General features: G+C 33.4%; 1 pseudogene; it reads right to left on the bottom strand.

The window, feature by feature from the left end:
* Positions 1–26,033: 26,033 nt before the first annotated feature.
* On the bottom strand, positions 26,034–86,266 carry LOC149555223 (acyltransferase GLAUCE-like; annotated as a pseudogene).
* Positions 86,267–144,179: the final 57,913 nt, after the last annotated feature.

Raw genomic sequence — 144,179 nt, 5'->3', positions numbered from 1 at the left:
TTGGTATCAACAAGATAATAGAACTAGTGCAAAGGTTCTATTATTGGCGTAAATTGGTCAAAGATGTAACCAAGTATGTGGAGCAATGCATGGTGTGTATGAAGGCAAAAGGAGGAATGAGTAATTCAGGTCTTTATTAGCCTCTACCAATTTCAAACTGGCCATGGGATTGTGTAAGTATAGATTTTGTTGTAGGTTTTCCTAAAACTAAGCAAGGATATGATAGCATCTATGTTGTTGTTGATAGATTCAGTAAAATGGGGCATTTCATTCCATGTAAGACAACTAATGATGCAATTCATATAGCTCAATTGTTTTTTAAAGCACGATTGTTGGGATTCATGGACTTCCATTAAGCATTATGTTGGATTGAGATGTGAAATTCATGAGTCACTTTTGGAAGACTTTATGGAAAAAGCTTGGCACTAACATGTCTTTTGGTTCAGCTTACCATCCTCAAATTGATGGTCAAACTGAGGTGGGTAATAGGACTTTAGGTAACCTTCTTAGGTTCCTAACTAAGGAGTATGCTCAGCCTTGGGATGTTATCATCTCACAAGAAAAATATGCCTACAATGATAGCAAGAATAGGACTACCGAAAAGAGTCATTTTGAAATTGTTTATGGCATGCTTCAAAGAGGTGTGTGTGAACTAAGGTGTCTTGGAAACATGGATCAGATTAGTGGTCAAGTTGAAGACTTTGTACAAACCATGAAGGATATTTAGGAGCAAGTCAAGAAGACTATTCAAGACAACACTCTAAAACTCAAAGCCAAGGTGGATGAAAAGAAGAAGGATGTTTAGTTTTCTATTGGCGACTATGTGATGGTCCATTTGAACAAAGCAAGGCTTCAAAAAGGTATTCCTACTAAGATACAGATGAAGAGGGTAGGGCCTTGCAAGATATTGGTTAAATATGGAGCAAATGCCTATAAGGTAGATTTACCTTCTGATTTGGGCATATCCCCTATTTTAATGTGTAGGACTTGGTGCCATAAAAAGGTGACTTGTCTCAGATCAATCCAGATGTTCATGAAGATCTTGAACCTACTAAAACACCTACAAATATCAAGTTGAAGGTAGAAAACATATTAGACTCAAGGGTGAAGAAGTCTACAAGGCATAAGGTGTATATGGAGCAATTCATCAAGTGGAAGAGAAAACCAACTTCAGAGGCTACTTGGGTTTCTAAGGAATATTTCAAGAAGATTGGGATACCCCTGGACCTAATACCATCAAGTTCTTCTTAGCTCCTTGGAGGGGGGAGTATGGTGCAGGAGCACCTTGGCAGGCTAAGTGTGAAACATACGTATTTCCTTATTTTTGGCTTGCAGTGATGCTGGCCACATCACTAGTCTAATAATAGGTCCAATGTGGTCCTTAGGTGTGTTTAGGAGACTTGGCAAGACCCAAAGTGACCAAGTTGCTAGAAGCTGTCGACTATTGTCAACTAGGTGACTTAGGTCCGATAAAGGGTAAAATCATCTAGAAAGGTTCCAATGGCTTTTAATAGTTTATTTGAAGTATTTTTATTCATATTATATCTCTACTTGGTCTTTCTTCCAAGTTTGGAGGTCTAACTCCATTTAGAACAAAAGTTGCTAAAATGTTGTCATGTTGTCCTGACAACATTTTCTTGCAAAAAGAAATTTTTTGCATTTTTTTGAGTTTGCCACATCCCATCTATTTAGAACAGTCATGGAACTGATGGAGGAGCCTTTAAAAAGGTGAGGAAAACCATTTTCATGGGTTGGACAAGTTGGTTTTGCATTTGTATGAATTGTGAAAGAATTTTTTTGCCCGTTTTCTGCATTTGAAGGCATTTTTAATAGAGGAGGATTGAATGGCCTGATTTTTGTGTTGGAAAAGATCTGAAATATTGTTTTTCATCTTGTTTTAGTGTTGGTTTGATAATTTCAATTCATTTGTATTAGTTTAGAAAATCTTTTTGTTCTTGCCAAGTTACTAATCTGAATAAGGTTGCACTTAGAAAATGGGATCTTAGGGCCTCTTCCCACCATTGGAAACCTTTGGTATTTTGAGATATGGAACTAAGGTCCATATATATTATGTACCAGAAAGGAGGGCCCTTGGAAGCATTAGCAAACATTTTTAAAGTTATGCCCTAGGCAAGCCAAATGCAACTTAGCTAGGAATCACAGTTGGAAAAATGAGCTATGGAGGGGATTGATCATGCAAGCACCTCAATCCAACCAAACAGTGAGTAAGGAGAAGGTCTAAACTTGCTTCAGTCCAAGGGTTAGGTCTTGGAACATTTTTCAAGGTGCTTTTCCATCACAGTAGCGATAAAGCACTTGAAATCCTCATTTTTGGCCTAAAACTATACTTTGGTTGTACAAATAGTTTGGGGGTTGAACAATCATAGAATCTTGAAGTAATAAAAAGGGTATCCATGAATGTAATTTTTTTTAGGGTTGCTAAGAATTTTTTCAATAAATCTTGTTTCTAGCTATTTAGGAGGGCTAATTCCTAGTAGCCTTTTCAGAGCAATTTGGTGTATTTTCCCTAGTAGATTGAATGCACCTATGAAATCAGTATTTTTTAGGGTCATGGATGTTATAAGGAGTCTAAAAAAACCCTGGATGAAGAACTAGTACCCTTGGAGCTATAGATGGGCTTGAGGGTTAGTAGTTGACTGGAGCTGACTAGTAAGAAATTTGATGTTACTTTGTTGGTGTGCCCCCAATTGAAGGATTAGGATCTCTTGAGCAAGGTCCTAGTAAGCATAGGGTGTGAAGAAGACCTAGTGGGTCTAGTGAATGACCTAAGGTAGCCTTAAGAGAGCTTGGGGTTTGGAAGCAAGGTTGGGGTGTTACATCATCCTCCTTGTGAGAACCTGGCTTTGTTACCAATTGTTGGAATTTTCAAGTGGGAAGATTTACTTCTGAGGGGGGGTGGGGGGATGAATCATAAGTAAATCACTTTAACCTTTTCAAAACCTTTTAGCTAACATCATTCACATGCATCTAATTCATCTAATAAACATTATAGTCAAGACATGCATGAAAATAGATAACAAAAGAATTTGGTAACCTAGAAACCCTCCAAAATGAGAAGGTAAAACTGCGGTGGGGATGAAACCCACAAAGTATCACTACATCAATATGTAATTGTTCAAGGTTACAAAGTTTGACTACTTCCAATGGTCTACCCTATGAACGACCTATCCTGTTAAAGACTTTACACCCTGTTAAAAGTGACCTAGTTAAAGGATTTAAAAATACTCTCTTGGAATGTTATCCTTTTAAAGGATTTAGCACTTTTTTTAAAGGCTTACAACATGGCCATTAAACCAACCTATCATCATAGGATTTTATTTCCTAATACAATTGCTAGAGAGTATTAGAAATCCTTGACCTAATGAATTGTAACCCTTAATTGTTGATTTCATATCCTCATTCTGCTCTATCTATTTTGATCCTTGCTTGATCTGATATGTCACTCTTCAAAACTCTGATACTCTTTTCTTGATCAATTAGATTTTGTAACGCTACTTTTCTCTTTTGTAAGTCTTTACATCCTTTTTTACTTCACTATAATTCACTCATACACTTCTCACATGCACATACATAATGGGGTTTGGTCCTCCTTTCAAAGGCTTCAAAGACTTTGGGTTAGGAATGAATCTATGATCAATATTCAACCTTCATCTCTCAATCAATTCTTGCACTTTTCCTATTGGTTGCATGCCTTCTCCATTTTTCTTATTGGCTGCATGTTGATTACATAGGTAATGCAAAAGATTCGATCTTATCTTCATGATCCTTCAAGATTCATCCTGAGTTGGCTCAAAAAAAGTTTACATCTGAGTTTGTGAAGGCACAAACTCATATGCTGATTCTATGTTACTCGACACTTACTAGTTGTTAATGCTCTGCACATATAGGAATTATTTCTCACTTGGCTCCTATAGTAATTCTATTTCACTCGACATCTATACTTTTCTCGACACCTATAGTGACTCGACATCACTTATCACTTAGCACTTTAATTTCACTCGACACCTGAAGTTCACTTGACACCTATTGAATTCTTTATCTCAAAACATATTGTAGCTCAGCATTAGTATTATGCTCAGCATCATCTTGAGAATTGGTTAAGTGTGTTGAAACTCAATTGTCAAAACAAATTTGAGAAAAACATGCATAAGTGAAAGAATATCAAGTTCTCTTCATAGAAAATAATTATTAAACTCTACTTTACCACCCAAATTACTCACCTCCCATTTTATCTTGTCCCTCTCTATTCATCATTTTATCTCCACATAAAAGTGTTGTTAGCTAGAAAGACCACCTATAATGCCCTAAAAATCATTCTTCCTTTTTCTATGGAGATAGACATCCATTCAAATTATAAAGATGATAAGACTTTTAATATATATAATAGTTGTAAACTCAAAATGTGAAGACATGGATAGGATTAGGTGTGCTCTCTTAATGTAGGCCAAGTGTCATATGAAAAATATAAAAATTATTAAACGAAAATGCACATTTATAGGTAAATAAAAATTTTCTCCACTATTATAGTGACTTCAAAATGCATCGATGGTGGTTTTATTAGCATTTTAACTCCTTTCCATGTAGCATGTAGCTACAGCTTCATAGGGAAAATAAAAATATTTTTTTCTATGAGAAAAGTGGCAAGAGGTATTCAAATTAAATTTAAATGTTAAGGCATTCAATTAGGGTTCTTTTGGTTGTGTTTTCATTCATCTTTTAGGTGGAAATTCTTAACAATAATGGCATCATGAAAATCGTTATAGTCCCAAGCCATATTTCTTAAATATCATCATATAAGGGGATTAAGATGTCTTAAAGAAATATTTTGCCTCCCATTTTGATTGTTTCAAACTATCTTGATTGAGTTACTTTTTCCTCTTTAAGTTACAACTAAGTTGAAGTGAATCAAAGTACTTTCTAGCATAGATAGTAATGGCTGTGCTAGCTGATCATTCTCTAGATTGCACAACATGTTATTTTGAAATCATATAAATTTATTCTCATCTTGTTTGTCAAAACTCTCAAACAGATATTATGAATTATTAACCATGAAAAAATATCATAAACTAGAATATGGTGAATGTAGCAACATTTTAGAGGTGGGGTCAAACAAGGGAGGGACCCCTATTCCCATAAATTGCTTTAAAATTAATATTAACAAAAGAAACATGGCATGTGTGGAAACAAATTTATACTAATCACATTTCAAAGAAATTACGTTGTTGGTCACTTCTTTCCTAGTGTAACACTATCACATGGCAGTGTCTCTCTAGAAGAAGCCTATCGGCTTAAATATTGCATTTGGAAAAGCTCTTAAAAGGCATGCATTCAAATTGCATAGAGATTCAATGAAATATCATCCTGTTGGTCTCTCCTTATTATGGTTGGGACTAATGTTTTTGAATTAATTTATTTAGCCCTTCCTTTTATGATGGAGACTAATGTCTTAGAGTTAAATTTTCTAGTTTAATTTATTTATCAAAAACTATGTAAACTCTAAAAATCTCACTTATGTATGTTCTTAACAAAAGAAAAATCATTAAACTTGAAGTTTTAATTTTTGATTTGTGCTATCCAATTTTTCCTAGGAGTGTTTTCTATCTTTGAGTTGAAAATAAACAAAAAAAAATAAGGTTAAATATTGCATATGGCATACCTATCCAGGCCTCTACAAGTGACATTCAAAAAAAGCATTCACTAGTTTCTTTGTAACATTTTGCATACATGCATACCAAGGAACTTGCGAGAGGAAAAATATAAAATAAGAGAAATTGAACAAAGAGAAACTATTGCTAGACAAATTCACACATTCTTGTTTCTCGTCACTTATGCCTTAAATATCGAGGGTTGCAAAATGATCACCTCTTCTTTCTCCTTTGGATCATTTTGTGAGATTAAACTAGAGATTGAAGTGAGTTTGAATGCACTCTTGTGCTTGCATCTTATCTTGAATAGAGGTAAAATATTCCACGTTGGATTACAATCTTTGGTTTCTTTTCCTCCTACAAATAGATTTGTGGTATAAAAATTTAAAACTCATTTCATTTCTTTATAATTTGAATACATGTTAGTCCTAGAAAGTGTCATTTTTTTTCAGGTTGTATAAAATAGACTTATAATGCAATTTTTCTACTATTTTCTTCTTGCTACTAGAATATGTCTATTTTTTCTAGAAAATTTACGATGATATTTAATCAATAATTTTTTTTAGGAATTTGGCACATAAAGGTTAGGGTTTAAGCTATTTATCTTGATTTGAAACAATCTCAAAATGGTTTAGATTTTTGCTTTGTTCACTAAATCAAATGTTTAAATGAGCTAAGACACCTAAAGAAAAACCTAACAAATTCCATCCCACTTGGAAGAGCTCACAGTTATTCTCCAACCCTAGTATGCCCCAAGTTTCTATAATTTTTGAGTTAATGAGTACATTTTCCATTGAAAATGGTATATTTTAAGTTAATGGGAGGGTGATCCCACAATAATGGGTTCCACTTTTTGACCAATTTTGACATTGAAATCAATATTTTTGCATCAAACATCAAGTTCAACTGACTATATCTTGAAAACTATAAATAATTTTAAGATGACATAAACTAATGATTTTGAGTGCTCTGTTCCTCCTTTGTAGCCATATCTTTTAATCTAAAAATAATAATTATTTAGGTCAATTTTTTCATCTCCTTTGAAAGGTGGTGCATAATAAAATTCAATATTTTTAAAGAGTGATAGTCTGTTTGACACATAACTTTTTTTCTAGAAGTGATAATGACATAATTCTTTCAGTGTTAGATTCATAACATCAATATCTAGAGGATGCACATGATTTGATTCATTTATGTTGAATATTGTATAGTTTATGAAGTTTTGAAGTGACGCGAATCATAATTCAAATATACATCTGTTTGACACAAATAATTTGAAGTCAATTTATCAAAAACCTTTTTCTTTTTTTTTTGAATAGAAAGGTATCTCAATAAGCTAGTTCCTATATATTTTTCAAAAAAAATTTGACCTAATTTACTAATTTTTGAGGATCAAGGTGTTGAAGTCAGTTGATGCTCAATCAGTAATAAACCTATAATTAGTTAAACTCATATTTGAAAGTCTTAATGAATATAACATGTATTAAAATTATAGTCATTGGAAAGCTTTCTCTAAGTAGCACAAATTGGCATTTTTAATTTTTTATTAGAAGATCATTCAATCTCAATTTTAGGGGTCAAAAGAGCCAATTTTATTTTCCCTCTAGAAAACAGCACAAAAAAATTGTAATTTGAGATGTTTGCATGAACACTATGTTCCCTCAAACATTTCTAATATGTTCATACAAAAAAATGTTCACACAAATGTATGAGAAAAATAATCTGGTAGTTACAAATTTAATTTAACGTGTTCGCGCGAACATGTTAAATAATTTGTGTTTGCATGAACATTAAAAAAGGCAAATTTACCAAGATCTCAAATGGAAAAGTGGAATTTTAATCGAAAATCACCGTTTCAAATATGTTCACACAAACATGTTAACAATGTATGTTCATGTGAACATACCTTATTTAAACTCAATATGTTTGTGCGAACATGAAATATTTATATGTTTGCGCGAACATAGTTACGACATTTAGGCGAACAAATGTAAAATTCAATATGCAAATTTTTTATCATTTCATGATTTCCTTCATCGCCCAAAAGTGGTACCCAGTATTGTGGGTTCACCCAGGAATATTAAGACTTTTAGATAGAGATTATAGGTAAAATGTAAATATACAATCTACCTGTCTTATGTTTTGTAGTTCAAAAAGAATTTTTGCTACGAACAATAACAGATATCAATTGTTGTTTTGTTTATAAGGTTTTATATATTTATGGTTCTTTTATTTCAAATGAAAATTGTTCTACAAAATTTTCATTTAAGATTCTATTTATTTTTGATACATAAGTTTTATTTTGAAATAATGAAAATGTAAAAAAAGGAAAAATATGTTATATAAATATGTAGATACTATTATAGGAGAATGTAAATTATCCAATCAACATTTTTTCACTCGAAGTATTATTCTTAAATATTTTTCATTTTTCAAATTATAAACTATATTATCTACATTTTAACAACTCTCCCACAAACAAAGAAATATTTTGTTACAAATTATGAGATTAGATAATCTTGCAACATTTCACAATAGTTTTAATTAAAAACAAACAATTTGAAAGATATGGAATTAAATTAATTTTAAGAATAATTATATTTTTCCCACACTAATGATATTTCAACATACATACATACATACATACATATATGTATCTACATTTATATACATATACATACATATATATGTATGTATATGTATATACATGTACATACATATATGTATATACATATATATACATATACATACATATTATTAGAAATGCTTTACAATAATTGAGAGGGGGGTTGAATCAGTTATTCAAAGTCCAAATGTCCAATTAAATTTTTTTCATCAAGTAAAGTGAGCCTATTAAACTATTCATTAATCCAAGCTTAAACTTTCCTACTTAACAAGCTACTATAAATCAATATGCAAGCATAACACATGAAAGATCAACACATAACATAGTGATTTACATAGAAACCCAATTTGGGAAAAACCACTAATGACATGCTACTCAATTCTCACTCTTCTAAAGTGATGCCCTATGAAAGGTCTATCCTATTAAAGGATACAACACACTATTAAATGTGACCTACTTAAAGGATTTAACCAACCTGTTAGAAGTGGGTCTTGTTAGAGGACTTTAGAACATTAACTTGGAATTCCACCCTGTTAAAGGATTTACAAATAGCTATTAAACCAACCTAAGTCCATAGGATTTTACCCTAATTGATACAATTTCTAGAGAGTAAAAATAAGGGGTTTTGACCTGATTACAATTCACCACTTATCTTGTAGATTTTAGATATCTGTTCAGCTCACAATATTTGCCTGACTTTTAATCTCTTCAATTCGGATAGCTTGTCCTCCTCTCAAGCTTTTTCTCCTTGAGTCTCCATGCTCGATATACTAGTGCAATCTTCTTTCTAACCACTCATCGAATCAAAGTCTTTGTGCTCTGTTCTTTTTTCTTCTTGATGTCTTCTTCTTGACACCTTTCAACCACTTTGCAGTTTGGCACACCAACAACTCTTACTTCTTGGGCTGTGATTCCTTAAATAGAAGTCTAGAATTACTTTTCTTGCTCGATTCTTCCCTCCTTTAATTTTAGTTTGTATGGATTAGGTAGGATTCATCGAATCTAACCCATATCTTGCTCCTTCTAGAAACATCATGAAGAATCCTCTTGAATTTGCTCAAAAATGGTTTACATAAAATTATGTGCCACCAGCTAATCATCTTTATCCTCCAACTAGTTCACAAAATTCAAGGTAACAAACTTGTCAACTCGGATATTGAAAATCTATGACTTTTCTAGTAATGCAATAGCTTGGCACTATTAAAATTTTGTGCTCAACACATACTGTGTTACTCGACATCAACTATGTTTTATTGATGCTTGACAACTGCTGTGGATTCACTTGGAATCCACTAAGTTTTTTGATACTTGGTAGCTATTACTTTTCTTGGCACATGAAACATGCTCGGCTCTTTCTATATCACTCGACACACACTAGATTTTCCATTTTCTCGACACTAACTAAAAATCTACTCAGCTCAAACTAGCTTGCTCGAAACTCACTAATGAACTTAGTTTAGGCTTTGCAGTCAACCTTGTTGCAACTTATTCCTCCAATGTTTCTAAGTGTGGCCAACCTTTGTATCTTCAATTATGTTATCAATACATCATTTAACCATTTTCTTAACTGATCCTTGTACTTCATTACAAAACCATAACTCAACCTTTCCCTTAGGTACTCTTGTTACAACTTGTTGATTAAATCCTCTTCATCAATCAACTAAGTGATAGTACTTGGATCTTATAGAAATTATCATCCTAGAAAATAGTAGGTTTGACATCAATGACAAAACAACGATTGAAAACACTCTTTATCAACAATCTCCCTCTTTGATAGTATTTCAATTAGATTTTCAACAATCTCCCTCTTTGGCATTGATGGCAAAGAAAACTAATCAACCAAGTTATCAAAATGGTAACAAGGTTAAAATAGTAAATCAAATAGAAAATAGAAAACTTTATAAAAAACCATTCATTCTATCAGCAACATAAACTAGCTTATGACTCCCTCTAAATTCTTTTGCTAATAAGCTATCTTCCTCTGATTGATTCTTGTCTGTATTGTTTTCTCCCTTTGAGCTATGATTTCCTTTTGCATATCTAAACATTATTTATGTATCTGATTAAGATTTTTCGCTAACTCCCTCTCTTTGTCCATTTTATCCTATAGATTTGATCATTTTCTTACTACTTCTCCCTCTTTGACAACAATGCCAAAGACTTCATTATCTTAGAATCTTAACATGCTAGTGTAGCATTTGTAGGTACTCCAATTTCTCCTTCTATCACCTTGCTTGTGACTAATTTGGAAGTTCATTACTTTGATTACTTCAGGCATGATCCTAAAGTAAATATCCTCTGCATCAATTTGTAATATGTCAACAATCAACTCATTTGATGTAGAGCAATCTTGCTTTTTCTCAAATAGCCTTAGATAAGGGTATCACCCCTAACTTACCTCTATGATATTCAAAAGCATCTTTAGGTATTGCTTTTTTGAAGATGTCAGTAATCTATTCTTTTGAACTAACATATTCCATCCTTACCTACTTGTCTTCCACCAATTCTCTTACATAGTGATATTTAATTGCAATATGCATTGTTTTGGAATGCATCACAAGATTCTTTGATATGTTGATGGAACTTGTATTATCACAATAGAGTATCACAGGTTCAATTACCTCTTCTTTCATACCTTGCAATAGATGTTTTATCCATACAATATTAGTGTAGTTGATAGCAGAAGCAACATATTTAGCCTCTATTGTAGACTATGAAGTACAACTTTTCTTTTTGTTGGCCCAAGTAATCAGTCTTTTACCTAAGAAATTTTTTCCTCCACTGGTGCTTTTTTTATCATCAATATTACCTCCCCAACCTACATTAGTGTAGGCTTTCAACTCAAACTTTTCACTTTTTTTGTAGTACAAACCAAAATCATCAGTTCCTTTTAAGTACCTTAGTATTCTCTTTACTACCATCAGATGATTTTCTCCTAGATTTGTAGAAAATATTGCCACTATTTCTACAGCTAATGCAATGTTTGGTCTACTATGCACAACATACTACAACTTTCCAATCATTGATCTATACAATGTCTGATTCACTTCAGTTGACTCATCATTCTTGGATAACTTATGTCCTGTTACCATTAGTGTACTAACTAGTTTTGAGTCTTCTAATTCAAATGTCTTGAGTATCTCCTTGATGTATATTGATTAAGTCACAAATATTCCATGCTTTAGTTGATGTACTTGCAATCCAACAAAGAATTTGATTTCTCCAAACATTGACATCTCAAACTCATGTTTCATTTGATCAGCAAAATTCTTGCATAGAACATCTTTTCCTTCAAATATAATATCATCAACAAAGATTTTAGATATTAAAATATCTTTACCTTTTTCTTCCTTCATGTATAGATTTTTGTTGTCATATGTTCTTTCAAATCCTATCTTCAAATGGTATTTGTGCAGTCTCTCATACCATGCTCTAGGTGCTTGCTTCAAACCATAGAGTGCTTTACGCAATTTGAAAACTATATCCTTTTCAATTTCATCATTAAATCCCTCTAGTTATTCTATGTAGACTTCTTCTTCTAGTATTCCATTTAGAAAAGAAAACTTTACATCCATTTGGTAGACTTTGAAATCTCTATAAGCAGCATATGCAAGTAGTGTCTTACTCCTTCCATTCTTGCAGTAGGAGCAAATGTTTCCCCATAGTTCAGTCTTTCTTCTTGTGCATAGCCTTTTTAGACTAGTCTGGCCTTGTTTCTTGTTATCTCACCATTCTCATAGAGTTTTTTCCTAAAGACCCATTTGGTATCAATTACATTTTTATCAGTTGGTCTTGGAACTAGGGTCCAAGTTTTTTTTCCTCTTAATTTGATCTATCTCCAATTCCACAACTTTATGGTAATTATCATCTTATAGTGTATCTTTCACTATTTTGGCCTCAATCTTGTTCAATAGACATGATTCATTCCTTAGCATGGTCCTTGTCATTGGTCTTGCATCCTTGTCTCCAATGATTTGTTCTATAGGGTGATGTCTTCTCACATACTTGGATAGTCTTGGTTCTATCCTTCTTTCCATGTTTAGTCCTTTAGCTTCAAAATCAATTTGCAACTCACTTTCTAGTATTTCATTATCTCTTCCATGTGCACTAATTTTAGAATCATAATGTGCACTTTCATCATTCTACAACTCATCTTTTGAATGCAACTTGACATTCACTGGCTATGACTCGACTGCTACTAAGATTAGTTGTTGATTCCCAACTTGATTGGTAGCATCATCTTTAGTTGGCATTCCTTCATAGAAGTATACAAAAGATCCATAATCTTCTCATATTTTGGATTCATCAACTTGGACTTTTTCATGCTCATCAAAATTTACATTTGCACTCTCCACAATCTTGTTAATGTTAGTATTCAAACACTTATATGCTTTACTTCTAGTGGAGTATCCAAGGAATATGCCTTCATCACTCTTTGCATCAAACTTGCCATTTCTAGTATATTTAAGAATATAAAATTTGCAACCAAACACTTCGAAATGTTTTACATTAGGCGAGTGATCATACCATAATTCAAAAAAGGTGTTGCATTTTTACCTTTCTTGACTTGTACTTGATTCAGGGTGTAAATAGTAGTACTTATAGCTTCTCTCCAGTACTTCAGAGCAATATTTTTCTCCATCATTAATGTTCTAGCATAGTCTATTACTGATCTATTCTTTCTTTCTACAATGCCATTCTATGTTGGAGTCCTAGGTGCTGATGTTTGCCTTTTGATACCTTTATCATTGCAAAATATCTCAAATTATTTTGATGTAAACTCTCCTCCTCAGTCTGATCTTAGGCTCTTCAGACTCTTTCCTCTTTCCTTCTCAATGCTAGCCAAATACCACTTAAGCATTTGAAATGCATCAAATTTTTGCTTTAAGAACATGGCAGTCATCATCCTAGAGTAGTCATCCACAAATAGCATTATGTATCTATTTGTTTGGTAGCTTTCTACTTCTATTGGGCCACATAAGTTAGTATGCACTAAATCTAATACTTCTTTGTAAGTGTAAGTTTTTCTTTTGAAACTTGACTTGGTCATCTTTCCTAGTTGACATTGTTTGTACATTGTATTTTTAGGCTTCTTTAGCTTGGGAAAACCTCTGACTTTCCTATTTTTGCTAATGTTAATCAGATTGTCAAAATTAACATGACATAGCCTTTTATGTCATAACCACACATCATCAAGTCTAATAATGAGATAGGTTTCATCTTCCATATCTAGGTGAAATAGATTACTCCTAGTTTGTTCACCTTTTCCTATCGGATTTCCATCAGCATCATAGATTTTGGCAATTTTGTTTCCAAATTCTACTTTTCAACCTACATTACTTTACTGTGACACACTAAGCAAATTATAGTTCAATTCTTCAACATAGTATACATTATCACATGAAATTTTCTCTGTAAGTTTAATAGAACCTTTTTAGTTCATTTGACATGGAGCATCATTTCCAAATCTAACACTATTTCCATCATATTGAGTAAAGGTAATAAACTTACTTTTGTCTCTTGTCATGTGATGTGAGCATCCACTATCTATGATCCATTTTTCATTCTTGTTCACATAGGTTACCAATGTTGTTGCTCCATCTTCATCTAATTCATCCTTGATGCCTACATAGACTACTTCATCATCATTCTCATTTGAATCTTCTTCAACAATGTAGCATCTTTTTCCTTTGTCCTTGTAATCTCTGCTATCATCTTCTCTTTTGTTCTTGTACTTGTTTCCTTCTTTGTAGTTCTTCTTTTGTGTACACCTTGCACCAATATGTCCTACTTTATTGCAATTGAAACAAATGATAGGTAGCTTACCTTTGAATTTACCTTTGCCTCTATGAAATCTCCTATCCAATAATGCTTTCAATTGTTCCACATCTTCCTCATCTATGGTGTTGTCACTGGATACATGTTTTCCTTTTCTACTCTTCTTCTTTTATTTCACCTCCTTAGTGTCTTTCAATGTTAGCTTTCCCTTGAAAGTAGTTTCAAGATTCTCAGGTCTATAGTTATCAAGGTTGGACAATTCAAATGCAGTAAGTCTTCCCACTATACCTACAAAGGTTAGTGTGTTTTCTAGAACACCTTAATTCTTGGATGGATAAAACTCTAATAGCATATATGGGGAGTAAATTTCTTAAGTATTTTCTATTGACAGTGTCATCTTCCAAATGACCACCCAAACTTCTTATTGCACTTACCATTTCTTTCATTTTAGAGCCATACTGAGCAACATTCTCACCTTCCTCTATTTTCATGTCATAAAATTTCCTCTAAGGCTTTCTCTTTTTGCTCTTTGAACATTCTAATCTCTTCCATAGATATTTGATATGGCTTTCCACATATTGAATGTAGAATCACATCCTTTGATGTCATCAAATTCAGCATAGTTGAGTGCAGAGGCAATCTCCAGCATCGCCTAATTATGCTTCTTCCTTTTGTTCAAATCATTTGCAGTAAGGGCTCTAGCTGGATCTACATCTTACACTCCAATTGAGCTTTTTGCATAGTTACCTATTGATCCAAGGGGTAGTTTCATTAGGCTTTTCCATGCAATGAAGTTATCTTTGTTGAGCTTGGGAACTTCTCTTTTAGACATCTTGATCTTCCCACTTCTAGTACCTTTAAACTAAATTAGTAGATGGCTCTGATACCAATGGTTAGAAATGCTTTAGAATAACTAAGAGGGTGGGTGAATCAATTATTCAAGGTCCAAATGTCCAATTAAAACTTTTTCATTAACTAAAATGAGCCTATTAAATTGTTCATTAATCCAAGCTTAATCTTTTCTGGTTAGCAAGTTACTATAAATCAATATGCAATCATAACACATGAACGATCGACACATGACATAGTGATTTACATAGAAACCTAATTTGGGAAAAACCACTAGTATCATGCTACTCAATTCTCACTCCTTTAAAGTGATGCCCTATGAAAGGCCTACCCTATTAAAGGCTACAACATACTATTAAATGTGACCTAGTTAAAGGATTTAACCACCCTATTCGAAGTGGGCCTAGTTAGAGGACTTTAGAACATTCACTTGGAATGTCACCCTATTAAAGAATTTAAAAATGGTTGTTAAACCAACCTCAGTTCATAGGATTTTACCCTAACTGATACAATTGCTAGAGAGTAATAATAAGGGTTTTGACCTGATTACAATTCACAACTTATCTTACAAATTTCAAATCTCTATTCAGCTCACAACATTTGCCTAGATTTTAATCTCTTCAATTCTGATAGCTTGTCCTCCTCTCAAGCTTTGTCTCCTTGAGTCTCCATGCTTGATATACCAATGCAATCTTCTTTCTAACCACTCATTGAAGCAGAGTCTCTATGCTCTATTCTTTCTTCTTCTTGATGTCTTCTTCTTAACACCTTTCAACTACTTTGCAATTTGGCACCCAAAAAACTCTTACTTCTTGGCCTGTGACTCCTTAAATAGAAGTTTTTAATTACTTTTCTTGCTTGATTCTTCCCTCCTTTAATTTTAGTTCATATTGATTAGGTAGGATTCATCGAATCTAACCCATATCTTGTTCCTTCTACAAACATCATGAAAAATCCTCTTGAATTTGCTCAAAAATAGTTTACATAAAGTTATGTGCCATTAGCTCATCATCCTTATCCTCCAATTGGTTCACAAAATTCAAGATAAAAAACTTATCAACTTAGATTTTTTGAATCTTTGAGTTTACCAATAATACACTAGCTTGACACTATTGAAATTTTGGTGCTTAGTACATATTATGTTACTCGACATCAACTACATTTTAGTGATGCTCAGCACCTACTATGGATTCACTCGACATCCACTAAGTTTTCTGATACTTGACACCTATTACTTTTCTTGGCACATGAAACACACTTAGCTCCTTCTGTATCACTCAGCATACACTAGATTTTCCATTTTCTCGGCACTAACTAAAAATTTGCTCTACTTGAACTTGCTTGCTTGGCACTCACTAATGAACTTAGTTTAAGCTTTGTAGTCAACCTTGTTACAACTTATTCCTCCAATGATTCTAAGTGTGGCGAACATCTGTATCTTCAATTCTATTATCAATACATCAATACATCATTTAACTATTGTCTTAATTGATCCTTGCACTTTATTACAAAACCATAACTCGACTTTTCCCTTAGGTACTCTTGTTACATCTTGATGATTAAATCCTCTTCATCAATCAACTAAGTGATAGTACTTGGATCTTATAAGAATTAGTCATTCTAAAAAATAGTTGGTTTGACATCAATGACAAAAAAATGATTGAAAACACTCTTTATCAACAATCTCCCTCTTTGATAGTATTTCAATTAGATTTCTAACACATATGTATGTATGTGTATATATACATATATGTATATGTATGTATATATATGTATATATTTATATTTATATATATATACATATACATATACATATATACATATATTTATATACACATACACACATATATACACTCATATATATATATATATATATATATATATATATATATATATATGTTAAGATAAACCATGGACAAAAATAAAAACTACATGCAAATATAACCAATAACATAAAATAATAGATCACACAGAAATGAACACAAGGCACCAAGATTTAAAGTGGTTCACCCAATCCCTTGGCTACGTCCACCAAACAACAATTTTGACCTTATTACAATCTAGTAATTACAACCTGGTTACATTCCATAATCTGTTACAGCTCAACATTGCTGCAAGAAGCAATTTCACATCACAACATAATGAAAATACCCAACCCTAAACCCTTTTATATAAGTATTAAACCACTTTAGTTGTATAACATGTCAGCCATAAATTAGCCATAACTTTAGTGGTGAATCTATGAATGGTGAATCTATGAATAGTACATTACTTTCCTAATCAGTCACCATAATCTAACAATCTCCCACTTGGGGACTGATTAGGCTCTACGCTAAACAACAATTTCCCACTTGGAGACTGATCCTATAGTAATACCACTACCACATGGGGATCCCATAGGATCAAACCACCCTAGACTCCACTGTTATTTTATTTATGATCAGTCTAGAAGACCAAATGAAGCTAAAGAGGATTTCAGATTCTCTCTTGTTACAACCTTTGTCAACATGTCTGCTGGATTGTCATTTCTATGTATCTTCTCTAGCTTTAATTGTCCATCCTCCAAAATTGATCAAATAAAATGGTACCGCAACTATATGTGTTTGGTCTTAGAATGAAGAGTTGGATTCTTGGCAAGATGAATGGCACTCTAACTATCTATGAACAAATAATTATCCTTTCGAGGATATCCCAATTCTTCTAAGAAGAACTAAAGCCATATCATCTCCTTGGCTGCCTCTATAGCAGCAACATACTCTACCTCTGTAGTGGATAGAGTATTAATCTTCTATAACCTAGAAACCTAGCTCTTGGTAGCCCCACCAATAGTAAAGACATAACCTATAGTACTCTACCTATTATCAATATCTCCTGCAAAATCTAAGTCAACATAGCCCTGTAAATCAGTAGTAGAGCCCCCAAAGTGTAAACACTTATTGGATGTTCGTCTCAAATATCTGAGAATCCACTTGATAGTATTCCAATGCTCAAATCTTGGATGACTCATATACCTGCTAATGACTCCCACTGCATGTGCAATATCTAGCCTAGTGCATACCATAACATACATCAAGCTTCCTACAGTTGAAGCATATGGTACCTTGGACATCCTATCCTCCTCTTCCTATGTCTTAAGACACATCTCCTTAGTCAACTTCAAATGATCAGGTAAAGGTTTGGTGATAGCTTTAGCATTCTCCATAGAGAAACATTGCAACACCTTCTCAACATAATCAGCCTGAGATAGCATTAATGTTATATTCTTCCTATCTCAGCAAATCTTCATACCAAGGATTTGTTTGTCTACCCGCAAATCCTTCATAGAAAATGCATGTGCTGATTGGTGTTTTAGCCCCTTAATATGATCCATGTTAGACCCAGCTACAAGCATATCATCAACATTTAAACATAAAATAACATAGCTATCATCATCCAACCTCTTAAAATAAACACAGTAATCTGAATGACACCTATTATATCCATGCTCATGCATAAACTTGTCAAATTTTAGATACCATTGCCGAGGTGCTTGCTTCAAGCCATATAAACTTTTCTTCAATTTGCACACTAAGTTCTCCTTACCTTTGACCTCAAATCCCTATGGCTGAGCCATATATATTTTTTCATCCAAATCACCATGAAGGAAGGCTATTTTAACATCTAGCTGCTCTAAGTTCAAATCTTCAGTAACCACAAGACTTAAAATAGTATGGATAGAAGTCATTTTAACAACAAGAGAAAATATCTCATCAAAATCAATTTCCTTTTTCTGTCCAAATCCTTTTACAACTAACCTGGCCTTAAATCTTTTCTTATCTCCTTCCTCTTCTTTCAACCTATAAAAACACTTATTCTATAAAGCCTTTTTACCATCAGGCAACTTGCGCAAATCCCATGTTTTATTCTTTAGCAAAGAGTCCATTTCATCTTTCATTGTAGACTCCCATTGAATCTTAGTATCCACCTGCATAGCTTCATCATAACTTTCAGGTTCACCAACATCAGTAAGTAAAATAGAATACAAAGAGGGGGAAAATCTTTGTGGAGGTCTAATTTGCCTTGTTGAACATCTAACATTCACTAGTGTGTGTGGTATTTGTTGTTGCGGTTGTTGCACATCATGAGGAATGGCTGGAACATCAGCTTTTGGAGTATCATCTAGCACTACATAATCATCTTCTTTCTTCTCATGTTGCTGCAACAAATCTTTATACAACACTTTCTCATTGAATATGACATCCCAGCTTCTTACAATTTTATGATTTTCAAAATCCCAAAGCCTATAACCAAATTCATTAATGCCATATCCAACAAAAACACATTTCTTTGATTTAGCTTCTAGCTTGGTTCTATTGTCAGAGTCTATATGAGCAAAAGCTTCACAATTGAAGGTCATGAGAAAAGAATAACTCACCTTCTTACCAGTCCATGCCTCCTTTGGAATACCATAGCCAAAAGGAGTAGACGAACCTCTATTAATTAAATATACTATAGTATTGATAGCCTCTGCCCACATGTGTAAGGGCAACCCAACATGCAACCTCATGCTCCTTGTGCACTCCATTTTCCTATGGAGTCCTTGGAACAATTTTCTATCTATGAATACCATTAGTGGAGCAATAATCTTCAAATTCATGACTACAATACTCACCACCATTATTAGATCTGAGACATTTTAATTTCTTACTAGTCTCATTTTCAACCAAGCATTTCCATTTCTTAATAGTTTGAAATACATCAGATTTCTGTCTAAGGAAATAAACCCATACTTTTCTAGTTGTGTCATCAATAAATGTAACATAATAATGAAAGCCACCAAGGGAAGATACCTAATCTAGTCCCTATACATCTGTATGCACAAGCTCTAATTTCTCCCTTTTGTTTTCCTTCCTAGTCTTTACAAAACTCACTCTATTTTGTTTTCCATACACACAACTTTCATAGAAATCCATATTAACACATTTCGGACCTAGTAAAACTTTCTTTGAATGAAGTACTTTCATACCTTTCTCACTCATGCGCCCAAGTTTGTTGTTCCATAGTGTTGTATCAGAATCTACATCAGCTATTTGTTCTCCCTGCTCAACTGCAACAATTGTTCCTGAACATTCATTTTTCTCTAAAACAATCAAAGTAGAAGGAACAATATGACCTATACAAAGATATAAGGTACCTACTTTCACACATTTTTCTACTACAAGGGAACCTTTTGAAACCTTCCAATTTTTATCATTAAAAGTAACTACACAACCCTCATCACCAAGTTGCCCCGCTGAAATTAAATTCATACTCAGCCTTGGAACATGTCTTACCTCATGTAGTAGCCAATGATTCTCATTCTGCAACTTAATCTTAATTTTCCCTTTCCAACAATTTGATAGGGTTCATTATCCCCCAAATAAAAAAGCCCAAAATCCCCTTGGACATACTCAATGAAATAACCTCTATGAGGTGTAGGATGAAATGAAGCACTAGAATCTAAAACCCATGAATCATCAACACTTTCTAAAGACAGAAGCAAAGCATCCTCTTTGGATTTGTTACTTACCACATTTTCCTCCTTGTCTCCATTTGATTTATCTCTTTCAATTTTCTTTCAATTCTAGCAATCTTTCTTTTTGTGCCCTTTTTTCCCACAGTACCAGCAGTCATTTGGTCCTCTCGATTGAGACCTCTTCCCCTTTGACTTTCCTCTTGATTTCTCACAATTTCTAGAGTTACTTCCTCTCTCAGTTGTTCTGCCCCTACTTTGTGCATTCAAAGCACTTCCCGATGTAGATCCACCTGAGGATTTCCTATGAGTTTCCTCACTCAAAACAACACCAATCACATCATCATATTTTAGGGTATTAGATCCAAGAATAGAATTACTCACAGCCATTACCAAGCCATTCCAACTTTCAGGCAAAGAACACAAAATCAAGAGAGCCCTAATTTCTTCATCAAAGTTGATACCCACAGAAGATAACTGACTAGTAATAGTATTAAACTCATTTAAATGATCTACAACAGATCCACCTTCTGCCATTTTTATATTAAATAAATGCTTCATGAGAAATACCTTGTTTGAAGTGGAGGGCTTTTCATATAGTGTTGCTAGGGTTTTCATCAACTCTTCTGTCATCTTTGCTTTTTTAATATTAAATACCATCGATGGTGCCAGGCATAATTGAATGCTTCCAAGTGCCTTTTTGCCCAAAAGATCCCATTTAGCATCTAACATAGATCCCTAATTCTTGGCTTTTCCTTCCAATGGCTTCCGTAAATCATTTTGATATAGATAATCTTCCATTTGCATCTTCCATAACTAGAAGTTCTACCCATTAAACCTGTCAACCCTCAGCTTACCCTCATCTGCCATCGCTCCCACTCAACCGTGAGACTCCCACTTAACCATGAGACTTTCCTACGAAGGATAACTGAAAGACAACCTCACTCTGATACCACTTGATAGGATAAACCACAAACAAAAATAAAAACTACATGCAAATATAACCAATAACATAAAATAATAGATCACATAGAAATGAACACAAGGCACCAAGATTTAACATGGTTCACCCAATCCTTGGGCTACTTCCACCAAACAGCAAGTCCAATCTTATTACAATCCAATAATTACAACCTGATTACAGTCTGTAATCCCTTACAGCTCATTACCACTGCAAGAAGCAATTTCACATCACAACATAATGAAAATACCCAACCCTAAACCCTTTTATACAAGTATTAATTTTCTTTAGGGTTATAACATGTCAGCCATAAATTAGCCATAACTTTAGTGGAAAATCTACGAATAGTACCCACAAAAAAAAAATTTGGGCGATGCTCCGAACCCCACTAATTATGGAGTATGTACAATACTTTCCCAATCAGTCACCATAATCTAACAATATATACACATACATACACATACATATATATACATATGTATGTATGTATGTATGTATATGAATAGGTGAAAAATGGAATTTTAACAATGCATCTAACATTTTTCACTATTCATTATATTTTGAGTTGAAATTAAATAAGTAATGTAAATTTGGGAAATACCTAAAATTAGATAAGATAAGATACATAACTCATGATTGAATTGATTTTGAAATACCTATTTTCTAATGCCCATGTACAATCTTAGGAAATTCTACAACCAGATCTAGGGCTAGTATTTCTAGAAGCAAGTCGACTTTGACCCAGATAGCGGGGCACAATCTTACCCTCACTGAAGGTCATCCTTGACACAAAAACTCCACCATAAATTTTTTTTATAGATCCCAATATTTTTCCAAAAAAGGTACTCAGATCTGCACTTTGATTCTCGAAACAACAATTTTATATATCTAAAAATGGTGTTTTGGGGTTGCTATATAATGTTTTTCCTTAGTCAAACCCCCATTTTGATGATCTCCACCTCCACAAATAGCTAATTGTAATAGAATATGTGTGTATTGAATTTGTAATGCCAAGATCTAATCCTCTAGATTGAAACCCTAGTATGAATATGTATGAGGAAGTAAATTATATATTTGAATAAGATAAGAAAGCATACCAAGCCCCCTAGGCTAAAGTACTCCTACCAAACTGATAATCCCTAATTGCTACCTCATGATTGTATCTTTGAATGGTTGAATATTGCTCATGGTGGATCAAGGGAGATAAAATATCTCTTGCTCCAAATAGGTGTTCACAATGGTCTATTCACAAAACTGCTTTATATCAATAATGGCTTTCTTCTCTTGCATCTTCATTTCACCATCACTTCCATGCTTCTCATGACTTCTTGTTTTTAAATGAATATAGATAAGAGGCTTTATATAGAGGTTTCAAGGTGAGGCTCCTAGAGTAATGTGAGGAACCATAATTCAAATTTTACCTCAAATTATGGCCTTGTCACAATAACCAACTAAGGAGGGAAAATAATTAAATGAATTTTAAATTAAAACCCTTCTGCATTTAGATCTAAAAGCCCATCACTAATTTCAGGGCCCTCTAAGACCAAAATTTGAAAAGGGGGGATCAAATTTTAAAGAAGGATAAGCACAAATCGACTCTAACCTAGGTTAGGGTCAACCTCAACCTTGACCTAAGGGTCTCGATCTGACTAGAATAAGAAATAGGAGGTCCTTGGGATGCCCAAAGACCTAGAAATGATATTAGAATAGGATAGAGTGCTAGAAATAGGTAGAAAATCCTATGATGAATATGAAGAATGCCATGGGAACCTATTCCTAAGTCCTACCTGTAAAATAGAGCCATAGATGAGAGAAATTAAGGAGAATCCTTGATATCCTAACCCTAACTTCACCTAGAATGAAGGAATCAAGTGCATAATACATCCTAAATGCAAGTCTATCACGATAAATGCACTAAAAGAAGGTGCTAAACTTATGAAGTTGGAAGTGCTTCCAATTAAAAATGATACAATATATATATATATATATATATATATATATATATATATATATATATATATATATATATGTATGTATGTATGTATGTATGTATGTATGTATGTATGTATGTATGTATGTATGTATGTATGTATGTATGTATGTATGTATGTATGTATACATATATATATACATATATACATATATATACATATATATATACATATATATATATATATATATATGTATATGTATTTGTATACACATATATACATATAAATATATATGTACCTATATAGATATGTATGTATGTATGTATACATACATACCTACATATATATATGTATATATATGTATATATGTATGTATGTATATATATGTATATATATATATACATATATATATGTAGGTATGTATGTATACATACATACATATGTATCTATATACATATATATATGTATGTATGTATGCATACATACATATATTTATATAAATATATGTATGTATGCATACATACATACATATATTTATATAAATATATGTATGTATGCATACATACATACATATATATATGTATATAGATACATATGTATGTATGTATACATACATACATACAAATATGGGTATATATATACACATATTTGTATGTATGTATACATACATACATATGTATCTATATACATATATATATGTATGTATGTATGTATATATATGTATATATGTATACATACATACATATATATATATATATGTATGTATACATACATACATATATGTATGTGTGTGTGTGTGTGTGTGTGTGTGTGTGTGTGTGTGTGTGTGTGTGTGTGTGTGTGTATACATACATACATACATACATACATATATATAATTTTAGAATACTTGAAAAGAGATATAAATGACATGTATATTTTAAATATATTTATTATTAAAGTAAACTAGATTAAATTTATTTTTATTATTTTATGTTCAATACTATTTTAATAGAAGGAAAAATAGATATAATAAAATTGAGTTTTTAGTCAAACATTGCCAATTAATGCAAGAAAGAGCCCTATGCTCTCAAAGATCTACTTCAAAGAATAAATCAAATCAACTTGAAATTTTGATAGTTTGTGCTATGGAATTAGTTATATTTCTGCTATCATATTACAACTCATCCACATGAAACATTTCATAGCTACCACTTGCCATTATGGTAACATATCTTAGAATTATTAGAATAACTGAGAGGCAAGAGGTGGGGGGGAGTGGTGGTGGTGAAATAGTTGTCCTTAGGTCTAGATGTACTAATTTAATTTCTAACAATTTCAAACAACATAATCAAACTCATAAGTACATAGGGTGAGTGCACTAAGTTCGTGTACAAAAATGTGGACACCTAACAAAAAAATCTCAATAACATGATCAGGTTTTCAATAACCCAATTGGGTTTCTTAAGACCTGGTCAACTTTTGGGAAACATTAATTTTTTTTGGCCCATGTTTGAACATTTTTATACTCTTAAACAAAAATAGTGGTGTGGATTGGAGAGGAAGAAGGCAAAACCCAAATGAGTTTTTAAGGAAAAGTGGTTTTAAAAAAAAAACATACATGGTACCCCACTAAAGACGTATGTCTTCATTCTCCTTGTTGTTTATGTATTTTTCCATCATAGTTTATAATGTGGTTTCATAATTTGTAGTTGTTTCTTTAATTTTTTAATATCAAATGCATTAATGATTCCAAGAAAATGAGGGAGAGATGAAAGACTACCTCCTACACAATCAAACCCTCCACCCATAGTGATACAACCACAAAATACTCCTCCCATTGTGACATAAACACAAAGCCTTCCACCCATAGTGACATAGCTACAAAATCCTCCACTCAATATTCTTGTTCAACAACCATCATTGTCTATAAACCCTCCACACATACTATGACATCATTTAGATACTACACAAGAGGACCTCATAAATCACTCTACACAAAAGAGTGCTTATGTTACATAAATGGTCAATAGGTTGCAGTTATCTACACTTTCTCACCACTCAACCCTAGCAAATATATGTAAGCAAATGGCCCAAAATATGAATGAAGTGTCTAGGAGGTTACAAACTGGGGTACAGGGAGGAATAGGTGTCATGTATTTTATGTCAATGGTTTATCATATCAACAAGTGAAAGATAAGGACATAAAGAAATGTACTATATGTTCTCTTTTCACTAATCCTATATCTAGAAACTCCCCATTATACACAAAAAAAACTTTTCCTATTCATTAGTATACTAATACTAGGATGGGATCATGTTTTTGGGATAGGTAGTATATGGTATTTGACCTACCACCATGTAATAATTATGAGGTGCCTTTATATTTTTTGAGAAAGCTATACTGTGAGTTCATCTTTAGTGAGAAGTTAAATTACTATGACATCCATGAGTTCCAGGGTAAAGGGAGAGGCTTTGTGTAGGATATACCTATGGCTCATAGGGTGGTACCATAACATGAGGGGTGATGTAAAACACAAAAAATAATGCCTCATGTTGTGGTCACATAAATTATAAAGAGGTCTATTTATTTGTAGACTCTTCATGGAGCTACATCATTGATAGATATTATCATTGAGCATGGCTCACTGTTAGGTTTTTTACCGTCACCTGCGACAGCTTGACCATCATCAAATGTAGCTTTAGGGTTATCATAGCCTATGATAGTTCCATCATCATCACCTATGGAACCTCAACCATCATCAGATATTCCTTTAGGATCATCACATCCTACAACAACTCTATCAGCATCAACTGCACCACCATTGTAATCCCTACTTCTGTCACTTGCACCACCAATGTCATCCTTGTTTGTGCCACCTGCATCATCATCAGATGCATAATTATAGTCTTTAGGACCTAATAATCATTTTAAAAAAAAAAAATTAGTGCATGTGTCATGGGATGGATATTGAGGTGTCTCAAGATCGAGTGTCATCTCATCCATGCGTACAGTATTGGCATACTTGTTATTCATACATAGGTGAGAATTTCACACTCATAGATGATTTGATGATGATGGTATTTAATGGATAGGAGAGGTAGGTTTTTTATTTGATTTTTGACATGATATTAATTAATTACCTAAATATTGTAAAAGTAATTTTTTTTTTTTAATAGAGCACTACAGATTGATATGTGAATAATATGCAATGTAGGGTGCAACAATTAGTATGCGAACACCATAGAGTACTCGTTCTACTAAAGGTGTGAGGCTAGGTGCAAGAACACCTGAGGTAAATCAATAAATTAAATATTCTCAAAAGTACAATAATACATTGGCTTTGAAATTTTATTTCTTAATTGGTATGACACTAACAACACAAAGGTCCTTAAATGTTGCTTCTTAATTTTTTTAGAACGAACACCTAGTCTCTAAGAAGTTTTACCAGGAAGCCAATAGAATATCCATGTCCAAGTTAAGTTAACAAGGATATCCCATCTAATTACATCATGTGAAGTTTCTAGCATACTGAAACCTTTCCACCTCTCACACTCATCATTCCCCTTCCATGTCCCATAACTATCATCCATCTTGCATCAAATCCACTTATAGATTATCTACCATTATCTACAATTATTTAAACCCCTCTTATAAATCATATTCCATCTCCTAACATCATTGAAATACTCCAATTCATCAAATCCATCCAATTCCCATCCACATCTCTTTATCATAGAATTACCCAAACCCCATTTGATGAACTTCATGATTTTTGACATGATGTTATTTAATTACCTAAATATCATAGAAGTAAATACTTTTATTTTATAGAGAAGTCTATATTGATATGTGAACAATATGCAATTCAGGGTGCAAAAAGTGGTATAAGATCACAACATAGTACTCATTTTTATAGAGGTGTGAGGCTAGGAGAGCCACTTGAGGTAAATTTTTTTCAATATTATTAAAAGTACAATAATACATTGGCTCTGAAATAATGTTCCTTAATTGGTATACACTAACAACACGAAGCTCCCTTAATGTTGTTTCTTAATTGTTTTACAATGAACACCCAGTCTCTAAGATGTCTTACAAGGAAGCCAGTAGAATATCCATGTCCAAGTTAAGTTGATGAGGACATATCATCTAATTACATCATGTGAAGTTTATACCATGCTGAAATCATTCCATCTCCTGGACTCATCAGTCATCTTCCATGTCCCATAACCATCATCCCTCTTTCATCCAACCCACTTATAGATACTCCTCCATTTCCTACCATTATTTAAACCCCTCTTATAAATCCTCTCCCATCTCCTACCATAATTGAAACCCATCTAAATTAATTAAATCCATCCAATTTCCATCCACATCTCTTGCTCCTAGCATGCCCAAACTCCATCTAATGAGTCTCATGAGTTCATCCTCCATATACCCATCCCCATCAAAGAACCTCCATATCACATAGGGTGTCTTGAGGGAGTGTGGTGATCATGAATCTACACTTTTCTTTTTTTGACAAGGTGCCAAAAGTTCATTCACATATCTCTTTTCCTTCCCAATCTCTTTGTTTTCAATTTAGGCCTTGTAGCCTTTTTGAGCCAAAATTTTTCCTATCGTTCAACTATGCTTCCAATCTCATCCTTCAAGTCCTTCTTGTGTCTTCTTACCATCCTATGATCTTCTTGTTGTTATTGTGCCTTCTTTCCATTTAAAACATTATCTCACATTTATAACAATACTCTTTACTATTTTATAGGGTTTGTCGAAGGTTGAAATTTATCAAGTTGATGATGTCATACTTTCTACGATTAACTTTGGCCTTGAGTGGTATGCAATATCATACCTTACACACCTAGGTAAAAACACAAACCTGTGTCACCCTTTTGTAAAGGAAAAGGCTAACAAAAGTATAACTATTCACATTGAGTGACATAAAACTAGTATTATTATTTTGAATTTGAAAATGAAGTAAACTAATGAAATGTGTAAACATGAAGTTTAGGATTATAATTTTTAATAATTATCTGGAATAAGAATTGATATATTTTCCTAATTTTTATAGATAATTTTTTTGCTGTTAGAAAACATTGAAAATTAGGGGTCTAGTTCCCCTCACAAAACTATATGAAACTACAATTATTTCCCTTTGATTTTAGACTATGTTATAGATAACATATATGGCTAGAACAAATTTTTTAAAAATCATCTTTAAACCTATATTTTCTATTTTATAATGATTCAATTTTTTCAACTCACATGTAATTGATAGTTTTCATCTCCGACCAGATTTTTCAAAACAAATCTATTCTAACTAGGAGAAAAATTATACATTCTAGAAGAGGAATCTCTCCTCTAGAACATCATATAATGTTTTATTTTTTTTCATAAGATTAAATTTTTTTTGCTTTCTCAAAATTGACATTTTTTTGAGTGTTAAAACATGGATATAGAATTTTATTATTATAATATACTATAACTAATTAAAATAGTATAAACTTTAACTGAGAATAGTCTTGACTCTAAGCTCTACAAAATGGTGTTTATATGTTGTTAAAAATATATCATAAAAAAGAGTAAGAGTTATTGGAATGCCACATTTCTAAAATAATTTTATTTCATTAGTAATTGGATACAAACTAGTACAAAACATGCATTTAATAGACATTTTTGATTGGAAAAGTGTGAGGCCATATATATCTTATCTAGAATGAATTTTTCTAGATAATATGTTTCAACAAAATTGATTTTTAGATAGAAATACTCAAATATAGTCATTCTAATAAATCAACCAAAAAGGTGACACAACTTTGTACTTTTATCCACCAATCATGTTTATAATTTCAATTGAACTCATCATGTGTCTTATTGATTCCTCTTATGTTATATTTGTTTTTTCTTAGGTTACTCCACATATCTCAAGATCTAGAGGAAAGGGAAGGAAATCAACAAGAAAAACCAAACAAAAAAAGGAATTAAATAAAATTCAATTTTATATTTTAAAATTTATTATAAAAGAATATATATACATGTACTCAATATTGATGAATAGGTGTTGAATTGTTTGTTGAATATATGTAGAAACAATGGAGTTTTGTAGAGTTGATAAATGCACCTGAGACTATCAATGTTGGGGTAATGGAAGACCTAAAATTTCATATTTTTCTTCTCATAAATTTTAGGTTATAGTATGCATTTTTTCTATATACATATTAAACAATTGCATTTACAAATGAGTACATCTTTTTTTTCTTTAGTTTTATAGTAATTAACAATAATTTGGCTTATTAACATGTTTTATTTATCTTTTTTCTATTGCAAAACTCTTTGAGACTTCATACAAATCCTTTCCCATTTCATTTTGTTAGGAGTCCAAAGCATCAAAGATAGGGTCAAGCACAACATAGGCTAGAGGTATGTATGTAGATTCTTAGTTGAAGCCCTCTTGTAATCTCAATTTAGATTTCTTGTGTGTGTGTGTGATAGAAATACCTAATGCCTAATCTAAAATTCAAATATTTTATCACTTATCATATAGGCTATGCCTCATACCAATAGTGAATCATTAGTGGTTGTGCCTCATGCTAGCATGGGAGATCTAGCTCAAGCTATAGTACATTTTTTTTTACTCTATTTGGAATCTCTAATCCACTCTATAATGATTTATCACTTCCCATATAGGTTGTGCCTAATACCAACACCAATTCATCAGTGGTTGTACCTCCTACTTTTACGGGAGATCTAGCTCAATTGCCATACATTTTTTTAGACTCTATTTGGAATCCCTAATGCCACTCTATAATTCTAATCTTTTATTGCTTACCATATAGCTTGTCTCATACTAGCACAGGAGGTATAGCTTAGGTTGTAGTACATTTTTAATTTTTTAACTCTATTTGGAATCCCTAATGCCAATTTATAATTCTAACATTTAATTGCTTACCATGTAGGTTATGCCTCATACAAGCACTAATTTATCGATGGTGTGTACCCCATGAGTATTGATTCATTGGTAGTTGTTTCCCCTACTATCATTCTACCTCATCATTTTGTTAAGAGTCCCACCTATTGACAAAGGAACCCATTGCCATTACCATTCAGTCCAACTCTTGGAAAAAGGGTTGAGGTAATGAAAATATCAAGTATCCACAATTTAGAACCCAATTTCTAGCTATTTTCATATTACTTATAGATAAGATATTTGATATAGTATTTTATTTTTTCTTCTACTGACAACTGGCAAGACACAAACTACATCAAAGAGCCTCAATTTTGATGATCATTCATAGTCATAAATATTGATAGTGATACACATATGTAGTTGTGGTCATTACATGGCATTGACATATATTTGACTTTTGTATTATATATATTCAACTTTACATAACATCTTTTTGTAAGTATATGATTGATATGACACAATATATTATTCATTTTGATATACATTAAACTTGGATTTCCATCCAATATGTTTAGTGTGTGTGCATGCAAACTTGTATTTCATCTTATTTTATTGCAATTAATCAAACTCATATGTCACAAGTATTTTGATGTAATAAGACATGAAAATTTAAAATATGTCATGTTTTTTGTATTTGTGTCAAAGATCACAACCCCAAAGTTCTTAGAGAACCTTAGGGATGCTTCCATTCAGTGTAGTCAATACCATCAAAGGGATGTTACAGTTCAAACAAAGTTGGTCCTAGCCTAAACTCAACCAACCAAAGATAATGGAGTATACAATTCAATCCTAGGACCAATGGTTTTAAATATACACAAGCTTGCTCATTTGAACTGAGCAACATTGTAACTTTTGGCAATAGGTGAGAAAGGGATGCCAAATCCAAAAAAAGTTGAAATTATATAAATTGAGATAGGTTGTTGTAGGCCTAGACAACATGATCTTACAACACCTAACAATTTTTCAATCCTAAAATCAGCTTACAAAAATGCCCGATCAAAGATTGTAGCCTAATGGTGCTTAGAGACCCTTAGGGACACTTCTATTTAGTGTGGTCAACAGCATCCAAGGGACATTGTGGTTGTAATGAGGTTGGTCCTAACCTAAACCCAACCAACCAAATGGTTTGAATTATACACAACCTTGGTCATTTGAACTAACCAACATTACAACTTTTAGCATTAGGCAAGAAAGGGATGCCAATCCAAATGAAGTTGAATTAAAATAAGCATAGTTTTTTGTAGACCTAGACAATGCGATCCTGTATAACTTGATGTTTCATCAATATATCACACAAGCTGAAAGAGATCCCCACTCAAATATTGTAACCCAATGGTGCTTAGAGACCCTTATGGACACTTTGCTCAATTTGGTCAATGTCATCCTAGGTACATTATGGCTTAAATGAGGTTGATCCTAGCCTAAACCTAACCAACCAAAGCTAATGGAGTAGATGATTCAATCCTAAGATGAATGATTTGAAATGTATACAACCTTTCTTATTTGAACTGAGCAACATTGCAACTTTTGGCATTAGGTGAGAAAGGGATGCCAAATCCAAACAGAGTCAAATCTTTAAAATATAGATAGGTTATTGTAGGCCTAGACAACATGATCCTATAACACCTAACAATTTTTCAATACCTTGCACAAGCTCAAAGAAATTATTACTCAAAGATCAAATCCTAATGGTTCTTAGAGACCCTTAAGGGTGCTTTTGTTAAGTGTCATTGATAGCATCCTAGGGATATTGTGGCTAAAAAAATCTTGGTCCTAGCCTAAACTTGATCAACTAGAGTTAACGAAGTAGACAATTTGATCATAGGACCAATAATTTGAAATATACATGACCTTGCTCATTTTCAAGAACTAAGCAACATTACAACTTTTGGTATTAGGTGAGAAAGGGATTCCAAATCCAAACAAAGTTTAATCTCTAAAAACTTAGATATTTTATTGTATGCCTAGACAATACAATCCCATAACACCTAACTATTTGTCAATACCTGACACGATCTAAGAGAAACGCCCAGTCAAAATTTGCAGCTCGATCATTCTTAGAGACCCTTAAGGAGGCTTTCATTTAGTGTGGTTGATAGCATGTGATACATTTTGTGGCTTAAATGAGGTTAGTCCTAGCCTAAACCCTACTAATCAAAGCTAATGGACAAAATTATTTGATCATAGGACAAACAGTTTGAAATAGGCACAACCTTGCTCATTTGAACTAAGCAATACTGTAACTTTGGTTATTAGGTAAGAAAGGGATGTAAAATCCAAACAAAGTTTTAAAATTCTAAAAATGAGATAGGTTGTTGTAGGCCTTGATAGTGCAATCCTATAACACCTTCCAATTTTTCAATACCTTACACAAACTCAAAGAAATTGTTATGATTAAACCATAGATAGAAATAAAAATTACATGCAAATATAACCAATAATAGAAAATAATAGATCACACCAAAAATAACACAAGACACCAATATTTAACATGGTTCACCCAATCCCTAGGTTACCTCCACCAAATAGTAAGTTTGATATTATTATGATCCAATCATTATATCCTGATTACAATCTATAATCCCTTACAACTCAATACCACCACAAGAACCAATTTCACATCACAATTATGAAACAATGCCTAACCCTACGCTGTTTTATATAAGTATTTTTATTTCTTTAGGGTTATAATTAATAATTACATGTGAACCAAAAATATTGTTAAAATAGGGCCCAAAAAAATTTAATTTATGAAGTATGTACAGTACTTTCTTGATCAGTCACGACAATCTAATAGAAATTCCTGATCAAATATCACAACCCAATGGTGCTTAGGGACTCTTAGGGACACTTCCATTCAGTGTGATTGATAGAATCTAAGGTACATTGTGGCTTTATTAAGGTTGGTCCTAGGCTAAACCTGAGCAACTAGAGCTAATAGTGCAAACAATTCAATCCTAGGACCAACAGTTTGAAATATACACAACCTTGCTCATTTGAACTAAGCAACATTGCAACTTTTGGCATTAGACAAGAAAGGAATGCAAAATCCAATCAAAGTTGAATCTCTAAATACTAAGATAAATTTTTCTAGGCCTAGACAAAGTGATCCTATAGCAACTAATATTTCATCAATACCTCACATGATCTTAGAGATATGTGACAAAGAAGGATTGAGGCATGTACACCATGAGAAAGCATTTTTGGAGGGTGTACATTTTATGCAACAGTACACCAATAATTGTATTCCTTATCAAGTGGTACATTTTTGAGTTGATGTTGATTATATATGTTGAATTGAAGGTGTACATTTAAATAATCAGTTTTAAAAGTGATTGGAGAGTGAATTTGTACAAGGCCCTACTTTTTAGGAGCAAGTGGTTAGGAGTTGATGGTTGGGAATGTAAAAAAGGCCAACGGAACTTTAAACCTACTAAATCTATGGTTTGAAACCTAAGTAGGTATTGTATAAAGTTAAGGACTTAGGGGTTAAGGATAAAGAGTAGTTTCTTTGTAAAAGTGCCCTATTTTAAGCCTTAAAAGGGGTGTCATAGTGTGATAGCAAGGAAATGGTTCAAAACAACCCATCCAAGCTTTTTATATGTTGTAAAGAAGCAAAATGGGTATCCAAATCTATAATTAATTTTCCTAGTGCTTTGGGAAAGTTGGGAGAAAAATGCAAGAGCACAACCATCTAAATCCATATAAGTTGAAGATAATTGAATATTTTCTTAAGGAGGCATTATCATCAAACCCATAAAAAGGAGTTAAAGAGCCAAATTTATAACCATAATAGTAAATTCAATGCATAAATTTATAAAAATAATGTACAATATTGATATCTCTTATCAGTTTTATATACAAAATTGGCATCCAAATATCCACATGTGGCATCTCTTATCAAAGTTTTATACAAAATATGACATATAAATATGCACATGTTACATGTCTTCTCTTTTTATATACAAAATTTGGAATCTATATATGCACATCTTTGCAAAGTTGCAACATTTAGCATAACATATTTACAATTTTTTCAAAATTGTTCTACCATATCTAGAATGATTTAGCTATATAGTAGACAATCTACCAAGGGAACCTTTTGGATCAGCTCTAACCCTTATTATTCAATGCTCTTGATCAAATTCACATACTTTCCACAACTTATTGTTAAGAGGTGTACCATGATACTATATAAATTGAACACTTGTTGTAACAATAAGGTTAGAGTAATGAAGAATATGTCTCTCTATCTCAAAATCCTCAAATAACCAGAATTCTTGATAGGGTAACTACATCTAATTTTTAAGATAATTTCAAAGTAAAAATTGATACACTATACATGAAAAGTTGACTTAAATATTGTTGGTGTAAATAAGTATTTACTTATTACACTTACTTAAGTTTACTTAGGTTAATGCATTATTTAATTAGTTTGCATTATTTTATTATTATTTTAGGTGAGACACTTAGGAATTTGTGTACTCTCACTGAGTTACGCAAATCTGATTATGCATATGGTGTCTACAACACAAGAGTATGCATCATTCACTGAGTTGTCATGTTGACAACATAGTTATCCACACTCATTTAGCACATGTTGTCTACACCATTGATTTGTGTGCTACACCATTGTAGGCTTATCCTCACATCATCACACTTAATCCTATGTTTAATGGAGGATAACCCATATCTGGTGGACATGTGCCTGGTTGTATGACATATCATGATGCTAACTTCTATGTCTTATAGAAGCTCTTATGAGGCCTTTATATATAGGCACTCCTAGTGTACTCTCAACCAGTTATTGAATGAATATCATCATTTTGATCATACTCTGTCTATTTTGGTCTACTGTGTTCTTGTGTTGAGTTCTTTAGTTCTTCAGTGAATTTTGGCCTAAGCCAAATTCTTACAAAGATATCTTCATGGTAGGGGACAAAAATATACTACCTTTTAAGCTATTTGCCTATCACAACGATGGATCCTATTGGGTACTCAATATCCTAACCATCAATAACCATAGGTGTAAGTTTCTTTTTGGGCTCAATGAACCAACATAGAAAATAATCTATTCCTTCATCATTATTCTCATACACAATAACTACATATAAATGACCTAAATTATATAGAAGGATAAGTTAATGCTAAAATTGAAAGTAATTTATTTTAACCAATTATTAAATTGATATCTTAGTACCTAGTTCAACTAGGTCATGTACATACTCAAAATTTGTTGACACTTCAATCTAGTTGAGTTGCAGTGTCTTAGTAATTTGATATGAATCAATTGGATGCAAAGGTCTACAAGACCATTGGTCAACCCACTCTTTTGATTCACTTTCATCCCATAAATGATGCATACAAGAAGAGAAAAAGAATGCAATATTTCTAGTATGAATAGGTACTAACATTGCATTTCAACTTTGAAGTGAATGCATCTCACTTGATCTTGTAAGTGCACAATAATCTTACAAATTTTTATTACATTACATTCAAGTATAAACCATAATTTTTGAGAAACTTTAGACTTACCTATATTGCCTGGTCTCATGGTAGAATTGCACCATTGGAAAATTGTTTTAGTATTTTATTGTATTGCACCATCTTTGTACTTTAATTCCTCTATACTAATGGCTCTTTTTTCACATACTTCAACACCATCATGATCTGTATTTCCATGTTCTACCTTAGTGAAATTCCAAAAATGTTGTACTCCACTTATCACATGAATCCTAGTCAACCAATAGAATGTCCTTGTATTCCTTAATTATGTCATGCAATTATCTAACCATATAATGTGTTGATTGTATCTTACATCCCATTCCCTCAATTTTTCATAGAAAACTCTAAAAAATCCTTGTACAAACTCTGATGAATCACTTTGATCATCATTGATTTAGAAGTGATGCTCTCTTAATACCTTTTTGCGATCCTCTGTGCTATCATGTACATGAATAAATGCTATGTGTAAAAAAATTGATACTGTTATAGAGTTGTAATACATTGGTTGCACTTCATTTTGAGGTTTTAGTGTATAGTTTTCAGTAAAGTCACCAATTGATGCAATCATGCCCAAAGAAAAAGTGTACTTACACAACTTCAATTGCTCATCTAACCATCTAGTTCTATGTGTTTGACCTACGTAATCGTAATTTTTTTCTCTTGAAAAAATCTCATAAAATTAGTTACACATACATCACTTTTCACTAATTCACACCTTTTTAATTCTTTTCCATCTTTAACACCATATATAACTGAGGAACTAGTGTCTTACCAAATTTCATGTGTGCTATCTAGATTTAGGCATCTATGCAACTTTTGCAAACTACCACACTAAGGTAAAAAACCCTTCAAACACATAATCATATAATAAATGCACCCATCATCTCATTTACATAGTACACTTGCAATAAATTCTCTTGGTAACTTAGGAGGTAACTATAGACCACATTCCTACAATATTTTTTTAGTATGCAAATTACAACATATAAAATGATAATCATTATAATGCATAGAAAAATCAACATGAACCCTACAACAACATGTAGTGCATGTGTGATTTATCTTAACATAAAATGGTTTTGTCATCTCAAAAAAACTTTTGGCTAATTTTAATTTGAGGAACTCTTTAAAGTAACATTTCATAAAATTGTGTTTGAGTCATATCCAAAAAATGTCTTTCATGTGGCTCACGGTTTGTTTTTCCAATTTGTCTTGTAATAACATGTTTTTAGTTAGGTGAAGCCCTTGTGTTTTCATGCCAAATATTTTCAATTAATGTTCTTAGTTCATCAACAATAACTTTATCCTTAGGTGGGAGTCTAGCTTGGAATTACAAAAAAGAAGTCTCATTAGAATTCTCAATTTTCTCTCACCTCACTAAGGCTTTGACTAATGTTGTTCTACTTATCCTTAATGAATTACTTGTTTTGCTTACCATACAAGTTTTTTCCATTTCCTTTCCCATTATGGTTGATGTGAGGACCCATCAAATTGTACTAGCATCTTGAGGACACATCAAATTGTACAAGCATCTTTAGCACATGTTTTTGAACAAATGGATTGGTATTCATCAAAGAGATTTTTAACAATGCTTCTTCCACTGCTATTTTCACATGTTCTTAATGACAAAATTCTCATTGTCTCTCCAAATCTCAGATTTTTAACAATTTCAACATGTTGGCATCTTCAACTTTGTTTTAAATTTTCAAAATAGTTATTCAAATCGTTTGAACAATTCTCTTACAATTTTTGTTTTACATTTTATCATGTATTGGCTTCAAAATATTTTGATCAATGTCAATTAGAAACTTTGGTTTTCTACAAATTATTCTAGGAAATGTTGATGTACATGCATCCTCTATATTTTCATTGCTTACATTATGTGCATTCATAATTTTAACTTGAGATGTCACATTAGGGGCATTATGTAACATGGGTGTATTTGTCACACTCATTTCAATTGGAGTATGTTGAACATTTTTCATTTTTCAAATTAGATCCATTTGTGACATCAACATCAATACGTAGATTTTCATTACTCACAATGGAGGCATTTGATGATGTACCTCCATGTAATCTTCTCATATGCTCCTTTCTTTGTGTCTTTGTTCGCTCTCATTTTTCAAGCATTCATCTCTTACTCTTTCCCATGATTATAGATGCATATTATCCTACAAAAAATAACATGAATAAAATACAAAATAAAATACAAAAATAAACAAATTTGCATCATTATTTTGTGCTCAATCACAAGATACAAAGATAAACTAACATGTGGACACAAGATTTAATAGAACAAATTCATTATTTCAAAGCAAATTACCCTATAAACAATAACATGAAAAAAATACATGATCAAATACAAAATTAAATAAATTTACATGATTATTTTATGCTCAATAACAAGATATAAAATTAAACATAAAATAAGATGTTGGCAAATGAAAATAGATTAAATTTAGGATTCCCAAGCACACAAAACCCTTACACTTGCATACCTAGTACAAAAATACATGTGAAAAAATAGTAGAATCTTGTGGACCACACTCAAACAACATAATAATCATTGACTCATTTTATTTACAATTTTCAATAACCCAATCGAGTTATTGAGAATCTGATTAGTTTATTGAATCTTGACTAAATTACCCATATTTACTAATAACTCGATCAGGTCTTACATAACCCAATTGGGTTATGTTTTATGACCACACAAAGGGTGTGTGTGTGTGTGTGAGTGTGAAAGAGAAAGAGTTGGGGGGAGGGGAGGGAGGGAAATTATGAGAGTGAGTAGGGGGGGGAGAGAGAGAGAGAGAGAGAGAGAGAGAGAGAGAGAGAGAGAGAGAGAGAGAGAGAGAGAGAGAGAGAGAGAGAGAGAGAGAGAGAGATTAAGGACTGTGAATTAAAGATAAATATTAAGGATCTAGAGAGAACAAGAGAGTTTAAAAGTTAGCAAGAGAGAGATTAGGATCTAGCGAGTGAATGACTTAATGTGTGTGTGTGTGTGTGTGTGTGTGTGTGTGTGTGTGTGTGTGAGTGAGTGAGTGAGAGAGAGAGAGAGAGAGAGAGAGAGAGAGAGAGAGAGAGAGAGAGAGAGAGAGAGAGAGAGAGAGATTAAGGACTGTGAATTAAAGATAAATATTAAGGATCTGGAGAGAACAAGAGAGTTTAAAAGTTAGCAAGAGAGAGATTAGGATCTAGCGAGTGAATGACTTAATGTGTGTGTGTGTGTGTGTGTGTGTGTGTGAGTGAGTGAGTGAGAGAGAGAGAGAGAGAGAGAGAGAGAGAGAGAGAGAGAGAGAGAGAGAGAGAGAGAGAGAGAGTTTAGGAGGGTTAGAGATAGAGAGATATTAAGGATTATGAGTTAGAGAGAAATATTAAGGATATGAGTTAGTGAGATAACAAGAGATTTTAAAAGTTAGTAAGAGAGAGATTAGGATTTAGTGAGTGATGAATTAATGAGTCTGTGTGTGTGTGTGTGTGTGTGTGTGTGTGTGTGTGTGTGTGTGTGTGTGTGTGTGTGTGTGTGCGCGCGCGCGCGCGCGTGTGCGTGAGAGAGGGGCGGGGGGTAACAAGTTAGACAGAGAGGTTAGGACTTGGTTGATTAAGGAGAGATGTTAGGAGTTAGATATATATGTTTGGAGTTAGTGAGTAAAGGGGGGAGGGAGGGAGAGGTTGGGAATGAGAGGATTCAAAATATGTTTGTATTCATATATACCTATTGGTTGCATGCTTGGAAAACAATGACTACCTATTTTAGACTATTCTTAATTCAAATGGATGAATTTTTTGATGTTCTAGGATTTTTAACCTACATAATGTTTTAGATGTCTTCAATACCTTTCCAACTCAACTTGAATAGAGTCAATCAGAATCTAGATATGAAAGTTATGGTTTTTAGTGTAAAGCCCATTTTTACTTCTTCAAAACCTAATTGAGTTTTGAAGACATAAATATTTACTTATTCAAAACTTGATTGGGTTTTGAAAAAGTAAATTTTTACATGTCAATAACCTGATAAAGTTTAAGAACCTAATTCTGTTTTGAATATACTTTTAACTTTTCATAACCCAATCGGCTTATTTTAAAATCTACAACCTGATTAGGTTATGGCTTGGTAATAGCCTTAGGATTTGACCAAAAGGCTTGGAAACTATTTTTCCCTCCAATTTTATTCCTTTAGACATTTTTTCATGTTATAAGATGAATTTTTATATTTTTTCTTCATTAGGCTTCTAACTCATAAAGTGAGTATGTAAAAAATCACCGCTATAATCTCTCATGTCTTCTTATCTTTCTAAACATGTAAATTTTTCATTTTTTGGACAAAGTTAACAATGTAAACTTTAATTAGTTTTACCACTATATTCATAGTTTTCATAGACACGCGTCTAATTTTTTTTAATAACTTTTAATATATTTAAGGAAATGAAAAATTAATTATGTATTATTGTCCTACACTTAATTCTATACACTTTTAAAAAAAAACCATTTCCAATTATTTTGGTACAAGTTATGCCCTACACACAAACATGTACTAAAATTTGATGATGCACTCACTTCAACAGTTCACAAAAAAAATACTAATTAGAAAATTACAAAAAAGTATACAACTTCTAGATATCACTCTTATCTATCATCCTACTAAAGGGATGTACAAAACATTGAATATAACTAAGTTTCTTGCACTACACACAAAAATAACTATGTTATATTTTCTATAAAAATAAGGAATTATTTTTTGTGTGCATAGGATTTGACCCACCTAATCTTATCCATTTTTAAAAAAAAAATAGTAGTTTAGAAAGTAGATTCATAGTACTACAATCTAAATATTTTACACATCTTTACATTTTAAGTGGATGACCCTCAAACATCTCATCCAAGTGTAGGTTAACCTGATTTTAGGAAAAAGGTTTCCACTTATATCCCCTTTCAATACACCATCTTGGTTCACTCACCCCACTCTACCAATATAGCAATTCATCAGTAATGCAACTTAACATTTCACACTTATCTTTTTGTCTAGTATATGCTGAATAACAGAAACATATAACATTAATAACATGAAACACAAAATCAAAATTCACACAATTATGACACCAAGGTTTAATGTAGAAACCCAATTTTAGAAAACTAACATTTAACATGCTACCACTTTTCACTCTTCTGAAGTGAGCTCGATATTGAGGCAATCTTGTTAAAGGTAACAAAATACACTATTAGGTGTGACCATGTAAAAGGATTCAACCACCTTGTTAGGAGTGGCCTTGATAGAGGTCTTCAAAATATCCCATTATAATGTCACCTTGATTAAAGGATTTACAATATGACTATTAGGTCAACCTTGATTACAAGATTTTACTTCCAAAATGGTTAGAAAGTAAAAGTTGGATCGCCTTGATACAAAACAACTCACTTTGCAAATTTATATCTTTATCCAACTTATTCCTAGTTCATTGATTGGTCTTCATCACATTCTCCATCTCTGATATGCTTTGCAACTATTCAAGAAATCTTGCTAAACATCAACTTCTAACTTTTCCTCTCCAACTATGTTATTGATTTGCTCACAAATTTGCAAGCCAACAACACTATTAAATATCTCATATTTCTCCTTAAATAGATATGTCTAATCTTTTGTTCCTTAATCATAACCATGAATCTTAGGGTTTGATCAGATTCATCAAATATGTTTATTCTTTTGTCCTTCAACTTCTTTCCTTGAAAATTCCTGAAAATTCTAATTAAATCTTCACCTTAGATCGCTTAACAAACTCAATTCATGCATTAAATACACCTAGATCACCTAGTTATATCTCTTTTTAAATCCTCTTGATCAATCAAATGATATGGTACTCTATACTATTAGAAAATGTTTTACTAATAAAAATTGACATCAATGATAACATAACAATAATTATAATTGTAGTTTTCAATGATCTCCCTCTTTGGCATTACTGGCAACACCTTTAGTTACCATGCAATGGAAAATTATTTTTCTACATTCTCACTATTCAGCTCCTTTTGTGATCTTTCACAAATATTCATTAATATCCTTAGTTTCATTCTATTTCTTAGCTATGCAATCTCTGATATGCTCTCTCTTTTTTTCTATATATTTCTCCCTCTATGATACCATTTATAAGTATTCATTGTAATAACAACTATATTGATGCCCTCTTAGACATTCATCTCCCTTACACATCTTTATATATTGGATGGTAACTTAGTACATACTTATCCCTCTTGGACAACAATGTCAAAAAAATCATCCTCTATAAACATATCCTTCTTTATCATTTTGTGTACTAACTAATCTTTGAAATAAATTTCCCTCTTCCACCTTTTACTTGCAACCTTATCGGTTCATATCACTATCCTTCTTTTCACAACTTTAGGAAGCTCCTAATGTTTGACTTTCTACATCAATCTATAAGATATTCTTATCATAACAACTAATGCAATTGTGATATTTATATCAGGATTTAACTATATAGTTTTTGAGTCAAACTCATTGACTCATGTTTTATGAGTAGTAATTCAACATGATTACATCTCTCATGATAATAAATGGAATACTTAGCACTCATTGGATCTAGATGATGGTCACAAAGGTGAAGCATTGGGACTTCTCAAGAGGTCACCTATCCCAATAATACTCTAACTTGAGCACACTTAACTATGAAGTGTCCTCTATGGTTAAACTCATTCTTCTTGTAACCCCCATTTGCAAAAAATTCAAAAAATTTTTGTTCCTTATGAATCATTCATTAGAAAATTTCTTAAGCTCATCAATTCATAAATATACAATAATTTCCACAATAATTCAAATTGTGATATTTCTATCAAGAATTAACTATATAGTTTTTTACTCAAACTCATTGACCCATGTTGTTGCAAGAAGACTTGATTTAACCATGTAGGAAACTTCATAATTAAGCATGTTGAAGACTAAGTAGTACTAGGATGGTTGACCTCCCTGGAAGTCACGATGCTTCACCTTTGTTAGCATCACCTAGATCCAATGAGTGCTAAGTGTATCATGAGAGATGGATTCATGTTGAATCACTACTTAGGAAACACATGTCAATGAATTTGATGCAAAAACTACAGAGTTAATTCATGATAGCAATATCACAATTTGAGTTATTGTAGAAATTATCTCCTACTTCTCAATTGATATAATGCCTCACCCCTTCTTAGTTTTATTTAGATAGGGGAATGACCCCTATCTTACCTCTTAGATACTCAAAAGCATCCTTGGGTAGCACCTTAGTGAATATATAAGCTATTCGATCCTTTGCGCTCACATATTCTAGTCTTACTTCTTTGTCTTACACTAATTCTCTTAATTAAGTATACTTAATTGAAATATGTTTTCTCTTTGTGTGCATCACAAGATTCTTGGATATGTTAATAGAACTTGTGTTATCACAATATAGCACCATAGTTTTAGTAATCTCTTCTTTCATACCTTCCAATAATTTCTTTAACCACACAATAATTGAGAAAATAACTCCTACTATAACATATTCAGTTTCTATTGTGGATTGTAAAATACAATTTTTCTTCTTACTTGTCCATGAAATCAATCTTTTTCCTAGAAAAAAATCTCCTCCATTGGTACTCTTTCTGTCATTAATGTTTCCAACCCAATCAATATAAATGTAAAATTTTAGCTCAAACTTTTCATTCTTCTTATACCATAAAAAATATTCCTTTGTTTCTCTCAAATATCTCAATACCCTTTCCATAGTCATCGTGTGATTCTCCTTATGACTAGTAGAAAATCTTGCAACAATTCAAATAGATAATGCAATTCCAGTTCTTCTATGAATAACATATTATGATTTTCCAATCATTGAACCATACCACATGTGATTTACTTTAGTATAATCACCACTCTTAGAAAGTGTATTTTGAGTAGCCATAGGTGTTCTCACTGGTCTTGAATCTTTCATTCTTAAGGTATTTAATATCTTCTTGATATGATTTGATTATGTAATGTATATATCTCCTTTCTTTTATAAACTTGAAAACCAAGAAAGAATTTTGTCTCTCCAAATATTGACATCTATATTTCTTTCTTCATCTCATTAGCAAATGATTTTCATAATAGATTATGTCCTCTAAATATGATATCATCAACCAAAATTTTAGCTAGCAAAACCCTATTCTCAAATTCACTTTTCAAGTACAGATTCTTGTTATCATTAGTTCTTACAAAACTAATTCTCACCAAATATGTATATAATTTTTAATACCATTCTCTAGGGGTTTTAAACCATACAATGATTTGTACAACTTCCATACCATGTTCTTTCTAGGTTCAACAAATCCTTCAGATTGTTCAATCTAGACTTCTTCCAAGATTTCATTAAAAAATGTACATTTAACATCCATTTGATATACCTTGAATCCTTTGTAAGTAGCATATTCTAGTAATGTTCTTACTCCTTCAAACCTTGGAATTGGAGAAAATGTCTCTCCATAGTCAATTCTTTCCTCTTGTACATATCCCTTGCAAACCAATTTTGCTTTATTCCTTATGACTTAACCTTTCTCATTTAACTTCTTTCTGAATACCCACTTGGTTTCAATCATATTCCTATGCTTTGACCTTGGTACCAATGTCCATGTTTTTTTATTCTTTATTTCATCAATTTTCTAATTCACCTCTTTATTCCAATCTTTATTATCCAATGCATCTTTAATTGTTCTTGGTTTGAACTCACATAATAAACATGTATCATTCTTGATTTTTTCATGCCATGACTCCTAAATCTATGTGCCCAATGATTTGATCTGATGTATGGTGTCTCCTCACATATTTTGCTAAGATAGGTTTAAATCTTCTTTCTCCTTGTTGTAATTTACTTAATCCATCTTTTATAGATATCTCTTGTTGTAACTCAACTTCCTCTTTCTAGCCTTTGGTCTCCTCTCTCTATGACTCAACTCCTACAGCCTAATGCTTGACAACTTGTTGAGACTCAAAAAAGCTTCTCTCTTATGACTTGGAACTACCAGTCTACCAATGCTTGACAATATCTTTGTCTAGTTTAGGTAAGGTACTTGCTTCTTCTTCTTAGATGTATACAAAATTTCTATAATATTCAGGTTCCTTTTTGTATTCTTCTTCATTCTAATATGAAAATTCATCAACTCTATCTTGGAATTCTTTAGAATAACTAATAATGGGTTGGTTAATTAGTTATCCAAGGTCTAGATGTACAAATAAAACTCTTCAATTCTCAGTAAACCCATATTCATAAAACCTTATTATGCATGCATCCATTAGATCATACAATAGATAAGCTTTTTAGGTTACATTCCTAGGTCAAAATAACTTTGCAAAAATGTAAACATGAAACAACATAAGAACATTCACACAATTTGACACAAGGATTTTACATGGAAATCCAATTTGGGAAAAACCACCATTAACATTCTACTAATTCCCACCCTTCTAAAGTGATGCCTTGTGAAAGGCCAACCCTGTTAAAGGTTACAATACACACTATTAAATGTGACATACTTGACCTTTTTCTTTTTCTCTTTAGGTTCTTTAAATGATAGTTTAGGCTTTTAATGCAAATTCAACATTCTCATATTTAATATTATCAAAATTATAGAGTTCAAAAGAAGTGAGTCTACCTATCAATCCTTCAAGAGTCAATTCATTACTAGGTGTGTACCTCATTTCTTATACATATGGTAGAAACTGCAATAGAATAGATGGGAAGTAGGGTTCTCAGTACTGTATGGATCATAGTCTCATCTTCAATATTATTAGTTGCTCCTCTAATAGAATTAAATACTTCTTTTACTCTAGCATGATATTGAATTATATTATCACCTTATTGCATTCTCATGTCATCAAACTTACCTCTTAGAATTTTACATTTGGCTCTTAGTACATTTTTGTCTCCTCCATAGATATTTTCTATAGCATCCCACATCTTCTTAGTACTATCACATTCCTTGATGTCATTAAACTTGGTGTAGCTTAGGGCAGATGCAATCTCCAACATTGCTTGATTGTGTTCTTTCTTCTTTTTTAGATCCTTGACTATTAGGGCTCCAACAAGATCAACATGCTTAGTGATGATCATAGATTATGCATGGTCTCCAAGACATCCTAGGTTTAGCTTCATTAGACATTTCCATGGAAGGAATTTCTTCTTGTTAAGCTTGGGTACCTCTCTTTTAGACATCTTCATATTTTTCTTCTAGTACCTTCACACTACTCCTCTTAAGCACTATAGCTCTGATACCAATTTTTGGAATTATTTAGAATAACCAAGGAGGGGGGGCCATGAATCAATTATCCAAGGTCTAGATGTACAAGTAAAAATTTTCAATTCTTAATAGACCCATATCCATAAAACTTTATTATGCATGCATCCATTAGATTATACAATACATGAGCTTTTTAGGTTATTGTCCTAAGTTAAAACAACTTTTCATAAATGTAAACATGAAACAACATAAGAACATTCACATAATTTTACACAAGGTTTCTAAGTGGAAACCCAATTTGGGAAAAACCTCCAGTAACATGCTACTAATTCTCACTCTTCTGAAGTGATGCCCTATGAAAGGACAGCCCTATTAAAGGTTACAATACATACAACATAAGAACATTCACATAATTTTACACAAGGTTTCTAAGTGGGAACCCAATTTGGGAAAAACCATCAGTAACATGCTACTAATTCTCACTCTTCTGAAGTGATTCCCTATGAAAGGACAACCCTATTAAAGGTTACAATACAGACTATTAAATGTGATAGGGGGTCAAATGATTTCAATCACATTGTTAGGGGTGAGCCTTGTTAGAGGACTTTAGACCATTCCATTAGCATGTCACCTATTTAAAGGATTTAAAAATGATTGTTAGGTTAACCTTAATAGAAAGGATTTACCCTAAGATGATACAATGATTATAAAGTAACAGTAAGGCTTGATCTAATAAAAAATAAAAAAATCACTTGCAAATTAAAGATCTTTGTTTCAGTCCTCCATTCCATTGGCATTCACACACTTTAGCTCTGATAGATTTTTCACACTTTAAGCATTCATACTCTTAATCCTTCCTACTTTGCATGCCAATTGTGGTCATATCTATTCGGCCACTGAATGAAGCAATACCCTAGACTCCTTGCCTTAGGTTTTTGCACATGAAAACCTTTGCTTTTGACCAGCTATCTCTATAAATAGAGAATTTAGATCTTTTGTCACTTAACCACAATCGTCCATTTTAGGGTTAGGTAGGATACAATGAATCTACCCACTTTTCTATTTTGTTAATTTAGAGGCTTATAAAATCTTCCTTAAATTTTCCTCAAAATGATTTACCTTGAATTTTCTACTACCAGCTCATCATAGTTATCTTCCACATGCTTCACACAATGTAAGAAAGAAAAATAGTCAACTCAAATTCATCAAATCTTTGATTTAACACTGTTGTTGTCACTCAACCAATACTAGATCACTCAAAAAACACTATAGTTTACTAATTCTTGGCACCAACTAAAATTTACTTGGCATATACTAACAATTACTTGGCCTGCATTATTTTTCATCTTGTCTTAGTAGCTCATGATTTTCACTCAACTTATATTGATTTCTGCTCGACTTGCACTAACTACTCAGCAAAGCTTGCTAGACACTTTTCATACTTGATCTTCTTCCATTCTTAACTTGAGTAATCTTTCATTTCAAAACTTAAGTAGATAAACAATACACTATAGTATCAATGTCTTATTTGGTTATAGTGCTTCTTTTAGATACTAAATAACTCAACCTTTCTCTAGGTGTTATTGTTATCTCCACTTTTCAAATCCACTTACTCAATGAAATAAATGATAGCTTTCAGACCAAAAAGCATTTGTTTCACCAACAACTAGCAGGTTTGACATCATTGACAAAATAATGCTTGTTCCATTACAAGTGCTTCACTTCAAAACAATCTTATATCAACACTCTAATAGTTGTACTTTCCATAATTTTGTTAGTGTTAGTCTTTAAAAACTTGTATGCCTTTCTTTTAGTGGAATATCTTAAAAATATATATACCTTCATCACTCTTTCCATCATGTTTTCCTTTCCTTGCATGTTTAAATACATAACATTTTCTTCCAAATAAATTAAAATATTTAACATTAGGTGCATAGCCATAACATAGTTCAAAAGGGTTTTTTTTTTTGAACTTTTCATAAGTTGAGCTTGGTGTAGTGTATATTAAATAGTAGCGCTTACAACTTTTTTCTAATATTTTTTGAAACATTCTTTTCCATCATCAATTTTCTTGCACAGTCCATGATTGATCTATTTCTTCTTTCAACTATCTCATTTTGTGGTGGAGCCCTTGGTGTTGGTATTTGTCTTCTCATTCCTTTGTCATTGTTGAATGTATTGAACTCATTTGATATAAATTCACCTCCTCTATATAATCTAAAGCATTTTAGAATCTCACTTGTTTCTTTATCAACTCTAGCCAAATACAACTTAAACATTGCAAAGGCATTAGATTTTTCTTTAAGAAACATCATAGTCATCATCCTAGAGAAATGATCAACAAATAGGATAAAATTAATCATGATAATAATGTTTTACTCCAATAAGATGGCATAAATAAGTATGAACCAACTCCAAAACATCATCAGATGAATAGGTCTTTCTCTTGAAACTAAACTTTGTCATTTTTCTCATTTGACATTGTTTGCACATCACTTTTAGGTTTTCTCAATCTTTGTAATCCTCTGACTCTTTCCATCTTACTAATGGGTACCAAATTATCAAAGTTCACATTTTATAACCTTTTATGCCACAAACATCTTCAAATTGTACAAATAAAAATGTATTTTTAGATAGGTCTAGATAGAACAAGTTACCTCTTATTTCCTCTCCACTCCCAATTAGTTCACAAGTAGCATCATTGATGTTTTTCATCTTGTTTTAAAATTCAACTTGGTAGCCTAAAAAATTCAGCTATGTCACACTCAAGAAATTATATTTCAATCCATCAACCCAATATGCATTATCACATCTGATATTATCATTCAATAAAATAGATCATTTACATTTTAGATAACATAGTGAATCATTTCCAAATTTAACACCTCTCCCAATATAGTGTTCTATCTTTTCAAAATTATTTGTATCACCAACCATATGATGTGAGCAACCACTATCAATTATCCATTTATTATTTTTACTCACATGGAAAATAAGAGCAATTTTATCAAGTTTTTCGTCTTCATTAGATTCATCTTTCATTGCAACATAAACAACTTCTTCATCATGTACATTAAAATCAATTTTAGAATGATGTTCTTCATAAATGTAACAAGTTTTCTTACCTTTTCCCATGTAGTCTCTATTACTTCAGTTGTCTCTATTATCTCTCCTTTCTTAGATTTTGTATTTCCTTTCATCTTTTTCATCTATGTCAAGTGACCTTGTAGTAATATGACCAACTTTGTGACATGTAAAATAGATAATAGGAAGTTTAGCTTTGTATTTTCCTTTTACTCTTGATAGCCTTCTTATTAATAATGCTTCTAAATCATCAAGATCATCATTTGATTCATTAACACTATCCACATGCTTACTTTTTGAAGTTTTCTTCTTTTAGATCCATCAAGAATTAGTTGATACTTGAAAGCACATTCAATAGTAAAAGGTGTATAACTATCAAAATTTGACAATTCAAATTTAGTGAGTCTACCAGTTAGACTATCTAGGGTCATATCATTACCAAGTGTACATCTTAGTTCTTGATTGTAGATACTCGGATGGAATAAATATGAAGTAAAGTTATCAATACCTTTTTTTATTGTATTCTCTTCATATATGTTTGCTCCATCTCCTTTAATTGCATTTATCACCACTTAGATTTGGCCACATTACAATGTGATAGTTTCTCCTTCTCTCATTCACATGTCATCAAACTTGCCTATCAAACTTGTAGCTTTATCCTTTAACACATTTTTATCTCCATGAATTTTCACTGACTTATCCCACATTTGCTTTGTTGTACTACAATCCTTCACATCATTAAACTCGGCATAACTCAACCTGATGATTCTAGATCTATCTGTACACACCCAAAAATGGATAGACTTGTGAGTTTACATTTAACACTGTAATTTATTCTTCTATTAATTAATGGTTCTTAAATCATTAATTAATCATCTCTATTCCTCGATAATTGAACCTCTGCATCATTTAATCTGCCCTAATATTAATTAAATAATTAAACTTATTTAATTGATAAACCCTTAATTAATTGGTTATTATTAGTTAATTATATTAAATTTCTAATAATTTAAATAATAATTATTAATTTTTTTAATTAGCTAATTATTCATCTTCATTAAATTAAATTCTGAATTAAATTAAATTTTATCTTCATTTCAGATCAATTTTAATTTCTGAATAATTTCTATTTAATATCATTTAATATCATCTTTTAAATTTAATTGAGTTTTTAATTCAATTAAATCTTCTAAAATCTATAAAATCAATTTTATGATGAATTATAAAATTTAAAAATTAGAAAATCTTCATAAACTAAAAAGAAATAGTTTTTTCTAAAATCCAAAATTAGAAATATTTTTAATATTTCAATTTTCAATTTTTGGAAACTTTATCACTCCAATTTTATCCTCTATCTTTTTTAGTTTAAATTAGAAATTTTCTAATTATCTCTCCAGTTTCTTTCATCCTTATCCATTGATCATGATTTTTCCAAATCGATCTCAGTCATTTATGAATTTCTAGAACATTTATATGATAGCCCTCCTATCTCCTAATTTCATCATTGACTTTCCCATTGAACCTCTGTTAGTTTTCTATCATCTTTCCTTTATTTAAAATCATATATTTTATCATATTTCATGGAGCTTGGAATCTAAGTGTTGTCAAAATTATAGTTGAGTGCACACTTCATACGATCAAAGACAAGCAACATAAGCTTGGAGTATTTGTCGATTTGCATGCATTCATTTGTGTGTTTTATTTATGATAATATGATTCTTATTTTGTTGTTTGTAGGGTTGAATGAATTTATTAGTTTAGCATTTACATAAATAGGTATTACTAACCAATAAGTTTCTTGATTCTTTTAGATTTCCCCTACAATTGGTGAACCATTCATGGCCTTGATGGCCCCAACAAGATCAAATTATCAAGTTTCAAAGATTTAGCCACATGTATAATTTAGTTATGATATATATATTTTGCAAGTTGACGCTGACATTTAAAGAGACCAAAGAAAAAAAATCTAAAATTTTTGTATTTTTTTTGTATTTTTAATAATTTTTTAAAAAATTTCATAAAAAATTAATTTTGAGTACAAATTAGAGAGTATATTTGAATTTCTTACATATTTGGAAATTTCTTACAATTATAGAGGGGTTTTATTCTCTCTCTCTCTTTTTTATGAAAAATAAGAGCCAAAATAAATAGATATTTAAAAATTGATATGTTTTGATAAATCAGATTCCTAGGCCCTAAATGAGCATATTTTTCAAAAATTCTTACATTTTTGGAAATCTAACTGATTTTAAATAGAGTTTTATTGTTTTCAATGCTATTTTTCTGGACCAGCAATATGTCATAAACATGCATCTTTATGACTATCGTGAAAATCTATATTAAAAAAAAATCATATTAAATATGGAGTAAAACATCAATCTATGTGCTTATCCTTTCAAAAGTTCATTGGTTTTTATTTCATATCTATATCCTTTACTTTTTTTGGTTTCATTTTGAACTAACATTTATGGAAGCTATTGTGGATGCTAAGGAGCTGGAACGATCATCTAAGTACATGCAAAAAATAAAACAATCTCAAAAATTCCCCTAGAATTACGTAGCTTTGAATTGGGTAGGCCTCAAAATTCTACGTGTCATTTCTTTGTGGCATTTTCAAGTTCATGATCGAATTAGTAACTTTTCCTTCTAAAAAATGTACACACATAAAAATTAAAGCCTTCTATTTTCCAGTATATAAGTCTATGAACAAAAATCTTAACTAGATCCCTTGTTAATTAAAAAAATCACCTTTATTGCCATATCCAAATCAAATTAAACTTAGGTAGATTTTCTAGAATCTATTCTTGCAAAAGACTTGTCAAAAAAATATGGAACACACATTCAACGTTTATCTCTCACAACTATTGATTGGAGTGAGTGTTGTACTTGTTCAATTTGTTTAATGTGTTGTCAAAATTAATATTTCATGTTGCAAATGTCATCAAACAACCTTCAAATCAAAATTTAAGGTTCGCCATCAAGCATCATAGGTTCTTAGAACTAAGAGACCATAATCAAAACAATAACAAGTCTAAATCATAGAGATAAACCTTTCTCTATTAGAATTCAATCTAAAAGATACTTTGACATTGGAATCACTACAACAAAAATTTGAACCACACTTCAAATCAATATCAAGATGTCTCTTCTCTACCCTTTTGATTAGAGACCACTCATCAGATATCAAACAAGAAACATAGATGACATGTACTTCAATTCATTTTTGACCTACGATCAGGAACAAAACATTAACTATTATGATGGCATAGAAACTTTTGTCTATTGAAAAATTTTCCTTGAGATGACTAAATAACAATGGAAAATTGATATCATCATACAAGAAATACAAGAAATGCATGTTGAGAGAGATGGTTTTAAAATTCAAAGGAAATGAAAGTCTTACACTATAAAGGAAATATATCCCTACCTTGATAATCAATCAATCAACATTCCTCTAATGAAATTACATGTCAATGAACATCTATGTACTTCATCAAATCTACTATCAAGGCATTTTGAAATAAATAAAATTGAAAATATGACATCCTTTGGACATCAATCAAGCATGGTCAAGAAGAAACTTATCGCACTACATGTTCAAGAATCAAATGCTTTACAAAAAGAAAATATCATTGTGGAATCATCGACAAGATTGTTGAACTAACAAAATTTCCAATCTATTCCTTTCAATTATTTGTACAAAAAATTGGTTGATAATCATCTAATTACTCTTCAAGATAATTGGAATCTTCTACTAATGTGTAGCAATCAGACATATACCTATCATAATGAAGTGTCCCTTCAAGAAGCCTCTATAATTCCCACCTTTCCTCCATCTCCTGAAATGTCACAAGAACAATCTATCCATTTCCAAAAAATGATATATCCATTAATGAGACTTTCCAAGGGCTATCCACAATGGACTTCCAAGTTAATCCCTTTCATGATGTGATTCCCTTCTACAACTCAACTATCATAGATCCTATGCTACCATATGCTCCATTTCCAGAAAAAATCATCTCAGAAAATCCCACTAAAATCCCTTCTCCCTCATATCAAAATATTGAACCCTTACAAGAATCCATCTTTTATACCCCATGTGAAATCTAATCAAAATAATAAAGATGCAAGTCTTGAAACAAATCAAGATCAAGATCCCAATAATAACCAAGACTATCCAATATTTTACCAAGAACCCATCTTGTTGGAGTCCTGTGAAGATTCTACAATCATTTTCCATCCTATCCAAGATGATCATCTTTCATCTCAAGAACAAAGTATCATTCCCAATATTATGGACCTTCCACTTCCCATTGCTTATCATGATCATGAAATCATATCCATTCTTCCAAATGATTTCATTCATAGGCAAGAGAAAATCACCCTTAAAATGGAGTCCAATAATCACTTTCTAAGTCAAGATAAAAGTATCCCTTCACATTCATGACCACCACAATATCTCATCATCTCTCTAGATCCTCCTCATGATCCTATACCATCCATCATCTCCATGTCCCAATACTCCATACCTTCCACTAGATCCTATCCAACCAAGTGATCATATCACTCCTATTGCATTTCTAATTCTCATTATTTATCCTAACTCCCCTCATTATCAAAAAAAAAAATCATGCAAATTTTTCATGAAGCCCACACATGTGAAAGAGGTTTATCCACTTTCATCCAATCTAGTCTACGTTAAAATCATATTTTTTCTTCCATATCATATCCTCCCTAATCTTGTAGGAAGTATCCTACTAGTAAAAAGAATTATCATGTTAAAGGGTTAAACCTCCAAGTTAAAATATATGAAAACCCTTCCTTATCAAAGAAAATTCAAATATGCATGCCCTTAGCTATGAAGCTCATTCTAAACATGTTAGTTTTCCTTCCAAATCCAAATGTATACCTTGACCTTCACCTCTTCCATCCATCTTGGGTCCATATATTCCTCCATCCCCTAGTTAACAATCCACTTATCCTTTCTTAGATAGAAGTTAATAAAGGAACACATCTTGGAGAAGCTTCCACCTACCGAAAAGGCCTCTATATCATTCATAACCATCCATCAATCCCAAAACCTTAGGGAGAAATTTGGATGCCAAGCATAAAAATCAAAATCCTAAAAACTTGCATTAATCAAAGAATCAACATGTCCAATCTAATCGATATGTTTATCAAAATAAAAATGAATCCAAAAGGTCAAAATCGCCCATTGAATGAAAAGACATATCAAAAAAAAATTGGATTCTTAAATCCTTATTGAAGAAAATACTTTCTAAAGGATCAAAAAGAAAATAAGATTCAAGAACTTTGTGGATTCCCAAGTATCTTATAAAAGACTTGCATACAAAAGAAAAATCAAAATTGGCATTCAAGATTCCCAAGGCTTCCTCAAATACACCATCCAAACAACTTTCATCCATTTCCAAATCTATTTTGGCTCCTTAACTACCAAAATCAAAGTCCAAATGAATTTTCCCATCAATTCCAAAATTCATGACCATTCCTCCATCAAATTCAAAATCTTATTTTCCTTCATCTATCCATCACCCTTCAAGGTGTGTGCCAATGTTAAGCTTGTCACCCTTTCCATCTAATCCTACACAAGTCTTCCAATACCCCATCCATTATCCAACACACATTTTTCATCCTTTCATCCATCATATCCAATCCTTTGCATAAACCCCTCCCACTTCATCCAACCATCCATTTCATTTCCATTTGTCATTACCCTACCAATGTCTTTGACCATACCATCAAAAGCTATGTTTATTATTTTAGATCTTTTAAGATCACTATCTAAGGAAAATTATGCTTGATTCCTTTCTTTATGACCTATCATGTGTCCATTATCTTCCAAAAATATTCAAAAGTTCAAAACAAAATATCTTTAAAAAATTGATAAACAAAATATCATATATGATCCTTCAAAAATTCCAAAAGAATTAAAACACATCCAAATCCTTGCAAAGAAACATCATTATCAACAAATAGAAACATGTGACAATCAAACATTCATATCAAAGTAATGGGCTTCACAAATCAACAATGGCATCATTAGACACATCACTCAATAAAATCAAACATTAAATCAATCCAATTAATGATCAGTAATGTTTTTGAAAAAGTTCTTTATCTTAGTCCATTATTGATTTATCTTTCATGATTTTTTCCCTATGCTTCTCAAAGATACCACTGAGTTGTGTGAGAGGCTATGATGGTTCATTATCTTCTTTTTTTTTTCTTTTCTTTTTTTTTCAGTTGTGAAATGTTAAAATGCATTTTAGATCACATAGGGTGAATATGATAAGAACTATCATGCTTCTTGCAGCCTCACACACTTATGATCGGATCCAACCTAGAATGATATTGAAACATTTTGTGTTTATTTTATTCTTGTTAATTAGAGATAGTAGCGATATCGAGATGGTCAATATCTACTTGCACTTATATCTCTTTCTTTCAACAAAGAACAATGATGAAAACCTATGAAAAATATTTAGCAAAAATTCAATACATCATCAAACTTGGTAGCACAAAATCAATTCATCTAAACCATTTCTCCTAATTCATTCTTCTAGCTCATCCATCTGTCTCACTAACATTTCTTCTATCAATCAAATCAATCGATTCATAAATCAGTTATGATTGAATATGTCTTATATAGGATATATCTTTTCTAAAGCCAGGCATTGTTTCTTGTCATATAGAGGATGTATCTTTCCTAAAACTAGACACTATTACTTGTCTTATACAAGTTGTATCTTCCTTGAAACTAGACACTATCACTAGTCTTATATAGGGTGAGTCATTTCTAGAACTAGACATGATTCTTATTAAGAAAAATCTATCAATCAAACAATCATAATCATCTAAATACATTTTCACTTCTTACTAAGTATTCTTCTCTTTCTTCTTTTCATATAATATTTCTCATCTTCTATCGAGATATCATTTATGCCTTTCTTGCACAAGCAATTTATTGAGGAGGCATACTGTCTATTTGTTATTATTTGAAATATAAGAGGAGTAACTAAGAGGGGAGGGGTGAATTAGTTACTACAAAAATAAATCCTAGAACCCTTAGATGTCAATACAAATCAAAACATAGACTCTGATTAAATTGTATTCTGTTGTTATTCAGAAAACACACATGCACTTTGTTTACACTAGCAAATGCTACTACTTGGCAAATATTTAGAATCAACCTTAACTTGGCAATAACTGAATATACTAATCTTAATGTGATTAAACTTAAATTTAACTTTTTTTGCATACACATACAATGAATAGTATGAACACAAGTGACACCAAGATTTAATGTGAAAACCCAATTTGGGAAAAACCACCAATTGCAACAAGTTATTGATTTTCACTCTTCTAAAGTGAGCCCTATTAGGAGCCAACCTTGTTAAAGGTTACAAGATAAACTATTAGGTATGATCCTATTAATGGATTGGATCACACTATTAGGAGTGGCCTTGTTAGAGGTCTTTAAGATACTTCAAATATAAATGTTACCTTATTAGAGGATTTACAGTTAGTTATTAAGCCAACTCTGTTAAGAGATTTAGATCACTACTACAATGGTTAGAGAGTAACAATGAGATGACCTAATTTATAATTCAACTAAATTGCTGATTGAAAATCTCAATTCTACCTTGTATACTTGATCCTTTCTGATCAAATGTATTTTTGTAACTCAAAAAGGATATACTACTTATCCTTCTAATTTGCTTCCTCTAAGCATCTTCAAATCTTCTATTATGTTCCACACATTAAATTCTCAACTTTACCTTATATATATCATATATATTATCAAGTCAACTTGAGTACAACTTAGAATACTTAATATTCATCTCCTTAGTTGCCTAGAACCAAGAATAAAATCAATTGAACTCAATATGCCAAAACAAGGAAATCCTTCGTTAGTCGATCCTACTCAATAGAGTCAATTCTACATATTCACAAAGTTTCTTTGGTAATTGAGTGAGCTCGGTTTACACTGGTTCTATCCAACATTTCCTTCATTAACTAAGTGAGCTCAGTTAACATTCAACTTTTGCAAACTTTTCTTTGATGCCCAAGTGAACTTGGTAGACATTGTCTTCTAGACTTGGCAATCTCTAGAATACTCAGCAAACATAGAAAACTGTCTTCATCACCTAAATGAGCTTGACATACACTAATTGGTACTGATATGATAAATTATGTAGCATCAAAGACAATACACAATTAACCAATTGTTTTCAACAATTATCACTGAGGCAAGCTAGGGCAGAACTTAATATGAAATTCTTTGATACAACACTCATAATCGTATTATATCAAAGAAGGCCAAAATGTAGACACCCAAAAATGTTCAGACTTGTGAGTTTACATTTAACACACACTAATTATTCTTCTATTAATTAAGGCTTCTTAAATTGTTAATTAATCATCTTCATTAGTCTATAATTGAATATTTGCATCATTTAATCTTACATAATATTAATTAAATAAATTAACTTATTTAATTGATAGACCTTTAATTAATTGATTATTATCAGTTAATTAAATTTGTTTTCTCATAATTTTGAATAATAATTCAATTAATGTGCACTTTTTCCTTAAAAAAATATTATTATTATTAATTATTTCAATTAGATAGTTGTTCCTCTTCATTAAATTAAATTCTAAATCTAATTTAATTTTATCTTCATTTCACATTGATTTCAATTTTTGATTAATTTCTATTTAATTTCATCTTTCAAAATTAATTGAATTTTTAGTTCAATTAAATATTCTAAAATCTGAAAAATTAATTTTATGAGGAATTATAAAATTTAAACATTAGAAAATCTTTATAAACTGAAAAATCAATTCTTTTCTGAAAATCCAAAATTAGAAATAATTTTAATGATTTCATTTACAATTTTTCGAAAATTTATCTCTACAAAAATTGAAAATATCAGATTTTTTCCTCTACCTCTTTTGATTTAAAATTGGAAACTTTTCAATAATCTATCTACTCCCTTTCATCCTCATCTATTGATCATGATTTTCTCAAATCACTCTTAGTTGTTTATGGATTTCTAGAAAATCTATATCAACAACCCTCCTATCTCCTAATTTCATCACTAACTTTCCCATCGAACCTCTGTCATTTTTCTATCATCTTTCTATCATTTGAAATCATATATTTTTATCATATTTCTTGGAGCTTGGAGTCTAAGTGCTTCCAAAATCACAACTGAGAGCACACTTCATAAGATCAAAGAGAAGCAACATATGTTTGGAGTAATTGTCAATTTGAATGCATTCATTTGTGTGTTTTATTTATGATAATATGCTTCTTATTTTTTTGTTTGGAGGGTTGAATGAATTTATTAGTTTATTATTTTACATAAATAGGTGCTACTAAACAATAATTTTCTTGAGTCTTGTAGATTTCCTCCACGATACTATCATCATTTGATTGTGCTCTTTCTTCTCTTTTATTTTCTCAATTGTCATGGGTCTAGACACTTGAATGTATTCATTATCTAGGTTATATAGCATAGAATCTCCAACTACAAATAGATGCAATCATTTCCATGCTAGGAAGTTCTCTTTTCTCAGCTTTGGTACCTTTCTCTTTTACATCTTGATCTTTATCTTAAGTCTCTTTAAACTTTCCTTACAAGTTCCAAAAGCTCTTATAGCAATTGTTAGAATAATTATAATAACTAATAGGGGGTGAATTAGTTATCCTTGGGTCCAGATGTACCAATTCAACTTTTAACAACTTAGTCAAACACATAAATCTACTCAGCTAGTATATAAATTCATTAGTAATCCAACTTAACATTTCACCACTTAGCTCTTAGTTCAGTATATGTCGAATAATGTAAACATATAACAAACATTCACACAATTATGACACCTAGATTTAATGTGGAAACCAAAGTTGGTGAAAACCACCAAGTAACAAGCTACCACTTTTCACTCTTCTAAAGTGAGCTTAGTTAGGAGTCAACCCTCTTGAAGGTTACAAAAAATATTGTTAGGCATGACCTTGTTAAAGAATTTAATCACCCTATTAGGAGTGCCCTTGTTAGAGGCCTTCAAAACATCTTATTAGAATTTCATCTTGATTTAAAGGATTTACAATATGACTATTAGGTCAACATTAATTAAAGGTTTTACTTCAATAATGGTTAGAGAGTAACAACTAAGTTGATCTGATGAAACACAACTCACTTTGAAAATTAAGATCTCCATTTAGCCCATTCCTAGTTCATTAACTAGTATTCATTACATTCTTCATCTCTGATCTTCTTGGAAATACTTCAACCAATCTCACTTCACTAATTTCTCACTTTTTCTTTGTGTCTTTTTTCTTCATTTGTTCACAAATTTTCAAGCCAATAATACTATAAAATATCTCATGTATCCCCTTAAATTGATAGTTTTAATCTTTTTCCATTTAAACATAATCGTAGATCTTATATTTTGATCAGATTCATTGAGTTTGTTCATTATTTTGTCCTTCTACTTCTTTCCATAAAACTTATAGAAATTTCTTAGTAAATCTTTAGCTTAGATGAGTTAACAAACTCAATTCATATATTAAATACACTAGATCATCAATCCTTATCATTTACACATTTGGACCAATTCACAAATTCAACTATGGGGTAAGTGTACAAAGTTGTGGACCAAAAAGATGCAACCTTTTTTTTTTTTTCTTTTTTTCTAATCTAAAACAAGTGTGATAGCACAATAGAATAGTCAAATTATTGCATGATCTCACTATGGTTTTGATAGCATGAACCATAGGCTCAAAAAAATTTCAATGTAGTGCAAGCACGCATTGCAAATTTCCAACATTGTATATTTTTATGTCAAAACAAATTCTCATATTTCAGGCAACCTTTGTGATAAGGGTCCTAAGGACCCCTTATAAAACATATTATGGTTTGAATGGGTCAAAAGGAGTTATAAATTATCTTATGATCCCTTTTGACCCATTTGATTGCATAAGTTGTGGCTTAAGGGGTCCTCAGACCCCTTAGCACACATATAATGGATCTAATGGGTAAAAAGAAAAGTAGAGTACCCTATAACCCTTTTGACCCAATTGATCTCATAATGTGTGTTTTAAGGGGTGTAAGGAGCCCTTTTCACATATGTATAATGGTTTGAATGGGTCAAAATGGGTTTTATGGTATCCTATGACCCTTTTTGACCCATTTGATCACAAATGTATGCCTTAGAGGACCCCTTACCACACATAATATGATAAAGTAGCTTTAAAGAGGTCATAGGGTACCCTATGACCTATTTTAACACATTTGATTACATAACATGTGTATTAAGGGATATACAAACCAAATAGCATAGATATGATAGTTTGAAAGTGTTGAAAACGATCATGGGGTACCTTGTGGGCACTTATTATGCATCTAATCATACAATGTATGTCTTAAGGGTTCCGCAAGCTCCTTAAAAATAATTAAATGGATCTAGTAGATCAAAAGAGGTCATAGAAAACTATATGACCCATTTTGACCCACTTTATTGCATAATATTTACTGAAGAGGCCTACAAACCCCTTGGCACACATAATATGATTTTATTGGGTCATAGAGCACCATACAACCCCTTTTGATCCATCCAATCACATAATATCTTGTAAGTGGTTTGTGGACCCTTTAGTAGACATAGAATGGTTCAAATTGGTCAAAAGATGACAAAGGGCACCTTAGGACCCCTCTTAACCCATTGGATCACATAATGTGTTTCATAAGGGATTTGAAGATCCCTTAGCACACATAATGTGATTAAATGGGTCAAATGATGTCTTAGGGTACCCTATCACAACTTTTGAGCCATTTTAATAACATAATGTCACTAGAACATTTGGTACCAAATTTCAATGATAATTCTTTCACAACCTTTTTTTGTCACAATTCTGATAGTCTTCCATACGTTACAATGCCATAATTGCAATAGAAATTTTGTCAAAATTTGGTACCTACCATCAATATTATGATGATGATAGGTTGGAACACAATAATTGTGATAGAACTATCGTCAGAATTTGGTAACAAATATACTAGCGTGTGTGTCCAAAGGGGTTCACAAACCCCTTAAGACACATATAAGGGATCTAATATGGTTCTTTCAAAACTTATCATTCTCATAATTGTAATGATCTACGATAGATTTTGACACCATAATTGCTACAAAATGGTTTTCATAATTTGGTACCTACCATCAGAATTATGATGACGATGGGTTGCAACACCATAATTGTGATGGAACTATTATCATAATTTGGTACCAAATGTACTTGGGTGTGTGTGTGTCTAAAGGGGTTCACAAACCCCTTAAGACACATATATAAGGGATATAATCTATCAAAATAGGTCATAGGGTACCCTGTGACTCATGTTAACCCACTTGATAGTATAATATTATTGGGAATAAAAATGGGAAAGTAAGTTCTACAAGGCGGGGGGGGGGGGGGGGGGTGGTGAATAAAATGTAAAACTTCTACCTTTAAAACATATCACCTTCATCTATCTCATAACTTAATATGTAAACTAAAATATGTAACCATTCATCACATCTAAAACATGAAATAAATCAACACATAACACATAAGATTTGGTTACCTAGAAACCCTCCATGGAGAAGGTGAAATTGGGGTGGGGATGACACCCACAATTCTTCACTATTGTAGTTGTAAAGTGTGGCCTACTATGGCTACAATGTTTTAATCATAAAATATGATCTACCCTATTAGAGGTTTTCTCTATTAAAGGCTTACAAAAGACTATTCGATATCATTTTGCTAGAGGATTTAAACTCACAATAAAGTAATCCCTCGGTTAAGAGACTTACAAAAACTTGTTAAGACTACTCTTAAAAATTTACTTTGTATCACCAATTAGAATGATCCAACACCTGATCCTTTGAGTAGCACCTTATTGTTTGATGTTAGATCTCCTCTTTACTAGTTATCTCTATATCCTCCTAATTATATATATCTTCTCTAACATTTCACTTCTTGTCTTTATTCCTCTCAGATTGATTCTTCATTGTAAACCTCTTTCTTAGCCATCTTCTCCATACTTCCTTCACACTAGATACTCTCCTTAGTATCCTCATTTGCAACATTAGGTTACCCTTAGGGTTTCCTTCTTTTATAAACATCATGGAGATAGAATTAGTTTAGAATCAGTGGTTGTGGTTGACCCATTTTGCCACCTAATTCTTCTTGTAATCTAATTGGTTGCATACATAGCATAGGGATGTGTAATATTACTCTTTCTTTATTCCTTACAATCATAAATTATTGTTTATGTTGGCCAAAAATAGTTTACATAAAACTATGTGTCGTTAAAAACATCTGTGACAAAATTTGTTCACTTGACATCAATAGGCTCTGATGCTTATCCTTCATTGTTCTCTATTTAATTATACTCAACTTCTTAATAGCTTGACAGACTCTATTTTCTTAGCACCTGATTCACTAGGCACACTTAGACTGCTCGACAACTAAGTGACTTGGCATGCACTATCTTCTTGGCACATACTAGTGCTCGGTACTACTTGTCATATTAATTAGCATGTATTATCTTGAGACTTATGCTCGACACAATCCATTCACTTAGTTTGCACTAATTACTTGACTTGGTCTGTTCACTCGACATGTACTATGCATTCGACTTGCAATATTCTCTATTGAATAATGACTAAGTGTTTTGTCACTGCCTTGTCTAAACCAAAATAAGATTAAAAATCTCTCCCTTTGACCTGAGTGGAAAAAATTCTTTTTCATGTAGTCATACAATGTATCTTCTCTACTTGGCTTGTATGCAAAAACTTCAAAAATTTAAAATTTGCAAAAATGTTGAAGTTAGCTTAACTATTTTACTCCCCACTAAGTAAATACTTCACTTCTGGTCTGTAACTCCTCCTAAGTAGTTATCTTCCTTGACAAAAATCTTCAAAATTTTAATTCAAAATTGTATAATCCCCATTTTTGACACTATATCATGTGGGTGGTACACTTATCGTGTGTTTGTCAAAAAATGGCTTGTGCAACTCAAAAATAATCTTTAAAGATGCATCCCAATTATATGTTGCTACATCTAAGGATTGAACTTGGATTTCTAGTTGTGTAACTAGATCAACTAAGAATTCATGAGTATAAAGATGGGAATATTTCTTCATCAATATTTCTATATAGGATAGTTTCTTAAATTGCAAAACTTCCATGTGAGATGTCAATATGGACTGAATACTGTTCAAAGTAGATATAATATTTGCATCTTTGGCTTGCAACTCAGTAGGCCTACACTATTTCATCACTCACCTCTAACAGTGCAATTGACTATTGCCCAAAAATTGGTTCAATGTGGTACCTATGAGTTACAAATTTCTATGCAGTTGGTCAATAGCATGTTGAGTCTCCTTTCTGAATAGGTCAACATTGCAGAGCTTTTCATATTGAGAGAAAACATTCTCTAATACCTTCTTTACATTCTCCATATTTGTTAATAAATCAACTTGTCTAAGTACAATAGCACTAGATATATTTTTCAAAACCTTTGTATGAAATTTTGTTTTAGACCATTCTAGTAATTTTACATTGGTCTCTAGGTCTTGTTCACTATGTTGACAAGTTTCTGTATGATAGACGTATATAAATTTTTATCTTGGAGACATAAAACATCAATAAAAATATATTTAATTTCATGCAAAGATTTCTTTTGTGTGTGCTCCCTCTTTAAGATTTCTTGCCTTTTCTTCCTTTGTAGAGTGTCTTGAAGAATGCTCATTTCTTCAATTGTATTATTTGTCACAACAAACTTGAGTAAAACAATCACCTCATCTAAGCTTACATCCTTGAAAAAAATTCAGCATCAACACTCGTGGATGTGCTAGGACTCGGCCTTGATATTTTCAATGGAGTATCTTGTGTACTCAATCTCTAAAAAGTTGGACTACTAAGAGGAAGTGTAGAGATTGGTAAAGTAACTAGAGTTTGTGTGGCAATTTGATCCTCAAGTGCATCAGTCAACTTCTCCTCTTCTATCTTCCTTCCCTCTTTCTATTCTTCACACTATGATGGTGGAATGGGCACAAGGCTAGCTTCCTTTCCCTTGTTCACTTCATTTCCATCCTTATCAATGATCATAATAGCTAGTAAAACTGAACTATTTAGACTCGGCAAACATGTAACTGATAGTTGTGCCTCTGTCACTTTCATCTAAATGATTATTATAGGCATTGCAGATGGTGTCTTTGAAGTATCATCTTTCTTTTTAGGATTTACACTTTGATCTATTTATAGATCCCATGATTCTTTCTCCTTTACTTCTATAGTTGATGGGGGCACATTTGGTGTAGCTTGTCAGTTATCCCTTGCAAATGCAATTTCTACCTTCTAAATCTCATGTACTCTCACTAGTATTGGTTTATTGCAGAATTTATGTTGGTAGAGTTTTTCTGCAATTTCTTCAAATCATCCTTAGTCAATGGATTAACATTCTAAGATGTATTATCTGGAACATCATTGATAATCACTAAGTCCTATTGACTCTCTTGGTCTTCATGTAGGGGACTGGTGCTCAACAACTAAACATCTTGAGCATCATGTAGTTCTTCCTCTACTACTTCTTATGTTTCCTCCATAGTACCTTCCTTGATTGTCTCATTAATTTCTTTCTCTCCTTTTACTTCCTCTACTGATGTAGTCAACCCATAGATAGTTTTTCATAGTACGGTGCTCTTGGTTACCACCTCCTCTACTTTTTTCTTCAAAATATAAAATGCTTGATATTTTGAAGAAAATATCCCTTTATGCTTCACCATTTCCTTAGAAATCATCAACTTATTCAAAGCAAGCATAACTTTGGATAAGTAGCCTCTCTGAATTTTTTTTTACTGGTTAAACTGAATTGCCATTTTTTTCTCAACTCTATCATATATGATTTTTGGTATAGAGTTAGAAATCTCTATTGGATTGGTATTAAGAGTGGCCATCATATCATAAATAGCCTCTTCTAGATTACATTTATCCTCACTCCCTAACTTATCAAAATCAATATGTGAAAACCCAGATAAATTTGCATTGGTCTTTACATTTTCACATAAACTATCAATGTCAGATGAGGGATTGTGGCTTACCATGACATGGAATTGAGTTAAGTCATCTAATTCATTTTTCTCTCCATCTAAGTCCTCTTGAGGTATGTACTTCCTCATCTTCTTGGCAGGCTAACTTAGCTCTGCTATGGCACTTTCATTTGCCTTTAGCCTTTCTCTCTTTGGTTTTTCTAGTGGCAACCCTTGTTGTTGACCTTGTCAAAGGTACAGCTAGCTTTCCTTGAGACTTGTTTGCAGTCTACTTTAGTTTCTCCACTTCCTTTTGTTTTTCTTTTCTCTTTTTCTCTTTTCCCTTGGATGCTTTCTTGACATCATCTTCATCATCATCTTTATCTTCTCCCAATCTTTGTGTTAGTTCCAGAGGTCCTTGACTGTCTTTGTCTTCTTCATCTTCTTCTTCTTCTTCCTATTCTTCTACTTCACCTAGTTTTTCTTTAAGCTTCTTCACCATCTTGTTTTTCTTCCTTATAACTATGGTAGTCTTCAATTCTATGGTGATCCTTGACTTGGCTTTATCATAATTTCCAAATAATGTAGCATCCTTATCGAATTCTTTTGCCAATAATGAGGTAATAGTTGTTGAAGCCTCATCAACATTAATTTCATATGGTAAGGGTTTTAACCATCTAACTCTTGGTATGGATTCTTGTAAATATGTGTAGTCAACATCAACTAGTGACACATGAATTCTTAAATTCTTAAAAATAACTAGTCATTACTGACTCAAAATTATCACCTAATTTCTTGATGAGCTCTTCTATCTATTGAGTAACAGATCTATTTGTCTTCCATGAAATCTTTCCAAATGTAGGAAAATTATTTTGCATATAGAATAATATACACATGATGAGTGAGAAAAAATTACACTAAGAGTTCATGGCTTTCCTAATTTAACTTCCAAATTTTCTAACAGATATTGCAGCTATAACTCAGCTAGGTCTTAGGAATGATCATGTTGCACAATCTTGTAACCTAGGTTGACCACCATAGAAGATACATTGTTCAATTGGCTATACTAAAATAACTTGTGTACAATGAGTGTTACTACAAATGTTATAATAGGATCTCTAAATGTGTCAATAGACATCCCTCATTTGTTCCACATGACTCTAGTGTTCTCAATTATTTTCTTTATATCACTCCTCATACTCTTTAGTTTTCCAAGGGTAGGATACCTTGATGCACTGAAAATGATTTTCTTAGAGATTTTGATAGGTCCACCTTCCAACCATATTTGATTGTCATGTATTCTTCTCAACACAATCCTTATCCATTTAGTATTTAACATTTATGGGAAATCTAGGGCACACATCAACCCTTTCTACTCTATAGTCTTTTTTTCTTCCCTCAGCACATCGTTCTCACATAAATTATAATAAGTTTCTCTAACTTCCAAATCACCAACCTCACCTACCTTTCAAGAATAACAACATCGCACATCCTAGATCATTAAAACCTTTAATGGTATTACAGATAATGCACCAAAGGGATCTCCTTTATAAGAGATCTCAAGGATGTAACAGAATGGAGGTTATGTCACATCATTACTAATTCATTGAACATTGAAAACTTCATTCCCTTCTTTCCTAATTGTTTTTGAATTACTAGCTACCATTTCGATTCACTAGAGTCTACAAAACATGAAACAATGTAATTAGTAGAAGTTAAATATCTTTCAAATCTATTGAATGTTGTTGAGTTGTAGTAGAATCATGTTGGAAAATGTTTGAATCTCCTTTTGCAAATGGCATTCATGCTCTTCAAACTCTTGGAAGTGCAAATGACTTGAAAATTGATTATATAGCCATAAAAACCTTGCATTAATTTCTTAGTGCTTATACAATTGTAAGCATGGTCGATAAAAGGTTTACAATATGCTTGACTAAAATAACAAGCTCAACTATCACTAACATTTTTCTTCTATTCAGCAGTCATTACAATACCTCAAATTCTTGGCAACAACATACAAAATAGTATAGAGATAGATTGTCTCATACTTGTAATAATTTCATTCCATCTTGATGCATGCTAATATTATCTTTTTATACCTTAGATACTTGGAACTGATGAAATTTTTGTTTTTTCAAGTGTAAGATCCACACATACCTTTGATTGCCTAGTTAGGGGAGATGTGATCATCTGATCCATTGGATGAAGTGACCTCATCTTGGCTTGAAGTATTTAACCTTTTCTTCTTTTTCCATGTCTTTTTCATCTGTATCTTTACTTTCTTAGCATCAACCTTTACTTTACCTTTGCTGATTTCACTGCTTGGTACAAGTGACTGAGTTGGACAATTTATTCTCACATGACCAGTCTTAAGACAACTAAAGCATACAACCTCACTCAACCATTTGTTGTAATTACCTCTTAAATGTGTCCTTATGCAATTTTTAGGAACATGACCATACTCGCCACAATAATGAAAATTATACCTTGTATTATAATCCCAATCATATTTATTCCCACGACGATGTGCCTTGGTTTTCTTGTTTGATGTCCACTTAGATTTTGATCTGCATTCATATCCCATGTGCTAATACTTCTGATAGTTATAATAGTATCCTCCAAATCTCTGAGTATTGATGGTCTTGGTCCTGCATTCATGTGCTTTATGTCCTTTCATTTTGCATTTATGGCAATGCCCCTTGAATTTCTAGTTAGGATTTTGATTTCTAGTGTTGCTCCTATAGACAATTTCTATGAGACCCAATTTTCTACAGTGATGACAAGTGGTCTTGATGTCCTTTCCCTTATAATTCCTTTTTTCACTACTTCTAGATGATTCTCCTTTCTTAGCAGTAGAATAGCCCAAACCAGTAGTGTCATTGTTTGACCTTGGTGCTTCCATTAGTTTTCCAAAATACTTTATGGCTTCACTAGGCTTGTTAAGCTTCTCTTTCCTAGTCTGAAATTCATTTTGCAGAAGGGTATTTTGTGTTTCCAAAGTTGTAATCTCAATGTCTTTCCTATTCAGTTCTTGAGTTGTAATCATCAATTGATTCATTAGATCCAATTGAATGTTTGATAACCTTTTTACATTTGATGACTTCTTCTCAAGTCTATTAGCTAGTAGTATTTTTTCTTCTTCAATCATGACTCTATCTTCTTTAGCTTTATTTTTTAGTTTAGTTGTCTCACACAACAATATTAACTAAGTTTCTTGTTCCCTCTTCAAATTCTTGACTTTTTCATTTAGGGCATTGTTATTTTTCATCCAATTTGTAATAGCTATAGGTCAAACTCTTTTCAGTTCCTATCCTCAAATAATCTAGTAGTGTCTTCTTCTTGATATTGAGTATCATTTTGTTGAATGGCGAATTCATTTATTCTTTCTAATGAATTTTTTCAATTCATCTCTTGCCTCCTTGAGTTGATGCAGGGTAAGTTGTATTTCGATTTTTTAGTTTTGAATAGTATTTCCCAATTTGTAGACTTCCATATTTAAGATCTTACCTCCAAAGTTGTCAAACTTTGCTTTCTAGAGAACAAATCTATGATACCAATTGTTTGAAATAATAATGGGAAAGTAAGTTTTGAGAGTGGGGGTGGGTGAATTAGCACTTAAAACTTTTTCCTCTAAAACATATCACCTTTATCCATCTCATAACTTAATATGTAAACTAAAATATCTAACCATTCATCACATCTAGAATATGAAATAAATCAACACATAACACATGAGATTTGGTTACCCAAAAACCCTCCAAGAAGAAGGTAAAACTAGGGTGCTGATGACACCCACATATCTTCACTACTGCAATTGTAAGGTGTGGCCTATTATGGCTACAATGATTTGATCATAAGCTATGATCTACCTTGTGAAAGGTTTTTCTTGTTAAAATCTTACAAAAGACTATTAGGTCTCACCTTGCTAGACTATTTAAACTCACAAAAAAGTAAGCCTATTAAGACTAATCTGTCAAGATATTTACTCTATATCACTTGTTAGAATGATCTATCACCTAATTCTTCGATTAGCACCTTGGTGCTTGATGTCAGATCTCCTATTTATTGGTTCTCTTGATCCTCCTAATTAGATCTATCTTCTCTAACATTTCACTACTTTTCCTTGTTCCTCTTAGAATGAATCTTCTTTGTGAAAATTTATCTTATCAATCTTTTCCATGCTTCCTTTGCAACATTAAGATCACTTATATTGCATTTTTCAGTACATTATCCATACATTTTTGTCTTAAGGAGACATAGGAGTCGTAATAGGTCATACTATTTTTTATAGGTTCTAATAAGTCTTAATATGTATTATTATGATATAATAGGTCTTATTAGGAAATGATGATTCTTACATTACCAAATGACATATAACAACCTCTTATAATACATTTCTACCTCTATTTTTATTCATATATATGTTAAGGGGAACTAGGGACTCCTACTAGGTCATTACGTCTGTTATAGGTTCTAATAGGTATTCATATGTTTACTAGCACATGATAGACTGACCTTACTATCAACCTTAATAAAACTATATCCCATTTACTTTATTAACATTCTTAACTCTAATTCAAACTAAAAATTAAGTCATGAGTTCTAAATTGTAAACAAATATTTGCTAACTAAACTCATTTACTTATCTAGTAACAAATTTTTCTATCCCTATGTCCTAACTCTCATCTACACTCCCCATAATCATCAAAGCATTTACACCAAAATCTAGAATTTAGTCAAGAATTATATTTTTTTATTGCATGTATACATGTGTACAATTATTTATCATTTAATCAAGAAATTTTATTTTATTTTTATCGCATATAGACATGTACATGTATGAATATTTATTTTTCACATTTGCATGAGCACGTTACAATGTACATTCAATATGGTTTGTAAGATAATTTATTTAAAAATACATACATGTTACATGATTGAATTTAGCACCATACATTTAATGTTGTGTATTTATATGTATGTGTGTTTCAAATTAAATTTTAATTTTAATTATTTTAATTTCAATACACTTGTATGTTTATATTTGTATATATATGCATGTGCAAATCTCTAGATATTTATCACTCTTGTAGCTTCACATTCATATCCTCATATTTATTTTCATATATACATTATGGCATCCAATTCTAGGGATCGTGCCCCTACATCCTTAGGGGATGCTAGTGTCTGTGGTGGGGGTCAGAGTGTTGAGTCTAGTATAGCACACATGTCAACCTCCTCCACTCATGATACAGAGTAGTTATTTAGAGATACAATTGCAAGATTATCTCATGCTATGCAGGTTTTGGATACCTCACTTTCCTCTTCTACCACCCTCCCTAATAGGGAGAAGGTTATAGCGATGCGAGAGGAGTTATTTCGTATGATTCAAAAAGTTGAATCATACAACCCTTTTAATGATATGAGCATTGAGACATTTTATTTTTCTTTATCTCATAGTGTCACTAGTACTATGAAGTACACATAGATTGACACTGAGGTTTCCACCGGCATGGTGAAATCCATGTTTTCATCTTATATAGATCATCACAGTGTCAGAGGCTACTCTATGACAAAGTGTACTGATACACTAGTCGCACCATTGATGTATCCTCATTGGTTGGCCACTCATCATAGATTGCCACAGAAGGATGAGTTCCCTCTATACTTTTGCAAGCAATTGTTTGCAAAATTTCATTTTCACTACGATGTTGACTATACAAATTATCCAAGGCATGTTGGGCAGGGTTAGGGGAGACTTTTTGATAGATTTAGACTCACAGACACTCCTGCACCCATTAAAAAATGGGCAATGGTGGGTCCAAACCTTTTGGTTATGCCAAGAGGTCCACAAATTGCTACTGCAAGTGAGAGTGTTCCTAATGACACAATTAGGACACAAATTTTTTTGAGCATCGCCACCATCACCACATAGTTACACAAGATTTCTTTTGATCGATGTGGTAGATATGTGCTACGGTCTCAAGGTACCACTCCCACAGTTGCATCTTCTAGCACACCTATTGATGATGATTATGGAGTTACAGATATACCTTCTCCTATAGAAATTTCTGCAGTCTTAGAGGTGGATGCATTGCATTGTTTGGCATCATATTTAGCATTTGATCCTTTAGATGCATATCAAGAATTATCTATACCCTCAAGATTCTACTTCGTGACATGAGCTCTCAAATTAGTCATATTTTTCCACATACAACAATCCCAGAGGATTCACATAGGCAGGAGGACATTCCTACACCTTCTACTACTCCTATTGCTATACAAGCCCAAGCTACAACACCAACCCCAGCTACTTAGGACCCTACAACACCCCCCCACTCAAGATCTCAATGCTAGACAACCTGATCTATTTACTGCCATGCTTTCAGATCAGGTTTGCACTATTGACTTGGACACTGATACTATTTTTTTATTACATGATTTAGATATCAGTCAGATCGGCAAAGCATTACATAATGCTATGGTAAATATCTCTATATGTTTAGATTTATTTTTATTATAGTAAATAATATGTCTATATGGTTAAATTTATGTATATGTGTGTGTTTGTGTATGTGTTATAGGGTTTGAGTGATAGTATGTTACGTTTTGCTAATCTACAGACATCGATAGATCCTACTCGTCGTGAGTCCTAGGTATGTTAAAATTTATATACATGTAGATCTTGATATAATTTTTCTATACACATAATTAAATGGTTCAAGTTATCGTTTGACACAAGGTTCAGATGCAGTTGATAGACCCTTTTGGGGACAAGGCCTAAGATCAGGAGGGGGGATGTAGCTGATTAGATCATATGTGGCCTTTTATTTAATTACACACATGTTATGTCTAGATACATATTTATATGGACACTTTGATGTTTTATATGTTATTTCCATATACATACATTTTACATCCAGACACTTTGATGTCTTATATGTTATTTTTAGATACATGGTTTATATGGACACTTTGATGTTTTATATGTTATTTCAATATACATGTTTATATCGTGGACACTAAATGATTTTTATATGTTATTTCTAGATACATGTTTATATGGAGATTTTGATGTTTTATATATAGTATTTCTAGACATTTGATACATGATCTATTTTTATACATTTGATATGGGTACATTATATTCTCTTGATATATGTACATGTATGTTATTGATCTTTTAATGTACACGTGTATCTTTTTAATCTTTTGATGTCTTAATCTTTTATGTAACTTATGTATGTGTTATGCACATGTTTCTATATGTTATTCATCTTAATGCCTTAATCTAAGTGTAATTAACTATATAATTTTAATGGTCCATGTACATAAGAATATAACATATACATGTACATAAGAATATATAAAGACTATGATCACCTAGAAAGAATGCATGAGCTACAACATTTAATTAATAAAAGTTAACATACATATGTATATGTTTTCAATATTCATGTTTATACATACATGTTATTGTTTTTAATACCTTAATTTAAGTTTAATTAACTATACTTAATGACATGTCTTAATATAAGTATGATTAAATTCTATATATTTAATCTAAGTATAATTAACTATATTTAATGACATGTCTTAATTAACTATATAATTAACTATATTTAATGTCTCATGTATTAACTATATTTAATGAAATGCCTTAATTAACTATAATTAACAACATTTAATTAATAAAATATAATGTATGTAATATGTAACATAGTTCATATAACATATACATGTAAGAACATATATAAAGAGTATGACCTAAAGAATGCATGTTACAATATTTAATTAGTAAAAGTTAATACATGCAAGAACATAATGATTATATACAAACATAAAGAATGTATCATATAAGAACATATAAAGATTATATGTACATAAATACATAACAACATTAACAATCATATGTAAGAAAACATAAACAATGTACATATAAATACATACAAATACTAAAAGGGTTGTCTTAAGGAGAGGTCAGGTAAAAGGTGGTACTAAGGGGATGTTCTAATAGGTGGTCTTAAGGGGAGGTCCTAATAGATTGTCTTAAGGGGAGGTCCTATGAGGTGGTCTTAAATGAGATATTCATGTTGAATTTAAATAAAAATAACAATACATGTCTAATTTTGCATATCCAAGATAAATGATCCAATGTGCAAAAATTTATAAAACAAATATCTTGTCAATATTAAATATGAAAGTATAAGAGCTATATAGGCATAGCTTAACTAGAGCTCCACAATAAGTACATAGGTAAACTAGAGCTCCACAAACAATGTATTGTTAGGATCCTCTCTACTTTTTATTATGACTAGAAGTTTTTCATGTTCTTCAATAGGCAATTTCCACTTTTGATTTCCATGACGTCCTTTTCTTTGTATTGATTCAAATTGTAATTTGGTTGCTATAACATGGTTACTGTAGTGTAAAACCTTTTCTCTAAGCTTGTATTCAATAAATTCAATACCACTATCAATTACTCTTGTTTGTTGATAATATGTTCCTTCAATAAAAACTAATCCAATTGGATATGACTGTTGATAAGCATCTATAGTTCCTTCTAGCAACTTGTGTTTTGCTTTTATGCATCTTAAAAGATAATAGACCACATTTTTCGCATTATCTGGTAAGGCTTGAACTACAAAAATATCTCCTGCATGTATATACAAATATACATGTATATTAATTTATATATATGTATATATGCACACAAACCTGCCATAACTAAACTAGAAATGCGCTCATAATCAGCTGAATATACAGGATCATGAATGTCAATGTCAAAGTCAGCATCTTCAAAAGGAGGCTTTCTAACTATCTCCTTCAAATCCCAATGTGAAACATATCCATTCCCAATATTTTCACATGCACTCACTAGATTGTCCTTAATGCATTCATCACAAAAACATGTTTTCTCTCTTAATTTAATTACTGGAGGTTTATGGTTTCCTATAGTCATCACTTGATGTAAACTTCTAATACCAAGAATCATTTGACAATTATAAGGATTAGATCCATCTATATCTGATGCAAATACAAAAAAATTTGTCATATTTCAAAATAAATAATTAATTAAAAACTCAACTTGATTTGAAAAATACATTAAAAATAAATATAACTTGGTTCACCTTTCACCTCCCAAAAGTAACGCTTAGTGTATTCAGTATCTCGAGTAGCAAAATGAACTTTGCACCATTCAAAAATTTGATTTGTGCTCTCTATCCTATTCCCTGTATGTACATACAATATGCATGTATATATAAAATTTAAAATATATGCTACTAGAGTATTAAACATGCACATTTAAAAATTGCATATATTTACGTGCAAGTTCATGTTATTGAAGTGCATGTTTTATACATGCTCCTACTCCATCATGCTCCCCTTTTTCATGTCCACTTTCAAAAAAATTCCATAAAAACCTGACATTGGTTCTAGCATGTTGCATTGCTAACCAATTAAATGCTTTTGCAAATTTGAATTTTCCTGTGAACATGAAACATGATAAGTATCTACAATTATCTATGTACATATATCAAATAAAAATAGACATGTCCAAATAAATATAAGTTAAAATAAAGTTAAATAAATGTGTAACTATTTCGTGTATACTAACCTACACATCCATCAGACCAAATCAAGTGCTCTGAAACATTTATTCCACAATTTTTGAGATCTTCAAAGAACATTGCAAAATAATGAGCCACATAACTCTTATCATGAACTCTATCATCTCTAATATAGAAATGAACCTTTTTGATGATGATTTGTTCATTTTCATCCAATCTTTCTAGCTGATACACCTCAAATTGTGCATGCCTATAGGTCACTTGCACAAATATTGCAACTTGTTTAGAATGATAATATTGGCCTTGGAGCTCTGTATGAGGTGCAAATGTATAATTCTCAGAAAAATCTATAACTAAAAGTATACAACTAGGTGGAAAACAATTTTTGGAATCACAAAACTGTTTAGCTTGCCATCGTGCATCATGACAATGTTGGATATGTGGATATATCAATGGATGGAACTTGGTCATGAACTCATCATAATGCAATCCACTCTCCTTCAATACAATTTTTCTGGATTCATCCCCTCTATTATTTTGGTATGTATCATATTCATATCTCATCCATGAAACTGGTGTGGATTCATTAATATTCTCAACTTGCATAATTTCAAAAAAATTGTGTAAATCTCCACAATCTTCATACTAATTTTTGATGCATTGCACTTTGAATTCATCTGAATCTTCTAATTTATCACATAATATGGACCTCGTAAATTGTGTTGTACTGCTAGCGATGACCAAATTAGGATCAAGTACTGCCATAACTTTTTTAAATGATTGCAAATGTAGACCAAATCCAATATGATTTCTACAACAAGTTTCACGCATCTTATTTATACATACAAAGGAAGGATGTAAACTCTCAAACATTCTCTGACATATTTTGACATTTGACAATTCTTGTTTGAATGCTTGAAATAATTCACTTTGAGTTATATCTATGAAATGTTTTGGATGTTCAATTTTGGCCCATGTTTCTTGATCTTTAATTTTTATAGTATCATGCCTATTGGAAGAAACATGAGAATGTATGGTCCAAAATTCAATAACTTGTCTTTTTACATCTTCAAAAATCCTATCTTTTCGAGGAACTCTACAAATATTCACCCAGTTATTCTCAATGTTATCATCTAGCATATTTCTCCTCTTGATGTATCTCTAGATAGTTCTTCTAGATATATGTAGTACATCAAAAATTGCATGTACCTATTTTCTATGTGTCAATTTTCTACTAGATATAGTAGTCATCAATGCTCTGCGTGCATTACTCAAATCACCTCCTCGAGTTGCGTTGTCAATTTTTTTATAGTCATTTTGCAAGTTTTTAACTATTGTTTTATTAATTTTATGCGCATGGTTTTTCCTATTATCAACACCCAACAACTCCAAAACAGGTCTCATATCTTTTCTCCTGAATAACTTGACAAATAATTGTGCCTATCCAAATATGCTTTTATCCTTGAAATATTCATCCCACATGTTCTGACAATGCTTTCTGATAGTGTTATCATTTATCATATCTTTAGATGGAATTTTGTTAAAAAGTAGTTCTTCATCCAAATCCATCAAATTTTTTATGCTTTCTAATTTGTCTCTATCAATAGAACTGCCAATTTGTTCCTCTTGATTACTTTCATTTTCTTCATGAATCTCATCCTGTTTAGGAATTTCAGTAGGTTGGTTTTGATTATGTTTTGTATGGCCTTTCATTTTGTCATCTCTTTTTCTATCATATTTCCTTGATCTTTTCTTTTTACTACCCATTGAATATTTCAATCTATAGAAACAAAATTGAATAAATTTAGATTTCACTAAATATCAGCTAATGGTTCAATATAGAATACATAAAAATAAAAACAAGTAGACGAGAAAAAAGCACCTTCAAAATATTTGATCCTTTGCAATATTGATTAAATCCGTAGAATAGTTTTTGAAAATTGCTTCAAAATTAAATTGTCTTTTGAAAGTCCTCTTCCAATTTTTGTTGTTCTGTATATTTAATTTTTTTAAAAAGAAAAAACAATTTTATTTTATATCAAATAGTGACATTAACTACTGGCAGTTTAATCTACCGACACGGGTTTCAGCCAGAACTATTTTGGCCATAACAGTTCTGGCCGAAACTGTCTGTGTGGCATCCTATGTGGCAACCAAACAAGCAAAAATCAAAACTTCTATAAACATCTCACTTTGAAGGCCAATTTGACCTACTAAATTGAAGTTTTTTCTAAAACTAAAAATATACTTTTGTAGTTCTCAGAGTCATGATTATGATCATATAAATTTTTTAAAATTTTGATTATGAATAATATGTTATAATTTGAAAATATTACAAGTAGGTATCTTAAGATTCAGGAAGATGTCTATTCAAAAATAAGAAAAAAATAGTAAATCATGTTTAAAACTTATTATTTTTTAATGTTACACTAGAGGAGAGAGTCTTCTTCAAGAATATGTAATTTGTTTTAAAAAATATGTAGATTTGATGGAAAAAGTTTGACGGGAAAAAAAAATTGTCAATTTTTGATAACTTTGAATTTGACCAGTTATAACTTCAAAAATATTAGCCAAATTTCAATTTTTCTTTTTCAGTGCACTGGGTATAAATGCTAACTCTAACATATTCCAAAATCAAACCTAAATATGAATATTTTCATATATTTGTTTGACAGGAAAAAAACTCTATATTTTTAGTATTTTTAAAAAAATTCAAAAATACACTTTAAAAATTCAAAAATAAATAAAATTTTCCCTCAATTTTTTTAAAAAAATTTATAGACATAAACTTCATCCAATTTTACACATTTCATTAGTTTACATCATCTTCAAATTCTAAGTACACATGCCACTTTTATTTTGTTAAAGTTGAAGACTTTAAATTCTGATATCACTTCTCCTTTATAAAAGGTGACATAGGTTTGTGCTTTTACCCTAATGTTAAAATGGGTCAAATTGGTCAAAAGTGTTCATAGGTTACCGTATGATCCTTTTTTGACCTATGATCCCTTTTGACCCATTTAATTGAATAATATTTCTTTAATTGGTTCAAGAACCCCTTTGCACATACATAATACTCTTAATAAGTCAAAAGGGGTCACTATATATCTTATGATTCCTTTTGATCCATTTGATCGTATTATATGTCTGAGAGAGAGAGAGAGAGAGAGAGCTCAAATTGGCATGCTTGTGCCCTAAATTTCATAAATTTTTTATACATAAAGCTTATATTTTATATATATGATCCTAGTTCTTAAACTAACATGAGTGTGCCCTATTTGGTAGTGTTTTCTAGTCTTTATTTATTTTTGTGGGAATGCACACTATAGTGTGTGTGTTCTATTTAAACTACTATATTTTAATAGCACACTCATGCTATTTGTAAACCACTATATTTGCATAGTGCACTCTTTCTATGGTCCACTGGCACTATTGTGCAGTGCATGTTTTAATTATTCACCAAGCCAAAGGCTTGAATTTTCCTTAGAGATCTAACCCAAAGGCTTTGTTGCTTCAAATAGGTCTATGATGAGTTTTCTAGAAAGCATATCAAACAATGGACAACATTTCTTGTGTGCTATCTATCAAGTTTATTTGTGGTTGAATATCGATAAAATTAGGTTACATGAAATTGTAAATCTCTATGTTAGCTGTGTAACCATATAATTCATTTTGATTATAGACTATTTTAAGCCTTTCAACTAAATTTTATTTTGAATGTATATCCATTTTTTCACAAAAACCAATGTCTAGTATTTGAGGGGTTATATTTTGGCACTTTCATTGGATTTTGCAACAAGTTAGTTTTTTAGAAACTAGAATTCATTCTACACACTATTAATATATTTTTATTTTTATTTTTTATTATTTCTCAATGATTTTTAGGTGGAGAAAACATATATTTCATGTTTTTAGGATGTGCTTACTTACAAAATTCAAGAATATATATATATATATATATATATATATATATATATATATATATATATATATATATATATATATATATATATATATATATATATATATAGACACACACACACACACACACACACACATTAAAAAATTATCCAAAAAATGGAATAAACTACATGGTGTCTTATACCCCCCTTTTGGTACCACAACTTTGTGCACTTACCCTATGTCAACCTCAAATATTGATTCTTTCTCAAACTATTAATTTGTTGACAATCATTCATCACTATGTTCTTCAACTTGGTCATCACTAGGTAGCTTAGTCTCTACTGATCTATGTCACTTGGCTTATACTTGCTTGGTCGACTTATACTACACTATGTGGTTACTTACATTTATCTTCATCTTACTCGACCATTACCATCACTTGACTAATACCATTTTTCTTAGCTTCAATCATTTCTTCCATACTTCATACAATGATCAAACAAACACATTAGTTTTTCAAATACTAATTAATCAAGTGTCAATTGTAATTCCATTATACTTAATCCTCTCTACTCAACAACTTTACTAGTTCACTTAGATATCTCTCTTTTCAACTCCTCTTCATCAATCATATAATATGGCACTCTACACGATTAGGAAATGTCTTACCAATAAGATTTGACATCGGTGAGAACATAACAATTGTTCCAATTTTAGTTTCCTACAACATGAACTTCCATTTTCAAAATAATCCATGTGTCCTTTGACACATCCATTGCATCTAGGTGCCACATTAATTTACAAGATTATTTAAACACATTGCTACAGTCAAGGTACAAAAAAAATGGTATAGAAACTAGGAATAAGATGTGTTGGTTGGGGTTTTCTATCTATCCTAATTTCTTGGCTATGTATTACCATTTGAGTCACCTTACTGAACTTGATTTAGCAGCCACACTCCCATATCATTTTTTCCATTTTTACCACTATATCCATCAATCATGCTTGGACTATATCCCACAAGGAGCATATCACTCTACACACTCTTCCTTTGTGACTATGGGAGAAGTTTTGCAGCCAAATGTACATAGATAAAAAAAATATCTTTAAGGGAAAATTATTCAAGAAAGGGAAACACTATAAAACAATCCATTAAACATATTTCTTGAATAGATTATTCTTCACACAAAGAATAAGTTGCATAAAATGGTTTCTATAAGGACAAAGAAGTTAAATTGTGGGAACACTTTTGATTGATGAAAGAATGGGATACAAGTACCAAATTCTTCTTTCATTTCTTACAACATAAGCACAAAGAGGAACAAATTTTGGTCATTAAAACTATTGATGTATCTTTGCAGACCAATCAAGACATGTTAATGAGAAAGTTTTATGATTAATATAGAGAGATCTTTACTAATTATTCTTCTAATGATCTGTTATTCTTTATACTAGAAGACAATCCTTCTAGCTATATCCCATGCAAAATTCAACATGATTACAACACCTTTCTTGATCACTATTTTCCCTTAGATGAGATTGAGGAGGCCACATTCATGATTTGGCTTTGGAAAAGATTCCATGAATAAATAGCATTGGCCCCATATAAGAGAATATATTTATAGCATCTATCATAAGGGCGCCAAAATAGGGTCTCTTGGAGATACTATTAATCAAGGCCAAATTAATCTTATTGCCAAAGGAAAGAATGAAGATAATGTGAATGGATGACATCCCATAAGTCTCCTTAACACATCTTACATAATTATAGAAAAATATCTAGCCAAACAGATTAATACTATTTTAGAAGAGATTATTGGACCAGAACAAACTAGATTTTTAGGGTAAAACTATATTCTGGATAATTGTGTGCTATCATGGGAAGCATTACAATGGACACAAAAAATGGTACAAGAAGTTTGATTCTTATACTTGACATTGATAAGAATTACGATTGTATAAGGTGGTCTTTCATTCTTAAAAAAATTCATTGCTTCATATTTTGACCCAATTTTTGTGCTTATATTTGAATGTTGCATATGGATTCCAACACAAGATTGGAAATCAATGGTTCTCTCTCTCTCCATAATTTCCTCTCAAAAATTCCATTAGTAAAGGTTTCCCTTTAGCATTATTCATTTATGTTCTCATAAATGATGCCCTTTAATGTCTCTTAAATCATGTCAAATCAAACAGCATTATTCATAGAATTTCTCTACCATTAAATACTATTTCCATTAACTCCAATTTTATGGATGACAGCATGATGTTTATTCAAAATACAACTACTGATGTTATCAACCTTTTGCACATTCTCAATTTCTTTTTCTCAAATTTAGGCACTCAACTCATCATGTGTAAAACTAAATTTAAGATGACTCATTCTATCCCTCATCTACATTTTATCCCAAAAGAGTGACATGGAATCGTAACTAGATAGCTCAAGATTTATTTTTCTTTAGGTATTACATTAAAAGATATGTGGAAGTGGTTTCTAAAAAAATTTAAGTCCAAATTTACATCTTGGACAAATTGTTTCATGTCTATGGCTAAAATATATAGGTGGACAATAAAATAATCTTGGTTACTAATGTTTCTATCTATTCTTGTTGGCCTCCTTCTAAAACTTGTTACTATCATCTTACACAACTTATCCAAGCCTTTATTTAGTCTAGGTGGGGTAATAGAGAAGGTATGACAAAAACTTCATGGTCTCATTGTATACTTCCAAAGGACAAGGAAGGACTAGGCATCATTGACCCTCACATCTAAGGGTTTTTCCTTTTCAAAAAATGGATTGGAGGAGCCTTAGAAGGAATTACACCTTAGAAGCTTTTGGTTCAGTATTGCACTCAAATAACTTTAGCAGGTAAACGTTGGCATTTGGTTCATTGGAGTGACAATATCCTTCTAGCTGCACATTTTAGACTATTGGATCAACCCCACACAACCACATATGGAGGGAGTGACAAGTGGCTTCCTAGAGGTTGACTCCATTTAACGAATCATTTAGCCATGGTCTCATCTGGGAATCATAATCAATTTGGTGGAATCATTTAATTCGAGAAAATAATGGTCAACTAGTTATGATTCAAAGATTTCAAGCTAAGTGCTTATTTAAGAAATGCATTCAAACCTTCAAATACCTTTGGGACCTTGATTTCTTCTCATAGGAATCTTCACACTATTTGAAAATATTCTTTAATCTTAGTTATAGATACAAGGCTCCAGTATTGGTAGTTCAAAAGATTGTGCCTCCCAATTTATTTATTCTTATTTCTTCATTTTCCCACTCTTTCTTCCACAAGGATTGGAGATGCAAAAATGGTTCCAAATTTATTTCCTTTCCTCTTAGATATCTATAGAAGTAACTTGTTTGTAACATGCCTAGTTCCAATAAAATTAACTCTATTTGGAGATGCAAATTTATTTTTTCCTGATGGAACAAACTCTGCCTTAAAACATGGAAATCTAAAGCTTATTCACAATTCCAACTTACTACTTGGAAGCTCCTTCATGTGAAAATTCCAATTGGGGCTCTACTCAATTTCTTTAACCCACTCCCTCCTTGTCCTTTATGTGGTAATCTTGAATCCTTTAAGCTTTTCTCCTAGTATTGTCTCCATATTAAACTATTATAGAATGAGTTATTTGAATCCCTACCTACCCTTTCTCATTTTCCATGGTCTTAGAAAGTGTCTTTTCTTGGATCTTCAAGTTCTCACAACCTTATTTTAGTTTCTTTACAGTTTACTATTATAAAATACATTTGGAAGTTCAGATGCTCAACTTTCTTTTCTCATTTATTTACTCCTCTAGAGATAGAAATTGAAACCAAATGTTGTAACCTTTTAATACAAATATCTTTGATTATTAATTTTCTAAAGGTTTGACACACAGTGAACAAGGTGAGATAGCTAATTGCTTCTCAAATCAGTCTTAAATTAAGAACAAAATAACAATGACATAAAATTGGGTTACATTTGATGAGGACCTTTAAAGCTCCTAATCATTTCTTATAGTATCGTTGGAGCAAGAAAAAGTCTTATAAAATTGGATATAATTTGCTACACATTTGCTATAATGTAATGAAGATTGAAAGATGGAATGTAATCTTCCTAAAATTGACTAGTGATTAGTATCTATGGTAGCAATATTTTTATTATAAGACTGTTGTTTTATACAACCTTCTATAAATGTTGTTATTTTTAATTTTATTCCTCTTTTCCAAAAAAAAGAGGAAAAAAAAATGCGAGAGAGACATTGAAGTCCTAAATGATGTCTTATAGAGTCAAAAGTGGTATAGAAACAACAATAGTATTAAAGACCAACCACTTAGACTTAGTAAAATACAATAGAATACAACAAGTAGAAAGGAGAAGTATAAAATAGTTTAGAGAGAGAGGGAAGGATTAGATCACATATTCTATATGTGAGGAAAATAAGTGATAAAAAGAGGTCAAAGTTGGATATTTGATAAGGAAGGAGAGCAATAGAAATGCTAAGGGTGTGTCCATGGTGGTGGGAAGGAGTAGGAAGAGGTCATGGGAGAGAGAGTAAACAAGGGGGACAAGGTGGAGGGGCTTCCCCTAGGGGAACTCTACCAACTTCGTCCACAGCTTCTACCAAGCCAACATAGAGGGAGCAACGATACCCTTGTGAAGCTCAAGCCAATCCAACGGAGAGTGCGTATAATTGTCTTTGATCCTATGGAGGCCATCCTACATCTTATGTATTTAAATGTAAAATGAAAACAATAAATGAATAAACAAACTTGACAAGAGAAAACACAAATTAACAGTACACTAGATTTATCATGGTTCACCACATGTTGTGGCAATGTCCACATTGAGAAGAGTATTATATTGTTTATAAATGTTGATTACAAATGATGCAAAAGAAGCTTATATAAAGACTCCAATTACATAGTATGATGAAGAGTCTAAGAACCCAAGAGACACATAATTGTAGAGAAAGACAAACGTGATTGTTGGAGTTCACATTATAACAATATCCCACCTGAAGGTCAACAAATGTTGTGATTGATCACCTAATACCCTATTTAATATCTACTTCACCTTTTCTTCACAAGTCCATGCAAAGTCATGGCACATTTGAATTTCTCTTTGCTAAAAACTTCGTTAAGATATCTATCTAATTGAACTTTGTGTCAATCTTTACAACATTCAATTTTTCTTCTTCAACTATGTGACATAAAAAGTGAGCATGAACCTTAACGTGATTAGAGTGACATTGCAATGAATGATTATGAGCCATAAAAATGGCATTGTGACTATTACAAATCAAAGTATAATTACTTTTCTAAAACTCATTTCACCAACCAATCATTGAAGTCAAATCATTTCCCTCGCACCTTTGGAAAGAGCCAAACATTCATCCTCAGCTGAAGAAAGAGTAATGCAATACTGCAAACATGAAACCAACCTATTAATAGAAGTTGCAACAAACATGAAGGTATAACTAGTTGTAGACCTTCATTTATCCAAATCTCTGCCAAGATTAGAATCAGTGAAGCCTTGCAGTCGAACATTATTACCTAAAAAATATAACAAATAATATGAATTGCCTTTTAGATATCTTTATATCCATTTGAGGTAACCAAAATTAAAAACCCAAGAATTTTAGTTGTTGAAAGAATTAAAATACTTTCATCATTTTCATAGGTTGTATTAGCTTCACTATTTCTTACCTTTTTGTGTGCCTTCTTGTAAGACCGACAATATCCCTTTGAGTGGCTTACCTTACCACAAAACCAAAACTCTCAATTTCTACCCATTGACCATGATCTATTAGCTGATTTAGATCTCCTTTGATTGTGATTGTTACCTATGATGGCTTCTTTCTCTAGTCTTAGTATTAACCATGGTCAGAGCATCACCGAAAGAAGTCTCTTGATTTATTCTTCTCATATCTTCTCTCAAAAGAGTGGAAGCTACATCATCAAAAACCAATTTACTTTTGGCTGAAACTGAAGTGTTAATCGTCGTTACAGCTCCATCAAAGAAGCTAGGTAGCGAACATAATAAAAGAACAACTTTATTCTCATCATGTTATGTCATGCCCAACAAATTTTCTTGGCGTATAAGAGTGTTGAACTTGTTGAGGTGATTGAAAATAGCGCATCCTTCCTTCTTCTTGTGTTTATATAACTTCTTCATGGTGAAGGCTTTGTTTGTAGCTGATGTCATTGCATACATGCCTACTAGCTTATTACATACCTCCTTTGTGGTCTTCTCATGTATTACATTAAAGAGAGCATTATTTTCTACCACAAAAATAAGTGACGCCTTTTCCATCTTTTCTAAAGTTTTCCAATCTTCATCTTTCATAGTCATTGGTTTCTTTGCCTTTCCTGCCACTGCAAGAGAAAGATCTTGCTTGATTAATAATAATCACTCCATTTTGCACCTTCCAATGGCTGAAATTCTACACTGTGAATCTCTCTACTTTCGCATCCTCCATTGTTTCAAAAACTCAACACCAATTTCGAAATAGCACAACCTACGCTATGATAAAAATTGAAGAGTATTCAAATGCAAAAATGAAAACATCAGATGAATAAACAAACTAGACAAGAGATCACACAAATTAATAGTATGCCAGATTTATCGTGGTTCATGACAACTAGTGGCTTCGTCCACATTGAGCAGAGTATTATATTGATTAGAAAACTTGATTATAAATGATGTCGGAGCAGCGTATACAAAGACTGCAATTATATAATATGATGACGAGTCTCCAAAACCAAGAGACATATAATTGAAGAGAAAGACAAACATGATTCTTGGCCTTCAAACTTTAACACACAACACCACCCCTTTCCCCTTCTCCCGTACCTCCTTCACACGTGCCCCGGTATCACCACATTGTCTGCATACTCCTTCGCTAGTGGCGGCTCCATCTTCCCCCTCATTTCCACTCAAAACAACACAGTCACCATCTCCTCCTTCCACTCCTCCAGCGTCGCCCCTCGGGCCTTTCATACCAGCGTCGTCACCACTTCGAAAGTGTTGAATTTCATCCCATCCTCCAACCATTTCTTCTTGATTAGCTCTATCTCTTCTCCAGATATGGAAAACACCTTCACCACTTTCTCTTCTTCTATTGGCACGATCACTGCCAAGGGGCATCATGGGACGGCTTAAATATCATCACACTAAAAATAGTCAAAGGTTGACAGATTAACTTATTTTCCTAAGCTTAAATTTTCCATTAATGTGTAATGTTTCAGAGTGACCAGACATCCTTTTTTCCCTTTCTGAAATTGGTCTTGATGATTGCAGTAGACGGGAGTTCGGAAATCTTGGAGAACTCGTTGTGTTGGTAGGTAATGGTGGGAGGAGGGGCGGAAATCCCTCTCTTTGAGAAGCGTGCGATTCGAAGAAGGGAGGGATGCGGAGGCCCTTTCCCCTCGCTAAGGACGCCAGATTTATCATCATGACGAAGAACGAGAAAAAGGAGAGAGTTCCCAAGGGATCCATCAGTGTCTGGTTTATGTTAGACAGATACATACATCTGCTCGCCTTCGCTTCCGCCGGATACACACCGAATGGGGCATCCCCTTTTACTTTCAGATCATCCACAACTTTCCCCATTTCCCCCTCTATTACCTGTTTTTCCTTTCTTTATGATATGAGAGGTCTTTATAAAAATTGGACACTTCAAAAATTAAATTAGACTTTCAAATCCTATGTTTGTTCACATAAGATAGATATTACTATTTATATTCTTATTATTTTTCCTGGTTTTTAACTTATTAAAAAAAATATTAGTATTCAATTAATTAAGAAACATTTAAGATAACTATTATGAATTTTGGAATAGATCAAAAATTTAATAGTGAGATTTTAATATGTTGAAATAAATAAGATTCATAAGATCATTAGTTTTATCTTATGGCATAATCCCAAATTAATGATGAACAATGAAACAAAATAATTGAAAATGAACAAAAATATGAAACATTTAATTTGGCAAAACATATTAGAGTTGGAAACAATGTTTCTTATAGTATGCAAAAAGAACACCACAAGTTTAAAAACCTAATTAAAAAAAAGTATCAAAAATTCTCTTCAATCATATCACATTTGGTGACATGCCAAATAACTTGTGAATACAATATGTTCTATTGACACTTGATTTTTATAGAGAATATGTTCTCATAATTAAAGGCTTGACAATTACAAGAGTGTTATGATAGAAAATAGACCAATGTATGTACTTCATTTTATTAAGTTGCATTTGGTAGATGTAATTTTGAACTCAATCATGTCACACTTTTGACATGATAAATAACTTGTATATGCAATAATATCTTCAATTTACATTCATTTATATATGGAATATGTTACCACTAAAGATAGAGATGATGTTGTGGAGTACACCAATGTCACTGAGGAGACAATATTATAAATTTTATTTTAACAATTTGCACTTGATAGATATGTAATTTCCAATTCAATCATATTACACTTATGACATCATAAATAATCTTTGAATCTAATATGTTCAATTAAGACTTGATTTATGTAATAAATATGAGGCCATTAAAAATATTAGTTCTAGTGAATAAATTAAAAAATGTATTCCATTTAATCAAGTTGCACTTGATGGATTTTTAATTTTTAATTTAGTAAGTTAAAACTTAGAGATGTGATTCTAAGAGTGCATCAAATGGAACTTTCTAAGAGAGTGTTTTCTATTATTTTTAAATTTTAGTGGAAGCATACTTTAGGCCATTATAAAGTAAGCTTTCTTGAGGTGTTGTCATTAGATGTCACCTAACTAAATATAGCAATTGTTTGGACTTCAATGTAGTGTAATTCCAAACATATTCTCTATTATCTCATTATCCCTTCGCTTTGACAATAGAAGATTTTGTATAACTAATACAATACTTTTGTTCAAATATTCTAACAATAATACAATATTAGTAATAATAAACTTACACAACTGATCTTGTAGACAACTTTTTATGTATGAAGTAAGTGACTATCGATTAATAGATGATTTCTTAATATAAAATAATAATTGATACATGAACAATAACTGATACTCTGCCTCTGTAACACACAATTAAAATAAATTATTTTTATTAGACTATAAAAATAGGTTGACGGGCTACCTGTACTATGTTTTGTAGTTTCTTCAATGTTTTAAGAAGTTATACCTAAGCGATCCCCGTTATCAGAATCTTATGCAAGTGAATATAGCATACTGCAATAAACGTTGAAACCTTCGAAACCATTCAGACCGCTATTATTATAAGTATTGCAGACAGTCAAAGGCATGTAGCTTTATGAAGTACACGGTATGATTGCTGCTGAATAATTTTTTTGTTAACTTGGATTTATAGTTTTATGAAAGGTATGGATATGTAGGTTCTACGAGTGGAACAAAGCTCGTAATCTCAATAGTAAAATTAAGATTTCGAAGGGAACACGAGATTTTGAATCTGGTTTTGTACTGATTTATTCCTGAGATTTGTGATATTGTAATTTTTTGAGATTTGTCTCTGAAAATAAGATCTAAGCCGTAAGAGGAAAGTGCATATCAACTTTAAAATAAGACTTACCATGTTTAGCTTCGTACTACATGATTTATATTTACTTGAGAGCATTAGAATTACCATGTTTAGCTTCGTACTACATGATTTATATTTACTTGAGAGCATCTTCATTTTTCTACGTACAAGATTACGAGTTGTTCGGAGATGGGATTGTATTAGATCTTGCCTTCAATAATTGAAATTATCTAATTTTTAGATAATTTTTGATGCTGAAATTCAGTTATATTTATGGATATCTTTTAATACATACATTTCTTATTAAGGCAGGTGATTAAAGGTATTAAACCTACATCCACGCTTCTGTTGGAGGCGATCCAAATGTTTGTGGATGACACCTTTCTAAGTAGGGAATCCTCTGTGGGTGAAGTTAGAGCTTGGAAGTTTTTCCTAGAGGTTTATGCGGTCAATGCGGGATGGAAAATAAATCTGGATAAAAGTAATGTGTTCTTCTTCAACACTCCTCCTGATATCCAGTGAAGGATAGTAAATATTTTGGGGTGTAATACTGTTGTGTTACCTGAAACGTATCTAGGCCTCCCCTTAATGGTGAAAGATGTAAGTAACAACTTTTGGAATACCATCCTAAAGAAAATGGAAAAGAAGTTGATTGGCTGGAAAAGTAAAACTCTGAGTAGTGTAGGTAAGTTTCAACTTTTGATTTCATCCCTTCAGGGTTTACCCATGTATTTCCTATCATTGTTCAAAATTACTCAGTGTATGATAGATAAATTGGAGAAAATGTACAACCTAACTTCCTTTGGTCGGGAGGAAGTGTGAAGAATAGGTTAAGCTTGGTGAACTAGGAAACAGTTTGTAAACCTAAGAGTAGAGGAGGCTTGGGAGTTAGAAAGATATTTGATTTGAATAATGTGCTTCTCACCAAGGTGGGGTGGATCTTGATGAAGGAGGAAGCCAATTGGAGCAAAATTCTAAAAGCCAAGTACCTGGGGAATCTGAATTTCTCTCACTGCACTTGTAAAAATAATCTCCCTATGGGATCTAAGATTTGGGCAAATATTGTGGAAAATAGAACTCTCTTGAAAGAAGGTGTAAGGTGACTGGTAGGTAACAGTATTCAGATTAATTTCTAGGAGGATCCATGGCTTACTGATAAACCTTTAACAAGAACAAAGTATGGGTCCCTTCAGGATCACCTCTAGGAGTAGAGGAGGAAGTGGAAAAAGGTTGAATTGCAACATAATGCAATAGATGGAGGGGAGCTAATGGAAGAGCTAAATGGTCTGCTTGAAGGGTACACAATCGTGGGAATGGATTAGAATGATGGATTCATTTGGAAGGCCACTTTGATGTGGAAATTCTCTGTTAAATCTACCTATAGATTAATCTTTGATAAAACCTTGGAACCTAATTACTGGGGAAATATATGGTTTAATGATTTAATCAGAAAGATTAATATTTTTTGGTGGACCACCATTCATGGGAAAATACTCACTATTGATAACCTTATCAAAAGGGGTTTTCAATTATCCAATAGATGCTATTTGTTTAAGAAAGTGGAGGAGATTATTCCCCATTTGTTCCTTCATTGTAATTATGCTTCTAATGTTCGGGGGAGGATATTACAGAAGTTTTAGGTGACCTAGGTGTTTAATAAGGGATTTGACCAATTTGTGGTGAGTTGACAAAGTCCTTTTGCCCACCCCCTCCTTGTCAATATGTGGAAGGTTATCCCCCCTCATGTCTGTTGGCATATTTTGAAGGAGAAAAATAATAGGGTGTTTAGGAATGAAGAAAGAAGTGAGGAGGTTGTTGTGGACAAGATTTGCAAACTTATGGCCTAGAATATGAGATGCAATAGTTGGAGAAAACTAGCATTCCCCCCCCAATCAACTGGATATTAGAATTGCCAAGGGTTGGAGTTTGGAGGAGGGGATAATGGAGACTAATGATTCCAATCTGTTGGCAAGGAAAAGGACACAATGGAAACCCCCACCAGAGAATTGGGTTAAGCTCAATTTTGATGGTGCTGCTAGAAAGGAGAGTTCGATGGGAGGAGGAGGTATAGTTAGAGATAAAAAAGGTTGGATGTTATCGGTGTATACTGAACAATTAGGGATAGTGTCCAACAATATAGCCGAAGCAATGGCTCTTTACTGGGGTCTAAATTTGGTGCTAAGTGTGGGATGGATAAACATGGAGATTGAAGGTGATTCAAAAATCATTATAGAGACTGTTAAAGGCCTCATTAAGGAAGGGTGGGCTATTAAATGCGCGATAGAAGACATAAGACACTTATTAGTTATTTTTAAAAAAATTGATTTGAATCATATTTTTTGGGAGGGAAAGAGGGTGGTTGATGGAATGGCGGCTTTAGGCCTAAATGTGAAGGGACTAGGATGTTGGAGGGAATTTAATGCCTTGCCAAATTTGGTAAGAGATTTAATGAATAAAGAGATCAAGCATGATGAATCCTAGATAGAGGACTATTTTAAATTTTTTTGACTTTTTGTTGAGTAGGTAGATAGGATAGAGTCATGATTAGAAAATGGCAAGGGGTAGTGGAAAAGGTACTTATAATAATAAATTCACATGGCTCGAAAAAGAAAGAATTTTGAAGTTTGAGATGAAAGGTTTTTTAATGATTTTTTTGTGTGTGTTCTTGTATGCTAGGATGAGTAAAAGTTCAAATTTTAAATGGTTTGAGAGTATTGAGAATGATGGAAAAGATTAGAGGAAAGATAGAGGCGATCGACACGTGACATCAATGTCTAAAAGGGATGCTACTATTATTAACAATAAAGGCCTTTATGTTTTCTTAAGGGCTATTATTTTTTTGCCTAAGTGTGACTTCATTCTTAGTAATTGCCTCTGGGTTTGGAAGGAGAAGAAAGTTTTAGGGAAAACTATAGAGATGGGTGGCGATCTTTTGCAAATTGAGCCTTCCATGATAGAGCAGAATGCTAGGAAGCCGCTGGTGTGGTACATTCTAAAGGAAGGTGGTTTTATCTCATTAAAGGAGGTTTAAATGGGTATGATGCAAATTATTCCTTGTAGTTTGTCAATTCTTGGGAGGACCAAAGAGTTACGATTAATGACATCTCATTTCAGATCTCTGAGGAAGTCATCTCTTTGGTAACGGGTCTAGCTATAAGGGGAAGGAAATGGAAAAAAGTGACAAGGGTGGCTAATGAAGTGAGTCTGCAGTGCTTCTTCTTGGAAAGGGAGGAACCTATTTAACATAGAGGAGGATTTATGTGAAAGAAGCTCCCTAAGCCATGGAATGAGGTCTATTTGATGTTGATGAAGTACCTAACTCTAGAAGGGAGGTATGGTGTCTATTACTACGATCACTTATCTCTCCTAAACCATTTTCACCACCATGACTTTATTTCCATTATGTTCTTTCTATTGCATAATTTAGTGGATACAGTCACTAATGTTAAAGAAAAAATAAGGAAGGGTGTTAATTTTACCATTTTGTATCAAGGGTTGATGTTTTGGCTATATTACTTTCACCTAGCTTTGGTCCCTCCTAAGATCATTGAGATTGATATTATTGCCCATCCCAACCCCCAGCCCTAATAGGTCCCCCTTAGAATCATGGGTCCTAGAGCCCAGGGTATACTTTAAGAAACCCCTCCTTTAGAAAAGGTGTAAAAAGTTGGCGAAAGGTGTAAAACACTTGACAAAAAATTTTATTTTTTGTGGCGAAAAAAATAGTTTACAAAGAAAAAATAATAATCTCCATTGGCGAATCATTCATAGTCTCTCAAACAATGTGTAAAATCTGGGTGAATTGTGTTATTTTAAAACCACAAAAAATTTATACATTGGTGACCAAAAAATAATAATCACAGTAAAATTTTAATTTTTTGGGTGAATCATTTCATTATATTCAAGGTTAAAAAAAACATATGTGAAGTCAATGGCATCGAAGGTTCGCAAAGGGTTTCATCAGTTTGAAGTTGGCAGTTGCAAAACCGCGAGAAACGCTTTAATAGGTCTATCGCAATGTTTCTGTCAAAGTGAAAGTTAATAGTTTGTGTGTTGCGAAACCGCGAGGAGGGCAGAGATCACATCATTGCTGGTTGAAAAGATGTGTGTTGCGAAATTGCAAGGAGGGCAGAGATGGCATCATCGCAAGTTAATAGTTTGTGTGCTACAAAACTGTGAGGAGGGCAGAGATTGCATCACTGCCAGTTGAAAAGATGTGTGGTATGAATCTGCAAGGAGGGAAGAGATCGCATCATCGTCAGTTGAAAAGATGTGTGTTGCGAAACCGCGAGGAGGGCAAAGATCACATCATCACAAGTTAATAGTTTGTGTGTTGCGAAACTGCGAGGAGGGAAAAGATTGCATCATTGTTGGTTGAAAAGATGTGTCTTGCAAAACTGCGAGGAGGGCAAAGATTGCATCATCGCTATTTTAAATGATGGTGAGCTTTTATGTTGTGAAGTCACGAAAAAGGGAGATCACACCATCGGATGTTTGCAGCGGTTAAAGGGAAAAGACTTCCAGCAGCTGCGAGACTGTGATGGCAAGGATTTTCATGTTCTGAGGTTTTGATAGAAAGATATGGTCATCCTGCGAAGCCATGAAAAGTTAAGATGAAGTCATCTTCGCCACTTCGCATCGGTTAGAAGAAAATGAGTTTTCACAATTGCAAGACCGCGATGTGAAAAGTTTAAGTTCCAAAGCTGCGACAGAAGGGAAATCTCATTGGAAGAGGATATAAGACTTATCACAGGATCGTAAGGGTAAAGTGAATATTTGATTTAATAGTTGCGATAGAACAAGAAAAGAAAATGAAGGGTTTCGCAGTTTCACAAAAATAATTCAAGGTTAAGTTAAACCGCTTGCAACAGAGCGCAGAAAGAAGGGTTTTGTAACTCATAGGATTTTGAAGCTTGAAAGAACAAAAGAACATGTTTTCAAATCTATTATCTGATTCCCGACAGTTGATGAGTTGACATTCTAAGGAAAATGAAATAAAGGCGGTACTAAGACCTACTTACTACAGGTCAATATCCATGCACATGGAAGCTTTTAAAAATTTAAAGTCATTAACATCGTCACCAAGTTGTAGAAAACTAGTACTATTATAAGCTGAACATCTAGGGATTATTCAAGTACCAGCTATCGAAGCAAAAGGTTTACAAGGTGAATTGAATTCTCAAACATCTAGAGCTAACAGAGCCAAAAGAATTTGCAATAAGATCAAAGATTCAGAATGGTAGAAGCAGAATCATCAGTAAAGAAGGGCACTAGAGAGGGCAACAAGGTTTCATTGTCTACCAAATTTGCAGAAGAATGGTTGAAGATTCTCCCTAAATCTTCCAATGCTCAAAGTGCTAATGTCCACGTGTTTAGAGACACTTACAGCTTCTGTAGAGATGCTTAAGTACTGTACACCAATGGAACTGAATTATTCTGGTACTTTTACAAGAATAGGGTGCAGAAGGTTCCCGTCTCAAATCCATGGACGAGGAACTTGGGAAAGTTGATAATGCCAAAGGTATACATGGATGTTGACCTTATCAAGGCACTGGTAAATGCATATAATCCAACCACTCGGTCCTTTCATAGAAAGGATATGAGCATTCTCTGTAAGTTAAGTAAGGATGCTTTTGTTGAAGCATTTGATTTGCAGGGTCCCATGTCAGTTCCTATTAACCTGGAAAAATTGGAAGCAACATTTGAGAAACAGAGAGATTTCTATACAACACATGCAATGTTGTGACATATCCCGAGGGAAAATCAAAACAACATGAAAGGAGAATTCCCAAAAATGGTTACTGATTTTATACCCTTGTCATATTTGTGTGCTTACTTTCACAAAGAAATTTTTGGATTGAACAAACTATTCGGAGTAGATGGATCCATGGATGCCTCCCCAACATTGTATGTGATAGCTCTAAACATTCAGGACCCACATACTAATGTGGGGTATGATTTTGGAACATTCATTGCTGATAGTATTCATCAGCAGATGGTGACAACTCAGCAAGGTGATCTTGAAAATTTCAAATTTCTACATTACTCGTTGCTTATGCATCTCATCCTCTTCTACAACATGGGCCATGTGGATTCTAGTTTCATTGAAGCTTTGGACAATTTCGGAGAGGCATTGCCTGTTCAAAGATGGACAAGATTATGGCAGAGGTTCTACTCTTTTTCTAATTCCCTCTCTTTTTATAATGATTTTGTTGCAACTATTCATAGGATGTTAGGTTCAAAATTGGAAAGATTACCTAGGTTAATCAGGAAGATTGTTAGACCAACTATGTGTTTTGATGATGAGGGACCAATTGATCATGATTGGATCAGTGCCTTTTTTTTAGGAAACTATATAGTGATTAGAATTTTTGGTTGTTCCCAACCCCCTCATTTCTTGCCAAGATATGTACCGGAGAGGGTGGGTGTAGTGGAAATTTTTTTGCAGTTGTTATCTATGAATAGAGAATATCTAGGGCCAACCATTAAAAAGGGGTCTTTTGTGTGTATAAATTTCAAAGTAGGGGATTTGGAAATTGGTAAAGAGGCCATTGAGGAAGTTGATGCCTTCCTAAGAGAGTTAAATTTCCCTAATGCCCCTGCTAGGGTTTATGACCCATATAACATTGTTACAAGTGCTCTTAAACAAATGAGGGTTATAATATTGTCATTGGAAGGAAAATTTGGGAAGAGGATGTCATTAGGGATGTATGTGCTGATAGGATGCAGAAATGGAGAGAAATCCTCTCAGTAGAGGAAGAAATGAAGAAAGTAGATCCTAATTTCCAGGGCTTCTATTCTGATTTACCCTATTTTAAACAAATTGATAGGTGTATTGAGAGTTTGATAACATTATGGCTCAAGTTCCTCAAAATGCTAGAGATAGGATAAACCATTCTTCTCCAGAGGCAGATGTTATATTGGAAATTAGTAATGAAGAAGATCAGCTTGGCCCTTCAGACTGGGATAAAGGGGGCAAGAGGAAACAAAAATTGATTGAGGTTCTGGAAAAGGCTAGAGAGAAAGCCTTACAAGTGCTTCCAAAAGGAACTAGGTATTTTGATGATGCTAGAAAAAAGCTCTTAACTGATCAAGCTACTAAAGAGGAGAGGAGACCCAATAGTTTAGAACTACAGTCCATGATGCTGGATGACAGAATTATACAGGCTCAAGAATTCATGAAGGATGATGATTTTATCAAGAGTGAAGAATTCAATTTTTTTTTTTATAAACTCAAACAGAATGAACTTTCTTTGCATGTAAAACCTGGAGACACAGTTGAAAAAGTGACTGAAATGGTGCAGAAGCTCCAAGCCTATGATCCTAATAGTGAAAGCCTCACTGTAGAGGAGGCTAGGGAATTGGTATAAATGAGTGGTATGATAGTTTTCCCAGGATGGGATATTAGTTCATCATTCCTGCTTGATCAAATGAGGAGACAAGAAAAATCAATCTCTTATGAGGAGATTAATCAATTTGGTGAATTGCAGGGGGCAGGATTTAATATAGATACTAAGACAATGGCTATTTGGAATGTAGCTCCAGAATCAGAGAAGCCTACCCTGATGGAAATTAAAGAGACATTGGCAGGTAATGCAATTTTTTGGAATGCACATTCAACTTCTTCAGATCAAATATACAACCTCCAAGACACTTCTACTATGCTAGGCAAGAACAAGATTGATATTCTTCAAGAACAACTGGTGCAAACATATGAAAAGTACCTTGACACTAGGAAGAAGTATGAAGAGGAAATGAGAAGAACATATGTTCTGCAACACGCTTTGGAGGAATAAAAAAAGGAGAATGAAGATTTGAAAAGAGAAGAAAGGTCACTAAGAAAGAGTAAGAGAGGTACAAGACCAGAATATTCAAACTAACTAGATAGCAGAAGAACCACATCCAGTAACACCTATGGATGTGGATGAGTTTGAGATTAGAAAGGATGCAAAGATTAGGACAATGAAACAGTTTTTGATTCATAGAGTCACTACTTTAAAGAGAGCCTCTGTAAATGTACACAGTATGTACATTACTCTGTAGAGTAATGAATACCAATGCTCTGAGGCTTTATCACTATTATCTCCATTGTTTTCCCAGTGGGGGCCATACATTCAATTCTTTGATAGGTTAGTTCCTTTACTCACACAGAAAAAGGAACTACCTAAGGAGATCATTGTTCCTATAAGAAAAATGATACATCAAGTTAAAGAATTGAATTCATTCTTCATTGGTAAGATCGAAGCAGTAAGGGGAAAATTGAAAAGTATAGCATTAGGTACCCCAGATTTCATTACAACAATTTTGAACAATCAAGGGTATGTCAAATCTTGGCAAGAGTGGTCTAAATCTTTTGATCTAATATTAGACCATCCAAGATTTATAGCATTTTCAAGAGGTGAATCAAGTGATCAAGTTGTATATGATATGATTGATATGACATACAAAGTTGAAGCAGATATGAACAAAATTACTAGAGAGGGAAAAGCCATCACAGATGCAAAATGGACTAAAAACATCAGTGAATTAGAGGTAGTTAGAAATATAGCATGGCCTATTGTGGATACAGATATTTCCATCTAGGAGGTTATAGCAGATATCAAAGCAATCCCTTCTATAGAAGATTATTAGCACAAAAGATGGTGGCCCCGGGGAATCAATTGGAGGACAAGTGTTGCAGAAGAATATCAAAGAGAAGTTGTTCATCATAAAAAATTACCTTACCTTTGTGGTACATCCGTTGTGGGTAATGATGCAGTTACAACTGGAAGACAAACTTAATGATCACTTGCCACTTGTCACATTTTGTAATTGTTTCCCCTTTTTCTATTAAAATATGTCACAAAAGGTTTCAAAAAATTGTAATGATTATCTTAATTGTTGTTATCTTTTGTCTTTTGTAATGAATCATGATATAACCTTTGTAAGCCTGAAGCTTGTTGCAACTCAAGTGATATAAATATGAGTTCCCAAGGCTTAGAAATGGTCCGATCTGTTGTTATTTTTCAGTTTAAGTATAATTTTCTTTAAGAGCAGATATTGTTCCAACTCTATGTATTTTAGTTTTCCATTATGTTTTGTAGTCAATAGTTCTCTGTGATGTTATGGGCTTTGCACATGTCTCTATTATCTCTTTTTTTATTATCAAACAACTAAATCAAGAGAAAGATACAAAAATAACATTGTGTCAACAATATGAATAGAGTAACAACTAACAGAAATCTTGAACTCAAATCAAGAGAAAGGTACAAAAATAACATTATGTCAACAATAGAGTAACAAAAATCTTGAACTCAATTTTTTAAAATTGTAATTGCAATATGACTGAATAATGAATATGGAAGAATTGAAGTAGACTCTAGAGTATACTGTATACCTATAAATTCCTTAGAACTAAATGCTACATTACTAAATCACAATTCACTTCATTGACTCTGTCTCAAGTGTGATGCTTCTATATCCCATATGGACTCTAGAATCCAGATCCTGAAACTGAATTCTAACACGTACTAATAGGTGCCTCTTCATTTTGAATCAAGTATTCAAAATCCGTAAAATCTTCATCTTCATTTTGACTTTGAGACCTAAATTCATCATTTATCTTAGAGTTAGCCGTAGAAGTAGAACCACCATCTTTTAAAGTGTTGCAAAGGCCTCGTCTTTCATGTATGGAATTCCAAATGGCCAATGACCTATCATAAGGAAAATCTCTAACATTGTATTGAGTTACAAACAACCTCAAACAAGTTTCCAAATTTTTGTCTAGTTTGTTTCTGACATTTGATTTCAAAAACCCCAATGCACTGAAAACTCTCTCATCTTCCACTGACCCTAATATCATCATTTGACATAAATCAGCAAGTTTGAAATATTTTGATATTGAAGTACGTAATACTTCACTCTGACTTATCCTTTTCCAGAGCCTTGTTATTGCACCAGGATCGAATAGATTCTCAAAATTTTCCATTTGGTTTTTCATACACAATGCAAAAAGTTTACATTGATTTTTAAGATTATTTGAATCTAAGATTCCTTGTATTAGTTGTCCATTGCAATCTGTATGCTTTGAAAATTATGTTATCAATTTGTCAAGTTTATTATGAAATAACTTTGCATCAACTGGATTATGTCCAAAGTGTTTCCAAAATTGAGGAAACACACAACTCATGGCTTCAAGAATTTCTTCTCGAGTGAATCTTTCACAAATCTCACTTGAAAGTTGATAGGAAATAGACTTCACATTTTCACTAACAGATTTAACAATCTTGTCAAAATCCTCCTTTCTAACTGGTAGTACTCCGCCTCTCTTGGTTGTTTTAGATTGGTGCATTGGTATTTCAAATCCTTTCACAAACACACATAGCTCATTTTTCCGATTGAATTGTAAAAAATTCTCAACATGATTCAAATTTGTAATTATCTCCCACCTTGAAAAAATTGGGCTATGGCCTAAGAGATCTGAATACAAAGAATCCAGAGCCATGCATGTCATTTTACGTAAATCAGAGTACTCATGAATATACATAGTTCTATCTTGGGCTTTCTTAACAAGTTTGTTCATTAAATCCAGCATGGGGAGAAGACTCGCTAAAGTTAATAGGTTCTCTCTATCACTTAACTTATTTAACAAATCAGGAGCTCTGTCCACTGTAAGGCATTGCTCATATAGAACTCCAATCAAGGATTGATATTCTACTAGAACTTGTTATGCTGGTCCATGCAAAGATTGTTAGGATAAACCACAGACAGAAATAAAAAACTACATGCAAATATAACCAATAACAGAAAATAATAGAACACACAGAAATGAACACAAGGCACCAAGATTTAATGTGGTTCACGCAATCGCTGGGCTACGTCCACCAAACAGCAAGTCTAATCTTATTACAATCCAGTGATTACAACCTGATTATAATCTGTAATCCCTTACAGCTCAATACCGCCGCAAGAACCAATTCCATATCACAACATTATAAAAAATACCCAACCCTAACCCTTTTATACAAGTATTAAACCACTTTAGGGTTATAACATGTCGGCCATATGTCGGCTACCATGTCGACTACTGCCCAAAAAATAACCCCACTATTTATGAAGTATGTACAGTACTTTCCTGATCAGTCACCACAATCTAACAAAGATATCCATCTGGTCTCAACATCCTTGAGAATCTGATTTCCTATTGTTACTCCCTTAGAAAAAATCTTAAATTCTGCAAAGCATTTAGGACTTCTGCAAAAGTATGAGTGGAGCTCACGGATTAGATCTTCAACTTTTGACACTATAGGAAAAGTACTTACAATATTATATGCTATATTCATCCGATGGGCCATGCAGTGTATGCCAAGCATGTAAGGTGCAATATTAGTTTGTAATCTTGCACAAAGACCAGTCCTTTTCCCCTGCATTACTGCAGCTCCATCAACTCTGACACAAATTAACTTCTTTGCAATTGTCAAGTCATCCATACCAAAAATTTCATTCAAAGCTTTCTTAACTTCTAAATATAATTTTTTTGCAATTGAATTGACCCTCATTTTACCAACACAAAGTAGATTAGCTTGATGGACATGATCTTTTACAGTATATACATGCATATAGACCCAAGAAGTGTTATCTACCACAGTGACTTCATCTAAGGATAATGAAATGAACTTGGATTCTTTTACTCTCTCCTATACATTTTGCTTTTCTACCTCAACAAGACAGCTTGCCATTTCCCATCCAGCGTATATTGACCAATGTGACATAGGATAGTGAGGAACTCTCAAAAAAGATAATAAATTACCATATTCTGAAAAGTCTCTCACAGGACACCCTCTAGATAGAATATGAAAAATAACACTCATCTGAATAGTCTTTGCCAAGTTTGCATCATTGGCTGCATGTTGAAGCCCATCCTTGATTGGATTGCCACTACTACCACTACCAATTATTGCTATTTTCTTGAAATCCTCTTCATATTCTATGGCATACTTAACATGAAGGCATTCTTCCTTTGATTTCCATCTCACTATTGCTACTTCCTTTCCATCTATGATTTTTTTTTCATAAACCTTACCAATATGTTTTTCTATAGTGTCGAGCTTTAACTGCAACTTTTTCTCTCTTTTAGTTTTCCAGGTACAATCGGACACTTGCATTCTATTGTTGGTTCATCATTGTTTGTGACTAGTTCAATAAACCAGTACTTTGCTACCCAATCAACCTGGAAAGTCCTTTTCATTTCCCACTCCCGCCCCATTTTTACATTCCTTTTTCTTTTCTTCCTACCAACATCAATATTATCTTCTATTACAACATCTTCTATTTTTGAAACATTGTTATCCTCATTTGATGCATTTTGATTTAATTGTATAACAACCTGCTCTTCTAGTGGTGGTGAGGTATTGTGATTTCCTTCTGCACTTGTACTTGCCAATGTTGGTGGACTAGAAACATTGTCAATTCCAAAGAAAGCCTTTGTGGTAGTATCTCTAAGTTTTAGCATTTTGATGTAAGATTAATCCCTTCACTTCCCTTGGGGGTCTTACCCTTGTCACTTCCCTGAGATTGAGCAATATTAGTTATAGACTCACCCTCCATTGATAATCTGTTTAAACTTTACTTCCCTAAGAATAAGCAGTATTACTTTTAGACTAGGAATTGAAACTTAAAGAAAAAAAGTTAAATTTCAAATCTAATTTTTGACAGTTGGTGAATTGACATTCCATAGCAAAGGAAATAGGATATTGACCTTAGGTGGTTAATATCCATGCATGCAAGCTTTAAAAACCATTAACATCCACTTTTTGAAAAATTTCTAATGAGAATGAGATAAGAAAGGAAACTGTACATAAGCTTCTGATCAAATTAACCTACATAAGCTCAAGGAGAGTATTTTGTAGCACATACTAGTGTACCACCACTTGTGGAAGCTACCTCTGGAGTCTAAGTCTTGCTCACGATGTGTCCTACACTGCCAAAAATTTGATGGAGTGCCAATAGTATTTAGTGAATGTCTCATTGCTTGGGCAAATTCGGATTCATATACAAATGAATATAGTTACCAATTTACCATGCCAAACGAGCCAACTCCTCCATGAAAAAATGAAAGTGTGTTGGTGAAATGAGCTGACTCCTCCATAATAAAATGAAACTGGAATGGCAAATTCTCCCATGTTGCATTAAATGGAAACTTGAAACCCGAAAAACATTCCACGATAAGCGTTACCTGGTCAGTTGCGTGAAAGGTGAATACCGCTAGGGAAAAACTCAAACGTAACATTTTCCTTGGCGATTACAATGCTAGGCAACCAGGTAAACCCAAAAAAGCTTGGGGACTAGGAAACCATGGAAGGGCTCAGAAATTGCCAAAAATGACACTGGCAAAATGTCAAATTTGCCAAAATATGAAAATTTGCCACTATATTATACCCTGCTAGAGCCCCTACCCTACAACTTTCACCTAGTGTGTCCCTGATTGAGTTGAAGGCCACCCCCTTAGGTAAAAAGGAAAGTTGGATAAAGGGAATAAGAAGAAACCAGAGGAGTCAGAGGACAAGGGGAGAGGTGGTATGAGGTAGGGGAGGATTGAAAAATCCAATGCTAAAAGGAAGTTGAGATCTACAGCCTCGTAGGAGGAGGAGTTGGACTCAGAGGACATGGGCCATCCTAAACAAAGGATGAAAGAGAAGGCTTCGAGTTTTTGTGAGGGGAACATGGAGGAGGAGAAAGTGGAGGTTTCATATTTGTAATGGTCTAGCTTGGGAGGTGGGATTAAGGAGAAGGAGATGACACATGTTTTAGCCACCATTAGGTTAGGGTGTGTGGACTTAACTCAAGACCAGTTCCCAGAAACTGTGGATAGAGTGCCCTCCCCTATAACAATATCCTCTCTTGTTAGGGTTTCTTAAAATGATAATGCTAACCCCTTGATTGTACATGATGTTACTAAGCTGCAGGAAAATGAATATCTTTGCAACAAGTAGGAGGTCTCCATGGAGATCAAGAAGACAGTTGGCAATGAGGTGTGGAAAAGAAACCATGCTCTAGAAGAAAGAATGCACCTCTTGACAAAATTTACTGTCAAGGTAACACATGCAGTTGCTACCACACTACACCTACTTAAAAACTAGGTGGGTGACCTGACAAAGGAGGACTCCAAAATTCTATTTGACATCCTTGTGAAAGATTGGGCTAAGTGCTCTCTCCTTCTAGTTTTTCATGTTATTTTTCCACTGGTTGTTGAACTTGGCTAGATTTAAGGTGGTTATGCCCTTGTTTTTATGCCTCCTTAGCTTTTTTACTTCTAGTCTAGGCAGTATTTATGTTATGCATGTTGAAACTCTTTTAGTTAAGTTCTCGAACAATGTTTTTGTGTTTAAGGTGATTGGGGGTAATTTTGGATTGTGGTAATTTTTTGGTGGTTCACCAGTTTGACTATTTGATGGGCCAGCCCCCTAGTTTTTGGCTACTTTTAATTCAAAAACATAGGATTAGTTCATGATAAAAATTTTACAATTGTTTTATCATATAAAAAATTTTACATGGCAATTTAGAAGCTAGATTGCCACATTTTGTTAACCAAAATAGAAAATTTATCAAGAATGTCCAAGAATTTACCATTTTGAGTTTCTCTCAAAATTACTATAATATTCCAATCCTACAACTTTAATTTCTATCAAGGATTGCTTCACCATTTAAAATGATCAAATTATATCTTCGAGCTTCATAACTAGAAAACTCTAAATTAATTTGTTCATTGTTCAAATTATCTTTAGAAAGCATTGTTCTAATTTGTTATCAAAATAGATTGATGTTGGATCTTCTTGATCATGGATTAAATTTATCAATGTCCCTTTTTATAAATGTTTCTATTGTATACTTTAATTTTACTAATAAATTTTACAAATAAAATTATGAATATTGATTGCTTCTTTAATGTTCAAGCAAATACCCCTTATACAAAATGAAATACTTGTTTCAATGTATTCATATTGCAATCAAGCTATCTAAAATACCGTTATCAATACAACAAATCAAATCAAACTTACTAGTTATGTAATGTAATATTACACTTTCTATTTATTTTTGTTATATATCTTAATATCATTTTTTAAGTCTTCAATGTGAGTTCTATGGTGACTCCATAAACCACCAAATTATGCTTCCTCAAAAAAAAAAAATTGAAGTGGTTGATATGAGATATAAAACACTTTCAAAATTGTGTGCATTAACTTCCCTTGCAAGTGTAGTTTCCCTTCTAATTATATTAGACTTTGAATTACAATCATATTTTCTAAATCACCTTGAAAATGAAAACTTGTTAGCTTACCTTGATTGATAATGAGAATATCTTTATCAAGCATTAGAACTATATAATGTCTACAGAGTATCTCATTCATTGTAATTATTTCATTTTGATAATTTACATTTCAATTAAACATGCTTGTGAATAAATATGGCATTAAATTATTAGCATATAAAAACAATCAAAAATTAATATTACTTATTATTATTTTTCATATGCAATTTAGATTCAATAGTATTTCTTTTAAATTAAATACTATTTTTGTATGAATGTATATGCTTGTACTATGCTCTAGGTTCTTGTTTGAGTCCTCAATGATCCTTGTCTAGCATAGATTTATTGTATTGACGTCTACTTACTTTATATCTCAAAAATTATTATTTACGTAGATCTTATTCTAGAAAGCCATTCAATATGTTAATTGACATCTACTTGATAAACCATAGTTTTATTTTGAGATACAACCACTAAAAACAATTATATGAATGTTTGAATCTTTCTAATAGCTGCAAATTTTTTAGTCTAATCAACTATATATTGTGTAAATTTAAATAGTTATTAAGGATAATTAATACTTTTCTACTTCATCAATTGCATTAAAAATAGCTTTATTTTATTTAACCCTTATGTTCTTTTATCATTAAGTAAATTCAAGAACCATTATGTGTTCTTTACCTATAAGTAAATTGACTAATCATTTATGTATTTTTGAGCTTAAGGGATTTTATAATTAATGGTTCATAAGGGACAACACTTTCTGAAGGTTTTTTAGATGGGGTTGTGAGAAAATTTAACCTTTTACTATGCCCCATGGATAAGTGTTCTTGAATTGGATTTGTAATCACCCAAAATAGTATAGTAAACTATGAGGCCCCTTTTTGATGTTTTGAATTCCTAAATGCTAGACTAAATCTCAGTTGTCTATCATGTTTGATCAAGTCTTGATTTAATTCAAAATATTATATATTTGACCACCATATCCTAAATTCCTATTTATTTAAAAGAGTAATGTCCCATTTTAATTAAATAAAAGTCCTCAAAGTCCCTCTTATCCTAAGTGTGCACATGAAAAGAACTATTGTCACTTTAAAAATAATATCTAAAGTATTTTGTCTACACATGCAAGGGCACACTTTTTAAGGTAGGTGGAATCTCATTTCTCCTCCACACATATTTCGCCTCTTAAACACTACTGTTTAACTTGTCTGTTTAGATTCTTGTGCACCAAATTCAACTTGAGATTGATTCTCCACCATTGGATTTTGCCTCATAGTCCCTACCATCAATTTCTATTTAAAAGGAGGCTCTCTCCTCACTCTGTCATGGCTCATGCTTGCACTGTATTGTTGTGATATTGATTTCTTTACTTTCAATACTGAGCACTTGAGTACACATTTTATACTTGCATTCTAGCCTACTTAGCTTTGACCTCAAATCCTTGTAGTTGTGCCATAAATATGTCCTCATATAAATCACCATAAAGAAAGGTTTTTTTAACATCAATTTTCTCCAAATGCAAATCTTTAGTAGCCACAATACTTAAAATAGTATGAATAGAAGTCATTTTAACAACTGGAGAAAATATCTCATCAAAATCAATGCCCTTTTTTGTGAAAATCATTTTCCCATTAAACTGGCTTTACATCTTTTCTTACCTCCATCCTCTTCTTTCAACCTGTAAGCCCATTTATTTTGTAAAGCCCTTTTACCTATAAGAAACTTGCATAAATTTCATCTCATATTTTTCAGCAAGGAGTCAATTTCTTCTTTGATGGTAGACTCTCACTAAATCTTTGTATCCACATACATAGCTTCATCATAACATTCAAATTCAGTAGCATGAGTTAGTAAAATATAATACAAAGAAGGAGAAAATATTTTATGAGGTCTACTTAGCCTTGTTGACCATCTAACATTCACTGGGGTGTGCGGTATTTTTTGTTGCGATTGTTGCAGATCATGAGGATCTACAAGAATGTCATCTTTTGGAGTATCATGTAGCAATACATAATAATTTTCTTTCTTCTCATGTTGCTGCAACAAATCTTTTTACAACACTTTTTCATTGAATATGACATCCCCGCTTCTTATAATTTTACACTTATAAAAATCCCAAAGCCTATAATCAAATTTGTCAATGCCATATCTGACATATGAACATTTCTCTAAATTAGTTTCTAGCTTGGTTCTATTTTTCAGAATCAATATGTGCAAATGCTTCATAACCAAAGATTCTGAGAAAAGAATAACTCACTTTCTTACCAGTCCATTCTTCCTTTGGAACACCACAACCCAAAGGAGTAGAGATACCTATATTAATCAAATATATAGTAGTATTGATAGCCTCTACCCACATGTTTAAGAGAAACCCAACATGTAACCTCATGCTCCTTGTAGGCTCAATTATTGTCCTCTTCATGCATTCAATGACTCCATTTTCGTATGGAGTCCTTGGAATAGTTTTTTGTTTATGAATACCATTGGTAGAGAAATAATCTTCAAATTCATGACTGCAATACTCACCACCATTATTAGATTTGAAAAATTTTAATTTCTTACCAATCTCATTTTCAACTAAGCATTTCCATTTCTTAAAAGTTTAAAATACATTAGATTTATGTCTAAGGAAATAGACCCATTCTTTTCTAGTTGCACCATTAATAAATGTAACATAATAATAAGAGCCACTAAGGGAAGATACCTAAGCTGGTCTCCATACATCTATATGCACAATCTCTAATTTTTCTTTTTTCTTTTTTCCTTCCCACTCTTCACAAAACTCACTCTCTTTTGTTTTCCATATACACAACTTTCACAAAAATCCATAATAACATGTTTCAAACCTGGTAAAATTTTCTTTCAATGAAAATTTTTTGTACCTTTTTAACTCATGTTCCCTAGTTTATGGTGCCATAGCATTGTATTAGAATCTACAACATTTGTTTGTTCTCCATGCTCAATGGGAACAACTATTCCTGAACATCCATTTTTTGATAAAAATAATCAAAGCAAAAGGAACAATAAGACCTATACAACAATATAAGTTTCCTACTTTTACACCGTTTGCTACTATGAGGGAACCTTTTGAAACCTTAAAATTTTTATGATTAAAAGTAACTACACAACCCTCATCACCTAGTTGCCCTACTAAAATTGAATTCCTACTCAACCTTGGAACATGTCTTCCCTCATGTAGTACCCAATGATTCTCATTCTATAACTTAGACTTAACTTTTACCTTTCCAAAAATTTCAAAGGTTTCATTATCCCCAAAATAAACAAGCCCAAAATCCCCTTGGACATAATCAATAAAATAACCTATATGAGGTGTAGCATGAAATGAAGCTTTGGAATCTAAAACCCATGAATCATCAACACTTTCTAAATAAATAAGAAAAGCATCCTCTTTGGATTTGTTACCAAATTTACATCCTTGTTCCCTTACAGTTTAAATCCTTCATTGTTCTTTTGAGTCTAGCAATATTTATTCTTATGCCCTAGCTTCCCACATCACCAGTAATCTCTCAATCCTCTAGATTGAGACCTCTTCTCCTTTGACTTTACTCTTGATTTACCAAGATTTTTAATAATTACTTCCTCTCTTAGTCATTCTTCTCTTCTTTGTGAATTCAAAGCACTTCTTGATGTATATCCACATGTGGTTTTCCTACGAGTTTCCTCATTCAGAATAACACCAACCATATTCAATCAAATTTTAGAGTATTATATCTAGAAACAAAATTACTCACAACCATTATCACACTATTCCAACTTTCCAACCAAGAACACAAAATCAAAAGAACCCTAATTTCTTCATCAAAATTGGCATTCACAAAAGATAACTAACTAGTAACAATATTAAACTCATTTAAATGATCTGCAATATATCCATCTTCATATTATATAAACACTTCATGAGAAATGCCTTATTTGAAGTGACGAGGTTTTCATACGATTTTGCTAGGATTTGCATCAACTCTTCCATCATCTTTTCTTTTGTAATGTTAAATGTCACTGATGGTGCCAGACATAATTGGATGCTTCCAAGTGCCTTTCTATCTAAGATCTTATAGTCCTCATCTATCATAGTTCCTTGTTTCTTTATTTTTCCTTCCAATGGATTCCATAAATCCTTCTAATAAAGATAGTCCTCCATTTGCATTTTCCATAACTAAAAGTTCTACCCATTAAACTTCTCAACCTTTAGCTTACCCTTGTCTTCCATTGTTTCCACTCAACCATGAGGCTCTCACTTAATCATGAGGCTCCAACTCAACTAAGGAACCCTCCTATAGGGGATAGCAAAAAAACAAACAACAATGATCTGGCAAAAAAATGATGACAATTTGACTCTAATACCACTTGTTAGGATTAACCATAGACATAAATAATAGTTACATGAAAATATAAACAATATCAAAAAATAATAAATCACATAGAAGAGAACACAAGACACCAAGATATAACATGGTTCACCCAACCCCTAGGCTACATCCACCAACATCAAGTCCAATATTATTACTAAGTGATTACAATCCACAATCCCTTATAGCTTAATACCATCGCAAGAAGCTATAATATCACGATACATTATAAAATCCCTAACCCTAAGCCTTTTTATACAAGATTTTGTCACTTACAAAATTAGGGATAGAATAAGTCATCAAATTAAAAAAAAAAAAAGCAATTGCTACCCCAAGACCTAGTTGACCCTATCTTGGGGGCTAGGTAAAAATGTGCTAAATAAATCTTTGAGTTTGATTAGGCTCCACACAACATATCTCCCAAAGTAGGAAGACATTCAACTCTATAAACCTCATTACTTGACACGGTAGGCATAGTACTAGATAATGCCTTCGAAGATGATCTAGGTTGACTTGGTCTACTCATAATATATCTAGATATAGTGTTGGATGTAATGCTACTAATGGAAACTTTAATGTGTCTTATCCTATCAATTGATTCTCTCTAGGAAGAAATAAAAACTCTATCTATAGTAGTGGCCATCACTAGGGTCACAGTTTGAGTCCTCTAACCCACTAACTGTCAAGGATCATGTCAGGGTTGACAACCAAACAATACTCTTCATGATCTACAACTCTATCACATCCCTAACCATAATGTCCTAAAAAATCTAAATAGTTGATGTTGTACCCCAAATGGAACTCCGCATACAACTTTTGGGAAAAATATAATGGTATTTGGTCATTATTGGGTGTGCTATTAGAAATCAAGGGTATATCATGCATGGAATCTATGGCATAACATATCTCATAACCTGATAGGCCTTCGCCTAGGTCTAACCCTCATAAAATAGGAAAACCTCTTTCCTGATAATCTCCTTAGGGACCAAGGTCTAAACTTGGGCTACAAACATATCAGCCACGACCTATTCTCTAAGCTCTATAAAAATCCTATCAATGGACTGTCTTGTGAATGTAGTTTGTGATCTAAGTCTATGAGTAAGATCTCCAAGACTCATATAGATCTACTCACAACTACCTCTATATAAATGATTGGTACATCTATCAATTGATTGTCTGAGTTGTTCCATCTCTATAACCACAAAATGGAATATACTATCTATATCAGTAGTCGAAGGGTGAATATATGGTCCTTATCCCTGTCTATGCCCTTGTCTCAGTCCTTGAAGCTAAGGTTGCCCATCATTCTATCCATATCCCTGATCCTAAGGCTTCCTCAAATCTAGTCCCTAACCCTCATCTCCATTGTGTGATGCCATCTACATTGGTAACATGTGCAAATTAAATGTTAACTAGGTCCTATTAAATGCTAATACCTATCATGTTGCAAAACTCTAAAGGTGCACTATTAGGTGTTAATAGGTTATATTAGACATGTTAATATGTTATTTAAGCTAAGAGGCCCTAATAGGCCCTAAGAGGTCTATCCTATTAAGAGACAATAGGTATATTAAGTCTTAATCTATGTCTTATTGTAATGTCCCCATTTTTTGGAGGAGTTAAATTATTTATAAATTTATCAATAAAAATATATTACAAGATAACTTTATATTTAATTAACTCAATAAAGTGATATTTTATAAAATCATTAAATAAATCAATCTTCTAGAGGTTGTTGGAAGAAGAGATGAATAAATAAAAACTAGGCCGACCAATTGAGAAAAAAATAAATAAATAGGCATTGAGGGCTCATTGCCTATCATCAAGATTTATTATTGATTTTTGCTTATGTGCATTGTGGAGCCTAGGGTTTCTGCAAGTAGTAACAATTGGTCATTGAGAATGAAAACTCTCAATTGGTATGCAATTTTGAGGGTGTGAGAGACCACCTGAATTATTGCAGCTGTGGGAAGGATATTTTAGTCCTTTCACTTGTGCTTAATTTCTGATTTGGAGTTTTAGTTGGAGTCACTTTCATCATATCATCTTTAGCATTCAGTCTCCACCATTTGATCAATCCAGGTTCTTCATTTCAATCTGTAGTTGCAACAAGTTCTCAATTGTATATAGCCAGTTAGGGTTTCTCTGTAATGTGCTATGTCATAATGTTTTGGTGCTGAAATTTTCCATATCATTTGTAAAAACATTTGGTTTTCATTGAATGAATACATTGGCACTATTATTTCTTTTATTTCAGCAATATATTTTAGCAGTGTATTAAATTTAGGGTTTTATTTAGTGGCCTATTGGTACGAGTAATTACAGTGGTATCAGAGCGATTTCTTGCCAGCCTGATAGGGTTACCTAGCCACCATTTAATTTAGTTTACAAAAGAACCAACATAACTGAGAATATGGCTGAGAGACATTCTCAAAGCCCATCTAGAAGTGTGTGAGATGATGAAACTTTATAGCAACAGGAGAGGCTTCTACAGTCAATAGAGGCAAGTACACAGGCAATGATGGTTATGATGTAACATTTGATTGGGGAAAATAGGAGGAATAATCATAATAATGACCAGGATGATAGGAACATAGAAGGGTCACAACATAGGACATAGTCTAGAATAGCTAACAGACCCTCACGTCCTACATTCTGAATAGAAACTCTAACATGCACACCTGATGCTATGGTAATAGATATTGTAGATGAACTCTAAAAAGCGAGGAATGAGTGGGATTCATTACCAAAATATGTATAGGATGGATGGACATTTGATAGGGACTTGAACTATAGAGCTACTAGGCAAAAGCAAGTAGATAAACACAGTGAGTTGCAACAGGTCACCAACAAGTTGCTATTACCCACATTTGATGGTAGTGGAAAAATGACTACTCGTGCTTGGATTCATAAGGTGGATACTTTCCTATCTTTGAAGACCATGATAGAATTTGAAGCACTCAAGTATGCCACTTTACACTTAGATGGGGCAACACATGATTGGTGGACACATGACATGATCACATTGCAATACAATTAGGTAACCACTTATCAGGAGTTTGTGGATAGATTGATAGAAAGGTTTGATAAAAAAAACTCCTAAAGTTTATTTCTTGGAGTTAGCCTAGTTGAGACAGTCAGGAGGCTTAGAACAATTTATCAATGACTTCCAGAAGCTTGTAGTGATGGTGCCTGACATTTCAAAAAGGAGGCTAGTCATTTTATTCATAGAGGGATTAACTGAACCACTCAAGGGGTGGGTAAAGGCCTTTGATCCTCCTACATTATAGGAAGCCATGAAGAAAGCCCGTAGTATGGAACTTGTAGCTCCAGCAAATGGGTTTAGTTCAAAGAGTTCTTCATCATTTAGAGATAACAAAGGGGAATTCAACAAGGGTAAAGAGAAGGTTTGATGCATGATGCATGATAAAATAAGGGAAAAATGAGAAAAGAGGAATTTCTATTTTCAAGATGCATAGGTGGCGTAAATAGAAAAATAATAAAAATAGTTGTTATTCCACTAATTGAGGTGTGTAGGTGGCATCATACATAGAAAAATAATAAAAATAGTTGTTATTCCATTAATTGAGGTGTGTAGGTGGCATCATGCATTTAATATTTGTTGTGATCCACAAAAGAAATGTAATTTTCTAATTGGGCCACATAGTGGTGCTTAGTTGTATTTAGGTGGAAATTCTAGAAGGTTGTAGATATTGTAGAAGGTTGTGGAGATTCTAGAATGATATGGATAAATCATGCCTTGGGTGGTAAGTGCCTATTTAAGAAAGGCCTATTATCATTTGCAATAAAGTTCAAGAAATGGAAGCTCTTCTAATGGAAGTTGGAAAAATAGAAGCTCTTCAAGACAAGCTCTTCAAGTAGAAGCTCTTCGGATGTAATTTCTTGTAGAAGCTCTTAGCGAGAAATCTCTCTTATATTGTAAGAATTTGGAGTTTTTCCATTTGGAGATTATTCTAATGAATTTCAAGTATTAATGGAATTTTTATGAATCATTTTGTCATCTCTCTTATCTCCATATTATTGCATTTTTTTTTATTAGTTGGTACGGGTGGTGTGGGTTCGAGTTAGAAGATGCCTTCATGAAGAGAGCGTGGCAAAAGGGCCAAAGCTATTGATCCTGAGGAGGTTAGAGCCCTCCAGAGGCAGGTACAAGCATTGCAAGAGGAGCTTCGTAGAGGAGCAAATGTTGCCATAGGTGACAATAGTGAGGATGACAATGAAGAGGAAGTAATGGGACCAGAAGAGGAAGTTGATGGGGAAGTTCTGAATCCTATAGAGGAAAGGCTTTTTAGGGCCATTACTAAGTTTGGGAAAAGACCTACAATTGAAGTGGGTGCATTTTTAGGAAATCTGAAACCACATGAGTTGATCGATTGGATCAATGAACTAGAAGAATACTTTGAGTATGAGGATATCAGGGACCCAGATAGGGTTAATTTTACAAAGGCCAAACTGAAAGGCCATGCCAAATCTGGTGGCAAGAGGTTCAACTGGAAAGACTTAGAAGAGGAAAGGAGAAGATCACAAGATGGGATTGCATGGTGGACAAATTGAAGAAGCAGTTCATTCCTGTAGACTACGAGCTTGATCTGTTTAAGAAGATGCATGGGTTAAAGCAAGCAGGAAGATCAGTCCAAGAATATACAGAGGAGTTTTACCGATCTTGATTAGAGCAGGGCATGCAGAAGCAAATAAGGAGAAGGTTGCTCGTTATATCAATGGGTTGCAACCTAGCATCCAGGAGGAATTAAGTCTGGTAAGAATGACTAGCGTTGAAGAGGCATACCAGTTTTCCCTTCGAGTTGAAGAGAAGCTGAATAAAAGGTTTGAAGGAAGACAAAGAGGGCATGGTCAAGGAGGAAGGGGAAGCGGTAGATCATCTGGAGGCCGTAATGAAACCCAAAAGAAAAATGAAGATGTGGGTACTAGCAGAAACCAGAGGAATGAGGGTTTCAACCGCTCCCATGATCAAGACTTTGGAAATCAAAGAGGAAGAGGTAGAGGACGTGGACAAGGAAGAGGAGGCTTCCATGGTACCTGTTTCCATTGCAATGAAGAAGGTCATCGTGCCTTTGAATGCCCTCAATGACAAGGAAGGACAGATAGGAGAGCTGAGGGCCAAGCTAGGGTTGCTCATGTGGATGAGGATGCACAATCATCGCATTGAGAGGATGCACAAAGAGGAGAGACCTTGGTAAATGAAAGAGTCCTACTAAGTGGTGAGAATGAACCAGGACAACAAAGGAGTTTGTTTCGTACCAGATGCAAGTGTGAGGATAAATGTTGTGATGTGATCATTGATGGTGGTAGCACTGATAACTTGGTATCAGAAGAGATGGTCTCTATGCTGAAGCTCAAGAGGGAGAAACATCTCCAGCCCTATCGGATTTCTTGGGTAAAAGATGATCATAAGGTCCTGGTAAGTGAACAATGTTTAGTAAAATTCAAAATTGGGAATTACCATGATGAAGTTCTCTGTGATGTTATTTCGATGGATGTTTTCCATCTATTGTTGGGTAGACCATGGCAGTTTGATAGACATGCAATACATGATGGACATGCAAACACATACTCTCTGAAAAAGGATGGAGTTTGCCACAAATTGAAGCCCATGAAAAAGGAAGGTGAAAAGGTATGTAGCAGTGCTAGGATTTGTCTTGTTGATGGAAGAAAGTTCTTAGATGGCATGAAACATCAGCGTATGTGCTTTGCTTTGATTCCTAGGAAAGATAAAGAAGGTAGTAGTGAAATATCATTTGAAGTTTCAGATTTACTAGGGGAATTTGGAGATATTATCTCTGATAATGTTCCAGATGGATTGCCACCAGTAAGGCAAATCAGTCATCAGATAGATCTGATTCCAGGAGCTAGTTTTCCTAACAAGGCTGCTCACAGGATGACTCCTACTGAAACAGAGGAGCTAAATAGATAGGTTTAGGAGCTGTTGAGGAAGGGCTTGATTTGAGAGAGCCTAAGTCCATGTGCAGTACCTACAGTACTTGCACCAAAGAAGGATGGAGAGTGGAGGATGTGTACAGATTATCGAGCTATAAATAGGATAACCATCAAGTACCGATTTCCTTTACCAAGGATGGATGATCTTATGGACTACTTGAGTGGAGCTCAGTACTTCACAAAGATAGATCTGAAGAGTGGCTATCATCAGATACGGATTCAAGAAGGAGATGAGTGGAAAATAGCCTTCAAGACCAAGTAGGGTCTTTATGAGTGGTTAGTCATGCCCTTTGGATTGACGAACACCCCAAGCACCTTCATGCGGCTCATGAATGAGGTACTTAAGAAGTTCTTGAGAAAATTTATTATTGTCTATTTGGATGATATTTTAATTTTTAGCAAGACTTTGGAAGAACATTTACTGCATATTCGTAGTTTCCTTGAAAGGCTAAGGGAAGAGAAACTGTTAATTAATCTAAAGAAGTGTGTCTTTGCAAAAAGGGAGTCAGTCTATTTGGGATTTGTTATATCACCTGAAGGTGATGCAGGAGCATCTTGCATGGGAAAATTTAAATAAATAAATTTAAAAAATAAAAAATAAAAAAAATAAAAAATTTGTGGAGGAGAGAGAAAGTGACGAAAATAGAAGGAAAAATAATTTAAAAATAAAATAAGGGAAAAAGGAGAAAAGAGGAATTTCTATTTTCAAGATGCATAGGTGGCGTAAATAGAAAAATAATAAAAATAGTTGTTATTCAATTAATTGAGGTGTGTAGGTGGCATCATGCATAGAAAAATAATAAAAATAGCTGTTATTCCATTAATTGAGGTGTGTAGGTGGCATCATGCATTTAATATTTGTTGTGATCCACAAAAGAAATGTAATTTTCTAATTGGGCCACATAGTGGTGCTTAGTTGTATTTAGGTGAAAATTCTAGAAGGTTGTAGATATTGTAGAAGGTTGTGGAGATTCTAGAATGTTGTGGATAAATCATGCCTTGGGTGCTAAGTGCCTATTTAAGAAAGGCCTATTATCATTTGTAATAAAGTTCAAGAAATGGAAGCTCTTCTTATGGAAGTTGGAAAAATAGAAGCTCTTCAAGACAAGCTCTTCAAGTAGAAGCTCTTCGGATGTAATTTCTTGTAGAAGCTCTTAGTGAGCAATCTCTCTTATATTGTAAGAATTTGGAGTTTTTCCATTTGGAGAATATTCTAATGAATTTCAAGTATTAATGGAAGTTTTATGAAGCATTTTTTCATCTCTCTTGTCTCCATATTATTGCATTTTTTTTTGTGAGTTGGTACGGGTGGTGTGGCCCGTCATCAGTGGTATCAGAGCAGGAGTTCCTAACTGTGCGGATAGATCACCGAACGTGAGGCAGTTTGCACCAGGACCTTGAGTTGGGTGAAGTTTGTGAAGAAGTTCTTGATTGTGTAGACAGAGCACCGAGTGTGAGGCAGTTTGCACGAGGTTCTTGTTTTGGACGAGATTTGTCTTTTGAAGACTTGATTATGGAGAAGAGAAAGAAGAAGATGAATTTTGTGATTGGATGGATTCTGAGGATTCCTCGACTTGATAAATTTAGAGCAAGAAATCAACAATCATTGCTAGTTAATTTGCAGAAGCAAGTGAATGAATTAGAAGCTGAGTTGCAGAAACAAAAAGCATGTCACCAGAAAAGAGATGTTGATAATTCCTTGGATGTGGAAAAGAAAGATGATCCAGTGGAAGAGCAAGTGGATGAAGAGGAAATCATTTGTGAACCTAAAGTTGAAGAAGATGAATGAGAAGAGGAAGAGCATAAAGATGATAAGACTTACGAACCTGAAGTAGATCAAGATGATTTGAAGATTGTAGCAATGGAGGAGAAGTATAGTGCCTTAGTTGGAGATCAAGCAAGTGGAGTAGTTACGTGCATTGTTGATGACATAAAAGAGGCAAGCAAAGATGAAGATGTCAAACAAGTAAATTCTTATGAATCATGGGATGTTGTCTTTGATATGAGTTTAAAAGATATTGATGATTTTTTGCATGAGGATCTTGTTAGTCATGTGTGGTATGCAAAGGAAGATTGGTATGGTGTTACTGGATTTATTACAGGTGTGATTAATTCAACAAGATTGAATGAGGATGAGATTTATGCTTGGATAGAGTTCATTGCAAAGGAGAAATTTCAGCATCGGATACTTGTTCCAGCTATGTGTTGGAGGAAGAAGAAAAAAAAATTATGTCAACAATGGTTACTTCATTTTGTGACTCCATATTCACAAAATATTTTCTACCATGGGAGTCCGATGCAGGAGCATCATGCATCAACAGAAAAAAAAAATGTGGAAGATTTTGCATGTTGGTTTTCTTGTCCCTATTGAGGTGGAAGCTTGTGGTGAAGATGAAAATGGTTCTATATCTTTCTTTTGACATCAAAGTGTGGGACAGACTTTTCTATCTACCAAGGGAGTCTGATGTAGGAGCATCTTGCATGGGAAAATTTAAATAAATTTAAAAAAAAAAAAAAAAAAATTGTGGAGGAGAGAGAAAGTGACGAAAATAGAAGGAAAAATAATTTAAAAATAAAATAAGGGAAAAAGGAGAAAAGAGAAATTTCTATTTTCAAGATGCATAGGTGGTGTAAATAGAAAAATAATAAAAATAGTTGTTATTCCATTAATTGAGGTGTGTAGGTGGCATCATGCATAGAAAAATAATAAAAATAGCTGTTATTCCCTTAATTGAGGTGTGTAGGTGGCATCATGCATTTAATATTTGTTGTGATCCACAAAAGAAATGTAATTTTCTAATTGGGCCACATAGTGGTGCTTAGTTGTATTTAGGTGAAAATTCTAGAAGGTTGTAGATATTGTAGAAGGTTGTGGAGATTCTAGAATGTTGTGGATAAATCATGCCTTGGGTGCTAAGTGCCTATTTAAGAAAGGCCTATTATCATTTGTAATAAAGTTCAAGAAATGGAAGCTCTTCTTATGGAAGTTGGAAAAATAGAAGCTCTTCAAGACAAGCTCTTCAAGTAGAAGCTCTTCGGATGTAATTTCTTGTAGAAGCTCTTAGCGAGCAATCTCTCTTATATTGTAAGAATTTGGAGTTTTTCCATTTGGAAAATATTCTAATGAATTTCAAGTATTAATGGAAGTTTTATGAAGCATTTTTTCATCTCTCTTGTCTCCATATTATTGCATTTTTTTTTGTTAGTTGGTACGGGTGGTGTGGCCCGTTATCAGAAGGTCTCAAAATGGATACAGAGAAGGTAAAAGCCATCTTGGAATGGCCTATTCCAAGGTCTACTACTGAGGTAAGATCATTTCATGGTCTGGTTAGCTTTTACAGGAAGTTTATTAAGAATTTGATTGGCATATGTGCACCCCTAACTGATACAATAAGAGGGGATAGAAAAGAGTTCAAATGGACTACAGCAGCTGTGAGAAGTTTTGAATTGCTAAAGAAGAAGGTGACTGAATAGCCTGTGTTGGCACTTCCAGATTTTAGAAAATTATTCCAGGTGGATTGTGATGCTAGTGGTAGTGCTATTGGGGCTGTATTAAGCTAAGAAGGTAAGCCTATTGCATATTTTAGTGAAAAATTGAATGATGCAAAGAAGAAGTATTCTGTTTATGATCAAGAGTTCTATGCAATAGTTCAAGCCTTAAAGAAATGGAGGCATTATTTATTGCCAAAGGAATTTTTTTTGTATACTGATCATTAGGCATTATAGTACCTAAATAGCCAAGGTAAATTGAATCAGAGGTATATGAAGTGGGTAGAATTCTTGCAGAGTTATACATTTGTGTTGAAGCGTAGAAGTGGAAAATCTAACAGGGTTGCAGATGAACTAAGTAGGAGACAGTCACTGCTTACAGTAATGCCGGTTGAAGTAGTTGGGTTTGATGAACTCAAGAATTTGTACCCCGAGGATCCTGATTTTGTTGAAGCATGGAAAGCTTGTAAAGAACCTGTTGCTGTAGATAGAACCAAGTGGTTAGATTATTTGATTCAGGATGGCATGTTGTTCAAAGGTAGTCAATTGTGCATTCCAAGGAGTTCCATGAGGGAAAATTTGATTAAGGAGAAACATAGTGGAGGGATGGCAGGACATTTTGGTCGAGATAAGACCATTTCCATTCTTAGAGAACATTATTTTTGGCCTCAAATTTCATAGGATGTGAAGAAGTTTGTACAGAGTTGCCAAGGGGTTTAGTCAAAATACTGGCCTATATCAGCCATTTCCTATTCCATCAAGGCCATGGGAGGACATAAGTATGGATTTTGTTCTTGGATTGCCAAGGACACAAAGGGGTAATGACTCAGTATTCGTGGTGGTTGATAGGTTCTCCAAAATGGAACATTTTATTCCATGCCACAAAACTCATGATGCTGTCCATATTGCAGACTTGTTTTTCAAAGAGGTGGTAAGACTACATAGTCTTCCAAGGAGAATAGTTTCTGATAGAGATACTAAATTTGTGGGGTATTTCTAGAGGACATTGTGGAAGAAGTTGAGAACAGACCTAAAATTCAGTTCCACGCATCACCCACAGACTGATGGTCAAACAGAAGTGGTAAATAGAAGTTTGGGCAATTTGCTAAGATGTTTAGTTGGGGATAAGCCGAAGGGATGGGATTTGATTCTACCACAAGCAGAGTTTGCTTACAATAACTCTATAAATAGGAGTACTGGAAAATCACCATTTCAAATTGTATATGGGAATAGCCCAAGGACTGCACCAGAATTGAGGAAGATAGAACAAGGGGAGAGAACAAGTGCTGAAGTTGAGGAATTTGCTGAACACATCAAGTGTCTACATGAGGAGGTTCAAGCACACATTATCAAGATGAATCAAGAGTATAAAGCTAGGGCTGATCAAAGGAGAAGACATAAGGAATTCCAAGTAGGGGATCTAGTCATGGTGCACTTACGAAAAGAAAGATTTCCATTTGGTACTTACAAAAAGCTGAAAATGAAGAAATTTGGCCCCTGCAAAGTTTTGAAGAAACATAACTCAGGAAATGCATATGAGGTGGAGCTGCCAGATGGTATTCACATTTCTCCCATTTTCAACATTGCAGATTTAATAGAATATCATGATGATGGTGCAGATGAGGAGCTTGTTTTAGAGCCATGTCCAATTCTTGATTCTAAGAAGGAGGAGATAGAAGACATTCTAGATCATCGTGTGGGTAGGAGTACCAGAAACAGGCAGTATGAAGAGTATTTGGTCAAATGGAAAGGACGATCGATCGAGGACTCAACTTGGATTTCAGCAGCTGAGGTTTCCCATTTGAAATTTCCTCTACCATCCATAAAGTGACAGGGTCACTTTTCAATCTACCCTAGGTGTCTGATGCAGGAGCATCCAGAGGTATAAGGGCAATCCTGTGTCACCCAAAAAAATGTACTTAGACTTAGTTTCTGTTTCATGTCTTTACATTTTTCGATACCCATTTGGCTCAAATAAAGGTTCCAACTCTCATAGTTCAACTATCAGTGCATTTGAAAATCCCAAAAAAATAGGAGCATGTATTTGGGCCATCATTTCGGTAAACTAGAAGGTGTGAATTGGCTAGATGAATGTAATCATGATTTAGAGCATTCCAAAAAAAGAATCAGGTCAATAGGCCCCATGGTTTGAAAGTTATTACAGTTTTTCGAGTTTTGGAGACCTCCTAAGAATGCTTCAAAGTCAGGTTTGGGGCATTAAATGACCTCAAAAAGGGTCAAAAAATGGGGGACGAGCAAAGCTGGTCCATATGGCTATAGAGTACTTCGAGAGCTTTCTGAAAATGTAAACGGTTCGTCAATTGGAACTACGGTTCAAAAGTTATGCCTCCCGAAAGTTCGGCTACTATTTCTGGATTCTTCTAGATTTGCACCAACTTTCAACGCAGCTTTTGGAACCTTCTATTTTGTCGGTGGATGCCTACTAGCACTTTCTAGAATGTACTCCTAGTCCTTAACCCTCCGGGGTCTATTTAAGGAGATTTCTGGCATTGTAAAGGGCAGTTCGGATTGGAGCTTGAGAGGAGGTGCTAAAAGGAGAAATATTCCCCAGATTTATGCTATTGTAAGCCCGTAGGGCATGTTTTGAAGTTTATTTTCTCTGCACTGTTTGTACTAGCTTATTTTCTCAGTTAATATAATTTCCCTTTTCTGTTGTTTCCATTCTGTTCTTGGGTTGTGTCCCCATCAAGGTTAGTGACTCAAAAGACAAGCTAGCTACACCTTGGGATAAGGAAACACTTAATGACCTATGTAGGAAGAAGCTATGCTTCTTTTGCAAAGGTCCCTATGAGTTTGGTCATGATTGTCCTATGAAGCCTAAGGGGAAGGCTAACCGGGTGATTTGGGCTTATTACGAAGGTTCAGATTCAGACATCTCAGAGCACCATGATGAGGATCCTGATGAGGTAGAGGATGACCAAGAGGTAGATACTGCTGAGAAAAAAGAGGCTCCAAAGATACATTTACAGGAGGCACGTCTGTCTAGTATTCAAAGAGAGGGATCTTTTAGATTTCAGGGAGTCTTGGTAGGACAAAAGATTATTACTCTGTTAGATATAGGTGCCACACATAATTTCATTGATGCACGATTTGTAGAGAGTAGTGGACTCATTACTAAGGAGTTCGAGGGACTGAGAGTTAAGGTAGCTGATGGATATACTCTTTGTTGTGATAGGATGGTGCGAGATCTACCTTTGCACTTGAACAACTATGAGTTTAAGGTGGACTATCATGTGGTCAACATGGGTGACATGGAAATAGTACTTGGGATGCAATGGTTACATTCTTTGAAGGAGGTTACCCTGAGATTGGAGGATATGGAGATACGATTCATGGTGGATGGTAGGACTCATGTGTTGAAGGCTATCCATAATGGTGATGTTAGGACTATCTCATTTAGGCAGTTGGAGAGATTAGCCAAACCTAATAATATAGAGTGGGCGGCAATATGCCCTTTGATGCCTACCCAGGAGGGGCAACACAAGACTGAATATCATCTAGATATTCAAAAATTGAGAATCAAGTATGGGAAGGTATTCAGTGAGATTCCACTAGGCAGGCCACCAGATAGAGGTATTGAGTACATTATCGAAAACTCTTAATTGGTACACAATTTTGAGGGTGTGAGAGATCACCTGAATTATTGCAGCTGTGGGAAGGATATTTCAGTCCTTTCACTTGTGCTTAGTTGCTGATTGGAGTTTCAGTTGGAGTTGCACTTTCATCATATCATCTTCAACATTTAGTCTCCACCATTTGATCAATCCAAGTTCTTCATTTCAATCTATAGTTGCAAAAAGTTCTCAATTGTATACAGCTAGTTAGGGTTTCTCTATAATGTGCTATGTCATAATGTTTTGGTGCTGAAATTTTCCATATCATTTGTAAAACCATTTGGTTTTCATTGAATGAATACATTGGCACTATTATTTCTTTTATTTCAGCAATATATTTTAGTAGTGTATTAAATTTAGGGTTTTATTTAATGGCCTATTGGTATGGGTCATTACAATTATTATAGGTTAATAGGTTGAATTAGGTACTAATGTCTATATAAAATTAAATTAAATGTCATCTATAAATGAGGAGATGATGAGAGGAGAGAGTGAGTGAGAAGATAGAGATAGTGAGGAGAGGAAAAGTGGGAGGAGAGAAAGAGGAGAGAGATAGGAGAGAGTGATGAGAGAGAGAGGAGAGGAGAGAGAAATTGAAGAGAAAGTTAGGAAAGGGATGGTGAGGAGAGAGAGTAAGAGGAGAGAGAGTGAGGACATGGGAGTGAGTTCAAGAAGAGAGAAAGGAGAGAGGTAGTGAGGAGAAAGAAAGTGAGGAGAGAGAAAGTGAGAGAAGAAAGAGTAGAGATATGGTGAGGAGAGCATCTAGTGAGTAGAGAGAAAGAAAGGAGAGAGAAAGTAAGAGGAAAGAGAGTATAGATATAGTGAGGAGAGAGAAAGTGAGAGGAGAAAGATAGGAGAGAGAAAGAGAAGAGATGAACTAAGAGGAGAGAATAGAGGTAGAGTAAGAAGAGAAATTGTGAGAGGAGAAAGATAAGAGACAAATAGTGAGGAGATAGAGAAATTGAAGAGAAAGTGAAGAAATAGATGGTGAGGATAAATTAAAGAGAAAGTGAGGAGAGACAGTGAGAGGGGAGAGAGAGTGAGGAGAGAGAATGAGGAGAGCAAAAGTTAGAGGAGAAAGAGGGTGAGAAGAAAGATAGGAGAGAGATAGTGAGGAAAGAGAAAGTGAGCCAAAAAAAGAGTGAGAGGAGAAAGATTGGTGAGAGATAGTGAGGAGAGGGAAAGTTAGAGGAGAGAGATAGTTAGGATAAAGAATGAGGAGAGAGAAAGTGAGAGGAGAAAGAGTGAGAGGAGAGAGATAGAAGAGATAAAGTGGAGAGAGAGTGAGAGGAGAGTGAGGAGAGAGGAGAGAGAAATTGTTTACAGAGAGTGAGAGATTCAAGTGAGGCAAGTGAGAAGAGAGAGAGTGAGGGGGAGATTTCTCTAGAGAAATTTTTAAGGAGAAAGAAAGAGCTTGGAGAGAGAAACTACTTAGAGAAAGAAAGTGAGAGAAGAGAGTGAGTTAAATTATTTTTTATTTAAATTCTATCCACCTAGTACTATATTTTTGTTTTCCATTTTCTATCTAGTCCTAGAGTTTTTTATATTCTAAAACTATTATTTTCCAACTATAATTTTAACTATGTTTTTTCAACTATAGTTTGGATAAGTATATTATTTCAACTATAGTTTAAATAACTATATTTTATCAACTATAGTTTAAAAATAATTATGGTTTTTCAACTAGAGTTTAAAAATAGCTATGTTTTTTCAACTATACTTTACAAATAACTATGTTTTTTTAACTATAGTTTATATTTCTCCAATATTTTCTATAAACCTAGTACTACATTTTTTTTTTTCATTTTCTATCTAGATGTAGAGTTTTTCATTTTTCATTTACTATCTAGAGCTAGACATTTTCATTTTTCATTTTCTATCTAGACCTAGAGTTTTCCATTCTTCAAACCTATTATGTTTTCCAACTATAGTTTTAACTATGTTTTTCCAATATTTGCTAACTATTGCTAGATGTTTAAAACTATCTAACATAATAAACAAATACAAATTTATGTACATAAGACTAACTACAACAACATGTAAACATAAAACTAATTAAGATACATTAAAAAATAACTAAAATTTCATTAAAACAACTAAATATTCATTAAAAATAACTAAAAATTCATTAAAAACAATTAAAGATTCTTAAAAAAACACAAAAATGAAGAAAATACATCCCTGAATGCTCAAAATAAGTAAATAATGTAGATGGATGCACTTTTAAAACCTATGACATCATTGGTTTTTCTATAAGCCTCCTAGTCCATTGATCTAGAAAATCAAAATGAAACAATAAATGGGCAATCAAAATTTAAACTATCAATAGCTACATGGCTTCTATCGAAGCCAATTGTCGGCATGCCATGTGGGACTTCGATCGAAGCCCTTAGGGACTTTCATTCAAAGGCCTAACTTCATTCAAAGCCCATTGGTATTTCAAAACTCAATTTTTGTCTGATTTTTGGGTGATGTAAAGTGGGAAGCATTCATCTAGCTTGACCGATCATATAGTGTTCTCTCATGATGTGAAGTAACGCCCAGATTTACCTGCTTGCATAGTCCAAAGTTTAGGGGTCTAGTTTGCATTTGGAAGCTTTCACTTTGGATATTTTGGTTTTCTAATAGTTTCTAATAGTGGTTTTTAAAGGTTTTCTTTGAGTTTTCATGATTTTTTATGCCTTAACTTTGCAGTTTTGTAGGGGCTTACTTTGCTTTGCTAAGGAAAAAACTTGCATTAAAAGGGCTACTAATACTTGTTTGAGGGGCTACCCAAGCACAAAGATAAAAATGATTTCATCATTTATTTTCTTGTCAGTGTGCTTGTTGTTGGTTAACTTTAATTTTATTAGGCACCTCAAACTCACAAGTAGGGGCTCATTATTGGTAGGAGACTATGCTCTTTGCCCTTGTGGAAAATAAAAAATATTAACCCTTCATTGATTGAAGAAAGTGAGTGGGATATTTCACTCTTTAGTAAGCTTAATTAATCTTCTTGGTGTGTCTTAAAGAATCATTTGGAATTTGAGAGTTTTGATCTCACTTCCTTTAAGGATTTTGGAATTCTCTTTCTTCTTTCTGGGTTAATTTTGTTTAAATCTCCTAGTGAAATTTCTTCCTTTAGAGGGCCTACTATTGGTGGAAATATACCAATAAGAATGGACAAATTGAAAACAATTAAACTTGGATAATTTGACCCACTATAATCACAAGGCCCTAGACAAAGGAAAATTTCTTGGGGGACATAGCACTTCTATCCATTTTGCAAGAGTACTTGTGGGATTGGGACCATGAGAAAATTATTGGGTGAATATGCTTAAGGTATTCTTGTGGCTACAAGACCTTTATTCTGTATAAGATGCAAGAAGGTTGTTATGAATGGAATGCTTACCAAGAACCATAGGTTAGTAAATACCCTATTTTTTCGCCCAATATCTTGGTGCAACAATTAATCCTAGTGGACTACCTAAATCACTCCAAAATTTACATTGACAATATGTGTTACTTAAGATGTGGATAACACATCTATTATAAACCTAATATCTATTGTGGGAAACCACTTTGTGTGAGGTGAGGGATAATCAACTTTTGGGCCATGAGGGTATGTGCAGGACCATGGTGTACCAAACTATGGCCTTAAGTGGCAGTGAAAAATTAGCAAATTAGGTTTATGTCAACTTGAGACATAATTTTGAAGTGGTTATGGACTTTATATCAAGAATTTGTAAGAAAATAATCTGTAAGAAATTGAATGTAGTTTCTAAACTACTAGGCCTTATCAGGAGAAAAAAATAATTAATTGGTCAAAAGTTTGAATTTTAATGCAGTACTAAGAAAATTTTAGGGCGAAAATAAAAAGTAGGTGTATGTCTGACCACCTTAATCAAAATCAAATCATAATATTTTTTTAATATAATTATAGATATGAAAACTAGACTCATGCTCGGATGTGACGCATATTTTTTGGTATTTTTATTTCAAATAAATAATTAAATATGAATTTTCTACCAAAACTTTTTCGGGAAAAAAAAAGGTCTCGTGTTTGACCACCCTAACTAATAGAAAATTTTACCAAATTTAAAATTTGTTTTTTTTTTCTTATACTAGGCGAAGTATAGAATGTGACACAACTTTTAGATTTAAAAAATGTTATACCGTTTGAAAGTTATAGCTATTTTTCAATTAGTATGTCAATCAACACTTTACAATAATCTTCATTGATAATTAACTAATAAATACTTATTGAACTCAGAATTTGACAGAAATTATATTGATAAAATCTAGAGAGTGATATTAAAAAACTCTTTTCATTTCATTCAATTTCAATCAAAATAACATTGTCGGATGGCTACCCAAAGTCTGAGTATCACTAAAATCCTCTTTAAACACATCTTTTGAGTTGACCGGGTAGGCTTGGTAATTGGATATCCGATCCAAAATTGCATATCCAATATCAAATCGGATATCTGATCTCAAATCAGATATCTGATATGCTCTGGGTGGGAAATTTCAAATCCCAACCCATTTTGGAGGGAAAATTAGGTTTAAACGTTATAACTTATGAATTATAAATTATTTCACTTATATTACTATGTAAAGATGTATTTTAATATATTATATATATATAATAACGTAATGTAAAGATATAAGATATAATCTAGTAATATGGGACATATTCGAATGGGTCATATGGGTCAAAGGGGGTCATAGGGTGACCTATGACCCTCTTGACCCATTAAATGATGACATATGTCTCTAGGGGTCCTAGAACCCCTAGAGACATATTCGAATTGTTCATATGGGTAACCCATTAAATGATGACATATGTCACTAGGGGTCCTAAGACCCCTAGGGACATATTCAAATCGTTCATATGGGTCAAAAGGGGTCATAAGGTGACCTATGACCCTCTTTGACCCATTAAACGATGACATATGTCTCTAGGGGTCCTCAGACCCCTAGAGACATATTTGAATAGGTAATATGGGTCAAAGGGGGTCATAGGGTGACCTATGACCTCCTTTGACCCATTAAATGATGACATATGTCCCTAGGGGTCCTACGACCCCTTAAGACATATTCAAATGGGTAATATGGGTCAAAAGGGGTCACAGGCTGACCTATGACCTCCTTTGATGCATTAAACGACAACATATGTCTCTAGGGGTCCTAGAACCCCTGGGGACATATTCGAATCGTTCATATGGGTCAAAGAGGGTCATAGGGGTCATATGGTGACCTATTACCCCCTTTGACCCATTAAATGATGACATATGTCTCTAGGGGTCCTAGGACCCAAAGGCACATATTCAAATCGTTCATATGGGTCAAAGGGGGTCATAGGTCTCATTAAATGATGATATATGTCACTAGGGGTCCTCGGACTCCTAGGGACAAATTCAAATGGCCAATATGGATCAAAAGGGGTCATAGGGTGACCTATGACCCCCTTTGACCCATTAAATGATGACATATGTCCCTAGGGGTCCTAGGACCCCTAAGAACATATTCAAATGAGTAATATGGGTCAAAGGGGGTCACAGAGTAACCTATGACCACCTTTGATCCATTAAATGATGACATATGTCCCTAGGGGTCCTAGCCCTAAGACATATTTGAATCGTTCATATGGGTCAAAGGGGGTTATAAGGTGATCGATGACCCCCTTTGACCCATTAAAGGATGACATATGTCCCTAGGGGTCCTAGGACATCTAGGGACATATTCGAATTGTTCATATGGGTCAAAAGGGGTCATAGGTCACGCTATGACCCCCTTTGACCCATTAAATGATGGCATATGTCCCTTGGGGTCCTAGGACCCCTAGGGACATATTCGAATCATTCATATGGGTCAAAGGGGGTCATAGGGTGACTTATGACCTCTTTTGACCCATTAAATGACGACATATGTCCCTTGGGGTCTTAGGACCCTTAGGGACAAATTCGAATCATTCATATTGTAAAAAGAGGTCATAAGGTGACCTATGAACCCCTTCGACCCATTAAATGATGACATATGTCTCTAGGGGTCCTACGACCCCTAGGGACATATTTGAATGGGTAATATGCATCAAAGGCGATCATAGGTCATCCTATGACCCCCTTTGACACATTAAATGATGACATATGTCCTTAGGGGTCCTAGAACCCCTAAAGACATATTTGAATTGTTCATATGGCTCAAAAGGGGTCATAGGGTGACTTATGACACCCTTTGACCCATTAAACGATGACATATGTCGCTAGGGGTCCTAGGACCCCTAGGGACATATTTGAATAGATAATATGGGTCAAAGGGAGTCATAGGTCACCCTATGACCCCCTTTGACACTTTAAGCGATGACATATGTCCCTAGGGGTCTTAGGACCCTTCAGAACATATTTGAATCATTCAGATGGGTCAAAGGGGGTCATAGGGTGACCTATGAACCCCTTTGACCCATTAAATGAGAACATATGTCCCTATGGGTTCTAAGACCCCTAGGGACATATTTGAATGGGTCATATGGGTCAAAGTGGTTCATAGGGTGACCTATGACCCACTTTGACCCACTTAATGATGACATATGTCTCTACAGGTCCTAAGACCCCTAAAGACATATTCAAATCGTTTATATGGGTTAAAGAGGGTCATAGGGTGAGCTATGACCCTCTTTGACCTATTAAATGATAACATATGTCTCTAGGGGTCCTCAGACCCCTAGGAACATATTCGAATGAATAATATGGGTCAAAGGGGGTCATAAGGTGACCTATGACCCCTTTGACCCATTAAATGATGACATATGTCCCTAGGGATCCTAGGACCCCTAAGCACATATTCGAATTGGTAATATGGGTCAAAGGGGGTCACAGGGTGACCTATGATCCCCTTTGACCCATTAAAAGATGACATATGTCCCTTGGGGTCCTAGGACCCCTAAGGACATATTTGAATGGGTAATATGGGTAAAAGGGGGTCATAGGGTGACCTATGACCCCCTTTGACCCATTAAATTATGACATAAGTCTCTAATAGTCCTAAGACCCCTACAGACATATTCAAATCGTTCATATGGATCAAAAGTGGCTATAAGGTGACCTATGACCCCCTTTGACCTATTAAATGATGACATATGTCTCTAGGGGTCCTAGAACCCCTAGGGACATATTCGAATCATTTATATGGGTCAAAAAACCACCTTTGACCTATTGAACAATGACATATGTCACGAGGGGTCTTAGAACTATTAGGGACATATTCGAATCGTTCATATGGGTGAAAGGGGCTCATAGGGTGACTTATGACCCCTTTTGACCATTAAATGATGACATATGTCTCTAGGGGTCCTAAGACCCCTAGGGACATATTCAAATCGTTCATATGGGTCAAAGGGGGTCATAGGGTGACCTATGACCCTCTTTGACCCATTAAACGATGACATATGTCTCTAGAGGTCCTCATACCCCCAGGGACATATTCGAATAGGTAAAATGGGTCAAAGGGGGTCATAGGTCCCTTTGACCCATTAAATGACAACATATGTCCCTACAGGTCCTACGACCCCTAAGAACATATTCGAATGGGTACTATGGGTCAAATGGAGTCATAGGGTGACCTATCACCCTTTATGACCCATTAAATGATGACATATGTCTCTAGGGGTCTTAGAACCCCTAAGGACATATTCAAATGGGTAATATGGGTCAAAGGGGGTCATCGGGTGACCTATGACCCCCTTTGACCCATTAAATGATGACATATGTCCCTAAGAGACCTAGGACCCCTAAGGACATATTTGAATTGTTCATATGGGTCAAAACGGGCCATAGGGTGACTTATGACCCCCTTTGACCCATTAAAGGATGACATATATCCCTAGGGGTCCTAGGACCCCTAGGGACATATTTGAATCGTTCATATGGGTCAAAGGGGGTCATAGGTCACCCTGTGACCCCTTTTGGCCCATTAAATGATGACATATGTCCCTAGGGGTCTTACAACCCCTACGAACATATTCAAATGGGTAGTATGACGACATATGTCCCTAGAGGTCCTAAGACCCCTAGGGACATATTCAAATGGGTCATATGGGTCAAAGGGGGTCATAGGGTGACTTATGACACCCTTTGACCCATTAAATGACAACATATGTCTGTAGGGGTCCTAGGACCCCTAGGGACATATTTGAATGGGTAATATGGGTCAAAGGGGGTCATAGGTCACCCTATGACCCCCTTTGACCCATTAAACGACAACATATGTTCCTAGGGGTCCTAAGACCCTTAGGAACATATTCGAATTGTTCATATGGGTCAAAGGGGGTCATAAGGTGATCCATGACCCCCTTTGATCCATTAAAGGACGACATATGTCTCTAGGGGTCCTAGGACACCTAGGGACATATTCGAATTGTTAAGATTATATAACATATATTAATAATAGAGCTCATAATAATAATAATATATATTACATTATTACATTTAATAAAAATATTGGAGAAATAATAATAATATAAATTATATTTATAGATTATAATAAGAATAACATATTTTATTATTATATATTAACAGATAATAAGTTATATCTTTACTTTTAAATGTCATTATATATATATATATATATATCCTATTATATATCGCTATATACTAAGGAATATACTATTAAGATAGTATATATATAATATATACTATATATATACAACAATTATATACTATATAAATATAAAAAAAATATACTACCCACTTATATATATATATATATATATATATATATATATATATATATATATATATATATATATATATATATATATATATATATATATATATATATATGATGCACAAAAACATCCTATAATATACTACTATATACTAAAGCAAAAAGAGTATATAAAATTTTTAAATAATGTCAAAAGTGTGCACATATATATATATATATATATATATATATATATATATATATATATATATATATATATATATATATATATATATATATATATATATATATATATATATATATATATATATATATATATATATATATATATATATATATGTATATATATATATAACCAAAAATATATAAAATATAAATATAAAAAATAAATATATAAATATATATTGATATATTTCTTAATATAAATATAGATTTAAAAATAAATACATATATGTATTTATATAAAGCATATATAAATACATAAACATATGTATTTATATTAATAAATACATATATACAAATATTTAATTACTATCACAAATTGTTTTTCCCTCCAAAATTTTGGATCTAAAATTCGATTTAAAATCGGATATCCAATTTTACTGGCATCAAATTCCAACTTATTTGTTGTCCTTACAGACCCGACAACATCACTTTTTGACTTTTTTTCATGGATTTTATAAAAAGTCATGTTTTGGGGTCCAACAAATCAAAAAAAAATTGAAAATACAAACTTAGGTGTCCGATATCATCATCTGAATGGGGAGCAATAGTCGTCAAAAGCCTAAACACAAAAGGAAGTTATCCAATGAAGACATTGCGGCATAGAGAGAAAGGGACAAAATGGGACACCGAAGAAAAAGACAAGGTATGATAAATATTAGTCAAGCTGACGATGAATTAGTTGAAGGTGAAATCGTAGAGTTAGATAATGAATATGTATAGTTGGAGAATAAAAATGTACCTATTGAAAACTATAATGCCAAAATTGACAATTTAGAGAATGAAAATTTCGAGGGCGAAATGCTACCAAGTCATAATCCAAATGGCATAATTGACCATATCAAACATGACAATGCACAGGAATCTAATACACAAGAACCTTACATATCTCCTAATTATAATCAAAATGAAGGTTCTGGAATATCAAAATGGATAATTGAAATTGATGAAATGATTATTACCAATCTGGAAGGGAAAAAATCAGAAAGAAGCATTCGGTTATGGGCTACAAGACTATATAACATGTTCTTCAGCAACAAGACAGTGGTGGAGCAATGTCAGGTTTTCATGCACTTATTAAAGATGCAAAAGATGAGACCTATGCTTTCCAAATTGAAGATTCATGTCAATAAAAAGTTGGAAAAAAATGCCATTATTATGAAGAATCTTTTCAGTGCTCTCAATAGCATTGAAAAAAATAGCAGGGAGAAGGATAACAGAGGTGCTCGAAGGTTTATTACAACCTCTTTGGTAAGTCATATTTGAGAAAGGGTAGATATAAGAGACAAACTTATATTGATTTGAATCTAAATTGTACCACTTTGAGAAGAGCACTTAATCGACAAGAGAAAATTGATGATCCTCTTCAAAACAAAACATAGGCATTTGGTGGGAGACTTCCACATATTGATAAGAAGCTATCTGATGAAGTGAAGGAAGAAATTGCACAGTTTTGGCACTCTAACTCACAGGTATCACCTAATGCTAAAGACGTGTTAAAGTTGAGAATTGGCATCAGAGACTACACGCCACATCCTAAATAGTATTTGGAGGTAAGTCAAACTATGTTGTTCAAACAATTTAGAGAGAGCCATCCAAGTCTTCATATATCACAAAGGGTTTTTGAATCTTTGAAGCCATTTTATTATGTGCCACTCAAAATTTGAAATACATGTTGTTGCAAATATCATGTTGAGTTTTCTATGCACCACGAACTATTAGGCTCCATCCGTTCTACTTTGCATACTAAAGAAATTTTGGAGGATTGTGGGGCTAGTGGGCTTCCAAAATCATCAAGAGACTTGCCAGATCAACTTTTATGTCGTAGAGTTGATGGTTGTTTCTTTTATAGAAATACTTGCTTAAATGAGAAGTGTTCAGAATGTGGTGGTTTATCTAAGTTTGACACATGTTTCCATGAGGGGTGCGAAAAAGATCTTGGAAAGACAATAGTGAAAAAAAGGTACATAAAATAGTGAAATACACATTGAAGAGTGGGGGTGAGAGCTCTAGATGTGAATTGGTTGGAAAAGATATCAATGTGGCTAGTTTTATTTCAGATTTCAAAGAAAATCTTTTCTACAAGTATGCAAGACATAGTCACAGGTCTCAGTGGTTGGATCAACAATTTAGAATGTGTAAGGATACTTTTCCCATTGGCACTATTGTATCAGTTGTTGATTTTGCTAAGAACTACACACTACAACCTCAAAATGAGACACAATCTCAGTATTACAACTCCATTCAGATTGCTATTTTCGTTCACATGACATATAGACATGCCCCTGATAGTGCGAAAGATAATCGGAAGACTATTAGAGAGTATCATTTTTATATGAGTGATGATAGATCTCACTCTCACGAGTTTGTGCAACATTGTTTTGAGAATTATTTTGATTTCTTACATGAGCATGCAATTTCTATGGATAGACATATCATTTGGTCAGATAACTATATAGGTCAATTGAAGAATGCTTGCATCTTTTATTGGTTGTATAGGATGCACGTAGAGAGAGGGGTGCCTCATATTTGGAGTTTTTTTGAGTTTGGCCATGGAAAAGGGGAACATGATGGAGCAGGGACATGTGTGAAGAGAGCTCTAGTTAAGGAGCAACTAAAGGTTTCAGCAGTAGAGCTTCTTGATGCTCGTAGTATTGTTGATTGGTGTAGTTTAGCATTATCACAGGGGAGGACTCTTGATTCAGTGGTAAGCAGGTTCTTTTGGTTGGTTGAGGAAGGGTCCATAGTTAATAGATTAGATTGTGCTACAGTGAGAGACTCATAAAAAATGCATTCATTTTAGAGCTCTGATTCTAGTACATGGACCATTTGGACACGACAGCTAGCTTGCTTTTGTCCTAGTTGTTTTCAGTGTGATTTGGATCACTGTGAGTCAAGTGAGTGGGTGGACACATGGGCTCCACATTATCTTACTTCATTGTCTATCATACCCTCTATCATAAATTATGACATGGAAAGTTCACTTGAGCATAACCATCTATCAGATCTACTTTAGCCAGGACATGCCTTTGCATTGGTTGCACCACAAGGGAATGATGAGAAATCTGATTATTGGTTAGAACGTTGTGTAAGAGGTAAACAAAAATTTGCACAACCAATCACAGATGATGATGGATTCACATATCTTACTGGTTCAGTGGTTGTCACTGGAACATGGCTACGGACATACATGCTTAGAAAGAACAGAATTCCTGCATTCAAAAACTATCAGAAGCACAAAATAATTCTCATATATTCACATCTTATTATAGCAACAAATGTAAATTTGTTGAAGCATCAAGGAAGACCAAAAGTAAAAGAACTTTTTACTATTGCTAATGTTGATTATGAAGCCCTATTGGAGACCCTAAAATAGAGAGAGGACCCTACTAGAACACTCGACTAGGTATATTTACTTCTTATATTATTTTATTCATAATGATTCAGTGAACTGATGATTATCTTGTTTAATACAATAAGTTACTAATTTTTTTATGATATTGGAATGTAGGTACATCATGAAGAGTTGGGGAGGGGGGGGGTGTGGTGTTTGGGAGAATTCATAAGATTTATGATGTATTATGATGTAAAGTGTGAACTTTTTTTGTATATGATTTTTGTAATAACGAAAAAGATAGGTTAAATTAGTTGCACATTTTAATTTGTATTTTGGTAGTTTCTTTGTAAGGAATTATAAGAGGAAGATATTGAACAAGTTCTTGCAAATCATATTTGCATGTGATACAAGTCTATAAGGACAATTTTAAGAGTATTTATAACTATATGAAAGATAATTGCTTGCGGATATCTTATTACAAGTTTAGCATTTTTCTTATTTGACATAGAGGTGAAATTATGATTATTAAAACTATTTTTATCAAACTAATCAAATAAGAAAAATCTAGGAAACAGATGAACAATTAGAATACTTGATTTCTTAAAAAATAATTTGGAGAATGTGTCAATAAGTTTGAATACTCATTCGCAATGAGGCATTGAAAGAAAAAGTGATTTTATGATTACAAGTACATGTAATTCTTTTACTACAAGTCTTATCAATGCATTTCATTATTTTTTATGATGTGAGGTTTCCATTGTATATTTTACTTATTATTTTTACTTTTTTAATGGATACAAGACCCCATGGTGCAACTATAAGCCTGTCTTTTAGGCGGTCTAGGTGTTTATAAAAATAGTAGGGTCCCTAGGCGTTTGTGGAATCCATTTACAAACAATTTTGTAATAAAAATTGTAACTCCTAATAGAAAAATCCTCATTATGCCCATTTTGAGGGAGGTTTTCATATTTGTATTGAATTGGGTGCATGTGGTTTTGGGTCATACTTGTGGAAGGTAAGTCTAGAAACCTTTTGTAGTATTTTGGGTCCTATGAGAATGCAATTTGAGCTTTGACTCTATCTTAAATTGGAAATTATGTTATGACGGGTGTTATATACTCATATTATAGCTAAATTATGTGGAATTTATTTTGTGAAAATGAACTATGGGTCATGTGTTGATGAAACATGAAAGGTTGTGAAGGTATTTAATCCAAATGTTTATGCTAAAATGTTATTAGACATTGATACTCAATAGTCACTTACATGTACATGTAAGTTCAGGTGGGAGTTCCTTAGAAAGGTGTTAATTTATTCTATTGGGTGAGTTATGAATTGATAAAATAGAGGTGGTGAGAAAATGCTAAGATCTGCTAGTTGATGTTTACCATCATATATATACATGCTATATGCATATGGTTTCTAGGACATGAAAGAAGCATTAATAATATAGTAGATGCAAATTGTATTAGTTCAAGAAGTGTTTACATGGTTGAAATTATGTATGATTTTTAATTTTTCAAGTGAACCATTATGTTAGCCATGATATGATAAAATTAGTTGTTGATTGTTAAATTACAATGTTTTACTATTTTATGAATTTGACTATCTTGAAAGAGATGCATAGCAAAGGATATGAGGATTTTACTAGATAATTGACTTTTACAAGTTTATGTTCACCTTACTTTGTATCCAACCTAAATAGTTACTGGATACTAAAATCTATTGGGCTCATGATTAGCACCGAAAAAGAGGCATATCACATTCTATACTAAAATTCAAAGGAATAAACAATCTTGAAATCATAAAGTAGAGTATTTAGATGGAGAAAAAGAAAAGGAGAGAAAACCTAGATGAAAGAGTGACCAGATTTTTCACTCCCACTAGAAAAAACTTATCAAAATTCTCACCCAAAAACCATATTCATGTCCTTCATAAATAGGGAAACCTTGAAATTGTTTACATGCTACACACACTCCCTAAATCCTCTCCTTGAGTTCTTAAAATTTTCATCTATTTATTCACATGACTCTCCCATTTTGGTATGAGCAAGGTAAGGGTCAATTTTAACAACAGGATAACCCTTAGTTGACTTGAGAGGCCTCCCTAAAGTTGGTTTTCCAAGATGGATGAAAATAAACTTTTGGAAGCATGACCTTGGTTAGACAACCTTTCATTTTTGTGCAAAGACTTTTTTCCTTTATAAAGCCATTTTTATAGTTTCTAAACTTAGAAGTTGTAAGGGTTTGGGAAGAGTGACCAATGAGATCTCACACTTTCACCAAGAGGATTATAGGAAATGTGTGGATCTCTTTTAAGGGTTTTCTCCATGGTTGGAAAAATCATTACCCACTCTCCAACTCTGGGAGACAAGCTTAGGAGTTAAAGAATTTTGGAGAATTGGAAGGGAGCTCTTCTTCAACCATCTTTCCATAACCTAGACCAAGGTTGGTTCTCTTCTCATGTTGTGTAACTGATGTTCTTACTGCAAAATTTGTATTGTAAATGTTGTTGCTTTCCTATAATGGGTAGTTTGGATGACATTTGTTTGTCATTATTTTTCCTTATGTGTTGTTGTGGTTTTTTTTTTTTTTTCTTGTCGATTGTTATGGGTGTTGTTTTCTTCTTTGTGTGTTTTTATGGGTGTTCAAGCATCACTCACCCTTGGGAGGGAAGTAGTGGCCTTATGAGTGAAGGGGCTAGTTGGGCCATCCCATAAGTGTAGAGTCTCTTCCCTTGGAGGGAAGAGGGAAAAAGAACGAAGTATGGTCTCTGTGTGCCACAACTTATTTTACACTTGGGGTGATAAGGGGAGAATTTGTGAAAAGAATTATATGTGCATCTTGAAGCCTTGTGAAGGCATGGCATTGTTTTTTTGGAATTTGAAGCCTTGTGAAGGCATGATACTTGGTGATTTGTTGGCTTCTCCACTTGGGTTTGGCACACCTTCACTCTATTTATTGGGCCCTTAGAGTGGTCTATTGTGAAAGCTTGATAAAATGGTGTTTATTGTTGTTTTGTTGAAGAATTCCATTATTGACAATTGTAGATCATTGTGAGGCTTGGGAATGAAAATGGTGTTTCTTGGTTTGTGTATACTCTTGTGTGTATCTTATTTTTTTTTGTGTGTGGTATGTGTGTACCCTAGTTTGGTATCTAGTTCTCCTATCTCCTTGAAGGTTGTGTAGGAGTTGGCTTGATCCTTTCTTCCATTGTGCTATCTTTGCATCATCCATGGTCAAGGAGTTTGATGCAGAGCCAAGGAGGTAACAACAATAACTTCACAAAGTTGAATGATTTCACAAGGTTTTATAGGCTTCTTCAAGGCACCTAATGGCTTCACATGCACACTTTTGGAATATACCTCTAGAGGTGTTGAAACTTGAAGATGATGTTTGGAACATGTTAGATAGGCTAGAACAAACCTATTAAAGCCTAAAAACATCCTACAATTGACTGTTTGTGGGATTTTCCTATTAGGACCTAAAAGGGTCACTAGGAACACAACCACAATCTTGCTCATTTTGGGTGGTTACTTGGGTCCATCACCCTATCCTCTACACCAGAAAGCTTGTTAATCAATCACATACCAACCACATCTCATCAAAAATAAATAAATCAAGTAACACATACATGAGGTATGCACAATCACTAACTATTCTATGCACTTTTTTATCACATAAATACATGAAACACTAGTTCTGGCCACAGAGACCATCCATCATCCGTGGACACCCTGTACCGAGGAGTCTCCAAGGTGCTCTAAGTGCATTTTGAGGTTGATCTTTCGAGGGTCATAACTCGGAGCTCATGAGGGCTATCGATGAACTATTGAATGCTAAAGGATGGTAATGTTGAGGCCTAAAATAACCTATCTCATTTTCAAGAGATCACATTCCATTTGGATTTGGCACAACAATCTCGCTCGATGCCAAAACTCGCAGTGTGCCTCAATTCATAGGTGCAACACAATGTAACTTTGAAACCGCTAATCTTGGCATCTAATCATTAGTGCCATTAGCTCCGGGTGGGAGGGTGAACCCTTGTGACAACCTTGTTTCGGCCATGGAGACCGTCCATTGTCCACGGGCACCCCGTACCGAGGACTCTCCAAGGTGCTCTAAGTGCGTTTCGAGGTTGATCTTCCAAGGGTCATAACTCAGAGCTCATGAGGGATATCAATGAACTATCAAATGCTACAGGACGGTGATGCTAAGGCCTAAAATAACCTATCTCATTTTCAAGAGATCACATTCTGTTTGGATTCCGCACAGTGATCTCGCTCGATGCCAAAACTCATAGTGTGCCTCAATTCATAGGTGCACCACAACGTAACTTTAAAACTACTAATCTTGGCATCAAATCATCAGTGCCATTAGCTCCAGGTGGGTGGGTGAACCCTAGTGACACCCTTTTTTTGAACATGAAGACCATCCATCATCTGCGGGCACCCCATATCGAGGAGTCTCCAAGGTGCTCTAAGTGCATTTCGAGGTCAACCTTCTAAGGGTCATAATTCGAAGCTCGTGAGGGCTATCGATGAACTATCAAATGCTACAAGATGGTGATTCTGAGGCCTAAAATAACCTATCTCATTTTCAAGAGGTCACATTCCATTTGGATTCGACACAATGATCTTGCTCGATGCCAAAACTTGCAGTGTGCCTCAGTTCATAGGTGCACCACAGCATAACTTTGAAACCACTGATCTTGGAATCAAATCATCAGTGCCATTAGCTTTGAGTGGGCAAGTGAATCCTTGTGAAACCCTTCCTCTAGCCACAAAGACCATTCATCATCCAAGGGCACCTCGTACCGAGGAGTCTCCAAGGTGCTCTAAGTGCATTTCAAGGTCGATCTTTCGAGGGTTATAACTTAGAGCTCGTGAGGGCTATTGATGAACCGTTGAATGCTATAGGATGGTGATGTTGAGGCCTAAAATAACTCAAAGGTCATGAGGGATATCAATTAACCGTCCAATCAAGTCTCTTAAGTTGATATATTTTGAGGTTTTGTTGAAATCGAAAAGTTGTAGTATGAGGATAGTAACAAAGTGAAGTGCTAGTTATCAAAGATTATGAATCTATGAATGACTTGTTAGTTGAGAATAGAATCCATGGTTGAGGAGTGGAGTTGTTAACTATGTTGAGATTAGATTTGAAGTCAAGAGTTAGTTTCAAGGTTGAAGGTGGAGTTTAAAATCAGATTTGGGGTTATCTAAACCTTGTGTAGGATGTTAACAAGTGTGTTTATGTTATGATAGCACTTCAAAGTATACATTGCATCCAAATTTGATAATAAATGTTGTTAAAATGCTATTTAAAAATTATTGCATTTGAATTGAATATAACAAACATAATCAAAATTAATGATATTCCATAAACATGAACAATACACATGATCCACGATAAATTGAACATTACTAGATACTAAATTAATATGTATATCATTGTGCACATAAATGAAAAAAATATATATCAAAATACATGTATCCATAGACAAAATTTTACACAAATATATATCAAAGATCATGTATCCATAGACAAAGTACTCAAATATATATCAAAATACATAAATCCATATAGAAAATGTGGCTAATCATGTCATCAGAATGTGTATAATATCAATGTTTCTGTATACAATGTGGCATATGCCATCTCAAAATGTCTCATGATGCATCCTATGAAAACTATACTATCCTAGGGTGCTGGTGGATGATCAAAATGCAGCCTCTTTGCTGCACTAGGTGGATCAGATGCCTCCTACATAAACAAAAAAGGAAAACCAAAAGTTAGACTACTAAATTTATATGATTCTTTATATCTAGCATTGAATTACTCAAATGCATAATGATATTTTTTGTAATGAAGATTTATACTATCAAAATTTTATAATAAATACCTATCTTGTTGACCTCCTGTGTCAGTCAGGAGTCCTCTCGTATGCCATTGGCAATGATGGTACCTCGCTGATTATGGGCTGTATATGTTCAAATACATTTGCCAGATCAATCTACAATTTAAACTATAACATTATAACTCATCAATGCTAAATTTATAACATATTTAATCATGAATTCAAACTAAAACTTACTATTGTAAGCTCCACCTAAGGAGAGAGTGGCCACATCATCAAATCTACATAACTCTCCCGTCGGACCTCATGTGCACTAGGAGTCTCCTATGAGATCCAAAAGAGTAGTTGTTAATATCATGGAAATTAGTTTTGAATTTATTTATGAAGATAAGTGATGCAGGAGCATCCCATGCTCATCAGGGGAACATTGAAGATCCAAGGAATTACAAAGGTCATGGAGCATCTCTTGAAGTCAATTGGGCAATCCTTGCACCAATTATGGCTCATGGAAGCATAAAAAGTTATAATGTTGGACTCATATGTGGAAAAAAGTTGTAATTGGGCATGAGATAGGATTTTAGGATTTCATATGGTAGATGAGTCATTTGACAAGTTCATTTAGGTTTTCATGATCATATCTTGTCATTAGAAAAGTCAAAACATTCAAAAAGCCCATTAAAAGCATAGTTTAATAGTTAGAAATTTGAATAGTAACGGTTATGTGTTTTTTGGAGGGAAACTCCTTAATTTAAATTTTATGAAGAGTTAAAAAATGAAACTGATTGGAGGTGGTTGAGGGGGTTACTAACCATCCCTTGAAACTTATAAATTGTGATTGTACGGCCTAGAGGGTCAGATTTGTATGGACTATCTCAAAAAATTGAATGAAAGTGCTTGGTTTTCAAGACCAACTTAAAGAATCCTTTTTTTTGTAAGTTATTTCTTATATTGGAATTAGTGGTAATATCATCTTAGATATGTAAATTTATGGTGAATGCTGAAGGAGAAGTTCTAGAATTGGGTTTTGGGGTTTGAACAAGCAAGCCCTAGTTTTTAAGCCATTTTAAGGAGGGTTTTGAAGTTTGGGTGTTTAGGAGTGTGACCAAGACCTATAATCTTGAAAATCCTTTGATTTAGATCATTAATAGAGACTATGAAAAAGGATTAAGTCAGATTAAAATTTTGAAGGGTACTTGCTTTGTAAAAGTGGTCTAATTAGGCCTAATTCTGAGACAAACTGCCCTGTTCCGTACAATCTTTCCAAAGGAGTGATATCTAATTTTTGGATATGTTATAAAAATAAAAAAAGGGTATCTGAAAAGCTAGTTTATTCTCTTTTTGTTTTGGAAATTTTGGGAGAAAAATCAAGAAAACAGGGTCTGCTGATCCAAAGAAGAGAATAGCCTAGTAAAGGGCAAAACTGGTCTCTTTTGTATCTACTGAATATTTGTGGGTTTGGAAACCTTAGAAACATGTTGGTTTAAGTTTTTTAAGGTGTGTAGAGGTGGAGGGAACACTTGGTGAATGTAAATCCAAGTTTGGAGTCTTTGGTGGCATTGTGTGCATTTGGGAATAGCATTGAAACATAGGGGTTGGGTCCATATTGTGCTTGAATTTGCAAGTTTGTGGTTAAATCCTCCATCCTCTGCATCAAATGGTATCAAAGCATCAACAAGGTCTTTTGGGAGTAGATAAGATGTAGGTTTCGTCATCATAGGAGTCTTTGTCATCCTTAGTGTGTTGGTCCCTTTGTTGAATCCTTGGAGTGTCTAATTCCTCCTTGTGTGTCCCAGAGTTGAAAGGTACATAAGTGGTGTCCAGAGATTTCTTGGTGAGGAAAGACATAGAATCAGTGAGTTGGCCCTTGGGAAGGAAGAAAACTTGTTGTGAAAATGCCTCCTAAAAATCAAATGGCTAGAGAACTTGAAGAATTGAGAGAAGAGTTGGCAAGAGAGAAAAGAGAGAGGAGAGAACTTGAAGCATCTAGAGTGAGGGAAGAAAGACAGATGAGATGAGAGAGGCTGCAACTTATTGCAAGGATAGAATCCTTAGAAATGGAAAGTCAAGAACCTAGAGGAGAAGAGGTTAGAGGAAGAAATCATGGAGAGAACCATGAAGAAGAAGAGGTTGGTAATGCAAGGCAAGAGCATGAGACAATAGATGATCCTGAAGAAAGGAGATTTATGAGAATCATTAAGGTAGTACACGGTAATGGTGGAAAGAACCATATTGATTTGCCAATATTCCAGGGTAAAATGGATACTGAAGAAGTGCTAGGGTGGATAGAGGCCCTTGAGAACTACTTTGATCTTGAAGACATAGATGTAGATAAGAAGGTAAAACTAGAAAAAGCAAGACTGAGAGGAAAAACACTCACTTGGTGGACTAGTGTTCAGAATGAGAGAGAGGAAAGGTGGTGCAAGGCACCTAACCTATGTGGTAGGGGGGAACAAGTATCTATGTTGCCAGACACCTTGCCACTCCATGAAAGCAAGGATTCAAGTAGATTAGGAAGTTGGAATAAAGGTTTGGTCCATATTTTACAAGTTGGTCTATGTTTTGTAATAAAGGCACATGTAAGGCCCATGAGCATTTTGGTGTGGTTATAAACCAAGTGACTCCATGGGACCAAAAGGCCTTAGAATAGGGTATTTAGAGTCTAAACAGTATTAGCAAAAAGTGGTTGTTTGTTTGTTTTATGGTCGGAAATGCCTATATAGTTGTTCCAACAGTCATGTAGACCTTTATATATGTCATATGTGATCTCAGTTGAAAGGGGGAGATCAAAGTGTACAGTGGTTTGGAGAAAAAACAATAAAAACTTCAATTTTCTAAAAATTTACTGGTAATTTCTCGGCTATTATGCTGGTACAGGTTTGTACGAAACTTTTATGATTTCTAAGTTTATGAAATAGTTGCATGGGTGAGTTAGGAAACTTTTGGTTTTGGTTTGATTGAAAAAGGAGTTGGGGTTTAAAAGTTATTTGCATTTTAGTAGAAGGTGGCCTGAAAAGCCTTGTTTCCTAGACCCTTCCACAAATGCATCCCTAACTTGCATTCCCAATAGTGGAACCCTCTAAAACTGAGGGATATGAAAGTTAGGAGACTAGGCAACATAATGCTAGAGGTTGGAGGCTTGGAGAGAAGGGAAACTATTTTTTCGAGTCGGCCCTAGGTCAAGCTGCAAGCCCATGTGCTTGACCAGTTTTTGCAAGGTAATTGGTGATAGTCATGGTTGCAAGCACTTCTGATCAGTTTGAGTTCTGGAGTTGGATGCATTGAGTGTGTTGGAGATTTCCTTAAGTTTTTTGGGTCTTGGGAACCCACCTTGCCCATTCTTCCTTGAAGCCCTAGCCTAACCTGATCAACTAGGCCTAGGTACCAAGAAGTAGTTGTGAGGGTGCTGGAGCAAGATCAGCCCAAAAGCTTTTGGATTCTTAGTAGGTGCCAAAAAGGGTGTTTGGACCTATGGAGAAGTCCCTATGCTGTTAAGGGATACTGGGAGAAAAGTGCAAAGAAGCTAATTGGAAGGCTACAAGGTTTGTAGGCCTAGAAGTGCAAAGGTGTGTTGAGAGTTTGGTGGAACCAAACAAATTGATGATTTTGGGTTGGAATAGTATGTCCATGATTGTCTCCATTTTTGGTGACAGTTGGTGAGGCTTTTGAAGTGGGATTGCCTTGTTTGGCTTGGAGGTTGAGTATACCTGGAGTGAGTAAGAGGACTTGTGAGAAGTCCTAGAATCCTAAGTTGGATTATGATAGCCATTTATTGGCTTGTGGAAGGTAGTTGCTATAGACTCTGCATCAAAAGGGAATTGAATAAGATTTTAGATTGGGAGAGAATGAAGACCATGGTGAGAAATCAATTCTTGCCATCTGATTTGGCAATCCAAATAAAGATAAGAAGGAACCATTTGAAACAGAGGGATATGGATGTCATGTCCTATACTGAGCAATTCCATACCTTGATTATTAGGGGAGGACTGGAAGATGAAGATGAGAAGGTGGCTAGATACATTAATGGCCTCAAGTACAATATTCAAGATGAAATAGGATTGAATATACCAAGGACACTTGGAGAATGTTTTCAGTTGGCAATCCAAATAGAGGACAAGTTGAAAAGAAAGAATGAGAGGCAAGAAAATTAGAGAGGAGGTGGAACAATGAGGGGAAGAGGTGTAAGAAGTCAGTTTGACACTTCAAACAATCAAGACAAAGATAAAGGAAAAGAGATTACATCTGAGACAAGAGGAAGTTTTAGGGGAGTAAGATTTAGAAGTGGAAGAGGTAATAGTGTTTTCATAGGTAAATGCTTCACATGTGGAGGAGTAGGCAATCAATCCTACAAGTGCCCTAAGAAAGGTGTGGATTTCGGGAAGGAGGAGAGGAGAGTCACCTTGACCCAAGGAGAAGAGGAAGAAAAGAAGTACGATAATGCAGACCCTAAACTTGAAGGAGAATCTTTGATGGTGAGAACATGACCACAAATGTAGCAACAAAAGGAGACCAGACCATCCATTTTAAGGACAAATTGCATGAGCCATGGTAAGATTTGTAAGATGATAATAGACTCTGGTTCCTTTGATAATTTAGTGTCTTTGAAATGGTAAATAAACTAGGATTGAAGAAGTATCCTATTGATAGACCATATAGGGCATCTTGGGTCAGTGATGCACAAAATATTGTTGTAAGGGAGCAAGCAATAGTGGATTTCTCTATAGGAGAATATAAAGATCAAGTTATATGTGATGTCATTCTAATGACATGCTGCCATGTAATCCTTGGAAGGCCTTGGCAAGCCTCAAGGAACACTATTCATTTTGGCTCATCAAATGTTTATATAGTACACAAAGATGGTGTGAAGTTTAAGCTAAATGCTTTGACTAGTCATGATGAGGAAAAAATTATTTTTTTTGGCAAGAAAGAGTTTGTGGACTTGTAAAAGCAGAGGGAGAGTAAACATGATATGAAAGATCTGTCACTGAAGCAATCTCTTTTGGTTATGAAGGATGAGATTTTTTAAGACAAAACTCAGAATTCTGCTTACAAGCAGATAGTGACAACAAAAGGAGTGATGATAGGAATAGTATGGTATCCTTTGGTGATGAGAG

This window comes from Cupressus sempervirens, chromosome 5 (assembly GCF_028749045.1).
Source record: "Cupressus sempervirens isolate cs-2001-9-10 chromosome 5, ASM2874904v1, whole genome shotgun sequence".
NCBI classification, from domain to species: Eukaryota; Viridiplantae; Streptophyta; class Pinopsida; order Cupressales; family Cupressaceae; genus Cupressus; species Cupressus sempervirens.
Note: the sequence above shows the minus strand (reverse complement) of the source record. Positions and strands in the feature narration are given on the sequence as shown.